This window comes from Scomber japonicus, chromosome 4 (assembly GCF_027409825.1).
Source record: "Scomber japonicus isolate fScoJap1 chromosome 4, fScoJap1.pri, whole genome shotgun sequence".
Classification (NCBI taxonomy): Eukaryota; Metazoa; Chordata; class Actinopteri; order Scombriformes; family Scombridae; genus Scomber; species Scomber japonicus.
This window is the reverse complement of record NC_070581.1, coordinates 17519651-17641546: the sequence shown is the minus strand read 5'-3', so window position 1 is coordinate 17641546 and position 121896 is coordinate 17519651. Positions and strand designations below refer to the sequence as shown.

Genomic DNA, 121896 nt, shown 5'->3' with positions numbered 1-121896 from the left:
CAAATCCTCAAATTAGCAGTAACCATTCAAATGCTCTATCTTGTGTGCATTGCATTGTTTCACAGCAGGCTGCTTTTATCCTATCAAAATGGTAAAGAAGACAGTTGAAATGTGAACAGTTTCTAAAGGCAGAGACAGCCAGTGAGAAAAACAGACAGTGCACCGGGTGGGGATGTCAGTGTGGTATTTCCACAAGCTGTTCATATGAAATGCTGCATGTGAAAGAAAATCATAAGTAGTGATATTTACACTGAGAAGTGGTGTTGAACTACAAATATAGAGTCAATGACTAGAGAACACCTTTATTTATACAATGAACTGTACTGACAGTTTTTGCTGTTTGCACAAATGATGTCTTTATTCACTGGTTAACTAGTTACAAAAAATAATAATAAAACTATGGGCTTGAGGCTGAGAGCCACAGACTAAGTAGAGAAAATGGAAAGTATTTAGAGAGAGATCATGGAATGTTTTTTTGTTTTTTTTACAAATTGAAAAATATAGAATAACTCTGTCTATCCTTTAAAAAACGCAGCTGTGACAAATGTCAGAATTGCAGGTAAAGGATTTGATAAAACACCAAAACAGCTGTCTACAGTCTTTATAAGAAGCATAAACAATAAACAATATCACCTCTGATACTTGACGCAGAGAAACTTTAATATATTCAAAACTTAAATTAATTCAAGTAAATTACGTCTTCAATACTGATTATTTAGTTTATAAACTGCACATACAGTAATTGTGGCACATGTTGTGATTGTTTGTAATCTTGTATGATGTTGTCCCTTGTAGGATTGACATTATTCATGTGCTTTTTGAATTGTATCAGGATTCTGTATGTAAGAGCAGCCCAAAGCTGATTTCCACTGCAGAAGACAAAAAAAACTAACCCAGATCTGAAATAAACACATCAAGGTTTTTCAAATACTACAAAAGGTCACATGAACAAGAAGCAAAGTTTCAGGTAAGCCCCTTTTGTACTCAAGAATTTACTTGTGTTCCTCTGAGGAAATACACTGCTTTTCTTTTGAAGCCTTAACATTTATAATGGAGGGCATACAAAGTTATGGTACTGTTTATTAAACATAATAAATAGTCATAGAGTTTACTGTGTTTTCTGTCACGCTAAATTAAAAAGTTCAAACAATTTTTCTAAAAATCACGAGAACTAAGGTATTGAAATGTCCCCCACCGGCTTTATCAGACCTTTGTTAGCCTACTGACAAATATCTGATCAACATTTTTAAACTTGAGATTAAACTCTGAAAATTATTTGAACATAGGGCTGAATGAGAGGGTTATTTATGGTTGGCTCTGGTTTTCTTGTTCCTCACGAGTCAAAAAATAAGAACACTTGCTTGTTTTCTTAGATACTAGAAAATACAGAAAGTAGGTCTTATAATCTACAATACATATTGATGGATTTCTCTGAGATTCATCAGTTGTTTGCCACTTAATTATATATGTATATGTGTGTGTATATGTATATTTGTGTGTGTGTGTGTGTGTGTGTGTGTGTGTGTGTGTACATATACATATTTACTGTATATACTAGACTACTACTATGCTATGTTACTATAATTTTGAATAAGTAATTTAATGATTAAGTAATTATCAAAACTTAAGGCTGCATGCTGAAGATCTGCTTGCCATATAAATTTGTAAATACAGCAGATATTTAAATTATACTTTTATGAATCTGGGGTACCTGTGGCACACACATAGATTATTATTGGTAAGCTAGAATGTTACAATTGTTGTTTCCTATGTCCAGCAAGTAGTTGAAGCTCAAAATTCCTGCACCTTTTGTTAAATCACATTAAATGACACTGACACTGCTCCAGTTATCATTATGATGGGTTTTACTTTCTAGTGGTTTACATATTTATATTTAATATCAACCTTCCTAAAATGTTGTAATTGTTAACTAAATATTCTATATACATTACAGGCAACTACTCAGATTATGATTGTCAATTCTGTATATGCTTAAGTCTAATATGGACTGATGGACATAGCAGTATAAATTATAAATCTAAGGAGCCAGTGTTTATTGAAACATTCTGCACTTTCTTCACAGTGAAAGTTAAAGGGAATAGTGTCTAAACAGTATATCTTCCCTGTGAAGCCTAAATGACATAGAATTTTAAAAGTTATTTTTGTGAAATAAATATAAGAATTTTTTTACTCTAATGCGCTTGTTTTCTGTACACAGTGAGAAACCCATCATGTAATTTCAGTGGCTAAAAAGCACAACATGCGGACGCCATCAGAGTGAAAACAAGGGAGAATCACTTTTACAATAAACTTAACTTTATTGACAGTAAAAAGTCTTGAGAATATCGAGGGGCACGCATTTGTAACTGCAATTACATCTCGGAAAAGCAACATGACTTTCTGAAATAATGAGGCAGTTGTACATCTTTAACTTTGAGGTAAAGTGTTTTGTCATGTTACGTCATTCACAAAATATCATATAACATTGAAAGTTCACACAAGGAGACAAAAACCTATGCCTCATTTTCACCTCTGGAAATTACTTCACATTTCAAAAAATAATTCACAATTCAGGTAAAAGCAGAAAATGACAAGCACACATGCTATAATCCATTCACACACACTTCTTTACTTATCAAACCAAGTGCATTTTTAGATTACTTTTTTTTTCTTAAACAGTTTCAAGTACATTTTTGCCTGCGATTAAAGGAAATCAAGTTAACTATGAAGCAGCAAACCCACAATAACAAGTAAGAATACTGAGTTTGGTCTCATTCATGTTCCCAAAATTAACATTATCAGATAACTCACCGTACTGTAGCAATAAGGTATTTGGGTGCTATAAAGAAGCAGGAGGTAACATTTCATGGACTTGAGGAATATGCTGGATAAGATTTGGAATATAGCTGATTAAATACACCAAGGCTGAAACAAACAACACTAAATAGATAATCACAAGTGATAACTTAACAGATCCCAACTGATTTATCAATTAATTTTTAAATAATGAATTCGATATTAATTCAATTCTATCATGTAAATTGTCCAAAAAAATCTCATCCTCAATCGCTGAGTTTAAAACCACAAAAGAATGATTTTAGTTGAAATGATATTTAATTCTCAGTCACACATTGCAGCAAACTTGAGTGTAGTAACCAGTGCAACACTGTGGGGTTCTGTGGAAGGCCGGCTCCATTAAAAATACACTGGCGTTGTAAATTAGATCATCAATTATTGTGAGTATTATGCAATTTATCAGTGCAGTAGAACAATCACAGAAAAAAGTAATAGTAAAGCCATCAAGTGCTTCAGCAAAGATGTTCATATATAAGCAGGGACCCTAAAAGTGCAATCATGTATAGGTGTAGCACCCTGGGCCATTTCAGTCAGGATCTTACTGTACACCACGTGGCTCATGGTCTGATCTGCACCAGTATACTAAGGCTCACTTTAAAATCCAAAAAAGTTATTTTAACATCTGAGCCCTGAATGCCCATTTCACCCTCAGGTGAATGTTTTCAAGTTCATTTCCTTCATCATTTCACTTTGTCTGACAGTCTTCTCGCTGTGCAGCTGCAAATATTCTCACTTCACCTCACGCACTGTCGGACCATGCTGTAAACAATATGTATTCCTACAGCAGTAACGCTGCTGTAGGAGTTAAGGCAATCCATTTCTGTGCTTCGTCTGTGACAAAAGCTCCTCCTAAACCCAGAGGCACAAAGCTCTCAGTGCATATTAAGCTTACCTGACACACTACACAAAATACCCTCCTCAACTACAAAAACAAAGCTCTTAGTGCATACTGAGCATACCAAATATAATTCTTAAAATGTACATGCCATGATTTTCTTAACTGCCTGTGCACATGACCTCTCAAAAATGCTAACTAAATCACTTAGGAAAAGATGGCTAGTCAAGATTTTTGAGCACCAGTTCCCCTCCAGTTTTTTTTAGTTAAGAGGAAATCCCCCAAGAAGGCACTTTTGAAGCAAAACCCCTAGTTTTGCCAGATGATTTGAAATGGGAGTGCAATCAATAATAGAATATAATTTGCCTCCGCTAAACTTTAAATGCTGCGTTGAAAAGATTCTTCAATTGCGCCTGCTTTAATTTAAGAAATATTCTCACAATAAAAACAACAAATCTTTTAACTTACACTAAGGATTTAAAGCAACTGATCTGGTGCAGAACAAACGTGAGCCCACAATTTTACAGTCACCTGTCCTCATCTGACCTCTATTCCCCTCTCCTCAGCCCACCAGGTGCTCTCCTCGGCTGATGTGAGAGGAGAACTCATAGCGGTCCTGGCTGCGGTGGCCACAGATGTTGCACTCGAAGGGTTGGCGGAAGCCGTGACAACCCATGTGGATGGTGAACATGACATGGTCCAGGAAGAGGATGCGGCAGTGCCGGCAGTGGAAGGAGCGCACAGACCGGCCGGCCCTGTCCAACACCTGTACTGTCTCCTTGGAAGAAAGCGGGGAGCCAGGGCGCTTCTTTAATATGGTGGGGGGCACAGGACATGCTCTCTCCCATTCTGGGTCTAAGTCTTTGGCCTGGCTGGGGCTGGAAGTGGGATGACTGCGGGGCAGTGCTAGGGTTTGGTAGTGGAGGTGGTGGTTGTTGGAGGTACTTGTCGGGGCTGTAGCCCTTGTGCTCTGCTCTTCTGCTGTGCTCTCTGTGTCTGTAGAGTCGGGACAGCCGTTGGGTGAGGTGGTGTGGCTATTGGCTGAGGGTTGGTCATCACGGCCTTCACCTTCCTCCCGGCCAGCCAGGCCAAGAGACATGGCTGCCAGCCCACCTCCACCATGGGCTCGGGAGCCCTGAGGAGTCATGTTGCTGTTGATGGAGCCCATAACCGTGCGAAGCTCCGACAGGAAGGCAGGATGGAGCTGAGACAGTGCAGGCTGCTCATGGTTCTCCCCTTTACCCCTGGCACCTTGGAGATGTGTAGCCCCCAACCTAGCAGAGTCTCCAGCAGGCTGAGAGCTCATGAGGTCCCCCTCCTTCTCAGAGCCAGAGGACAATTCATAAGGTGCTTCAGGAAGGTCAAGATGCATTTGTTTTTCGGCTATAAAAAAAACAAATTGAAAATAATGAAAGAATGAAAAAATAAATGTGTGAGTGTTGTAAATTCAATTTTGCCCTCTCACTAAATATAAATAACTCACCCAAAAACTTCTGTGGTGTTGACCTCTTGCGTTTGGTGATGCTAATAGCCAGTCTATCCACAAACTGGATTTTTTCATTGGATGGCTGGAGCCCAGGTTTAGTCATTGTCTCAATACTTACTGACTCTTCACCTGCAAACAAAAAGCCTATGTTAAACATCAATATACTGACAAACTAACTATGTGTGTAATTATGTTAAGATAGCTTAATTCAATATATTTACATTTACATTCATGCAAGAACTTACAGGGTCATTGTATGTAAAAGTTAGTGTGTTAAACTATTGTGTGATGTGTTACCCTGTGCTGTCTGTGAGTTGATTGCTGTCTGGTGGTCCAGACTCTTCAGATAACTATGGCAGCGCTCCAGATGTTCCTCCAGCGTGCTCTGTTGTTTGTAGCTGCGGCTACAGTAGCTGCACTTGAAAGGTTTTCCCACCGTTGGCGAAGAAACTGCAATAAAAAAAAAAAAAAATTGAGTACTTCTTCTGCAACAGAAAAGACAAGGCCAAAATTTCACTCTAGATGATGTGTGCTCAAATCGTATGTAAAACAAATAGTATGTAAATTAGTATAATGGTGCTGTTTATTTATATATTTATGTAGGGGGTTTTTTCTATAAAAAATAACCTATTTTTGGCTAGTCTTGACAGAGTGGATTTCCATTCCTGAAATCGTTCTCTGTTGCTTGCCAATGACGACAAAAAAACGCCTATCTCTACACCGCAACGTTCCGTCTCAGTTAACCATCGGAAGCACTGACGTCAATTCGCTGAAATCCAGTTTACAAGAATGTTTTCTTTGAAATGAGCTCTTGAGACCCGTGGAGATCCACAAGACCAAATAGAACTGTATGTAACCACCTTGAATGTGTGTTAACAAATTCAAAACAGTGACAGGATTTCCTGTTTTCATGAAATTTCATGAAATGTAAATGTCATTGGTCACGTGTTTTACAGCACATTCTCAAAAGAATACCTATTTCCTCTGAGGTTTACAGAAGAGGGAAATGGACCATTCTAATGAATCCTTACTGCTACCACTTACCATTGTTTCCTACACCATAACTCATCACAGTAAGGAATGATAATTTGATTGAATAACTGCATCAGTCAAATTAAAAAAGTAAATATGCGCATTTATGAAAAAACTTTTTAGGGAATTTGTTTCATGTGTTAAGTTCTCTCTCAAAGCTCACTCATTTACCTGCATGTGTGCGTAGATGTCCAGCCAGGGCATCTCTCCGGCGGCAAGCGTAGTTACAGATGGGACATTTGAAAGGCTTCTCTCCCGAATGCAACTTGATGTGGCGTAACAAGTTCCCCTTCTGGGTGAAGGAAGCTCCACACTGGTTACACTGGAATGGCCTCTCACCTAAGAACACAAGAAGGCTTTCAGAGGTGATCAGTTTAAATGATTACCTTCATTTGTTGTAGGTTTTATTTACATTCATGATTATAATACATTTTATCCATAAAATGTATTTGTAATCTTTGTCATGAGTAATTATTTGTTTTCACCTGTGTGGCTACGCTTATGCACCATCAGCACGTTTGGTCCGATGCAGATCATTCCGCACACCTCACACTGCAGTTTCCCACTGGGCAGCCTGATAGGTCCTGGTGAAGCGGCATTCGGACTGGCCATCTCATTGTAAATATTTGCTCTGTCTCTACCAGTCCCAGTGTACTCTGTGCTCCCTTCTTCCATGGAGTCCCGTCTGTCATCCCTCTTGCTATTGTCTCTTATAGCTTCTGTGTTCTCTGGCTGTGGTGCCAATGGTGACTCATCATCACTGCACAGCTCAACCTTGATGGAGTTTGCTGTCGAGAGAGGATGAGGGAAAAACACTTTTATTCCCTTAAATACTTTTAATTATGAAGCCTATACAGATAATGAGGTCACAGTGCAACAAACAACAAAAGAATCACAACTGACCACTAAGGGAGCGGTGTGGTGAGGACTGCTGACTGTTTGGAGATCTCGCTGAAGGACCCTGCAACCCGCCATAAAAATCTTGTTCCATTGATGACTCTCCTCCATTACCTGAAACACAAATATGCCCGTGTTATTAAAGTAAATATTAATATCTGGTGACTGTACACACAAAAGAATGGTAGTTTTCCCTTTGTTTATAAACTTGCCTGGTGCATATGAGCGTCCATTGCAGTCATCAGCATTCATTCTCTCACCAGATGCCTGAAGAAAAGTGATTAAAAAATATTATTTTTTTTCCATTCCTTACTACTATTTTTGAGAGACACAATTTTACAAATAGTAGTCAAATGAAAATTGCATATAAAATGTGGATACTAACTATATAAAAACAACTATAGCTGTCTTTTGGTACAAGAATAAGGCTAGGAAACAGTTAGCTTTACGCCTTCAGTTCCACGTGTCTAATAATAAGTTCACTGTTACAAACTAATCGAGTAAACTTGGGTTCTGCTGTGCTATTTCTGTATCACCCAGATTCTTCTGCACTGTGGCCAGCAAATGAATATGAGAGCCTCCACATTTATACTATAAAGCTTATGGCCAAGAGTGTTGAAGGAGGAGTTAAAATTACAGAGGGTGGACGAATTAGCAGGAACACCTACAATGTAAAGCGATCCTGTACAGCACCAGCACCACAAACTACACTCTCGATTAGAAGCTTTGACTTAACACTTCAACAAAAATCTATATGAAGGTAAGATAAGATCTTTACATACATATACATATACACACAAGTAATATATATATACACTATATACTATGTAGCAATATAAATGCTGTGTATATATTAGTATGTGCAGATTTTTAAAAGTCAAATTATGTTTTTGTATACACACACACACACACACACACATATATGTATATTTGTGCTGTATAATATTTTATGGACTTACAATGTGTTAATTATGTATAACCAGAGGTTAAGGTGGTGCTCTGTTTATTTGTATTGAAAACCAACAAGAGACATAAGAGCCAAATGTAAAAAGGCTGCACCTTTTGCTCAAATGGATGACAACAGTGGACAGGGGAGACTGTGGAGCGGGCTGGGAGGAAGGGGGTGGGGGGCGGAGACAACACATCGCAGGGAAAATTAATATCCTGGCATTGGCAGCGCATGGAGAGCAACAGGCGCTGATGCAGACGCGCCAGTCACACTGGGGCACGGCGATTAAAAAAGGGACGCGCACCAGCGCCGACCCTTGTCTGACAATCCTGTCTGTGCAGTAAAACGTATTGTCAAATAACTATCACACCTGTCCTCCACATATGTATGAGCTCTACTTGTTGTAGCTGCTCGGTGGATTTGGTCCGTTATGACACCAATCAACTCATGGACGGTCGAGACAGCGGCGAGACGCAATTTGTTGCAGGAGTTGCGACCAAATTGTCCGCATGAACACAGCTGTCATCCAACATCGAGCACGTCAAACTGGCCTGGGCTATACAGTGTTTCTCATGAACCGTTGCTATGGCACCCGACCACACGACAAATGGCATTTACCCCTCCAACTACTCAAAAACATGCCGTACTTTCGAATGAAAACCGATGGATGATCTTACCGAGCGCCGCCGTGAAGTCCACAAGCCTCCTCCTTACCTGGCGACCGATCGGTGTTTTCCGATTTAATTGTCTGGATCGCTGTTTGTTTTCCCAGGCGACGACAGCATCTCCGGGATTTTTTTTTTTTTTTTTTTTTTTTTTTTTTTTTACCTGGGAATCCCAAAGAACTTCCGGGCCCATGCTGGGCTACAGACCTAATAATTGTACAACAGAGCTCTTGATTCAGTGATTGTCGAATGCATCGATGCATGTCAGCTGGATGTAATGGAAATGATGCCATGGGAAAAAGCCATAGGCAGAAGACAGGGCTGCAGTGCATGATTATCTAAAGTAAGACATTATTTACAGCACATGAACAGAAAAGCTGCTAGATTTTGTGAAATGATTCTTTGAATGCTCATATGCTGTTTATGATCAAGGCCTCTCCCGGAAATGCCCATTGAGAGTGGCGCAGGCGGGTTATTTTATTATTTCTTGTCTTTTCGTGTCTGTGTATTCCAGTTTATATAGCCTACCTTCATGACATTATTTGAGAACACATTTTAGCATCCCCTCCTCTTGAAATTAATAAATACGTTATATGACAGTTGTGATTGAGTATTTAATATCAAACAAGCACACGAGAAAACAACAAAAATGTTTGTGGTGAAATAGTTTATGGTGACAGTACACATTTAATACCACAAGGGGGCAGCAAAGTGCTGTTTTTATCCTGTGAGACTCCAACTCTGCCAAGTAACCAATCAGACAGCTGTGAAATGCTGTTTGTCAAGTGGAAGTAACAGGTGATGATGCCATCACAATGCAAGGCCCTGCATCCTCTCTATTCACCTCTCATGAACAACAGAAGATAATGACTGAAAAACACTGCAATCAAGAGAGTCTCATTCCTGTGCCCTGTGCAACTTTTCATGCCAGTCATGAAGACAATGAAGGGCAACTATTTGTATCGAAGGGGCCTGTGCCGCTGGAGAAGGACTTCATAAGCCTCATGGATCTTGACAAACATTGCTTCAGCGTCCTTGCTGGGGTTGTGGTCTGGATGCCATGTTTTTGCCAGCTCCCTGTAGCTTCGAGTTATCTCTTCAAGCGAAGCCTCTGCTTTCAACGACAGTACCTGCAATATAAAAAAGTCCAATTTGGAAACTGTGATTATTATGCGATTGTAATTTTCTAAACTAAAAATGTACATAATTGAACATAACATTGAACTATAACTATCTTATCAATTGTAGCATGCCCAGAGCTCACCTGCAGTGCCTCTTTTTCCCTCACAGTGTACTCCTTGAGCAGTATTTCCAGCATTTTCCTCCAAGCTTCCTCATAGTACCCCCCTCCAGTCAGGGCACACAAGATACGATATGGCATCAAAAGAATGTACTCAAACACATTTCTGAGCCAAGGCAGAAACCAGAAAATATCCAGTAGTGCTGCCACACAATCAGACAGGTAGTACAGTGTGGCTGTAGTGTTATGGAAAATACAGTAACCCAGCGGAGCAGAGAAGGCCAGCCAAGCAAGGCCCAGCCTGTAAAGCCGTGGGACTGGACAAAAGGCAGAGATTTTTTAAATGTTATTTTAGTACATAGAATGATTTAAAGTTGAGCAATATGTCATAAATGTGTTTCAGGTGATTGAGTCATATTTGTGAGACTGTCTTACCTAATTGCTGTGTGTTCTCAGGTGACCGTGAGGGTTTGAACCTGCGGTTCTGTGCGGCCGTGACACTGGCAGCCAGGCTGATGGGGAGAGGTGATAAAGTGCTGCCATAGAATATTGGGGAAGTTATGAGACAAGCAGTCAAAGTTTTTTGGAGATCAGAGGTCTGCTGGCCCACACTGGACACCAGATGCACCCCTGCGCCCACACATAGCGGCAGAACAATCAAATAGAAGAAACTGAGGGTGTTCAGTCCTATCAGAGCCACAGTGCCAAAGTAGATCCCAACACACACCTGTCCAGCAAACCTGACAGGACCCACAGGTGGAGGGATTGTGACATGGGATCTTTTTCTTTCTTTGTCTGCATCTCGATTGGCCTCACTAACATATGCAGGAATACGTATAACCTCTCTGACCCAGCCAAGCCCAAATCCTCCCAGGGTTAGCATCCATAACAGGGCATGACTGTCTCTCCCTAAATATAAATGGTGAAGGCCCAGAGGTCCGCCAGCTGCCCACAGGGCATAGGCTACCGTGATGCTTTTTCCCATCCTGTGGCCTCTGTTGCTCAGTCCCTGCACAGGTGAGTATTAAACATCCTTGATGTGCACCTGGAATGACATGACACAACATTTTAGTCTTATCTTCATGTCTGAAATGTGCACATTTGTTAGTCCTTTAGAAAACTACTGGGTCGATCTAGCGGTCAGAGTTTTATTCTGTCAGAATTTTAACATATATGGTTTATTATGTGTTTTATTGTTTAATTTATGCATTTTGTGCTTTGATTTTCAATGAGGGAAATCTGTTTTTTGCATGTCTATTTTCAAATGATTTATTATGGTATACTGACTGCTGTAAGCCACTAAATCTATTTCACTTGAGGCTTTTAATCACATCAAAAAGCAAATATTTTGATCACATCTGCTCAAATCACTCTCTAAATATTTGACCTCAGTTTTAAGTCTGCATTTTACCCCGTGTTTCCGGGACGTCCTGTAAAAATTTTTTTTTTTAATCTCTGCTATCTACTTCCCCGATTAAATAAAATCATTATGTAATAGGGATTTAGCATAGTTCATGATGGGAATAGTCATGTCAACATTTCTAGTCATTACAAAACATAAAATGCTATAGTTGTCCATGTCCACTGAAATACAAAAAGTCAGAATTTTACATGTTAGGCACCAACTTATCTCTGTAGCCAATCCTCAGTTGATCTAAAGGTTGTATCAGGCTCAGTGTTCAACTAATTTACGGTAAAAAACCATCTATGATCTCTTTAGTTTTGTCTAATTAAGACTAAGTTACTTACTGGCCGATATGTTCAAGTCCTTGTCCCGATAAATCCTTTCCAGTACTTTGCCGCTGTTAAAGTTGTTTCATGTTGTTGCAACAGTTGGACTTTAGATCTTGACATAAAACTAGCACCGTGGCCTTAACACATGATGCATTAACATTTAGGCCCCTTGATCATCTGAACTGATAAGTGAGGTAAAGGTCTAAAGAGGACATTGGTGAGAGATATACTGTAAGATGACCCATTCTGAGCCATGATTCAAGCATTGCCAACCTGCTCTGTTAATGTTCAATTGAGTGTATGTATTGCAAACACAGAACTATACAACCCTTGCATAAAAACTTTTTATTATACTCTCATCTGCAACAATGGCAAAGAAAAATATCTGTAAGTTATGAGAAATATTGCTGGAGAAGGTATTCAGGTTCTTTACTTAAGGTTAGTGAAAGTTTCAACAGCCCAGTTTAAGAATTTATTTTACAGGTATAAGACTTGCATTTCAGATTTTACCTAACAATAGGCTACATAAGTATTATCAGTGAAATGTACCTATCATTATTATTATCATTATTATCATTATTATTATTATTATTATTATTATTATTATTATTATTATTATTATTATTATTGTCAGTGCTAGTTTTTGTACATTAGTGTATTGTGTAAGGACTTAACAGCATTGTATCTGGTCATGGAGCTCATCTTAAATATGGTGTGTGATGTTGTGTGCTCTGTCTTACTGTGTAACACTATATCATGTTTTATTTACTCAGTATATGTTTAAAAGTTATGATAATACCTGTCAAATAAATGTTGTGGAGTAAAAAAGTACAACCATTTTCTCAATCATTGTCTCCTAATTGTAGAGAAGTACTATAAAGTGGCAAAATGGAGATAAAGTTAAGTAGATATAGCACACACAACCTACAATGCAAAATTTGAAAACATCTGTGCTTAAGCTGAAAACATTAATAAAATATAGTTGAAATTACTTTGAGAGCTAATCTTTTAAGCATGTACAATTTCACCAACAGATGTCACTAGATACATTATGTTCATTATGCATTAGTCAGCATTCAACATGGATCCATGTGCACATCCTCAAGTAGCGTTTCTAAGGATACATTTACATATGTTTAAGACGGTCCTAAAACAATAGTCAGGTGTGCAAATGAACACTGACACATGTTTTTTTTTGTTTTTTTTCATTTGGCTGTAATCACTCCTGTTCATACTGACCATTAGCAGATCCCTTTATGATGCACTTTCAATGTAGGCTTGAATGATGGGGGACACAACCCACAGTCCTCCATCTGTAAGTTTATTTGAATCTGATATGAAGCTTTAGCCATTCAAATTAGTCAAATCAATATCTTTCTAAATTAATGTATTTTTAATGCTAGATTCTCTGTTTTAGTCCACTGCAGTTTAACAGGAAAACACTAGGGATGTTTGAAAACTACATAAGTTTGTAAATGTGGAAAATATCAATTTTATTTGCTAATTCACTGAAACGTCATGTTATCGTCAGAAAAAATAAATTAAATACATTTTTGCTCAAAAGGAAGGCTGTGAATTTTTGGAGGGATCCTAAGGGGTCCCCAGCAAAAAGGGGAATAATTTATATTCACTATAATTTCATCCAGAAGTAACACAATGACAGAATGACTATTTTGGTCATGAGTTTCATACACTTTGAAACATCTAAAAGATTATCAAATTGGGTCGGTGTAATTTGTTTAAGTTAAGGGGTCCTTGACGTGGAAAAGTTCTCAAATAGTCAGTATGCACAGAAGGAATGATTACAGGATGAAACAACAGAGTTAAGTTGACCCCATGGCCATATTGTGTTAAGACTGACTCGAAATTGCTGACCAATCGATTAATGTTGGGTTTGACCTGTGTGTAGGTTACACATACACACCTTTGAACATTAAAGTGATGATACTGAAATTATTATTAATAATGATGATTGACAGCTACCTGTGAAGCTCCACTGGCCTCCACCCCTTTCCCAGGCCCCGCCTCCTGGGGACCCCCCCGCCCCCCCCGTTTGGTTTTTACCAGAGCTCAGTGCAGCAGCAGCAGGCTAGCTCACTTACAGTTCGGCTAACCAGCCACACATCCGCGGCATTACCCCGAAGATGTCCCGTCTTTTAATTTTTTAGCGACTTCCCCCCGTGCTTCTGAGCCTGAGGACACTGTTATGGTGTCGGAGGATGGAAACGGACGACGTGTCGGTTAGGGAGCAACTTTTCCACAACCGTGTCCGGGAGACTATAGTAAGTGCTGAGCTAATGCATCCGTCGGTTAATATGCATATGAAGGGTCGCCACTAATAATACAAGCTGCCACCTAATCACTGCCTCTAAAGCTAAATCGCCATACTTGGTTTGATTTGTACGACCCAAAGCGATATATTGGCGTGGCTTTGTTCCTCATTTTAACATTGGACAGCTGTGCATGTGTGAGTGAGTTCAACTTGAGTTTTAAGTCATGCTAATGTTTAAAACCCGCTCAGAGTACTTCTTTAACTCCACCGACCTTCATTAGTGAATGGATGCAGCTGGTGATTGGGCAGTGGTGTGGCACAGGAACACCAGGGAGCCTATTCAGCATCTGTGGCCCCTCTTTTGTTTTTCTAACGACTCTTCTCAGACCTTCCTGTCTGTCATGTATCATCAGCCTGCTTCATATTTTTAGCTGTACCCTGCTGTTAATAAGGCATTTTCCTATGCTGGTCTCTCCCTGTGGTTTGTGTAACAGTCCCTGTTGAACTTCAGACTTAACAGACAGATCAGTACAGTTACAGCAGGGCACACAGACACTGACCTTTAACCCTAAATAAAGGACAATCATATCTCTTAAACAGTTCATTTCCTTACATTAGGAATATCACTTGTACAGTGTACCACAAAGGACACAATCAGACACTACTGCATATTATAAAACCAGTGTTTGACCCCAAAACCCAAATTATACTAATAGATTATTTCTGTTTGCATTTATTATATAATTTTCCATTTGCAGTGACTCAATCTCCCTTGAGTCATTGCAAATAGATATAATAAATGAGCCAGTGATGCCAGTTGAAAAAAACACGGATGTAACTAATGATACGAGTCATGACTTCTAGTTTAATGGTCCTGATAGTATCCATGCTCCCTCAGTGGAAGGGTTTACTGGGAACCTTCATGTTAGTATTATTAGTTACAGCTGTGCTCTTCCTTCTGTGATGAGTCAGATGTCTGCTGTGAAGAAGGTATTTTGCTTAGCATTGTAAAATGTAGCAAGAAAAATAATCTGAATCCAACACGAAATGTTTTTGAATTTGTCCAGGCTATGAAACAAACAAGTGTTGTCTTTTTCCTTTCCTGTTCTCAAGTGGTTAGCGACCAGATAAGTCCACCCGCATTAGCTGTCAAAGGCAGATAGCAGGCATATATTTTTAATCATCAAAGTAGCTTTACACAAGTAATATATGAAGTACCCCCATTGATTATAATGGCCTGATTTTGCCCTTGTCCCTTTCACCTAAAGACCTAATGCTATTAGTAGACACCCACTTCTTAAGCCACTGGCCAGCCTCAAGACTCCAGTTTACCATCTCGTCACAGTGCTCCCTCTCAGGCAGGTCAGCTACCCTTGCATCTATGGCTATTAATGGCTTTAGGCTAAGCTTATCATTTAGCAGCAGATTTTGAAAAGATGGACATGTGGCAGAAGTGTAAGTACCATCTGTTGTGTGCTAGACATAAATTAATAAAGCAACCGAGACATCCATTTGATTAAAGCTCAACATCACACAGTAGCAGAGATTATGTCCAATATAAAACAAATCAAATCAGTACAGAACCTGAAAATGAAATTGCAAAGAGGTGAATTCATTTGTGCAGTACACATAATAAAGTAGAGAATAATTAGATTAGTTAAGTTAGTGCCAAAAATTAAGCATCTTATCAGTCAAGGAAAGATTCTTTAGATGCCCAAATACATGCCTGTGAATCTCGTATAAAAAAACTATGCATATTTTATTTTGATTCTATCCATATAATATTAGTATTCATGCAATAAGGACAGAAAGATGGTAAAATTCCATGCTTGACTTGAAGAAGAAAAAAGAAGGTACAGCATAGATGTGAACCCTAACCCTAACCCAACCGGTTTCAGATTCTTGTAAGTCAACTTCTTTCTTTCCTAGTTATGTGTAAACTGAACATGTTGCTCTAATTGTATGCAGTACAGTGTGGCCCACCAAGTCTTCTTCAGTTGGTGATTTAAGCTAAGATATAACCTGGGAAGATATGATTGCAGCCAATTGTCTGTCAGCTTGACTGTAAATCATCTCACGCAAGATTTTCTGGCAAATATAATAATTGTAGATTAAAGAAATTGTTTATGTGGGATGATAAACCACTCAATAGTTGAGCCAGGAGTACACACCCACAGCCCACATCTGAGCCTGGAGGGATCAAGAAGGATCCATGATCGGCAGAACTGAAGGCCACGATGAAATCATGCAATAGAGAAATGTGACACCCAGCGTCTGCACCCAGTAGGATATCTAGTCACCCTGAGGAAAGGTTTTGTACCATGTTATTAATAATAAAATACATGGTTGATTGCATCTTTAATAGTCCACTTCATATGTGTGCTTTTTAGGAATTACTCTGTAGTTTTGAGAGAAGGCAGAGGGACGTTAATGATGTTATTTTTCCTGAGTATATGGTTACTAAGCTATTAAATATTATAATATAATACAAATAAAAACTCAAGGCTGGGGACCTTCTAGAGGATTGAGATGGCTACATCATGCATTACTTTAAGTTATTTCTGGCTGTTTAATAAATCTTGAATGGGTCTTGCCTTATCTATCCTCTTACTTGTAAACAAAGGCCATCTTACTTTGCTTGAATGCGTTTAGCTGGGTAAGAGGCAAGGTGAGGAAAAAACACACTCTGAAGGAGTCTACTTGATGTTTTGCTAAGACATGCTGTGCCACTGCCAACCTTCTGTTCCTATGAATTTCTACAGGGACTTCAAGGTTAGGCAAGATGTGAAAACCTTTGGGCTTGGTTGTTTCTGCTTGTATCAGCACAAAGATGTTTAGGTCACTATGTGCATTTTAAAACACTCTGCGTGAACACCCTGGAACTTTGTGTTCAACACAAAGATGTTCCTGTGGCTGCTGAATTCCATTTAACTATTTTCTCAGTGGCCTGCCATTTGCTGCCAGATCTCAACAACACCAATCAGCACGTGTCTCCACAAACGTGGACTAAAATGTGTTATTCTGCCCCTCCACTTATTTCTCACCCAACACCCATTCTTTGTTCCCTGCTTTTTTGTTGGATTAACCACAGCAAGTTCCTGCCAAATTAGAAGGCATTATTGAACAATTTTGCAGACTGAGCTGATTAGTTGTTCTGCATGGTCCATTGTTGTTTGTATGATGCCGCTCGTGTGTTACCAATGATCATTCCTACTTTCACAGGTTTAATGTCGTGTATTTCTCAATGTTTAGTTTGGACAGTTTAATAGCTATTTGTAACATTTAAGGCATGAGGCAGTCTTGTCAGCTAGGTCGAAGTACAGTGTGACAACAAGATATGTCTGACTTACATAATTGTTTGTCCCTCCCTGTTAAAAATTTGGACTCATCCAGGGAGGTGGAGGTTGGGAATATTACAGACACCATAAAGCAGCATATCAGCAGCTGAATTAGTCTTATGGTTCTTGTTAACACTGATCTGTACAAATGAGGTAACTTGTGTGGCGTGTGTGTTTTATGTTTTCTATTCAAGATTGTGTTTCCATCTAAAGTGGGTCAACCTCTTGTAACTCCTGCGGACAGAGGAGGGGTCCATGCCCATACACCAGCCCCATTTGTTATTGTACCATATGTCCATATGTCCCAGTGATCCATCATAAAAGGCTCTTTGACATACATACATTGATGTAAATGGTCTCATCATGAGTAGTTTTGACGTGTCCCTTCTTGGGACTCTTTTTAATGTTGGTGCATTTGTTGGATTATACTGTACCACTGTTAACTAATATTCAAGGATGTTTAAAAAGGCTGATTAATAGCCTATTTTTCTTGTTCCTGGGAACTCATTAAGTTCATGTTTGTATTATTTTAAGAAACTGATTTTACACCCATGAGCATGTTGTCATATTTCTGCTATTATTCAGAGAGCCTCTCTGAATAATACTTCTATATCTTGCTAACCTTACTCCTTCTGGTGTGGCAACATCAGTCATGTAGTTCAACATTTTGTTGCAGAGTGAAATATCTCCATTAACAAATGTCTTATTTTGTCTAATCAAAATACAAAAATCCCAAGATATAACATTTCCAGTAATGTAAGACCAAGAAAAGCAATAAAGTCTCACATTTGAGAACCAGCAAATGTTTGGCATTAAATTGACTGAGCTTTAATTTACTCACTGAATTAATGTTTGCATATCTGTTTCTGTATCTGTTTCTGTTTCTGGTTATGTTAGCTTGCTAAAGGCTGATTTTGGTTTCATGTCAGATGGGATGAATGGAAAAGATGCTAAAGACTCACATTTTTACAACTTAATAATGTTTATGTCACAGGACAACTAAAGACAGTTTTAGCGAGGGTTAAAAAACCACTGCATTGACAATATATATACAATATATGCTTCATATGGATTTTATCACTCTAAACAATGTGACTTGATGCTATGTACTTGATTTTTCAGGCACCTCTGTCTTATGAAGTGCCAAGTCAGGAATGTCCCCATCATAAGTACGAGCCAGGTGTGGAAGTGAATGCTAGTTAGTTACTTGTCAGAATGTCATAATTAGGATAACTCCTGTACGACTTGAACATGGCATGGCAATGAAGAGTTGAGCCAGACTAGTGTGAGGCATCCTAAAATGACCAGTGTGCAGAGAATAACCCCTTTAGATTTAGATAATAACATGGCCTTTTTCTCCAATGGTACCTTCAGGCCAAACTTAACTTTGTTGCCCAGTAGTCATTATGATCTAAGAAAAGCAAAGTTATCACATTTATGTCCATAGAACAGCTTTATTTGGTAGTGTGAAAGGAGCATTACAACCTCCAAGGGTATTTAGATTTTTAATTGTGGATAATAGTTATGTAGGTGTCTGTTTGGCTAAGAGAAGCGTTGAGTTGTCATTTTTTTTCTTTGCAGAGGAGCCTTACTGTTTGATATGCTGTGCCACACAAAGGTTTTACTGTGTCCTTGAAACACAAGTTTAGTGTACAGAGATATGTTCGGTATGTGTCTCTGAACTCAGTGTCCAAAAAAAATTCAATTTGTTCATTGGGGTATGTTTTCGAGCAATGGTTAGGTGTGTACAGATTGTCGGCTCTGTTGCAAGGACTGGATTGAATTAAGAGTTAATCTAAAATGCTTAGATGTGGTGCTTTTCATTGAATTAAGTGTTCTTACATATTTTGTGTTATGTTCCTACGGTCACAGAGTTGGGGGGTGAAATGCAGAGGGCTTCACCAGACAGCAGACTGCAGAGTAAATATAGGTTAAGCCTAAATGTGTTGGTAGATGTAGTGTTACATCAGATTATGAACTTTCCACACAGCAGGGGGGCTATCTGACACTGGTATTAACCCTCTTTTCTTTCACTTATTTAATCCCTTCTTGTATATCACTGTCCCCCCATTTAGTTGTCTTTGTTTGTATAAAGTGGTCGTCTTCAGTCTCCATCTGTTGTTGGTCTTCACAAAAGATATGTGCAGCTATACTGTTTTCTGTAGTTCTTTATGTTAATCTGTAAAACTAAATATTCTATGGAAAACATCTATAATAGCCGTGACTGTATTTTGGTCTCCTTCCTTCTCACTTTACGTTGTATCTGTACCGGATCATGTTCTTGGTATCTGGGCCACATATCCACCCCCACTTTAAAGACCTTTCCGAATGCATAGATCGGACACTCGAGCCAACCTATGTAAATACGTTACTCATCAGTTAGGCTGAAGAGAACAGGACAACTTGTTTATAGCCCTTCACTTTCTTATTGATTATCTGATTTAACAAGTAAAAGAAATAACACTATCTCAGTTTTCAGTTGCGTTCTCAAACATGGACTGTACAAAGTGGAAAATAAATGACAAAGTGAATAAAATTCCTGTTCTGTCTCTTGTACAGATCTGTGTACTCCTGTTTTCATGCCTTTACATGGTGTGCTACCTCATACTTACCCACTTCAAGAAGACTGCAGAGTTTATCACAGGTAAGTTTAATGTCACTCTCTTCCTGCATTTTAATAGATGTAAAACATTAAATAAGCCACTGTGAGAAATATTTCTGTCAAAGGCTTTTAGAGAATTGCCAGGAGGAGAATTCATGGTGTTGACAAGCTGACTGCTTATATGTTATGGCTTTTTTTTTTTTTTTTTTTTTTTTTTTTTTAGTTTGAAGGCCACACTTTTCATGCAAGCACATGTGCTGTACTTTATATTTAGAGTAAATAGTCTCTTATTTATAGTTGATGGGGGGTAGATGGGTGCAGGAAGCCTCATTTAAAGATTCATTGGAAAGCTCAGACAAATAAAAAAAGAAAAAGACTGTTGCCTATTTTGTGAACGTTACTCATTTTATAAACATAATGTTCTTAATGGCATCCTACTTTCACAAAATTCTTTATTGTGTAAAACTTGTTTTCATCTATATGTTTATGTGTAGACAGTTTTACCTTTTGGATACTTTTCCAAGTTTGTTTACCTATAAATACTGCCTCAGTTTACATACTTCTATGGTTGCAAAATATTACCCAAGGCTGTGGACATTGGCTCAAGCAGTCCAGAGGTGTAGAAGGAGCGTTACGTAACATGCAACCACCTGTTCAATGAGTATTCCTGTGGATCAGGATGGTGGAGGGGCAGCGAAGAATGTAGCTACAAGATAAACACAGAGTTGTACTCCTGGAGTTTTAGCTTGAGGCCCCTCCGCATAGACGAAAACACCTCAAACTGGATCTTTTCAGCAAACATGTTCAACCACCATCATGAAACTTAGTGTGTCGTTACGCTGAGTTACTGGCTTGTATTTTTGATGATGTAGACAGAAACAGATTAATTGTTTTAGTAATTTTTGCTGGTTTCAACTTTAAAGAAAGGGAATTTGACACGATTCTTTGTCATGCATAATCAAGAACTGAATATGTTTGGCTTTTAGACTGTTGGTTGAATAAAATAAGACATTTGAACATGTGACCTTGGGCTTTGGGAATAACTATAACTTACAATTTGTCAGCATTCTCATAGACAAAGCAGTTATCAAGAAAATAATCAGAGGATTAATCGTTAATGAAAATAATTGGTAATTGCAGCCCTAAAATCAATTAATATTAGTATAAATTTAATAAACCTTATGTACTGGGATCAACAGTTCGTTCTCCATCATTATTAAAACAAACAGAAACAAATCCTCTTTTAAAGTTCTTTGGGGGTTACGGGTGTGACAGTTACATAATAAATCCAATAACTTGCACTATTGGAAGCAGATGTAGGATGTTCAACTAGCCAGGTCTCTCTGCTCCGCTGCAGCTGGGCGGGTTGGAATCTGGGAGATGGCCAGCTCTCTCTTTTCTTTTTCTTTTTTTCTTTTCTGTGCTCTTGTTTTTTTAAAGAAACCTGCTATGCATTAGCTCACTGTTGTAGCTGTGTATCAACAACCACAGAGCAGTTGTGACCTGCAGCTTAACGACGATTGTGCAATAACATTTGACTGACTTGTTTTTGACACTAAGGAGACAAGGACTGCATTTCACTGCTGAAGCTTCACCTCAGTATTGAATATCTATATATATCTATATCAACATTTACATAGCAAGTAGTTACAATACAGTGTGTAGCGGTGTGTATTTGGCAAAGTGCAGCAATTCTTACAGTATAGTTTTAGACATTAATAGCATGTTGCATAATAGTAAATAGGTATTAGTGTATATATATAGGTGTATAGTATAGAGTATTCTGGGCATACAAAATGAGGTTATTACTCCACTCTTTGCAGTTGTTGTGCATTCGTAAGGTCGTTTTTACAGGAGACTCTTGGTCCTGCTTGAACAGAATGTTCCTAACATGCTGTACCCCCACTCACTCCCCTCTCTGAGGCCAGTGAGACTGCTGTTTTCTTTCTTCTCATATGGACTGCTTGTACTACAGCTTTCACCTACACATCTATGTATATACCACAGTACGCACACTCCTCCCCTGACAGGTTTTACCTCTCAACTGACAACTTAGACTTTCTGTTTATAAATATTTCAACACTTTATCTTATCGCACCAAGAATGTGTTAAAACTTTCTACGATTGCCAAAGTTCCAAAATACCGTAATTTGGTTATGTCTGTCAACTTATCATTGTAAAAGCAAGTGAAGAATCTAATTAGCAAGTTAGTCGTTCTTTGCAGTACATATAATCCTTGTTTATCTGTTATCTTTCAGATGATATTGAAGATGCCACCGTCAACAAAATTGCGTAAGTACAAACCTTTTAATGATTAACTGACCCACAGCAATTTGTTCTCACTCACTCTGATTCAGTCAGTGTGAATGTTGGAGCCGATACCTCAGTCAACGTGACATGTGTACTAGCCTGAGGGCCTGTCAGATTTATTGCCCTGTGTGTCATGTGTGCTTGTGTGTTGATGAGGTTGTTGGTTGGGATGCGACATTCCAACGTCTCTCCGCCCTTTGTCCCTACACGCTGGCACTGTATTACCTTATCCCTGGCCACCCTAGCCACCCTAGACTTTCACCTAGGCTGCACTGCGACGCTGAGGCTAAACACAAACACACACTGATCCTGTCTTTTTTTTCCCCCTCTCATAGGCTGTGGCTGTGTACGTTCACCCTGTCTGTTGCAGCGTGTGCCGTGCTCCTTCTCCCCATCTCTATTCTGTCCAATGAGGTGCTGCTCACCTTCCCGCAGAGTTACTACATGCAGTGGCTCAATGGATCGCTCATCCACGGTACACCTCACTCTATTTCTTTGTCAACAACACAAAAGCAACAGTTAATAATTGTAGAATGTTGTCACACAAAAGAGGACGTTGCTGTTTTCAAACTGGATCAGATTTAATTGGGATCACTGGTAAATCAATACAACACGGGCCGGCGTCCAAACGGCTAATTATTATGGATAGAGTGGCTGTGACCTGACTGGGCGCATTGTTTGGGGGGAAAATGGTCCAACTGTTGACAAATAGCTGGTGTTTATCTCAGTCAAGCTCTCCAACTCCACTGCCAATGTTTTGTAACCGACCCACTGAGATGTAAAATAAAGCCCAAAAATCAACAGGCCTGTAGCTTTTCCTCTGTTTGTATTAATTTTAAACAATTACAATTTAGTTTTTTAGCACTTTGACAAGGTAGCCAGTTGTGTCTTACTACTTGGCAGGTCTATGCCACACAGTGGTTGACTGTAGTATTGGCAGTGTTTTGCTGCAATGTTTGCAGTGAAAAATGAAGATCTCTAAAATGTACCTTCTTCTTTGTCAGGCTTGTGGAACCTAGTTTTCCTTTTCTCCAATTTGTCCCTGGTCTTCCTCATGCCCTTTGCTTACTTCTTCACGGAGTCGGAGGGATTTGCAGGGTCCAAAAAGGTACCAGCTTTGGTGTTCGGAAACAAATGAATTTGGCAGCATCTGTGTTTGAACCTGTTGATAACAGGAAATGTGTTTTGTGTGTCTAGGGGGTGATGGCACGAGTGTATGAAGCCGTTGTACTGCTGTTGCTGCTTGCTCTGCTTGTCCTTGGCATTGTGTGGGTGGCATCAGCCCTCCTCCACGACAACATGGCCAGGAAGAGCCTCTACGGTGAGTCACCATCAATGTACCTGCAGATCTTTCAGTGACAGCTGGTTTCACAATTTTTTGATTTAAATGCTCATTCTCTCTTCCTCTGATTTTCAGATCTGTGGGAGTATTACCTTCCCTACTTGTACTCAGGCATCTCTCTGTTTGGAGTGTTGCTGCTTTTGTGTAAGTTTATCTTAATCACACATTTACATCAGAGGCAAAAAAAAAAACGTATCACTTAAACCAAGACCAATCTTTTGTTCTTGTCTCCTCAGTGTGCACTCCCTTTGGGTTGTCCCGGATGTTCAGCGTGACTGGCAGCCTATTGGTCAAACCCCGGGTGAGTGACGAACCCAAAATGTAAACTTAAAAAAATGAGAGTAGAGTCTAAAGCTATGCCACATATTACTGCAGCTGACTGTACCTGGGTGTTGGCCAGTCCTCTTTGTCTCGCCTGCAGCTGGTGCAGAATACTGAAAAGCCCTGCACCTGTCCTAGCTACAACACCTGTACTGGCTACCTGTCAAATACAGGACCGAATTCAAGGCTGTTTTATTTGTTTTTAAAGCCATACATGGGCCGGCACCCTTCTACAGTTCAGAACTCCTCTGCACCTAATCCAGCTCTAGGCCCCTTAGATCCTCAAAACAATTGCTTTTAACTGTTCCAGCATGGAGGCTGCTTGGAGAGGGAAATTGTGCCTTTACGGTTGCAGTTCAAAAGCTTTTGAATAGTCTTCTGCTTTCGATCAAACGTTCCCCCTCCATTAACACTTAAAACAAAACCCAAGACATTCATGAAAAAACAGCTTTTGGTTACTCTTTTTTTTTTCTCTTTTAATCAATTGATCTTATAACTTCTACTCCTGTTTTCTGTTTTACATTTCTTCACACATTTTGATATTGCCTTGTATTTTATTATCGCCATTCATTGTTGCTTGTACCCTTTTATTGCTGATGTCCTTTCACTTGTTACTGTTGTGCCCTCTGCTATAATTTGTGCAGCACTCCAACTCAGGTTGTTTTTAAATGTGCTATATAAATAGAATTGATTTTATGCTGGTGGCTCTGTGATGCTGTATTTAGGGACAGTGGAGCTTTGAGCTAAATATTAACCCATCTTAGTTTAGAGTGTTAGAATGCAATATTTTCCAATCAGCAATAAAGTCAGGATGTCTTCAGTTTTGCAAGTATTAAGTAATTAATCACAATTTTGGACAAATTACATAATCATTAAGAGCCATTTCATTGATGTACCCCCCTCAGCTGTTGGAAGATGTAGAAGATACTCTGAGCTGCACTTCATTTGAGGAAGACTCACTCTCAAGGAAACTACACTGTGAGTTGGTTGTCATGAAGACACTCGTTCGCACCATCTGATGATTCACTTTAAAGCTGACTGATTGACTTTTCGTCTCTTTCACGGTTGAAGATGGCAGTACGTCATGCTGGGTCAAGCTGAACATGGAGGTGATGAAAAAAGAGCATCAGACAGCTCGGAGCAAGCGCATCGCCCTCGGTAAGATTGAGTGAACAGGCTGCTCTCTGCTGGGATTTTCACATGATGATGACAGTGTACAGTCATTTGTTGCTGTACACTCATTTGTTATTGCTCTTCTCTCATTTTCTTCTTGTTTTCCCCACAGAGATGCGTAGGAAAGCGTCCCCATGGCAAAGAAACCTGGGTTATCCACTGGCCATGCTTGTGCTCCTAGCGCTGACGGTATTCTTTTTTTAAATTCATATCTTCCTGACAGGAGGTTTTTACTCATTAATTCAAGCAGCTATTTCTATTTATGTTGCTGTTTATGTCTCTTCAGGTGATGTGTGTACTGATGGTCTGTTTCAATGTGCTGGAGTTGCTCCTTGATGAGACAGCTTTGCCCAGAGGAATGGAGGTGAGGAAAGAAACTGAACATGTCCCACTTGGTGTGCAACAGTTGGTCATCTGTGCACACTGATGACTGTTTGTATGTGTATGTGTGTGTTTTAGGACCCTCACCTGGGGATGGCCTCCTTCTCCATGTTTGGCTCACTGGGCGCTGCAGTTCAAGTAGTCCTTATCCTGTATCCTTTTATCTTGTTTACACAGTTTTAACTTGTTGTGTCCATTTGACCCTAACAATCTATGCTTCATATTTGACCAGTGCTGATGCTGACTCATGCTGTCATGTTCATATATTTAAAAAATGGTCATTTGTATTTTAGATGTTGTTTACTCTATATCTACATGTTTTACTCTTCTTTACTGTGTTGTCCTTAAAATAACTGTCAGCTACCTGATGGTGTCCTCAGTGGTGGGTTTCTACAGCTCTCCTCTCTTCACTGGCTTGCTGCCTCGTGCACAGGACACCAACCTCACACAGGTATCTGATGATTAGTCTTTACATGTACCTGATGCCCCTGTCAGACACGCCATCCTTTATATAAATGTAATGGCAACTTAACATGTTAGTCTTATGTCTGACTAGGTACCCTGGTCACTTTTACATAAAAGTTATGACTGCAATCCTATTAGGTCAGACCAAGTAACATTTCCCACATTTTCAGGTCAAGTCTGACTTGAATGTTGTTAATTAATATAAATGCTGCAGAATGCAGAGAGACAGAAATGCATGTCTTGTTCTCTCTTCTAACATTACTGTAATTCATTTTTAAAATCTCAATCAACATATGTTATGCACTTAATCACTTTGATAAACTAGGGAATATGTGAAAGAGCCAACTAGGCTTGAGGAGATTGGTCTTTTAATGTCAGCAACACATCCCCTCTCTATATTTTCAATTTTCATTCAATGCAGCTTTTGAATGAATTAAACCCCAGCAAGATGGTTTATATACAAATAGGAATTAAACCTTAACAGTAAGAACAAGGATTTTGAATGGTGGATTTTAAATATTTATGTAAGGCTCAAATAACGAATAAAGCAGAACTGAACATGGGCAAAAAAGGATTCAACAGGAAAATAAGTTTTAAAATCCATCATTGATGCAATCTATAAAAAAACAGGAAACATCTTCTTTCTTGCTATCATAACATTTTTAATTCACGAGTCTCTTTGCTCTCTGCTCCCTCTTGGGCATCAGATGTCAACTATTGCGTGAGCATTTCCTCTTTCTGCAAATGTTCCATCCGTCTGAAGAAAGCCGTTAGGAGCATTGATGTAAAACTCATCTGTGTCTGAATAAAATAAAGAGCTTAATGAAGCCAGCATTGTATTTTATGTCTGAAAGGGGCTTTATGTTACAGTGAGACATTACCATGAACTTATTGCTACTAACTTGGTGTAGCTTTTGGTGGCATGTGTCTTTGCTTTTGTAGTGTACTGCCTTTGCTCTGTGTGTCAAAGCACTTTGTAAACTCTGTTTTTAAAGGTGCTTTATTATTATTATTATAGATTTAGTCCTTATAGTAATTTCTACTTTTGTGTTCCTTTCAGATAATTGCAAACTGTGTTTCACTTCTCATCCTGAGTTCAGCACTTCCGGTCTTTTCACGCACACTTGGTAAGGACATACCTTAAAAACATTAATCAAAGTTAAATGTAATATCTATCTAATAATTGTTACAGTACGAGAATTTCACTTGTAGTTTGAATACTGCCCACCAGAGGGCATTTGTATGCTGTTAATCAAGTAGCTGCCATTGAGGCCCTGTTTGAGCAGCTGATTCACCAGTTCAACATTTTGATTTGCCTTCATTGTGCCAGGGATCACCCGCTTCGATCTTCTGGGAGACTTTGGTCGGTATAACTGGCTCGGGAACTTCTACATTGTCTTCATGTACAACATGCTGTTTGCTGGTCTCACCTCTGCCTCCTTGATAAAGACTGTCACCTGGGCAGTACAGAGAGAGCTCATCCGTGCCTTTGGTCAGTCAGTCTCTCTTTTTATTATATGAAGCAAAACGAAAGTACTGTGTATGCATATATTTTTGTGTGTCAGGGGTTGTGTTCAGCTGAAATTCATTACACATAGTTGTGTCATATGTTTTCCCCCGTTTGGCCTCATTTCCCTATGGGCTGGTCTCTTTTCCTCAGATAGAAAGAATACAATTCTTTCAGGAAAGTGTAAAGGGACAAGAGGAGAGTCAGGCCCCCTTGGGGACCTTCAGGCACACCGCCCTAGACCCCTCGCAGCACACACACACCCTCTAACCCTCCACCCAACACAAACAAGCGCTCAGAGCATGGACACGCCAAACGCACACACACATACACGCAGTCCCCTTCCTCACAGTACAGATAGCATCTCTGCACTGTGGCAGCTCTCCTGCACTTTCCCATTGCCTCCCAACTCACTTTTGTTCTATGATTAATAGACTTTCATTTAACCTAAATCACTATTTTTTCCTAGCTTTGCAAGTTTTTTGTGCTCCACCTTGTGATTGTGCGTGATCTTATGGTCCTGTTTTTCTTCTTTTTTTTTTTGCAGGTCTCCACAGACTGCCTTTAACTGTCTCACGCTCCACTGTCCCCTTCAGACTCCTCCTGGCCAGTGGACTGTCTAAAATCCAGTGACTTTTTTTTTCTTCTCACCACTGCCTCTCAACATTTTAGAAAGTGAGCCACTTCAAATGTGAACCTATTGGATTGAAGACGTTTGCAATTCAGTCCCTTTGCCAGATGGTACAAGGGTCAGGTCAGCATATGTGAAGAGACTTGAAGGTGACAAGTCTGTCTGCATTGTGTCCAGTGGGAGCTTTGCTTGAAGATGTGTTTCATGTCCAATATATCAGGGTCCAATTTGGTGAAGGTGTTAGACTGAAAGTACAGCTACTGGTACAAGCGGTTAGCTGAGTCATGGTTATGACTGGAATTGGGAGAACAGGGATTAAAGCCATACTGGCAGTGCTGCCAAAGTGGACAGTGACAAAACAATCCCCTTGCCGAGGATCTGTTGGATAGCTGTTGGTCTGATGACACATGTGAAAGTCAGCAGAGTTATTTTGAAATATTATGCTGTAGCTGTGACATAATTTCCTCTTCCTGCTCTAGGTCGATTGAGCCTCTCTCTGTCTCGGTGGCTTCCCCACGCTTTCCTCTCTTAGGTTGTACCACTATTTTAAGATTGGGAATCTTACTTCCATGTGTTCGGTGGTCCAGTCTGCACCAGTGTTATGTTAGTTAAAGAGAGGAAGTTGTTTTTCGGAGCAACTAGGACACAAAGTACCTTGTATATCAATGCATCCACAGGTTACACAGGGAATATGAGGTTGAGGTGATAGTCCAAGTGTCTTAGTGAGATAGTTAGTTTATTTGTGGAGTAAAGAGCATTTTCTGTGGTGGTTTGTCACTAAGCAGGGTTTATCTTTTGTACTTTTGAGGACAGTAAGCTTACTGAGTCACAGTATTACTCTTTAATTGACAGAAAATACACTAAAAAGAAAACTTTACACTTTGTCTTATGCAAGACCTTTGGATGTCATGTGACACTCACTAGGAGATACTTGTGCCTTAGACCAATCAAACTGTGAATTATTAAGAATTTGTGTGGGGAAGTGCAATATGTTGTAAGTAAAACTTTACCAAAAGGAAATTCTGCTTTTGGTAAAGTCTAATTTTCTGTAAAGTATTTTCATCTCCACCCTATTGTCTTGGTGAATGTTTTGATTCATTTTGGAATATTTTCAAAAAGCAAATGTGACTATCATTCATGCAATACTTTACAGTGTCTCTTTATTATTCTTATTTTTAACTTACATTTTATTGTTTTTATCAGCTGTATCTGATCGTCCTTAACATGTTGGTGATCCCGTGTCACCTTTTGCCTTTGCTGCTGTATCAGCAGGTTAATAGATGTTAGTTTGACCAGCAGGGGACAGTGTCTCTCAAACCCAACATCAGACTCTGTGTTGTGAGAGGGTCCCTCTCTCTGGTTAGTTATTATATATACATTATATTATGTATGGAGCACTCTGAGGTGTATTCATTTGATTTTTTTCTGGGAATGTTTTTTTTTTTTTGGTTTTTGGGAACATAAAGTTTATAATGTACTGTTTTTTTATCATTATTTATGGGCATTTTGGGATCTATACTTCAAACGCCAAGTCATTACTGAAAGGATTTTTAACAGTTGTTAAAAATGTTGAATGTGATACAGTTGAGACAAATCTTTAGAGTTGTTCTCAAAGATAAAAAATAGTGTTGATTGTTTACTTTTGAGATGCTCTGGTGTTAAAGATTTTTCTAAAAACAGAATTTTTAAACATCATTGTTTGAGCAGAAAGCAATAAAATTGTCTTGTGTTTTTCCACTTTGTGTCTTTTTGGATACATATCAGAGTAACTTTTACGGTAAACTGTTCCTTTGATGTTGTTACATTTTATGAAATGTGACAAAATCATGACCAATCTAATGTTGCCTGTGGTGGGTGTGTGTGTGTGACTAGTGTGTGGGTGTCTGTCCTCTACATCCCTCCACCCTTTTTGTTGCACTTCTTTAATCAGTAGCAGAAAAAAGACATATTATGGGTTGTCTGTCAGCAGTGTCCAGCCACGACGCCACTACAGCTGTAGCCCACGCTTTCCCCAATCCGATGCAACTGCCAGATAAAAACCCTGCAAATCAACAAGAGGACCGACGTTCACTCACATTCACTCCTTCACGTCCTCACCACCCACCCACCTCCTTTCTTCCATCCCTTTTCCTTGCCTATTGTTCATTTCCTCATCTCATTTTTTCTGAAGTCAGTTCAAGCTCTGATTAATTTCTCCCTCTTGATTTTTGTTTGTATTTCTTGTTTTGTTTTGTTGGATGTTATAATTAAGCTTATTTGGTTTAGGTTTTGTTTTGCATTGCATTTCCTTTGCTAAGAGGAAATGAACCCAAATGTCGCTGTAACATTACTTGCACATCTGGAGACTGCTTAAGCTCTGAGGAAGTGACACACGAGCCAGACATAAGGTGTGTTTGAGAGAAAGGTCAGAGCATTATCATTGTGTCTATAAAGAGTTTGTGATGAATGTTTCAGCATACTCCGACCAAAGCTTTCACTAGTGGAGGTTAAGTGGTGATTCAGAGGGCCAAAAACAACTTGAGTAATGCAATTTACTGACAAGTTATTCACTACATGTCTGAGACGTGATTTAGAAGCATGTTAAACAAAATTTAGGCTGCATTATGCTACATTATGCTAATACAGACCATTTTTGTAGTGAAATAAAAAGGTTTCTTCATGTATGTTTTTGCATTCAGATGGATTAAAGATGCGACAACTTTGCCACTGAAGCCTTTTTGGCCTATTAGAAAACAATTGTTCACTAAATTTGATTACTTTTGTCTATCACAGCACATTACACACAAACAACCATACATAACAATCTTAACCTTGTATTTAGTTGGGGAAAAATTAGGATAACATCTAAAATATGAACTGTTGATAGGCCATGCAATCAAAGTGTCCTAGTAGTCCCATTGGGTAACACACTCCACTGGACTGGTTGTTGGGCATATCGGGGACAAGGCGGGAGACGGCTGCTTGTAATGGGATGAGATAGGCTATCTTTATTGTCAAAACATAAGAATGAAGGGGGGAAAAAGACAAAGATTAGTTTTCCTGACAATCGGCCATTTGAAGTCCATGCCAAAGTGCATTAAGGGCTGTTATTCCCTCGTTTGTACGCTTGCAAATACAGAACCACTCACAGGAAAGGCGAGACTTGCTCCCTAATCAACTGATAATGGCCAGCACTGTCTGTTTGCCGTAGCTGCCCGCCATCCTGCATGCACACTCATGGCACACTTTCCTCACACAATCGACTGGCACAGGCCTTTGCTATGTTGGGTAACTGCGTGAATGGTGTGACATGGATTTTAGGGAGAAACCTGTCAAATTTGTGAGTAGTCAGAAAAAGGTGTATTCTGTGAGCATACAGTATCTATACCACGTCAAATATATTTAAGGGGTCAGGTTCACAAAACAAGGTATAGCAACATATCTGACCTTTGACCTGCATGTCTGGGGCCAGGAAGTTCCACCCTTCTCAGTCTATTGTCCACTTCAGTGCAGCATCGGCTCAACCTCAGCTTACTGGTGCTCTCTTTCAAAGGCCATATCAAGACTGAGCAAAGCAACTTAAATTTAGACTTTACATGTTTATGCTACATGTTTTACATCACAGTATGCTGTACACCTGAACTCATCACGTGTATATTCTTTTCCACAGTGGGTAACCATCAGCACAAAGTTATAATACATAAGCCAAGAATCATCCCGTGTGTGCAACCACATTAGAATGCACCACCCTGCCTCTTCCTGCACTGATAAGATGGTCAGAGACAGTAGAATGGGTCGTGTTTGGGAGAGGGGAGGAAGGTGGTTAGGTGTCCGTTCCTTGACTTTCCTTTTCCCTCAACCCTTCTAACGGCCTCCATCTGAGGAAGTGGAGTGTCTATTCAGCTTCATGAGACAAGACAAACACTTGAGATGTCAAAGCCAGCAAAGTTTCAAAATCTACATTGAATTTTATAATGAATGTGTATAAAGAAAGAGCTTGCCATCCTATTTTCATCCTGCATTTGCACTGGTCAAGTAAGTGCCCATTTTTATGCTTCCTCTGGAGAACTCCACAGATGAAGGAAAACCTGGCTTGCAGGTATGTAACTACTTGCCTGTGTGCAAGCACAAGCGCTCATTTGGAAAGAACAAAGCAGGGTAGGCTAACCCTGGCAGGAAAGATGTCATTTTCAGTTCTGTGGCTTTGCAGGAAACTCAACTATTCACCCAGCCATGTACTCCCATCCTGAAATGGGGGAGTAAATGTTAAGAGCCAGAAGAAGGAGGAGGAGGAGGGGGGAAGGGGGGCAGAGGGACAGGCGCACCAAAATAAAAAACTAATAATAATGACTTTATTTCCATCTCCAACCCGCAGATGTTTCTTCCTTCCTTTCCCTTTCATGTCAGATGGAAATCTCCCTTTCTTGTATTGCTTTGAAGAGAAACACCGGTGTGGGTAATTGTAGATATGAAAGTGTTTGTTCCTTTTTTTTTGATTGAGTCATTCCCTGCATTTGTCAAAAAGGCTGATGTCTCTCATCTGAGTTTCTCGGGCCAGACTTGAGCATTCTTCTATGTTTATCATAAGGACAGGAAGATGCAGCTTCGCCTTGCCACCCCTCCCTTTAACATCCTGGGATCTTTTGGACCCTTCCCTAACAAGGATGCCTTTCCATGGTCACAGAGAAGCTTGGTGACCTTTGCCTCAACGCTATGCCAAACAAATTTTGAGCGCTGTGTAGATCAGGCTGCAGGCACAGTATGAGGAATTGAAAGGGTATTCAGGTGACGAGTGCTCTTCAGATATTATGAATGTCTTTATAGTGACTTAATCTTGAAACATCTTAACATTCAATTGCAATGAACCATTAAGATATGTCCTGACACAAAACTGTAAATATCTAGAAACTACTGAGCAGTCCACTCTATTGTGAGCGGACTAAAGATTCTTTAATACAAACTCACAGTGAAGAAACTGGCCATGATGCATTGAGTCCTCAAGTGTTCCAGGAAGCAGGAGATAGGACAGTGACACACTTTGACCTTTAATCCGCCATTAATTCCAGCTTCCGTATGTGATTACAGATGTCAGACCCCTGAGATACAATGATTCCTTTCTTTTCTGCTCCCTCTCGAGGCATTATCTGACACATTTTATGACTCTCCCAGCCATTGTTCTAAGATGGATAAAAATAATACGTTGATGTGGCCTGCGGGTGTTTCCAATGGAGAGGTCTTGGGTGCACCGGGTTCAGGGGGTCACATCAGTTCCCCAAACACAGGAAGGCAACACTGTAAGTCACAGTCAAGGGGTGTCAAGGCTGGACACTTGTTTTCTCTCTAAGACCCTCTCCTTCAACTCTAACTATTAATAACATTAAGTCATCACAGTGAGAGTTAACAGCTGACCTTTGTGGTAGGTGGGATGATAAACAGATGCAAGTGCATGTTGGTTTAAATATATTCAATAGACGTGAGAGTCTGGGGGTATATTTGTACTGTAAATGTATTATAATGCCTCATGAATGCAGTTGATACCTAAATTACCATGTCTGAAAAGTTTTAATATTTTTAGTTTTAAATATTAATGTTGATATATTATTAGTCCAAAAAGTTTCCAAAACAGTATTAGTATTTTATTTACCTTTAAATCAAATACCTTGAAATATTTAATGAGGTGAAGGGGGAGTCATTGTGTTAACAAATGCAGGCCAATCATATGTCCCTTGTAAGGTTGAATTGGAGGCGTGTGCTGTCGCAGTGGGAGCGCGCAAAGGAAGGGAGGGCAATCTTGTCCGGACGCTAATAAGACCCAATGGCTGGTGCAAGGTGGCCAGGAGCGCTGATACGCGACAGAAGACGGTGGACGAAGGAGAGAAGGAGAAAAAAAAACTGCTTCAAGACAAGCTTTTCTGGATGGACAGAGAGGATGAGAGCGCCACGGGAGCGTCCGTAGGAATTGCAGGGAGTTTGTGTGTCTCGTCAGAAGAAGCTGCCTGGAGAGGAGAGAAGCGGTAAGTGAGCAGAACCCAACGAAAAACACCTGCGTCAAGACAAGGTACCAGCGAAGGACGTATGAAGATGACTTTCAATTCGCAGGAGGCTTAAAATCAGCTGATATCTGGTGAAACTTTTGGACAGAAACATTTGAAAGCGTGTATGTCTTCTTATTTATTTTTAATAGCTGATGCCAAACTTCATAAACTTTAGATTTGAACCAATCAGATCATTCATTGTGCTCTCAAAGCAATCATCAAAACAGTACAAACCTAAGTCAGAACAGCTGACTTTGTACTTTTAAGCTCCTTTTAGAATCAATAGTGCATAAAATAAAAAAGAGTTCTCTCTGTCCCATCAGTTAGTAAGTTCTATGATTAAAAATATCAGCACTAATACTCCATGAGCTGCAATGGACCAAGATTTGACCCTCATTCACATGTTATCACACACCTGGAACTGGGCTATCACTGCAGGCACTGTGAGCCACTGACTCCTGGGAGCCACAACCCCCCCCAATGAAGCAGTCCTGGTGGGCCCGCCTGGCACAGCTTGCTCTGCTTGCTGTGTGGACTTGTATATGGCTGGTCCAGGGATGCGGACCGGGCCCTGGGTATGGCCCCCCTCGCCACCGGCCCAGGAAACTCACAGCTATGCACTACAAGCAGTTTTTCCCCAACTTCTCAGAAAACAACCTTGGGGCCAGCGGGAGAGCAGAGGGCAAGATCACACGCAACTCTGAGCGCTTCAATGAACTTGTGTGCAACTACAACCCAGACATTGTCTTCAAAGATGAGGAGAACACCAATGCAGACCGCTTCATGACTAAGGTGAGACTTGGGCATAATGATTAGTCAAATTCAAGTTCTCCTAGTCGAACTGAATGATTCACTGAGTCACTTGTTTCCATCCACCCCAGTGATATGTGATGACTGCATGGTAAGCATTATGAAATAAATTGACAGGGCAGAAAATTAGCTGCGGATTGACAGAAAGATGCTCCCACTGGTGTCTCTTGAACTTTTTCAAGACTAATCCCTATGCTGGGCGACTGATTAGTTACATTAAATGAATTACTTGTACTCTGCCAACTCAGCATGGCACTTTTTTTTAAATGAAATCATATAACCTCATTCATTGTTTGCTGTACTTTAAGCTATACCTGCCCTTGCCAGGCTGCTAACACAAACAAATGCTCAACAGAGAGTGTGTGAGTTTTAACCAAACTTTCCCCTCCCTTTTCTCGAGATAAGAAGATCAGGATGTAATTCAACACTACCCTTTAAGAGACTGAGTTCCCTTTCAGGAACACTTCCTTTTAATCTTTAACCAAAGTCTTTGTTATTGGAAATAAAACTATTCCTATCACAGGTTTCTCTGACGCCCTACGGGGAGAAATATCCAGGCATAGCACTTAAACTTAAATTACTGATTGTTTAACAGGGATAGGTTTCCAAATTCAAATCTCAATTTAAGCTGAGAAAAGACACTTGGTGGCTCAGAGGATAGAAAACCTGGGCCAGGAGATGGGCACTCAACCCACTTTGGATGCTGCGGCTTTCCGTGATTGTTTAGGATATGAATCTTGTGTTCCTTCCCCTCCCTGAGTTATTGTATGTGATGGAAATCTGCGGTCGTATATGTGTGCCCTTCTGATGCCTAGTTTGACTGTGTGTCTATCTGTGTATGTGCCCCTCTTTTGCCCAGATGTGAAAGACGCTCTTTGTGCGTCATTTGGAGACACAGAGGGGTCGCCTATACAAAATTCCCGCCTGCTGAAGTAATGGCACCGTTGGAAAAGCGACTATTGTAGTTCCGACAATGAAACGCCTCTCTTCAGTGGCATTGCGAGAAAAATGTACCCAGTTTGTTTTCTGTCCCTCTCTCTTTATCACTCTTGCTGTCACATTCCCGTGTGTGCCCATAAATTCTTCCCCTCTGCCCTCTCGCTTTGGTCTTCCCTCCGCTGCACTGCTTTCTTCTCACCCAACTTTTTTCTCACTCCATCTCTCCCGCTCCCACCCTCATCTCTTACTCTCCCAACCCTTCTCTCTCTCTCTTTTTTTTTATTCAGTTTAAAAAGAAACTTTATTCAATCAATTACATGCCACAAGACTTACCACATCACAAGTCACAAGTGAATAGGCTTTGTAGAAATGATAATGACTGTATCACCTCATATGCTGACGTCATCATTTTTCAGCCTGCTATTTTGTGACAATGCTGACACAGTCCGTAACATTATGGCCCACGGGGGTGTTAAAAGTCACTGTGCTCATTTCTGATCAAATGTCTCAGGGGTGAAACTGAGAAACTCATGCCTGGCACAATTGGGGAAAGGCAGAGAATGGCCTTGATTATTCTGTCACCCTGTCGAAAAGGCCAAGGAATGTGCCAAACTTGCTACAGTAGCTTTGTTCTTATTCTCCGATTGTTTGAGCAAGGTTGAGATGGCCTTTAACAGAGTAGAGGAGGAATTGTGAGATAATGCCAAAAGACAAAATAATTATAACCTGGAAGCCAGAGACGGTGTTGAAATACTGAACTTGTTCTTGTCGGAGTTGCACTGAAATCAGGCTGTGCACTGAGGTATACAGTAGAGTCACATACTGTTCATATCTCCTTTTCTTAGGCTGTGCTGTTTCCCCTGTTAATAAATGATTACAAGTGTCTGTCATTTCTAGTGGAGGTGAGTGGAGTTCATACTGTACATGTTTTCACTGTACACAGCACAGTGTAATTATTGTCTTAAACTAAGAATCCGCTTTTATTTTCTCTCAATTTATCTGAAAATACAGAGAAAACACTCACAAGACACACTCTATGCCCAGCCCTTCCCTCCTAAATAAATGGGCTGCACCAATACATTTAAAAGCCAAAATAATATACTCACATTGGGATTTCGACAAGAAAAGTAACCTGAAAATATTCAAACATACAGATAGAAATAAAATTCACAGAGCTTCACATGTTCTTTCACAAGAACTTTATTTATACACTCAAATTAGTCACTCCAATTAGTCATTGAAACGGTTGCGACTCAATCCTTTCAAATCCTTTTATTGAATCTATTTAGGTTTAGCTTTTGATATTTAAGAACTAAAACTCAAAGATTGACTAGCTGCTCACAGTATTTAATTTTGTTAGGCTGGTATAATGAGTGGGGGTACTTAACTAAAATGTAACTTGCTATCAGATCTCAACCCTGCCAGTAATTGCACTTTTCTTTAGAATAATGTTATACTACAGTGCGATCCATACTGCATTTTTGAATCTGATGAAAGAAGTGCATCCAAGATATGTATGAATCAAGACATTTTACAGATGAAAAAATAAACGTATCAATGCTCTCTGGTGGATATGACAAGCTATGTAATGGTGAAACAGTCTCCTGCATAAGTGACCTCAAACATATCTTTGCAATTTTGTGTTTGTTGTCTGTTGACATATGTCTGTGACATGGCTGTAATATCAGCCAAGATATTAGCCGATTTATTGATCAAGCTCCTAAATACTCCAAACTGATTCTATCGCCTTTGTCTCATTCTGTTTCTAGCGGTGTAAGGACTGTCTGAACAAGCTGGCGATAGCAGTGATGAACCAGTGGCCAGGGGTACACTTGCGTGTGACAGAAGCCTGGGATGAGGACGGTCACCATCCTCCCGGCTCTCTGCACTATGAAGGCCGGGCTGTGGACATAACCACTGATGACAGAGAAACAGAGAAGTATGGACTCCTCGCCCAGCTAGCTGTGGAGGCCGGTTTTGACTGGGTCCACTACGAGTCCAAATATCATATCCACTGCTCAGTAAAAGCTGGTGAGTTTAAGGAGTGGGCTCTCATGGAAGATCATGTTGTTAAGTGTGTGTTGTCAAATTTCATTCACTGCATGTATTAACTGTATTAAGACAAAAAAAGATCTGTGTTTAGTCATCTGTTTTTTTCTGCTGATCCTCCTGCAGATCACTCTGTCGCAGTGGAAAAAGGTGGCTGTTTCCCTGGCTGGGCCCAGGTGACTGTTGCTGGAGGGGGGCAGAAGACCCTGTCATCACTAGCTCCTGGGGACCGGGTCTTGGCTCTGTCTGAGAAAGGCCAAGTAGTGTTCAGCCAAGTCCTCCTGTTTCTGCACCAGGATCAAGACAGCTGGTCTACTTTTCTTTCTCTGGAAACGGAAGACGGCCATAGATTGGCCCTTACTCCACATCATTTGGTGTTTTTATCCCCCCATTGTAGACTTGACAGCACTGAGTACCAGGCTCAATTTGCCAGCAGAGCCAGAACAGGCGACTGTGTTCTTATCCACATAGCAGAGGGTCAAGTCTGTCCGTCTCGAATCAGCTCAGTCTTAGTAGAGGAGAGTGTGGGAGTGTATGCGCCCTTGACAGAAGATGGGACTTTGTTTGTTGATGGGGTGCTGGCATCCAGTTATGCACTGGTGGAGGACCACAGACTCGCACACTGGGCGTTTGGACCTCTGCGACTCCTCTCCTCATTCAACCAGCTGCTTTGGGGAGAGACAACAAAAGAACAGCAGACTACCGACAGTGAAACAACTTGCACTAAGACTCTGCTGCATAGTAGCACTTGGGACACAAAGGACGGAGCAGGTGTAGATATGAATAGTAGCGCTCTCAACAAACAAGACAATCTGAATGGACCTCTAAGAAAGGAAATTAAAGGGAAACACTCCTTGCAAAGACAGACATCAAATGTGCACTGGTATGCTAAATTACTGTACAGTTTGGGGTCTGTCTTCTTAGACTCCAACTCATTTCATCCTTAAAAGCCTGAAAGTATAGACTTGATACATATCGTACTGTTCAATGTTACAACTTACATTTACTCCAACGCTTCCTGTTCTTCAATAAATGTAAAGCACTGGAATGGCTTGCTTGCTTTTGTCACTGTTGTTTGTGCTATCATAATGATATACAGTAAATGCTCATTCTTAAGTGATATTTGATCAAATACTGAATTTGATGACAAATTATGCAGGTTCATGAAAAATGGTCATGTCATAATGACTATGTCATACTCTATTTGTACATCATGTTATTTGTTTTTAATTATTTCAAATATATATGTAAAAGATGTATTATTCTAATGGAATAGGAATTAATTTTACCATCATAGAATCTTTATTTTTGTACTTTATGAATCATAATATATAAATGTTTCATTTTATTATAATTAATTCTACATGTATTGTGGGTTCTCACTTATGTCGTAAAAGAAATTAAAATGTAATTTTATTAAGCAACAGTTTTTTCTTCAGCTCTGTAGTAAATGTTGTCAATTAAGCTGATTCATTGCTTGCTATGTGTGTGAGTCACTATGTGTGGTGAACCTGAGGCATATGCAAAATATCATTTCTAGGACTCGTAGTTGAGCATTATGTGCATTACACTGTTAAGGCCCTCTGTGGAAATCTAGTCCAACAGGCTGACAGGTTAATGAAAAGCCCAGGCATACTTAATATTCTCCACACTGTGCCACCACCTTGACTTTATTATAGCCTTTATCACTAAGCTCCTTCAAGGGAGTTATCAGGTTTCTCAGAATCTTAGAGGAGACAGCTTAATTAGTGTTCATTGATCAGTTTGGGTCACAAGTATTGGATATGTTGATGGTGTAGTACAATGCATTTGTTACACAACTGTGTTTTGTTGAACCCCATCTACACTACTGACGTGTACCCACCTGTACTGTAAATTGTGACGAGCTCCAATTTTTGCCTATTGAACTGAACATGTACTTTACTAACAACTCATCAAATGTTCATAATGATGTGTGAGGCTGTATTCAGGACAAGTAGTCCAGGGTTATACACCCCCTTGTGGATGAACTGGTATCACACCTGTGAATTTGATCTCATATAATTTCTTCAATGTCTTGATAAATATAATATCTACACTGAATAATAAACTTGAATTCAACAAACCTTTTGTATTATGATACAATAGTATACTGATAACCATGTATGTACAATAAAACATTATTGCAATTTTGTCACGTAATGCATTTTTACAGCACATGTAATATAACAATTATTTGAATGGAGTAACCAACAATATGGTATCAAAACTTTGTATTCAAAACATATACAATATCCACAGAAAGATACCTAACTGCCTCCTGTAAAAGTATCCCACAGTGTTTTTCCCAGTGCTCTTTCAACTTAACTGTGACAAATTACACAATGAAGACCAAAATTGTATTCTCTTCCTCCGGTTTATGTTCTGTTGTAAACATCTGTGGAGGTACAGTATTCTAGGGGATTATCCTTGAGATGCAGGAGGCAGATGGGAAAGCACTCGCTCAGTTGACTGGCCAATAGGAGAAGCTTTATGTCCTAATGCCACCCTCTGTTTACATCCATTGGCCAATCAGTCACTACCTTCCAACTAGTCAGCCACCCAAAATCTAATCCAATCTTGCTAAAGCTGAATGGGGAGTTAACTAATCCTGTCAGGGGGACCAGTAATAACCTATTTTCAAAATGAAAGCCTGCACACCCTTCATTCATGCACTAACAATCTCATAGATGCCCTAAACAAATATTTAAAAAAGTCATAAATGTATGTAAAATACTAGGCACACCTGTACCAGCTGGGTATGGCTGACAGTGGAACATTTAAATCCATGTGAATTTGACAGTAGAGCATTTAAATCCATGTAAAATTGAAACATAGGCCTTCAGAGCCAATTCTTTTTTTCTGATTTTAGCAATAACATACCTATATGAAACCCCTAATCATTCTGTTAAATACCCATTAAGAGGTTGCTGCTACTTTAAACACTTATAGTTCTAAAAAGCATGGTTTTCTCAGATAGATATAATAATTATGAAAGAAATGCTGATCTCACCCACACCACTGTGTGAAAAATTAAAACTTTGGTGATACATATTTATTTCATTCATTTAGTTGTAAGAGGCTTGAGGACACATGCGTACTCACTGTGTTAAAAAATAAATCTTGTAGAGTATGTAGGCTACAGTAAATACATAGAGGCCTCTACACATATGCATTACCACATAAATTTCAGTGCAGATCAGCTGCAGATTAACCACTGCAGCAGATACTTGTTCGCTGCCTACAGAGCACAAGCTATCAGTCATTCATCTGTAATTACCATTATCTTTACATTTAAGACATTTAGCAGGTGCTCCGCTCCATAGTTACATGTAAATGTTGAGTTATAGCCTAAGTTAGCTACTTACCTGTAACAATTCCAATTTTTTGTTCTGAAGCATGTTCACGGATGTCCTATGATCTTATCTGTATTCAACAAACTGTAACCCAACCTAACTTTCTGTTAGTTCACAGGATCATTACAGTGACATCCAAGTTGTACTGCATGTCATTCTTCTTGTTTGCAGTGTGGCCCATGAATGGCATGTGAAGGAATGGGCCTTGATTTAAGAAGATGTACACATTTGAGAACTTGGGCTGGGACGCACTATTTTTTGAAAAAAACAAAAACATGTATTTCTAAGAGGACTGTCTGCACTTATCTGCATAACAATTGGGACGCTTTTATGGAAGGTTAGGATTTTAATATCAAAACTGAGTGGTATACTCAGTGGTAGCTCAACACAGAATGACAATACAGGGATTGATGAGTTCTCAAAACAACCTCCTTGATCCCATCCTTCCTAGGTCATCCATGCCACTGTGATAAAGCTCCTCTCAAAACCCATCCCCCACACAATCTGTATTAAATTTACCCCCTATATACATATGATTGCTCATTAGTCAAAAAAACAGATGTCAATAAACAGATTTTATCTTTGAATTGCATGAGAAAATAATAATAATTTATTATTATCATTATTTTATTTTTTTTTTAATGGAAACGCCATCCAGTGAATTGTCAGCTGATTCAGTGTCAGAGCATAAAAGGGTTGAAAAGTGTAGTCTACTTGTCTGGTGGAGGGTTGAAAGGGTATATTGTCACCCTGTTTAACACAACGTAGCATTATTTAAATTCAATGCAGTTATGTTATTTGGAATATTTATTCCTACGTCGCTTGTTAAAACACAAAATCAAAACAAAAACAAATATCACTTATGGTAATTATCTAGGAGAGGCAAAACAATGAGATCCTAAAGCATATCTAAATAGAATGGCTCATTCAAGTCATCATCGGTGAACCTGCTGTAAGCATGGTCGAAAATGATGTCAGTACACGGCAAAATTCAAGTAATCGATTACACTTATCAGTCATTCTCAGTCACTCCAGCTTAATGCCCAATGCAAACGGTAAAGAGGCAGATAAAGATTAAGAAATTAGCCACCATGCACACTTGTTACGATCAGCGCCATGAACAATGCACGTAAACGAGTTCAGTCATATCATTTGAAACAACATTTGCATGAATCCGCAGGAATGTCAAAGTCGCTTTGGTCTTGCAATCATAACAATCTAATAAAAAAATGGCTTCCCTGGATCCGAAAATCTAATGACCTAATATCCAACGCTAATATCCACCATGTTCAAGTGGTCCGCGCTCTCCTAATTACAACCCTGTGCGGTGCGCCAGAAGACCAACCGTACACAGCTTTTAATGGCTGTTCTCATGCTGTAACAAAATGTACTGATGTTGAGTAATAACATCATTTTTATGCATGTATTTTTTTTTTTTGACGTAGTTGTTGTTAGCTAGCATTGCTAGCCGCTTGGCGGAACAACCGTGTGCAGACGCAACGCAGTTCAGCGAAGTGAACAGATGCTAGTGACCCACACAAGGGTACCCATGCAAAGTTGAGCTGCAAATTTAGATAGATGAATGTCTGCAGTCGACTAAAACTTTAAGACAAATAACACACACGTATTGGCGTGTGAGCAAAGTTTGGGGCTGTGATTTTCGGATGCACTATTTTGTGCAAACTTGCGAGATTCCAGCACAGAGTAGAAGAGCTAGTTGGTGTGAAGAAGCCAGCCCGGATAGGTAGTTTTTGAGATCACTGCATGAAGCTGGGAAACACTTTTCGGGACCGGTTGAAGACCTATCTCGGTGTTTAGTAGTCCCCCAGGTAGTGCACGGCCACTCGACACAAAGCTCAAGTTGCTGGTTAGCTTGCTAGCCGTAGCATTATCCATCTAGTTGAAGAGCTAGCTAGCAGCACTGAGCAGCCTGCCTTCCGCCGACGTGCACTTCCCCCACTCTCCCTCCAGCCGGCTCGCCGCAGCGTTAGTCCGGTACATAAAATGAAGCGACCATCAGCGTTTTGGGAAGCTGTGTGGCTGTTTGGATTTTGCTGATGTATGAGGAGACGATATTGTTTTTGTGAGGTGAGCTGCTTTTAGTTTTGTCTTCTTATAACTTCTTGCAACAGACATACCCAGAGACACACCAACCCTGACCTTAGACCGGGTAACGTTAGCTCCGCTGTCGGTAACATGTAGCTGTTAGCTTCCACTGGATGGATCCGTCTATTTGCTGGAGGACTAGCCAAGCTACCTGAGTGCTAACTTCATGTTGAATAATGTTGAACGGTCCCTCAGTCGTAGGTCTTTCCCACACAATAACTGGTTGACATTTTCACAAGCGTGTGTGCCTGTGCATGATATTTAATGTATTTCTCGTAGTTATGCCTCTTCGGGACACTTTGCTGCTACGTCACCATCGGTAGTTGTTGCCTTTTCCGTATCAGACTGTCGCCAGTGTGACTGGACGCGGCTATTTGCTGGAATACAACTAACCCTTTTGAAGTCGATGTTTACATTTAGAAATAGTGCTTAGCTTAGCAGTTATTCAACTATAAAATCTCAATAGCTTTTCACCCTGGCAAAGCAACAAATAGCAGCAGGTGGTAGACAACGTTACAAAACGAGAACAAATACGGCCAAAGTTATTTAGTAACGTTAACCCCTATAACGTTAACTTAGCTAGCCAGGACCTTAAGACGTTAACTTGGCCGTCATGTCATCACTTTGACTCTGAACAACTTAATTTTAGAGACAACGTGTATTTTGTTTATTTGGTTATCAAACTGTGATACAACACCCGTTGTGTTTTTGTAGGACCGGTTAGTCACTTATCGAGAGGAGGCTGCGTGTTCACTGTTGTCACATTATAGCTGCCTTTATTACGAACATGTAACGCTACAAAAGGAGATTCATGCTCCCATAAGATACTTTACATTCACAGCCTGTTTGCTATTTGATAAACAGCATTCATTACATATAGTGCAGATAAGGTTATGTGTCTTGAATTGAATTTGGACAGTTTTGATTGTAACGTTACAGTACAATCTGCTCAAGCATGCACACCCAATAATAGTTTTGACATTGTCATTGGTTTTGCGCTGTAATCCATTACAGTCTTATTTTAGATTAAGATGATTCCTGCTCCTTAAGTAAACACCAGAAAAGAGACAGATATGGCCCAGTAGGGATACAAAAAGGAACTGTGTGTGTGTGTGTGTGTGTGTGTGTGTGTGTGTCTCTGTATGATAACAGTAGCTCAAAGGATTATTTTCTCAGTCAAAATCATTTTGTGTCTGTGTGTGTGTGTAATGTTACTGATGAAACGAGACTCTCGGCTGTATCTAAACATTTCGAAGCCGCCCACCCCACACACACACACACACACACACACACACACTTCTTCTGCGAGCCCTTTACCTTTGATCGGGGCGTACAGCATCGTATCACAGATTATTCTCTTGTTTGTCTATTTTTTTTTTGGGGGGGGGGGGAGATTAAGGATCATATGAACAAATATTGCCGAAGCTGCCATACACCATAAGTAAAATATACCTAAGCCGATCGGCCCCTTTCAATGTCTCGTCTTGTTAATGGCATTTAAACGTTAGAGACACGGTGTAGCACCCTATTGCTAGTTGTTTGGATGAAACAATGGTGAACCTGTTTAGTCCTGTATAGTTTTTTACAGTATTTTTGTCAATTGCGTGAAGCTTGCAGCGGAACTATGATGTGAGCGACAAAGGTTCAACACGAAAGGAGCACCGCTGCAACAGGAAGTTCTGCACACGGAAGTTGTGTTTTCTTTGTGTATCCCGATTTATGGTTGTTTTATTTAGGAAAACACAATTTTGTTTTTCATATTTTGTGCCTTTTTCCCACTGTCGTTTCACCGGTTTGGATTATGCATTGTTGGGTAAATGAGTATTTGAAGTGTTAAAGCAGTTTCCGATCGATCTGGTTGCTGTAACCCTGGCGCTATTTTCATTATTTGCGAGAAAAGCTCGGCTGCATTAGTGCTAACGTTAGTCAGATTAACACAATGAAATCGGCTAAAGACAGGGCACGTCATTTCTGTGTAATTGTTTGCATTGTTGGTTGTAGGTCCTTATCTGTTAAAAGTGCGTTTGGATGGGTATGGAGGTCAGTGTGAGCTGTGGTGTGGCAAAGGAAGATGCATTTTTTTCATATTGATGAACATATGTTGGTCTGTTTTGGAATTTGAGACCTGCATACTTGTTAGCTGTTATTTATGTGACCAAACCTACATCTAATGTGTTAAGTAGGTGTATTAAGTGTTTTATTTTAATATTATTATAAGATATGTTTTATTCCATCCATTATTCATGCAATAATAACAGACAGAGACAATAACAACAGAGTGACCCAACAAAATGTCCACAGATTGTTTGCATGCTGTGAAAGATTTACTTACAATGTACGTCTTCTGATTATCATTAATAAGTTGATTCTACTTATATATTTAAATTGCAGATCTCTGTCAAGGAGGTCAATATCAGCACGGGGGATGGACGAGCAGAAATCAAACTGTGAAGAGAGTGAGTCGGAACCAACAGGTAATGATGATCATACTGTATTGGGGTTTGATGTAAACTGAAAGGTTCTCAAATGTTTAAGAGAAATACACAGATTATGTATTTTCCCACAACAGAGATTTGTAAATGTAAATTATTAGATGCGAACACAGTGGGAATTAATTCATTTGAATTTTGTTGCTCAATGACAGATAGGTTATTATGTGTTTTGTGAAAGCTTCATTCTTATACACACGTTTTTTCCTTTGTTTGTTGTTCTTGAAGTGGAGTGTTTTGATTTTTCTTCTATAAATCTTTCCTCTCTCTGTTTGTAGCTGATGACAATGCCCCTGCAAAGCAGCTTGTCTCCTCTGAGGGGGAGTCTAAAGCCCTTCCTGCTGCTGAAGACGTGTCTGGTGTTACTGCAGCCTCTTCCAGCACACCTGTGTAAGTTCTTCATTCATATTGGTGGAGTCTTTCTCCCAATAAGCAGCATCAAAACTGAATATTTGCTTGTGTTTTGACTGTGCAGAGAGAGTGTTCGAGCATGTGCTCTTTGCAACTGTGTGGAGCGCAGCCTGCATGGACAGCGGGAACTGAGACACTTTGGGCCAACTTCTGAGCAGGTGACCCTCAAGCCATCAGCTTCCCCACTGCCACAGCCTGGGAATGATGACCTGTCTTCCATTGGATTTTCTGACTCTCCCTGTGTGGCGGCGCTCTTTGACGACTCAGGTTAACCTCAAACTATTATAATTTGTAATTTATTATTGTACATTAAATAATAACCCTACAAATTAATTATATTCTGGATTCCATCTGCTATGAATATAGTGCAGGGATGAAGAACTGAAATTTGGTTAGAGATTTTACTGATTTGGGTTTTGTGATGAACAGGGGGATTTTGGGTTCATCATTGGTGTGCGGTGTGGTCAGAGGGAGTGAAGCGGATGGAGAATGAGGAGCTGGAGAATGTGGATAAGGCTGTTATCTCAGGGACACAGCGGGTAAGTGCCCTGTCTATAGATGTGGATTAGATGGTATCAAATGAGAATATAATGATTAACAGGGGCCTCCTTCATACGATCTTACTTGTTACAATTGGTTTGTTTCAGCTTTGCGAACACTGCAAAAGGCTGGGTGCAACCATTCGATGCCATGCTGAGGGCTGCTCACGGTTCTACCACTTCCCCTGCGCGGCAGCGAGTGGATCTTTCCAGTCCATGAAACAGTTGGTCCTCCTCTGTCCGGAGCACATAGACAAGGCAGAGGAGTTGGGTAAGAAAAACAAGCATCTCCATCAAAGTGTTGATGGTATTACTTGGTTCAAATCAAAGCAGTCAGTTAGATAGATTCCTCTTTATTTAGTTTTTCACTGTCAAACTTGAGCACAGAGGGAAAATACACAGACATTTCAGCTGTGCCTTCTTCAGACTTGACTTTGACTACACGCACCCCAGTCCCCCCTTTTTGTTTTTACTTGAGCACAGTGTTCCTTAATACTATGATGTTGTTAATTAGGACATGCTCACAGTATAATGCTTAACCTTTTACTCTTAATCAAACACAATGATCAGCTGCCATTGTCAACAAACGGCAATATTGTCCAATGCCATAACTCTTTCGAGTTCGAAATTCCTGTAAGACAACCAGGACTGCTCCATACTGTTCTGCCAAGTCCTTGAACATTTGTATGCTCTTTGTTGTCATAAAATGTCAGCTACCTGCATTGCTTGAAGGTGAGAAAAAAGCAATCAAAGCGATGTTTTCTGTTTAAATGTTTTTAAATGTTCGCAATGCTTCACTTTGCTTAACAGTACAATATGCACTTTTTTAAAAGAGTGGCCACTAGCTATCTAACTATTCTCTTATAACTTCCAGGTTGAACTAAAAAGAACAAAAAACCCCCCAAAAAATATGCTGATGTGATTTCATTTTTCTTTTTTACAGCGGGTGAAGAGGCTTGGTGTGCAGTGTGTGACTCAGCGGGGGAGCTCACAGACTTGCTGTTCTGTACGGGTTGTGGCCAACATTATCATGCTGCCTGTCTGGAGATTGGTGCCACGCCCATTCAGCGGGCAGGATGGCAGTGCCCAGAGTGTAAAGTGTGCCAGACTTGCAGGTGAGTTAAACTGCACTCTAAGCAAGAGATTTAGTGCTTAATATTTCTTATTGGCTGGACCGCAACAGTGGAGACAGCCCTATAATTGCAATTGTCCATGACTGACCGAGTGAATAGCTGAGTGATGAAGTTACACCATTGGTCTTCAAAAGTTGACCAAAGCTCAGTACAGTGAAGTATCCCTGAATGGGTTTCGCACCAAATGGCTGCGATGGTGGAGCCAGGCTAAAAGCTGTTCTAAATTTTGCTGTCGGACTGTTAATGTGTTACATAAGTCAATTTTAGTTTTTTCCCAGGTGAGAAAGTAACCATTTAGATTCTCTAGGATAGGTTTGTTTATTCAAATAACGCAGACATTTTCGGATATGTGAGTAGATGCTGGCCAGGTGCTAACTGGTCATCTCAGCTACCATCAGCCCGCCTCCCAAGATGACCGGCCGGTCAACATCCGTCATCATTCTGGGAGCTGGGGCTGGTTGCTGTGTGGGCTTCTTGGGCAGCCCATAATACAAAGACAATAGCCCCTTATGTTTTTTCCTCCCTTCATTCCACCAAACATTTAATCTCTTGTTTAGACAGGTTTTTTTTAACTTTATTTGTAAAAATAAGCCACACAAGGTAAAAAATGAGATTATCTTTACATCTCTAACAGAGGGGGAGGTCTTAACATTTTTGACTTTTCCTCATTCAACCGTATAATCAAAACTAACTGGATTAAAAGATGTCTAAAAGATCCAGATAGCATGTGGAATATTATCCCAAACTTTCTGTTTAAAAAAAAAAAAAAAAAAGGAGATGGTCAAATTTGGTTCCTTCTATAAAAGCACAGCTATTCTCCTCACATATGTTTCATCCTGTAAAACAGATATTTAATTGTGAAGGGCTTATGTATTCGTATGATGATTTTATATATAGTGTTCCTGTCTCCCTAAGTGATCATAGTTATGTAATGAATGCATTGTCAATTGGCATTATATGCTTATCCCATTGCTTATCAGGTATATCCTAATACTTTAGTACTTTTTGTTATTATTTGAAAATGCTTGAACGTGTTTATTCAGTGTTCACATGTGACAGTGTTGGATTAATCCTCAATTGGATCTTAAAATATATTTTATTGAGAACACTTTCTTAAGAGAACATGACTTGTTGTGTATGTTCAACAATCCTAATTTCTCTAGCATAGGAAAATATGTAATTACATTGTTCTTTATTTTAGCCAACTTTCACATTTATAAAATTGAAATTTTGAAAAAGTTTCCAATTTATATTATGTTTAATCAAAGAGAACTAGGCATATCTTCAAACATTTCATACACTGTCCAGCCATATATTAGGTTTTGACCTAGTCTTGTTTTTAAAGGCATTTGTCCTATTTCACTTCAGCGTTATTTTCCATTTCTGAGAATAATGTTTTGATTCTTCAATTTCATAGACAACCAGGAGAAGACTCCAAAATGTTGGTATGTGATGCCTGTGATAAGGGCTACCACACCTTCTGTCTCCAGCCAGCCATGGATTCTCTACCCTCGGACCCATGGAAATGCAGAGTAAGTCACATTTGTCATTGAAACACTTACCTCAGAAACTATATAACAAGTTCACGTACTTTTTGGAGACTGTCAGACAGTTATAACACATCACACATTTTTATTTAAAAGAGAGTGCTGCCTTGATCATTTGGTTTACACTTTCTCCCTGTTATGCCAGAGGTGTCGCGTATGTACGGAGTGTGGTGTCCGTGGACTTGTGCTGCCAGGTTTGGCCCAGTGGTTTGACAACTACGCCGTGTGTGAAGGCTGCCAGCAACAACGCAGCTCTGTGTGTGGCGTGTGCAGCAGAGCTGCCAATCCATCTGTCGCTCTGCAGTGCTGCAGCACGTGCCACAGGTTAATATAGTGTGCAATTGAAATAGCATTCATTGGAATTTGTTATCATGTGTGGGACTGATGCTCATATTGTCATAACATTTTTCCATCTTGATGATTTCTTTTATTGTCTTAGGTGGGTGCACAGTGAGTGTGCTTCACCGGGGGAGCTTCCAGAAGCCAAGTGCATCTGCCTGCTTTGCAAGCAGGACCAGCAGCAGCTGCCTGCCACTCAAGCATGCAAAGCAGAGATACAAACCAGAGAGGCATCTGAGGAGACTGAAGGACATGTACATTTGGTGGAGATGACAATCCAAACTGATGCAGATATGACGACGGAAGAGCAGACGGACATATCTGAGGTGACACCAAGCGAGAGAGGCACATCAGTGACGGGTCAGGCTGAAGCCACGGTTGACAAAGAAACACCCATGGAGTTGGGTAAGTCCGATTCAGACACTACATAAAACAAAGCTTGCAAGAGATGCCAGTCACGAGTTTTATTGGACTAGTAAAATGATGTGTTTTTGTTTAGCAGTACCTATGTAAGTTAATTAATTCTGGTTTTTAGGGGTGGAGTCTGCAGTTGTTGAGACAACAGACACTGGGGACACAACCATGGAGGAAGGGCCACAGGTTGCAAAAGAAGAATTAACTTCTGCGGTGCCTGTGGCTCCACCCGAGTCTACAGGTAAACTCAGAACCCACCGTGGACGTGCATATTTGAAAATGAACACAAAGAAGTACTTTATCATTTGTATGACGGTGTGCTTCAACTAATGATAGATTTGTAAATGATAACACTAATAACCATGCATTCCTTATTCTCATATGTAGAATGTGCAACAACAGAACAGGGAGCCTCTTGTCTACCTGCTGATGAAGAGAGAGTAGAAGAGGCAGTTAGCCAGGTGACCCGAGCTGCACCTTCCCAGGACTCCATAGCAGAGACACAGTCTAACAAGCCTAAAGTAGAACCAACACCAGCGTCAGAGCAGGGCCCTGAAGATATGGAGGTGGAGAAGCAGGAGGCCAGTCCTTTAGTGGAACAAGAAGTATCACCAGAGTTATTAAAGGGTGGATCTGACAGCGTGCCTATGACAGAACTTTTCAGTAAGGCTCCACCAAAGTTATCAGCTTCTTCTGCCTCTGCGGACAAAACAGAGCATCTGCCCATGTCTGCTCAGGAGGAGAGAAGTCCATGCCAGGACCCCCAGTCTCCTCTGTCTTTATCAGGAGACACACAAGAGGCCCTCTCTGCTGTGGACATGGAGGGCAGGCTACTACCTCACTCAGAGGAGGAGGACGAAGACGAAGAGGATGATGAGAACTTGAGAGAAGGGCATATTATAGACATTAAGCAGGAACCGCTCGAGCATGAGACAAAGCCAGAATTGCTGCTGGATGAGATGTCCATTATGAGCCATGGAGATGAGAGCAGCAGTGGCTTTCTGGGCTCTCCTGGAGAACCTGATCCTCAGAACTCCATGGAGTTCGGCCTTATGCCTGCTGGACGCTCACACCCAGATAACCTGCTCACAGAGACTGATGACTCACTTCCCTTTGAACCCCTCAGAAGTGACAGAGAGAAGGTGAAACGCAGAGGATCCCCAGGCCGCTCACGGGTCAAACAGGTGAAGTCCAAGTGTACAAATGTACACATTTGAGTGATTATATTTAAAAATGTGACATGTTTGTTTAATTCTTGTTTTTGTTTTTAAGATGTTGGTGTTACATTGTTTCAATGTGACTTTACATTAAGATTGTTTTCCTTGGTTTGTAGGGGCGAAGCAATAGTTTCCCGGGGAAGCGTAGACCTCGAGGGGGTAGTGTAGGGAGAGGGCGTGGTGGGAGGTCACGCCTCAAAGCCATGGCCTCTTGCATCGATGCCTTCTTGGTGAGCTGTACTTTATATATCATTGAAATAGCATGAAATTCTTTCACCTTGATAATGTGGTCATTATTATGATTATTATGATTTGATTAAATATTTTTGATATGTTGCTTGATCCCTTGTGTACAGCTAAGCATGACTACAGACACTGGAATAAATAAGGAGGAAGACGATGAGGAAGATGACACCATGCAGAACACAGTGGTTCTTTTCTCAAACACTGATAAATTTGTCCTGCTCCAGGTATAGACCTTGTTATAGTGTGACATTTTTAGTTATCGTTTTTTTGGTTAGTGTGGCATTTGTTGTACCAAGAACCACATTTGTCACTGTTAAATGCAATGCAAACACACTGTACGTTTCCTCTAAATAATTTTTCTTTCTCATGTTCTCTCTGTTTTCAGGATATGTGTGTTGTGTGTGGCAGTTTTGGAAAGGGTACGGAGGGGCAGTTACTGGCATGTGCTCAGTGTGCCCAGTGTTACCATCCTTACTGTGTGAACAGTAAAGTAAGCACAGTGTTATCCTTTGATCCTTTTTTCATCTTTGTACTTTATAAATCCTGATATATTAAACCTGACTATTTCTGCAGATCACCAAGACGATGCTCCGTAAAGGCTGGCGCTGTTTGGAATGTATTGTGTGTGAGGTCTGTGGAAAGGCTTCTGACCCTTCCCGTCTGCTGCTGTGTGATGACTGTGATGTCAGCTATCACACCTACTGCTTGGACCCGCCCCTGCACACAGTACCCAAGGGTGGTTGGAAGTGCAAATGGTAAAAAAAAAAAAAAAAAAAGATAAACTCAAGAAGTACAATGCTTCGTTCAGCCTTGTAACTTTGAATGGGGTCAAATGGAAATTAATACATGTACATTTGCATATTATGTAAAACACACATGCCTCATCCCTGCATTACCAATTCAGAGGCCTCTCTCTCTGTCTCTTGCTTCTGTAGCAACAAAAAAGGCAACTCACATTGGCGTTTGTATTTTTTTTAAAATCTTGCATATTTGCTGTAGAATTGTTACAGTGTGCTTCACTTCCATGTAGGTGTGTGTGCTGTGTACAGTGTGGTTCCAGCTCACCGGGTTTCCACTGTGAGTGGCAGAACAACTACACCCACTGTGGCCCCTGTGCCAGCCTCGTCACCTGTCCAGTATGCAGAGAGAACTTTATGGAGGAGGAGCTGCTGCTGCAGTGTCAGCACTGCGATCGGTGGGTGATGCTCATTAGAACTACATGTGCACACAGAAACTGAGGTATTCATTAGACTGCAGCTAATGAAGACTAGCAGGGAATGGATTATTTATATATTTTTCACATCATGAATTATTCCGTAAGATCTTTGATTTGCTGTGTGATTTGTTATGAAAAGTATGCTTATCAATGCATTTCTGTGTGCCTGTGCAGATGGGTCCATGCTGTCTGTGAGAGTCTGTACACAGAGGATGAGGTGGAACAAGCTTCTGATGAGGGCTTTGCATGCACATCATGCACCCCATATGTTCCAAAACCTGTGGGTAAGTGATTCTGTTTTAAAACTCAAGACATGAAGACTACGGTTACAGAAATATTCATGGAATATTCTTGCATGTGCTGATAACTGATGACTTTTCTTTGTTTTTTTCCCACTTGCTTTTTACCGTTGTCCACAGTAGTAGAGTCAGCCATTATGGCTTCCATAAAAATCAAAGAGCCAGGTTAGTGGTTTATTCTTATTTATTATCACAAGCACATTCTACATGATTTTTGTGTGTTTGATGTTTGTCTGGTTGTAGGTCACTTAGTTTTGCAATTCTCACTTTACAGAGCCCCAGTTCTACCGGTTGGAGGGTGTATGGTTGACAGAATCAGGAATGTCCCTGCTTCGCAGCATCTCCATGTCTCCCCTGCACAAGAGACGGCAGCGTCGCTCTCGTCTTGGTACCCTGTGTTGTGAAGGAGGTTCTGATGGAATGGACCTGAGGGAAGTTGAAGGAGAGGGGGATGATGGAAAAGGTTGGCACACTGTCCCCTCATCTATTTGGTGTATGAACACGTTCCTTTAATACAAAACACTTTGTGCAAACTCAATGTTAACTTGTATATCTAGGCTGTGGGGAGCCCATGGACTGTGACTCTAAGATGGAGAACCCTGGGAGCCCTGACAGAGAAGGTGGTGCAGAGGGAGGCACTGAAGGCATGGCTGACTGCGAGGGTCTTAAAGGGGGGGCAGAGGAGACAGAAGACGGCAAAAAAAGAAAGCGGAAACCCTACAGGCCTGGTAAACTTCCACAATTTTACAAAACAACTTGCAAAAGCACGGAGTATTTGTAAATGATTCATGGATATTTTATTAATTTTTTTTACTAGGAATTGGAGGCTTCATGGTGCGACAAAGAAAGTGTCACACACGAATGAAGAAAGAATTTTTTGCCCAGCTGGCTGGAGAGACTACGCTAGATGGACATCCAATAGAGAGAACCATTGAGGAAGGTTAGTGACGATAATAAATTACTAATTTCATCCAATATTTCAATGTTACAATGAAGTTTTTCCACAATCTTCATGTTTTTCATCACAGAAAATAGTGATGATAGACAAATGATAAACCCATAACACTGGGTGCAACACTATTATTAAAATATGCTCAGTTATCTCCATAGTGAAGTGATACTGTATTTAATCGTCCCCCTCCCCTCTCTGTGACAGTCAGCTTTTCACACCACCTTTTGAGTGAAGTGATCTAGAATAAAGATAAAAATATTTTATTTCTTATGGTCAGATAGCATATCATAAGAACCACTTCTGAGAGAAAAATTTAGTTAAAAGTATGAAAGTAAGCAGTTTGGTCCCTCTGACTGATACTATATATGACTTCATTCCATCTTTAAAACCTCAGTGTGTAAGCGGCATGTTACTTTTGTAGCTACTGGAGGTGGCGCTAGTTTGAACTACTTTATATACAGTTGGACCGTAAATCAGCATAAAACAGCTGTCGGTACGTGTCCTGAATCCTTGCAAGAAACAAAGGTTGTTTTCCACTGCAGCACAACTCAACTGTTTTAAGTAATTTGTTGCATTGTTGGATCTTTACATTTTCATAGTTGAAGACAGTAGAAGACTGAAACAAAGGTACATACTGAACCATGAATGTATACTATTAATCCATTCGTTTCTACTGTTACATCACTAGCTTGTAGAGTATGGGACTTTTGGCTTATTGTGTCCCATCGCTAAGGCTCCAGGGTTTTCAGACATTAATCTTGTTTGATTAACACACCTCTCTTCTTCAAAAAACTGGTGGGTCATTATTATGCAAATGAGTTGAACTTGTCATAGCTTGTGCTGGTAAAAACATAGCAGCTCTTTGCATTTATCTGTTGGTCTGAATGACCACTCATCATCCTTCAGCAGTGGTAGTTTGGCCCAATTTCTTTATGAATACTGTGAATTAGGGCAACAGAATTTCTTCTGTTTTAATGTATGTAGGACCTCACCCTGACATTGATAACATAATGGATCCCAAACCAGTGGAAGGTGAGGAACAGGCCAAGAAACGTCGGGGCCGTAAGAAGAGCAAACTTGAGGACATGTTTCCAACTTATCTCCAGGTTTGTGGTCTCTCTATGCTGTCTATGCTTTAAAAAGTTTTGAAATTTCTGGTATCAAGTGATCTAATGCCTATATCTTAAATGTTTGTAATTCAAATGCAGGAAGCTTTCTTTGGAAAGACACTCATAGACTTGAGTAAGAAAGCTGTGATACCTCCTGGGCAGAGGCCAGGGGCATGTTTGGTCCGACCTTCATTATCAGCACCATCAGGGGTCAAAACTACTTCCCCAGAAAGTAAGAATACTAACTTGAAATGTGACTCTTGAAAACTTTGCGAATTATTTGTTATACTGGGTGTAGAAATGGGCAGTACATTTTGAGTAACCTCTGTGCTTCTCTCACTAGCTGAGGCCAAGGATTGTGTGGTGGAAGAAAATTTTCCTGTCAAGCAAGAAGGGGGTGACGCCCACCAGGCTCAGGGAGAAGGTGCAGGTAAGCATCTGTTTGGTCACTGCATCTGGTTTATTGTAATGGCATTTAGGTAATCCCAGGTTGGTTTAACAGTACATGTTTTTTTAGGAGTTTCTGCACCATCCTCATCTCTCAAGGACCAGGTATCAACTGATCCTCATGACTCTGATGCAGAAAAAAGTGAAGGTAATCTCCCCGAGTGGATAGTTTGGTATACAGTTTGCACCATTAAGTTAGGAAAAGATTTAATATCTGATGTTCCACCTTACATGCTGTTGTCCTTGCCTGGCAGGTCTTCCGCAAGGGGTGGAGAGTCAGGACTCTGAGCAGTTCTTCAGAAAGGTTCTGGGAGTGTCAGATGGCTCCTCTTTGGGGGGCATGAAACCCATCTTGGAGGGCAGTAAGGGAGAACTCAATCGTAGCACTCTGCCGCAGAGATCTCTCCTCTCAGGTGTGTAGAAGGGGATACCTGCAGATTATATCATGAAAACCTCCATTTAAAACTATATAGTATATGAAAAGCTCTTTGTTGATTGAGGATTTTGGCGAATGGTTGTTTGATGACGTCCATTGAGGCTCAGTGTCATTTACAAACATGGAAAATCTCTTGCAGGGTCTCTGCCCTCAGCTGGAATGATGGATGCCTTTCCTGGCCTCTCTCAGTCACCGTTCTTTGACATGCGGTAGGACTAATGTGCATTTTACTTTTACTGTAGTATGTATTTTTGCAACAAATTGTATTGGAGACACAGTAAAAAAAGATCAATTTTTTCTTTAATTTTTCCAAATTAGAATGGATTGTTGTTCCTGATGTTGCCAGTTGTAAACCTTTCATTAAGACCGTATCTTCTCACATAATTTACAGGGACCGAGGAGGGCTGTTCAGTCCAGATGGGGGTGAGGAGAGCCCATGGGCTACTCCTTCAACCCCCGCAACTCCTTCCTCCCCACCAACCCCCACTGAGACCGAGGGTGATGGGCTGTCATATAACCAGCGTAGTCTCCAGCGCTGGGAGAAAGATGAGGAGCTGGGTGAACTCTCAACCATTTCCCCTGTGCTTTATGCCAATACCAACTTTCCCACTCTCAAACAGGACTACCCAGGTGTGTGTGGAAGAATTACTATACCAACATGTTTATCCTATTATAAGAAAAAACAGTCACGCTTTTTTCAAAGGGTAGGTTTATATCACTGTTGGATATTCAGAGGCTGTTTCATGTTTCCCCTGTCAGACTGGGCTAGTCGCTGTAAGCAAATCATGAAGATCTGGAGGAAGGTGTCAGCTGCTGACAAGGTTCCATATCTGGTAGGTTCTGTTTTTTTTCTTTTCTATTGTAAGTAAAAGATGGATTTATATTAACTTTACAATTGTTTCCTGCATTTCTGTTGTAACACAATTCCCTAACATGTAGTCAGTAATAGTAGGGTGAATACTTTTGGCTTTTCTGTGTTTAGTTATATGCTCCCTGGTGGCTTACAGCACTATTACTCTCGCCTCTATTCAGAAAGCCTCAAGGGATAAATGGCCAAACACAGAAATGCTGAAAACTGGTAACACAAATTTGAAATGAATGTCACAGTGACATCATCACTGGTGGGCACTGCTTGTTTACAACCCCAATGGGAAATTGGACATTAGCATTAGGTTCAGCCCACACAATGCATGATTTCTTTGCCCTGTTAACTAAAAATACACTTTTCAGTTTAACATTCTTATTTTAATATTACATTTTTTTTTCTGTAGCAAAAGGCCAAAGATAACCGGGCAGCTCAGAGGATCAACAAGGCACAGAAGGTGAGTTTTGTATTGTCAAGCTGCATGAACGTTACCGAATTAGAATCCTGCACAGCTGTTCATGTTTCCTCCTTACTCTCCTCTTATCACAGCAGGCAGAGAGTCAGGTGTGCAGGCCAGTCAAGATGGAGCCAGGGCGTGTAAAGGGAGAACGGCCCAATTTACACCTCCAGATCCCTCCACCTTCAGGCTCTACGTCCATCTCTTCCCAGCCCAGCTCTGCAGGAAGCCCATTTCCTTTCCCTCCAGATTCAGGATCATCTTCTGTCTTTTTCTCAGATGGACCTGTTAAGACCCCAGGGTCAGCTGAAATCCGGACAGATCCCTTAGCTAAGCTTCCTCCTCAGTCACCCCATTCTCACTCCCACCCAACCACACCCTTCTCCTATGCTGGGGCCAGCCCCTTACAGGCCTCTTCCTCAGGTTATTCCGCTTCCGGCCCACAGGGTCCTCCTCAGGGACGGCCAGCCAGTCTTGGCCCCTTTGACATGCAACCAGGAACTCCTGGAACCCCCAGACGGGCTCAGCAGGTTGACCCCTACTTCAGATCCCAGCTGCAGCAGCAACAGGGTCATTTACCACAATCACAGCAAGGCTCTCAAGAGTCCCTTGGACCTCCAGAAAGTCCTCATTCAAGAGGTACTGGGCTTGGGGAGTCACCTATCTTCTCACCAACCCACAATGCCCACTATGGAGACCCTTTCAGAACCCAGCAAGGAATGGGACGGCCAGAATATGGTTCATCCCCATCACCCTCTGCAGTGGCATCCTCACCTGCAAGCACAGGGCAGTACAGGGCTGATATGAGTGCACCTTCTCCTCGCTCCTCTGCAATTGGAAGATCTGACTTAGCCACTGGCTCCCCTGCAGGGATGCTGGAGTCTGGGGATGGTTTATTCAAGGCACCTATGACACCACGAATGCACCAAGGGGAAGGTGGGGCACTTCATCCTGGAGCTTCCCCTAGCCATCCCTCTGAAGGCTACAGGCAGTCTCCTTCTCACCCTTTTTCTGACCCTCACACTCAGCCACCATTAACTCCAAGACCGCAGTCAGGTGATAATTGTTCTCTTGGGCCCCAGAGACACCCTGTAGCGCAACAGGAACTATGCCCTAGAGTGCCCTCCAGCCCACAATCCCAGGGCAGCTCTCAGTCTCCCCACACTCCTGGTGGCCTCTCCAATGATGCTTACTCTGTCCAGTCTCCTGCTACCCCTCGTTTCCAGTCTCCAGACAATTGTTCTCAGCCACCTTCAAGACCACAATCTAGAGACGCTTTTGCTACTATCCACAAACCACCTCGTCCCATCTCTGTAGCCCCAGAGGGAACTACAAGTTTCAAAGGCTCACCTCATCCTAACCAACCACCCCCACCCCATCCCACCAACAGTTCCATAGGGGATCCTCTCTCTGGTAAATTGTCAGCACCTCCTCCCTTCAGCCGCAGCCCTAGCACGGGAGGCTTTCCAATAACACAACAGCAGAATCAGATGGTTCAGGGTCAGCTACAGCAACCACAGCCACAAACTCAACAGATTACAGGAACAGACAGCTTCAGCTCTAAGGGGCCACCTTCCTCTGGATCTCAAGAATTAACAGCTGGACGTCCTCCAGACACACCTCATCAGCCAGCTTTGCCAGTCACTCAAGAAATACCTGACATTTCAGCAGTGCAGGACCCTGCATTAGTGGGTCTTAGCCCCTCTGAGCTGGAGAAGCACAGACAGGTATTAAAATTGTTAGACGGGTCATCAGTCATTCTATGCAACTCCGAGATGTCATACTAATCAATTTTTTGTGTTCTTTAGCGCCAGAGACTAAGGGAATTCTTAATCAGACAACAAATGCAGAGAAACTCCATTAGACAAGAAAAGGAGGCGGCTGCTGCTGCTGCTGGCAGTGCATCTCCTGGCTGGTCTGGAGGAGAGATGGGTACCTTTCAACAAGACAAAGCCCACAGAGCACCACCACCTTATCCACAGGTACACACATTTAATAATATGACATAAAACTCACAAATGTAACATCTTGACAGCAGCTTAACGTAGCAATTAAGAAGATGTCTTTGTGTGGCCAGGGTTAAAGCCCAGCAGGTATGTGCTGAAAGGTTCATGAAAAAGAAACTGAACTACTTAATCAGAATCAGAATACTTTGTCATTGGACATTACTGTTCCAATGAAATTCTTGTGCAAAAACATAATTATGTACATGTGTCATCATATAAACAGTCAGTGTAGCTGCTACAGTCTGTATTGCACATTGTAGTATTGCACTTAAGTTAATAATTTAAAAGAGTCTATTCCTGTTTGTTTACAGTTTTGCCATTCTGCCTTCCCATCACTCAGAGAACCCTGTGTTTTTTCACTCGTGCTCCACAGTAGAGAAATGAGCTCATCCCCATTATCCACCATAGGCTAAAAACTCACCTTTTCAGATAACATCTGAACAGATATTTGCAGACAGTTTCTTTTAAAAATATATACTTTAGCGCTGAACAAGCCTTTAGTTGGTTGTTCAAAAGGGATAGGGACTATTCCTTTTTAGATTAACTCCTATGTGGTTTGAATGCACTTACTGTGAGTTGTTTTAGTCAAAATCCAAATTAATGTAATGTACTGCTCATGCTGTAATTGGACCTCTCTGTTCATCAGTGCAAGTTATGTGACAAAGTATTACAAGGAAATGGAATGATGCATTATCTATGTTTATCTGTTATTACTTCTTTTAGGAACGTGTTGCTGTCACTACTGCTGGGGCTCAGGCTACTGTGGTAGGAAAGATGCACATGGCTACTGGAGGCATGGAGGACAAGCTAATTCGCCCACCACCTACAGGAACCCCTGCCATCATGGATCCTAGTGCACTAAGGTAAGCAATTTATTTTAGTAGAATTGAAATTGGTGTGAAATAATAAAAGTTGATTCCTTTTCCACAACTAAAACCCCCTCCTCCACAATTGTTAAGGTGTGTTAAGACAGAAGGTGAAACAAAGTTTCATCCTGTGCCTTTCGTGCAAATTTGATAGCTGGACAGTTTGTTTATTCACACTTAACGGCCAATGTACCGACCTTACAGATGTTAGCTCTAAGTTAGCTAGCTATGGATGCACTGACAGTGTATGTGGTAGTGTGCCTGTGTGTGTTTGTAATATATAAGTACATTTTATATGTGCAGAGTTTGAACATTTCTGGAGGGGATCTTTAAATTCTTTTGTGCTTTTTTTTAATCTTTCAGGCCATCAGGGCCCACCAAACCTCAGGGCATGTTTGCCCGTCCACCATTCCCTCCTCAGTGGCAGGGCCAAGCTCCAGGTCCAAGGAGGTTCCCTCAGCCTGGCATGGAGGCTATGGGCGTAAGACACAATCTAAACCCTGCTGTCAACATCCAGGGTATGGAAGGCATGGGCAACCCTCACGCCATGATACCGGGACATGGTGGAGAGACTATGCAGCCTATGGGTCAGGGACCTCCACCACAGTTCATTGAATTGAGACACAACTCACAGAGGTTGCCCCTGCGACCCCAGTTTATGCCCCGTGGACCCCAGCCCAGACCACGTCTCTTTGTCTCACAACAAGAGATGGCAGCACCTTATGTACAGCAGCATCCTATCGCTCAAGCTGTTGGCATTCAAGCAGAGGGAGGCACTGACTCACAGTTGGGGTTACAGCAGGGTGGACTGTCAGTTTTATTGCCTCAGCAGTCTGCAGGCCCAGTAACACAACAGGCCCACCTGCAGCCTCAGGCAGCTACTTTGACTTCCAGCACTCCTAGCTCTGAGCAGCACCAGCTTCCACAACCAAACCTAGTCACAGAACCCCAGTCTACCACAGTGGAAAACAGTGAAGAACTGCCAGAGCCTGACCTTGAGGGGCTTGGGGATGCCACTGGGGATGGAGGTGTGGAGGATGAGGATGATTTGGCTCTTGACTTGGACCCAGACAAAGGAGATGATGACCTAGGAAACCTAGACAATCTTGAAACCAACGATCCACATCTAGATGATTTACTTAACAGTGATGAGTTTGACTTGCTGGCTTACACTGACCCTGAACTTGACCAAGGAGACCCTAAAGATGTCTTCTCAGACCAGCTGCGGTTGGTGGAAGCAGAAAGTGAAACACCTTCATCTTCCTCTGGATCTGTACTTGTTAAAGTGGAAGGGAAGCCCAAGGCAGAGCCAGGACAAAAGTCTCTCTCAACAACCCCTACTACTGCAAGTGGGTCTACCTCCCAACTGGCACCTTCGGTAGAAATTGCAGATATCTCTAAAGTCAAAGTTGAAGACAGAGGTCTGACCACTCAGCTACAGCCTGGACAGACTGTTGTGAAAGATGAAATGGGAGAAGCTGTGTCAATGCTTCTTGGTGGGACCACACCATCAGCCAAGCCTGCACAACCAGAAAACCAGTCAGCTTCACTCAGTTCTGTTCGATTAGGGGGACTTCCATACCCCTTGCCAGGTCAGGCTGATCCATCGCCTTTTCCTGCAGCTGCTCCACATGCAGATATTGGTGATGATCCTCTGGGGCTGCCTGACGTAGGTGGACAGCACTCCCCTGCTGTAGATTTGGCAAAGGTAGAAAGTTCTTTGGATGGTGAATTGCCTCTTCTAATACAAGATCTGCTGGAGCATGAGAAGAAGGAACAGCAAAAGCAACAACAGCAGCAACAGCTTAGCTCCCTCCACCAGGGAGCCATGGCACCTCATTTTCCTGGCCTCCCAAGTCAACAGCCAAACCCACAGGCACCTGGACAGATAATGCTACCACAACACCACCGCCCACCTACCCAAGGAATGATGGCTCAACCAGGGATGGTACCCCGTGCTCCACATATGTTGCAGCAGCAGCAAAGACTTATGGGTCCAGGAATGGTTCCTCCAGCTCACATGGCCATGGCCCAGCAGCAAGCCATGATGAGAATGGGGCAGCCAGTAATGCATGCAGGTCTCAGTCAACAACAGCAGCCACAACCAGTGGTTAAACAGCCACCTCTGGCCAACAATTTCTTCCCAGATAAGGGTAAGCCCTTTTGAGTTTTGTCTCTGTCATTAATCTTGGAAATGATGTTCTTCCCATGCTATATCAACAGATATCTTATTCTTTTATCGCAGATTTAGACAAGTTTTCTACTGATGTCATCATGGATCCCATTGCCAAGGCAAAGATGGTGGCACTGAAGGGTATCAAGAGAGTGTTGGCTCAGGATCCGATGGGTGGTCCCCCTGGCATTAACAGGTACTTTTAGTTGTTTAAACATTATATACCTAAGTTGGACATTTTTGCTCTCTATTTCAGTCCACTTTCATTTTCTAAAATCAATTTTTAGTTCATTTTTATATCCATATAAAACCCTGAATGGAAATTACAGAAATGTATTTAAAAAATATCTGTAAAACCAACATTGACATTGCTGCCACCCAGCAGAGAATGTGTCCACTCTAAAAACAGAAAATAGAAAGGAGGCTGACTAAAATGCTACAAGGGAAGTCATGAATGAAAATTAATATATACCAAGTCATAAGTGAAATCAAGACAAGTTCTATAGGGGTAGGGACCCGATGTCACAGGAAAGACCTTGCATTGTGTGGTTGCTTGGTGTGATGGCAGATGTTGAAAACAGGAAGTTTAGCTTGGTGTTGATGTTAACACCCACAATGATAACAGTTTTTCCCACAGAATCAGATTATGTTTGTGGTGGTAACTGATGGGGGGTGTGGTGAACAAATGGGTTACTGTTATGATTTTAGCATCTACTTAATAAAAATGCTGCTGTAGAAGACAAAAAAATTGAAACGTTCTTGTTTTAAAAACCATTGTCATCATTTGAGTATGGATATCTCAGTTTACTAGGTGCACTTGAATGCACCATGAAATATCACATGTTTTGCTGTATAAAGCAATGTAGATTTCAGAATTTACAAGGTGCACATGAATGCACCATGAAGTCACCTTTTTACAGTCTATGGTCAGCACTTTACAAACAATGTAGATGAACAATTGATCTTTAAGTCTTTGCCTTTTTGAGTGGATATATCGCAATCGCTGATGTGAGTGGAGGGTAAAAGCTCAGTGGAGGGTGTTTGTGTGCAGCGGGGCGGGGGGGGTGAATGAGTTGGTTCAAGTGTGTCTACGTCTGTTTGGGAGAATATCAGAGGAGAGCATGAAATCCAAGTGAGCATCTCCAAAAGTAGAAAATCAGTTTGTGGCAAAGATTTATTGCGTTGGACTGCTACAAATAAATGGATGTATGGGACCCTGAAACCCTGGATAATATATTTTGCCTCCTAATAATAGCTTGTTAAATGTTCTGTATATGTAGGTAGTTCAGCCACCTATGTTGTATAAATACAGACAGGTCAACGTGTAACTATTGCAAACTATATATACCATTTTTCAGTACACTGTGGGTATTGTTATACATTATATGTTTTGCTTTCTTTTAAGGCAACAAGTTTCTCTGCTTGCGCAGAGGCTGGCTTCTACTCCAGGCACAGATCCAAGTCAACTTTCGGCTGGACCTCCAAAGGTATTCTGTCTTGCTTTTAAGAAGTGATACATTTAATTCAATTTTATGTATTATATGGCTGATTTATTTAAGTGATTTCTTTTTGTGTTTAGGAGGGAGAAACAAGTGATCCCACCCAGTCAAGACCTAACCCTCCCCAATTTGTGCAAGGAATCATCAGTATGTTATATCGATGTTGACTTTACTAGAAATGTGTTTGGTTATTTGGACAATATATATTGCTTCCCCTTTAAACATGCCATGTGGATGTCTTAAATTACCCACTTTTGTTACAGATGATGCAGAACAGCACCAATATGAAGAATGGCTTCTTCATACCCAGCAGTTACTCCAGATGCAATTAAAATTTTTGGAGGAACAGATTGGAGTTCATCGCAAATCACGCAAGGCACTGTGTGCCAAGCAGCGCACTGCTAAGAAAGCTGGCAGGGAGTTTGCTGAGGCAGATGCAGAGAAACTCAAGTTGGTGACAGAAGAGCAGAGTAAAATTCAGAAACAGCTTGATCAGGTGTGTAGATTTTGGAGAATATGATTTGCTGCAGAAAACCTTATGCCATGTTTACTAATTTGTACACAGCAAAATTAATTGGTGTCTTGACATGCTAATTCATAATTGTTCATAATTATTCTGCTTTAGGTACGCAAGCAGCAGAAGGAGCACACCAATCTTATTGCAGAGTACAGAAGCAAGCAGCAGCAGCACCAGCAAGGCTCAGGTCTTCTTACCCCAGGTCATTCTGCCCAGGGCGGCCCACCTCACATGTTTCCCAAGATGCCCGCCCAGATGATGATGGGCCAACAGGGGACACCAGTAATGAGCCAGCACCCTGGCATGGTGCCCCAAGGTGGGATGCCTGTCAGGATGCCCCAAGGGCAGCCCTTTATTGGTGGAAACCAACCCCAGCTCCCTGCAGCTCTTGGAGCCAGTGGTGCCAGGGCCCCGGTTCCTCCTGGGGCTCCAACAGGATTCTTCCCGCAGGGACCTGGAATGCAGGGTGCAGATCCCAGGCTTCTCCAAGAAAGGCAGCTTCAACATAGGATGCAGATGGCAAAGCTCCAGCAACAACAGCAGCAGCAGCAGCAGCAGCAGGTGATGATGGGCCAGCAATCAATGCCACACCCAGGTCAACAGTCTGCCTTAATAGCTCAGCCACAGCCTGGTATAATGGGGAACCAACTTATTGCCCAACAGCAAGCAAACACTCAACAGGGGATGTTAGCCAATCAGGCCAATCAACAGAACATGGTGCAGGTTCCACAAGGAATGGTTGGAGGCCAGTCTGTTGGTCCACAGCCACAGAACCTTGTAGGAGGCCATCCCATTAACCATGCTCAAGCCATGATGGTAGCTCAACCAGGAATTATGGGGAACCAGCCAGTTGCACCACAACAACAACAGAGGCCTCAGCTGATTATGGGTCAGCATGGAATGGTTGGATCTCCAGGTCATCCGGGCCTCAGGGGTCCCCAGGTCCAGTTGACTCCACAACAACAGAACATTCTGGCCCAACGCATGCTCGCTTCACAACAGCAGCAACAGCAACAGCAACAGCAGAATGTTGTAAAGAATTTGGCCCACCTTCAGCAGCAGCAAATGGCACAGCAAAGACAACCAACACAATTGATCAGTCAGTCCAACCAAGAGCAAGGACGGCTCTCACAGCCTTCGACACCACAGATGGGTTCTTCACCTTCAGCAGGAAGTATGACGCCCCAGCCACAGGGATCTATAGACAGCCAAAACTCAGGTCCAAAAGAGGGTGGGATTCTTAGCCCTGATACACGAACGTCACCACAGCAAAGTGGACCATCCACCCCCAATCAGTTGCCCCAACATGTCTCTGCAAATGATCATCAAACTGACTTGGGTCGACAGCAGTTACAACAGCAGCAACATCAAAACCAGGTTTATATGACCCAACAACAACAGTCAAATCCTCAGTCTGAGCAACAATCAGGTTTGGTTGTAAACCAGCAGACTGGTGTGCTTCAGCAACAGCAGCAACAGATTCCACTCACTCTCCAGAGGCAAGGTTCAGTCAATGCTGAGAAGCCCAATGTGATGACCATTAAAGAGGAAGGAAAACCAACTGATTTCTTAGTTCAGCAGCAACAACAAACAGTTCAAAATGCCATGCAGCAGTCACAAGATCCCAGCGTCCAGCAGCAGATCATAGGACAGAACCATCCTGGACAGCCACAGCCTGTTGTGATGGGCCATAATCCACAACAGCAAGCCCTCATGGCCCAGCAGCAAAAACAACAGGCCATGATGGGCATGATTCGAGCCCAGCAGCAAGGGATGATGGCACAGAGGCCTGGGGTTCCACCTGGACAGATCCGCACCTCTATAAACATCCAGGCTATTATTGCTCAGAATCCTCAGCTCCGCAATCTTCCCCAAAACCAGCAGATACAGCATATCCAGGCCATAATTGCTCAGAGACAAGCCCAACTTCAACAGGGACAGATGCTGCGGATGTCAATGGGTCAAGGCCAGCACGGTCAGTTGAGGCCTCACATGCCACCTGGACAGGTGCCGCAAGTTGGGCAGCAGATGTCAAGGATGGACGGCCAGCAGATGCTGTATGGAGCCATGGGGAAGCCAGGAACAGTGGGCACTCAGCCACAGTCAGTCATGTTAGGCCAACAACCTAGTGTTGCTCCTCAGATACAGCAGGGGATGATGGTCCCTGGGCAACAACAGCCGCAAGTAGGGGAGATGATGCAGCAACATATTATAAGAGGCCAGGTACCAGTGCCACGGTCCCCCATGGACCAGGGTCGTATGGTAAGGCCAACATCTCCACGCCAGCCATTAGCCAACTCGCCGGGGGATCCACAACGGCACACATTCAACCAAGCTATGGGGATGCGCCCACCCACTCCCAACCAGAACCAACAACAAGCTCTAATGGCAGCTGCAGCAAGCCGCATGCAGGGCTCTCCATCCAATGCATATTCTCCAAGAGGTCCCTTCGGCATGAGCCCAGTCCATCCAGCCTCACCCCATTCATCTAATGTCTCTTCACCTTCCATAGCTGACAGCAGGGCTGGAAGGGGGAGTCCATACAGCCAAGTCAAGGTATCTCCGCTCAGGTCACCTGGAACCAAGAGTCCAATTGATTGTCCAGGACTAAAAGTAGAAACTCAGACCTCAGGCAATGAAACAGCATCAGTTATTCCCAATGGGCCACAGAAAGGACTTAATGTTCAGCAACAGTCACCCCAGGTAACAGAGAGCCATTTTCTTCACACACAACAAGGCTCTAGAGAGGGGGATCTATGCAAGATGAACCTGCAGAGCATTAAACAGGAACCAAGGGAGTTTCGGTGTGATGGTGCAGGAGAGGGTGCTGAGAGTGCAGGTCCTATAAAGCGAGAAGTAACAGGCGACATGGTTACTTCTGGGAACAACACTTGCTTTATTAATGCTGGAGACCCTGGGGCTCAAGGCACTAGATCTGAGACTGGACAGCAACTACTACAGAAACTCCTGAGAACTAAGAATCTTCAGGTTGGTGCTCAGAGGCCTCCTGAAGGCATCCATAATGAGATCAATGGCCACATCAACAGTAAACTAGCAATGCTGGAGCAAAAACTTCAAGGGACTCCACGCAACATGGAGGTATGCTGTATTTTACTGCATTCTTTGTTTTTGTTCACATGTTTTATTTGTAGGGAAACAACGTTTCATTTATTCTCTTGAATCTTATAGGACTTGCAGTCTATAACAAAAAGGGCCCCCGTACAAAAGCCAAAACGCTCTAATAAGGCAGCTGGAGACCGTGGACCTAACTCACGGAAAAAAAATAAGAAGGAAGAAGTTGGAAAAAGTGCTGAAGCCTTGATTAAACAACTCAAACAGGTAAATGGATAAGCCAAATTATTTTCTTAAATGATGTATGTCATTGATTATTTTTAAATAATGAGTCATCATTCTGCATCATGTAGACTAATGGATATTTACCTTTCAGGGTCTCTCTCTGCTGCCCCTAATGGAACCTTCCATCACTGCTAGTCTGGATCTTTTTGCCCCTTTTGGAAGCAGCCCAGCAAATAGAAAAGCTCAGCTCAAAGGATCTTTTGGAAATGCAATGCTGGATAATATTCCAGATTACTATACTCAGTTACTCACTAAGGTATAACCAAGCTACAACATGTACCCATGGTTAACAATATTTTGTTGTTTATTAATGCTACTTCATAAACAGTTGTTTTAAGAGCATATTGTTTTGTGCCTTCAGAGCAATCTCAGCAACCCACCGACACCCCCATCCTCCCTCCCACCTACGCCTCCACCTTCTGTACAGCACAAGCTGCTCAATGGAGTGACTCCTGGGGAGGAGCTGTCTGAGGGTCAGAAAGAAACCGAGCCAGCAGACGTGCCAATGGGTAAACACTGAGAGATTTGGCATGAATATTTGTCTGAAATCTATCTGCAGTTGTCCAGTAATTGGATTCTTAATATTCTACAAACTTTCCCTGCAGATTCTGTCACAGAAGAGGTGAAAAGTGTAGACATTCTAGCAGCTCTCCCCACCCCACCACATAACCAGAACGAGGACATCAGGTACAGCAGGAGAAGTGTCAGAGTTCTTTGTCAACCAGAATACATGGGTTTGTTATTGTTGACTGGCTATGAACGTAGGAAATATCTTTTTGACAGGATGGAGAGTGATGACGAGGATGCCCCAGAAAGCATCATCCCTGCGTCATCCCCTGAGAGTAATGTGGGAGATGAAACGCCACGTTTCCCTCACCTGCGGGAACCTAAAGAGGAGGAGACGGAGAGAGCAATATCCCCCATCATCCCACTCATTCCTCGAACTGCCATCCCAGGTAAAAATGTGCTCCCCAGAAACGACAGCAATATTTTCAAACATTTGAGCATGTTATGGCAAAATGTATTCTGAAGGTGATTCTGATGCATTATGTTTAAACTGGAAGGTGAATTTTCACATTTTTCTCTCTTGTAGCATTCCCAGAAAACAAACCATTCGAAGGAGCTGACAGCAAGGCAGTTTCCACATCCAACCACTGGGATAAGGCCAAGAGTAACGAGGTGTCTGTTACCTTCACATTGTCCTCTGCTGCAGCCAAGGTACTAAGCCATGACATAATCACACCCTGTTTAATACTTCTTTATCTTAATCCAAAGGTGACAAAAACTTGAAATGACTATTTTCCAGAAACTGAACCATGTGATGATGGCCATGGCCCAGCTACTCAAGATAAGGATGCCAGTTTCTTATGAGGTGACTTTCCCTACCCCAAACTCTGACATGCCTGGAGTGGATGGGTCTGGAAAAGGACCTGGGCAGTCAGGTATGCATTTAGAAACTATTGTTAATTTGGATACTGGTCTGTTCTGTTGATGGTATTACAATGTTTATCATATACACTACCAGTCAAAAGTTTGGACACACTTTCCCATTGTATGAGAAAGTTAGTCCAAACTTTTGACTGGTACTGTAGGTCACAACAACATGTGAGTTTGAGTCAGAACCTTTTTCATGTCACTCTGCAGCACTAAATCATACAGTTCTACATGAAAATATATTGAAGGGAACAAAATGTCTTAGGCTGCTATCAGACTAAAGCCTGATTTGCACCTCCAAAAAATCCTAACTATGCGTCACGGCAACGTGGACCGCAAGGGCTGTGATTGGTCCTGTCAAAACGTCAGTTCCTCCGGCAGTTGCTTTTATTTTTTGCTCTCATTATTAATAATGAACAAAAGTTTTGTGTTTTCTGTTATTAGCGCACATAGCACAATGCTACATGCTACTGTGACCGGAAGATAAACAAGGATATAGATAGAGACTCCCCTGAACCACACACACACACACAGTCACACCCCCTAGCAACGCGTGCCCTCTACGCAGAACTTCGAAAGGTCAATGACAGTGCTAGGGTCTGTGGTGGTAGGGGTGTGTTGTTTGAAGTACCAGTGATACCATGAAATACAATTCAGGAAGTCTAGTGGAGTTGGAGTTACAGATTAATGCATTTAAGGACTTACCAGAAGCCAAAACGCTGCAAAGTGACTTGTAAAACTCACAGACAGGATTTTACATATCTGGAAAGTGGCAGCATATGTTTTATCTTTCATCACAATTATTATGAGGTAAACAGCCATTTACAGAGTGCACGTTATAAAATAATCCATCAGTAGTGTGCGCTTGTGCTTTTATGTGATTGGCCAACACAGCATGACCTCTCGTTGCATTCTGACAAAAGTTGATTCCGGTTCAACTTTTTACTGAATGGCCGCTGTGGTCTTTTGCTCAGCCCTATGCAGTCCCCACTTCTGCAGTGTAAATGCACTGCTCCCATTCACATGAATGAGAGGGCTGATGTTTTTCACTCACTGCCAGATTTGATCCGAACACAGCCATAGTCTGGACTTTTTGTAGGCTGTTGTGATGCTCACATCCTGTTCTCTGAGCATGTGAGTTGTGTGGAGTTCAAAAACAAAATATATCCCTGTGGTAAAGTGAATACACTGCAAGGGGTGCAAGGGGGACATATGTGAATGTATTGCTCTCGAACATGACTGCAAGACTTAAGTTTATTAATCCATAAATTAAGACTAATGCTAAGATGTTAATGCTTTTCAGGGGCTCTGTGTGTAAAGGATGGTGCTTCACCCAGTCAGGATGACTGGTTAAGGCAATTCGATGTGTCTCTACCAGGCTGTACATTGAAGAAACAGGTGGACATTCTGGCACTCATAAAACAGGTCAGTCATTACAAATCTCTGGAGAACTATGACTACTGAAGAATGTATTATATGCATTATATACATTAATGTATATATGTGTATGTATGTATATATGTATGTATGTGTATACACACACACACACACACACACACACACACACACACACACACACACACACACACACACACACACACACACCTCATATGTTCTGTTCCTGTTTCTCAGGAATTCCCAGAGAATGAAGACAAACCAGTCCAGCACTGTTACACAACCAAGGTAAATGACTTGGATGTGCGCCACCTTCCAATCATACCAGTGGAAGAATCTCCACCTCCATCACCGTCCCCTCCACATCCTTCCCCATCTGCCGCAGCTCCAATTAGTGAAGTCGAACCTTCCAAAAAATCTGCTTCTCCATCGCCCTCACCCTCCAGTCCTGTCAATATCCAGATCAAGATTGAGGCTGAGGATGTTGAACTTCCTTCTGATCCTGCTCAGCCAACTGATGTCACAGAGTCTGAAGTTGCTGCTCCAGAGACAGTCACTGACCCAGTAACTTCCTCTGAAGTTCCTGATCCTACTTCTGAGACTGAAAATAATCTGAGTCCTGTTGCCAAGGAGGAGGACTTGGTCACTGATCCAGCACAGCCTCCTAAAGATTCTCCCAACACCATGGAGTCTTCCCCTAAAGCTATCAAGCAGCGCAGGCCTCTCTCCCCTGATGAGGAGGTGGTACACCCCAAAGTGAAAAAATGGAAGGGGATTCGCTGGAAGCGTCTTCAGATTGTCATCACAATACGTAAGGGTGGGTCTAAGAAAGAGAACAGCCGTGAGGTGGCTGAGCTGATGGAACGCTTGCGCATTACTCTACGACCAGACAGGTTGCCTCGGGATAAACGTAAGTGCTGCTTCTGCCACGAGGAAGGTGATGGAGCCACAGATGGGCCTGCACGCCTGCTTAACATTGATGTGGACCTGTGGGTGCACCTCAACTGTGCCCTGTGGTCCACAGAGGTATATGAGACACAAGGGGGTGCCCTCATCAATGTAGAGGTAGCCCTGCGTCGTGGATTGCGGACTCTGTGTGCATACTGCCAGAAAACAGGTGCCACCAACAGCTGCAACAGACTGCGTTGCCCAAATGTCTACCACTTCGCCTGTGCAATCCGGGCACGCTGCATGTTCTTCAAGGACAAGACAATGTTGTGCACCCAGCATAAGCTGAAGGGCCCCAGTGAAGACGAACTTAGCACATTTGCTGTTTTACGGCGTGTCTACATTGAGCGTGATGAGGTGAAGCAAATTGCCAGTATCTTACAGCGAGGCGACCGCATCCACCTTTTCCGTGTCGGTGGTCTCATCTTTCACGCGGTTGGCCAGTTGCTACCATCCCAAATGAGCAACTTCCACTCACCCACTGCCATCTTCCCTGTTGGGTATGAGGCCACACGCATCTACTGGAGCACGCGTGTACCCAACAAGCGATGTCGCTACCGCTGCCGCATCAGCGAGAATGAAAGTCATCCCCTGTTTGAGGTGCGCGTTCTGGAGCACGGCATGGAGGATTTACAGTACCGTGACGCTACTCCAGATGGTAAGCACTAATATACTGTTCCCACTCTACGTTGTATGGAATCTCTCAGTTGTGGTGTATTTCTCCACTTACGATAACTCTCTTAACCACTGACTGAATTAATTCACCATCTTTGTCTGTAGGGATCTGGAACCGGGTTGTCCAGCAGGTGGCTAAACTCCGAGATGACTCATCCATGTTGAAGCTGTTCACTGAACATGTCAAAGGAGAGGAGATGTATGGCCTCACAGTTCATGCTGTCATGCGTATCACTGAGTCGGTAAGAGTTTGCTAAGAATTAGCAGCAGGAAAAAGTCACACATTCTTTTTTTTTTTTTTTTCTTTTTTTTTTTTAAACATGATTTTTGTTACTTTGTTGTGTTTTAGTTGCCTGGAGTGGAGAACTGCCAGAACTATGTATTTCGATACGGCCGTCACCCACTGATGGAGCTCCCTCTCATGATCAATCCTACCGGCTGTGCTCGCTCTGAGGCCAAGGTTGCCACACACTGCAAGAGGTAAGGGACAGTATGAAAGTAATAGAGATGTGGAGGGAAGCTGAAACTTTTTTTTCATTATGTTGAAAAAGCAAGATGCTCATTTATTAAAGTCACCCTCCACTCAAAAATGTGTTTTGCTTCTTGTCGCTACAGTTGAATGTTTGAGCTTCACTGTATAGCATGATGTGTGTGTGCAGAGTTTGATACTCAAAGGCTGTTTTCACATTCATCTGCTGAAAGTGGAAAGTTTCTCTGTGCTCATTGAAAAATACTTTGGAAGTCAATCGTAGTCTAATATTCAACACTATTCAAGGTGTGGAAATTTTGAAGCCTTCAGTGCACAAACATTGAAAATGGACTTCTCAGTGAAGTAGGAGACATCTTTTGTCAGCAGTTAAACTTTTGAGATGATTATTTGCATATTCATACTTTCTGGGATTTGTAATGAGGGAGCAGATGTAGATGTCAAGGATTATAACTTAACCTTTAACTATCATACACAAATAATTACTCAGAGAACATGTTGGGAGGGGATCTTTCATATTTGTATTTGACTTTCTGGACTTCCCCCTACCCTAAATATGTTAAAAAAAAAAAAAAAAATCTGTTTATGATAATATTTACACCCAACACAGTTGTTTTCAAAAAAGAATGAGACGTTGAGACCATCCCCTGCTCTCCCATTACAGTCACACTACCCTCTCTTGAGCAAAACAAACAAAAACCAAATAGACAATGAATACCCACTCTCTTTTTCTTTTCTTAGGCCACACACCTTAAATAGCACCAGTGTGTCAAAGGCCTACCAAAGCACCTTCACTGGGGAGCTCAACACACCATACAGCAAGCAGTTTGTCCACTCCAAGTCCTCCCAGTATCGGCGCCTGAAGACTGAGTGGAAGAACAACGTGTATCTGGCTCGATCCCGCATCCAAGGCTTGGGTCTGTACGCTGCCAAGGATCTGGAGAAGCACACCATGGTCATTGAGTACATCGGTACCGTCATACGCAACGAGGTGGCCAATCGCAGAGAGAAGATCTATGAGTCGCAGGTATGTCACTCGAAAGCATAAAGTACACAAGCAGCATTTTTCTGGAGTTATGCACCAAAAAACAAAGTTGAAAATCTTTCAGGGTGGGGACCAACAAGGTATTTATGTCTGTGAAAAGTTTACATTTAAATTTGGAAAGTATACATCAACCTTTTTCTGTTGTCTTTCTCTAACTTAGAACCGTGGGATCTACATGTTCCGCATCAACAACGAGCAGGTGATTGATGCCACTCTGACCGGTGGCCCAGCTCGGTAAGTATTGATTATGAATTGGTTGCCCTAATAGTAAACCATTATGTGTGAGTTGTTGTTTGTTTTTGGTTTTTTATTCACCTTTTTTCCTCTCTTTTCCAGCTACGTCAACCATTCCTGTGCCCCCAACTGTGTTGCAGAGGTTGTAACATTTGACAAAGAAGACAAGATTATCATCATTTCCAGTCGCAGGATCCCCAAGGGAGAAGAGGTGCGGTGCTTTAGAAGACCACTATTCAGTCTTATACATCCTTTTAATTTAGCTACTTTTTGAATGTTTTTGAAGCGCCAGCTAAGTTGATTTTTTTTTTTTTTTTAATCTAAGCCTTTAATGCTTCATTTCTTTATTCTAGCTGACCTACGACTACCAGTTTGATTTCGAAGATGATCAGCACAAGATCCCTTGCCATTGTGGAGCCTGGAATTGCAGGAAGTGGATGAACTAACAAGGAGAAAGACAAAAAAAAAAAAAAAGGATAATTCCCCTCTCACTGGTGCCAGAACACTCCTGCGCCAAAGCCTTTGAATCTTACATAGCCAGTGCATAAGCTGTTCTGAAAGATGTGGAGGAAGGCTGGCCTCCATCATTGAAAGACTAAAGCATTGACATCTGTAGCCAAAGGTTTGAAGAGCATTAATCAATAAAAGCACCCGACCACCTTCACCAACAGCAGCTTTGATGGTGGGCCTAACTTTCATGTTTGGACTATCCTTTTCCTCAGCCAAAACCCTTTCCCCCTTCGACTGTTCTCAATAAGCTTACAGTGGCTGGAAAACAATCCTCAACATCTACCAAATGATTCTGACCCTCTGATCTCAATACTCATAGCGCTGAGCTCACCTGGAGCTTCGACAAAAAGCCATTTTAAAATACTAAGAATGAACTAATAATGCATTTTTATGTTTTAAGTCGGACCTATTTCCTGTCCCACCCGACCACACCTCCCCCCTCACCTCCCAGAAAAAGGCACTTTCCCCATCAAGTCATCAATGAAGACAACACGGATATTGGCTAGCTAGACAATCTTGATGTGGCTCTGTGTAAGAACTGCATATGATCGATGGAAAAAGTTAATATAACATTTAAGATGCTATTGATCTGTGGCTCCAGAGGCACCAGATGTTCTGACTGCGTGGAGTCCTAAGGTGGGTTAGTTGGACCCAGTCTACCTCATTGATTTAGCGGGAAGTGACTGCTTTGTATAAATAATAAAAAAAAAAAAACTGTTAACTGCTACTGTGGAACAGGGGGGGGAAAGGGGGAATGTTTTTATGGGCTTAGCCTTCTCGGACAAGCAGGGAATCTTAAGCAGCAGGTTTGCTCTATCTACTCTATGCTGATGATGATTTACAATAATGAGCCAACATAATTATTATTCATGAATTATTTATACAGAGGAAATATATGTCAGTTTTGATAAGATATTGCATTAAAATCACAATCAGAAGCTTAGCGGGTGTCCTGTATGCCACCAAATCATCCTGGACATTGATGTAGCTTTTCTTTTTCCTTTTTTTTTTTTTTTTTTTTTTGCTTTTTATTTATGCGTCTAAAAAAACCATGCTATTAGCTGTGTGAAAGCACAAGAACATCCACCTTTTTTAAGTTGCTTAAGACAGTAATGGTGTGAGTGAATGGCTCTAGGATTTACAGGACACTTGGCCTTTTTAAGAAGACTATGAAGTCCCGAAATTTAACCAACTACACATTTGCTTGTTGCTTCATACATTGAAGTTCCACTTGTTGAAAAACCAGCCGGTGGATGCATGACTACTGTCCCATTTTTGATGCTTTTTATTCCCCAACAACTCAAATCTTTTCACAACTCAACCTTAAACTTTGAATCATGCCTCTTCCTATCTGTATTATTTAGTGGACTGTTGTTAAACTTTACTGTAGTAAGTCTTCCTCTGCCTGAGTACAGCCTGCAGTGTTTCTACTCCCCCCCCCCCCCTGTAGTGTGCTTTTTCTAGTGCTGGTACTGTCCTCTCGAGGCTGAACTGACGGCAGGGAAAGACTTATTGGATAAAAGGGCATTTGTTTTCATTTCTATGTAAGATGAATGAAAAAAAAAAAGTCTTTAAAGGGAGCTTTACTAAAACTCCACCTTCCCATACTACTTTATTTCCTCCTTCCCCTAACCTAAGACCTCACATGATTTAAAAATGCAAAATTGTACAAACTGTATATATAGTATATGCATTAGGGGGACAGCAACTCTTTATCCAGCCCCTTTGTAATCAATAAAGTCAAAAAGTGTAGAGAAATAAAATTGAAGAAAAAAAATCTACCACTGGATATCATTTTAACAAAGATAAAGCTGTATATAAATATAAATATATGTAAAATGGCAAACTAATATCTTTATGTATATGAACCAGAGTGTTTTGCATTTACCTGTTTTTCTATTAGTGTTTTTTGCTATAAGCTCTCAGAGACAAGTTTGTTAAAATAGGTATGAGAAAATGTCTGGTCTTCTCCAATCACTTTGCGATGAGAAGCCGCGGTAACTACAAAACTGTTTGCGAAAGGATTCATGTGGAGAGTCGTTAATTAGACATGAAAATCACTTCTTGCATAAAACAGTACAATGGTGCATAGCATTTGTATTTATGTAATATTGTTCGTGTTTTTTTTTTTTCTTTTTATTTATGCTACTGCTTGTCGATTACCAAAACCTGTCCCTTAATTGGTTACAATTGGATTAATATACTCTTGAATGGAAAATCTTGAATTCCCTAGAATATTGTTAGTGTTTTGCTTTTTTATATCTTCCTTATAGAAGTGAATGTGTTGGTAAACCTTGTGAAATGGTTACTTGGCCTAATGTATGTTATGATGTAATACTCAAAGTTAATCCCATACTTAACCTGGTAATGAATTGCACTCTGATAGTATAATGGAGAACTTCTCTAAAGTGGTAGATATTGATCAAGTATCCGAAGCAGTGATATATATATTTTTTCGTATGTTTCTATTTCAAGGGAAGACCATAACGAGACATTATGCCGCTCACTGGATTTTAGCCTGAATAATTTTTAACTTCTCAATCTTAATTTAAGTTCTCTGCATATCTTATAATTTAATAAAAGTTTGCTCAAAATTGAAGGTTTTTTTTAACCTCACCTACTTTTTAAAAAGATGTTGCATCTGTACAGCAGAGATACTTTTAGGGAATATGAATAAATATAATGATCATTTTTAATTGTATGTGGCATGTTTTGTATGGATATTATTTTGAATTGTACATATTTTTTTCAGGACGCCAGAGGTTGCATCTCTTTATATACAGCTTTCCACTCCCTCTCCCTATCATCTTCTTTCTTTGTCTGCTTTTGTTTCTTGTAAAAGGAAAATAAAATGCATTTTAAATATGTGCTTATTTTACCTTTTTTTTAATAGATACAAGAAGTTTATTTTTTGGTTTTGGAAATAGTTTAAAAAGGGTTTGCAAGTGTGAGATTGCAGACATCCTTTCAGACAAAGTTTACAGAAAGCCGCCTCCCTCCTGCCTAACTGCTTAGTTTCACTCTGACTTTTGATTGCAGATACATAAGTCATAAGTAAAGCATTAGTTTCTGGTAAAAACTAAAATTCCCCCAAACTACTTTATCTTTAACTGAATCACAGGAGTTCAGGTTTCTACATGGTCTCCTTATACTAACTTATGTAGTATTTTTTCACTTCCTTTCACACCTCTGGGAAGGCACACCACCCATTTTGAAAACCTCTCGTTTAAAAAATGGTCTAAAAAAAACAAACTTAGTTACCACATAATTCATTTCTCGTGGTTCTTCAAATGGCCTTTATAAAGTGTTTTCTGGGTTGTCATGGAGATGGCTCCCTTGTCCAAGTGACCCAATTATTAAACTCTGGTAAGGTGTCAACAAGGCCACAAGATGTAGCTAAAAGCTCCCGAATAAAATCCAGCAAACAGACCATGAGATTTTTTTTTTTTTTTTTAAATCAAGGATTCGAGGTTTAAACAACGGTCTGATTTCACAGTTGAGGCTCAAAGCACGCACACGAAAGAATATGAAAAAAAATGGATTCTGGATCAAAAGCTATTTGATAGCTCTAAAATACTGCGTGTGTTACATACGTACAATCCAATGTATGTTGGATGTTTTTTGGTTATATTAAGTACAGGCTACATTCTGGCATGCTGAACTTGTGACCTTTCTAAATCTGGAGGCAGCCGTTGACAATGAAAATTTCCTGACACCCTGAGAAAGCAGCACGGTTGGAGTCAGAGATAAGAAAAAAAGGAATTTATTGTATATCATCTATATACACTTTTTGAAGGTATTCTGAAAAGATTTGCACATGTTTTTTTTTTTTTCAAATCTTGAAGTATTACTCATGAACAGGATGTCTGATGGTCATATACCCATGGCAACAAATCAAACATGGACAGGAGTGTTTGGACAAATTAGGTTCAACTAACAGCAGTCCCACGCTTCTACCCCTCCCAGCCCCAACACCCCACCCCCACCCCTACCCCTTTTTCCGCTACTCTCTGCCTGCTGAACTTCTACACATGTAAACAGTAGCAGCAACATTTCTGGGGTACACAGCCAACGACCTGAAGAAACAAAAAGGAAAAAAATAGGAGAAATAACCAGTAGGAAGAGGGGAAAGACAAGTCTTAATTTTATCTACCTCAGTGCAGAGGACCCAGTGTTTGAGACAGCATGCAAAATGGACACCAACATGACACATGGATTCTGGATCAAGTGTTGATCATCATGACACAACTAACATTAACTAAAGTCCATGTGGACATAACAGTGCAGAGCCCAATGATGACAAAATGTCAGTGTAATACTTTCATAATCTTGTCTGCAAGCAGACGACAAAGTAGAAGGATAACATGCAGTTTCACTTTTACAGCATGTCTGTCTTTGAAGGTAAAACCTCTGAACTACTTATCACATCTAACTCAATGTTCCCTGGAATCCACGTGTGTGAATTGTCAGCAGGTGTGTTTATTTCTGAATAAATAGCTGTCGGCAGTATCAGAATTCAAGGTTAACACTCCTAAAATATTCCAGTGTCAATGAGAAGGAGATGTCACCCCAGAGGACATTATGTAGAAACAGACCTGCATTACTGAGCACTGAAAAAGAGCTCAACAAGCAACTCCAACAAATTAAAAAAACAGAAGATGCAGCTAAATGATCTGGGATCAGTAGTACCACCAGACTGCCATGAGAGGAGCAAGTGAAAAACAAATCCAGCGGGTGCCATGACAGTCTTATTTCCTGGCACAGTCAGAAACCATGCAGACACATTTTAAAGTACCGTTCAAGCAAAAAAAAAAAAAAAATCCACTGTTCAGATGTCACTCAGGAGCTTGTGGCATTAAAAGGAAAAAAAAGAAGCATGTTTTAGATACAAATCATATGTACCCATCATCAGTAGTGTCTAATGTCAAAGTCAAAAGAAAACACAGATCGTTATGTCTTTACACAAAACACAAAAATACATTTAAAAAAACAAACAAAAAAGAAAAACAGTATTTTTCATTGCCATTTCATACGCCTCTTATTTGCTCAGTGTGCATGATGTCATCGCCTGTCACCAACAGGGGTTATGGCTACATCCATATTTTAACTGAGTATTTTATTCAATGAACGCAGTGACCCCTGAATCTGAACCATGGTGAAGACTTGGACTGAACTACATTAATTTTTCATATCAAGACTCTGGCTTGTCACATCTCATCTCACAGTGTTCATCAACATGAAATTAAAACTATCAACAAATAAATTAAAATTAAAAACCATCCCAAACATTATCCCTGCCACGTTTCAAACTAACACCAGGAGTGGATCGCATCTATTGTGCCAAACCTAAGAGGTCTCGCACGTGATGAGGAAGCTACAGTTGTTTGTAGGATATTTAAATGGAGGGATTAAAAAGCACAATCTGGCTGTTTGATGCTAAATTACCAAAATGTCCAATAAAGGATTTCGTCTAATGAACTACAGACTATACCAGAGGACATCTTTGTGTCTTTGAGACATGCTAGTAGTCCGGACACATTTTACACATGACTAAAAACAGTGCTTCAGCCTCTCACCCCCTCCCTCACACACTCACAGCGACAGCATGTGTAGTTGCATGGCCAACAGAAGTTAAGTGTTATTATTCTTGAACTTGAAACCCACAACATGCCTGACTCTTCTGGACAAGGTTAGTCGGTCATGGGACGATTTCAGAGAGGTAAAAAAAGATCAAAAACAAACAAAATAAATCCTGTCACTGTACAATAGTTTTTCCTGCCACGGGAAATGAAAACAAAAAAAAAAGGTTGAGTGTGATGATATTAACAGTGGTAGTGCTGTAGTGTTGTGGCCCATGGAGAAGGTGGGGGGGGGGGTCGAAGGGAACGGGAAGGAGACACGAGGAACAAAAGGGGAGGTAGGAGGAGGGGAGGACGGTTGATAGGGGAGGGTGATTCTCAGTAGTTTTGGCTAAAAAGGTGAGGTAGGCCTTGTCACAACTTGGAGTGTGGCTTTAAAACTGGCAGGGTTTTCATTTGCAGTCTGTCTTTAGTGTTTGTTTCCTATGGGAGTGTGGTCTAGTTGTGCGTCTCCAGGGCGCCTCATCACCTGGCCGCTCACATCTTGACGTCCTCCTCCACGCTGAGCTGAGAGAGAGTTTTCTTTATGCGCAGGGCCGTCAGCCTGGCTGCTCCGTTGGCGTACCAGCACTCCCTCATGATCTTCCCCATCACACGTAGTGACTGCACAGGTAAGGAAACACGGGTTAGAGTTTAAATCTAAAACAAGACCTATAAATAATAAATGACAGCTATGGTTAAAGATGTCTAATAATGACTTTAAAAATTACAAACATTTCCTCTGAAATGCAGACTGATGCATTTGCTCACTCTGGAAATTATTTAAACTTTTAGTGTTGATAAAAACCAGTCAAGTTGCAGTTTACATTCATGTCTGTCCAGACTCATAATATTTGTGAAGACTTTGACAGAATTGAATAGAAGGTATTAATTGTATTTTCCTTGTATGTGTTCACATGATTAGTCAATAAAAATGTTGTAGCCATGATGGTCGATGATGCTTTAGATATGAATGTTGCTGCAAAAAAGGTTCAAAATTTCTGAGTTATGATGTTGAGTAACAGCTAGAAGTGTTTTTGGAGAACATTATGTTGTCACAGTGAAGTTGACCTCTGACCTTTTAGATATAAAAACATCACTTAATCTGATCTTTTTAGACGTGTCAAAATGTGTCTTCATTAGCATATAAATTATTGAGTCATATAACTAAATATGACTAAAAGTGTATTTTGTGAGGTCACAGTGACCTTGACCTTCTACCACCAAATTCTAATCAGTTCATCCTTCAGTCCAAGTGGCCGTTTTTGCCAGATGTAATGAAATTCTCTCCAGACATTCCTGAGACGTCACGTTGATGAGAACGTAGGACGGACGTGAGGTTACAGTGACCTTGACCTTGGAGTCCAAGTGGACATTTGTGCCAAATTTGAAAAAATTCCCTCAAGGCGTTCCAGAGATAGTGCTCACGAGTATGGGACTGATGGACTACCCGGAAAACATCATGAAAAATATAAATGAGCTCACAATCCTAACTTTAGGGATATAGTTCACACTAGCAGACAGACAGCAGCAACACATCAGTAGAATGAGGCTTGTGAAAACTGAGCTCTGCACTATTATAGTACAAGAAAATAACAGGACCTGTTGGATCTTTCATAGGCTATGTAATTAATTTAATGTTCCCCAGAACAGTGATTCACAAATTATTGCTCCATACTTAAGTACTCTAGTCAGGACGTCCTGTGCTGCCAAACTGATAATGCATAACTGCCTCTCTACAGCTACTGAATATTTTTAGAACCCTGTCGGAGCAGCTGTTGGTGTATATAGAGTGTGAAATACCTCGTAGCTCTGCCACCAGTTGGGCACGTTGGGCCTCAGTTTCTGGTCGCACACCACCTTCCTCATCTCCTCTATAGAAGGGTCAGAGGGCACGAGGTCGTAGTAGGGCAGCTGGTACTCCTCATGGATACCTGAAGTAAACAGACTCTGGTTTAATGCTCTTGTTCATTAGAATGATTCATTTCACATGAAGAACAAGGACTTTACCTCCTGCATTGCAGCGACGCGCAATCTCCCAGTACACCAGGCCCAGCGCGTAGATGTCAGCACACTTGAAGGAATCAAAGTGTTTCATGTTGATGGTTTCGTCCAGGACTTCTGGAGCCATATACCTGGGATTGGCACAAAGGGCGGCAATGACTAATAGCACCAAGTAAGAGTTTGGAAATGACTGTCTCACTTGGCAGTTTGGCTTCACAGAAAATTCTAAAGACTAACGGCTGTTTTTGGTCTTTTCATGGGATTTGTTGACAGACAGACAAATCTAGAGAGTCACCAGACCTGCGAGATTGCTAATGTCTAAATCCGGATGTGTGCTTATGAGTAAATGAATATGGAAACATTTACCTCTTAGTGCCCACGCGCTGGTTAGGTGCTATATCGATTGTGTCTGTGATGGACTCATGGCGGACTGCCAGGCCGAGGTCAGCTATGGCACACATGCCGTTCTTCTTAACCAGGATATTTTTAGACTTGAGGTCACGATGAGCAATACCAGGCTTACCTGCGGGAAAACAGATAACACATCATTACATTTGCATTAAGAGCTTAGCAGAAATGGCACATGCTTTCTGAATGAAAAGAAGAAAAAAAAGGGGAGGGGGGCGGGGGGGACTGTGCAATATACAGTTCCTGCTGGATTTGTTCATTCATTTCTCAAGCTGTGTTGACAGTTCATCTCACCCTGAGTGCCGAGGATCTCCATGTGAAGGTGTGCCAGTCCACTAGCAGCTGACAGGGCCAGTTTGATCATGCCCTCAATGGTGACGGAGTAACGGTTCAGGTAGTCAAAAAGGGAGCCATGCTCATGATAGTCTGACACCAGCCACAGCTGAGTCCATGTGCCATTGTCTGAAAAAGAGCAAGAGACAATGAGTCATACTATAGTCGTGCAAAATACAATTTCTTCAATGGATCCCTTCCTGCCTGTCTCAACCTCCCTCTTCTGTTTGTTTCAAGGACAGACTAAGTTTTACTTTAACTTTCTTGTAATGTAGGTGGTCTAAGACCTAATTGCGCTTGTTGTACATTTCAGATAAACACCAGAAATCTTCATGGGACTGGTTCAACTCTACACATAGAAACACTTGCCCACCTTTATTGTCTGCTGCAATGAATCCGAGGATGTTTTCATGGCGCAGCATGATTGTCTGGTAGATCTCAGCCTCTCGGAACCAGGAGCGCTCCTCCCTGGATGAGAAGATCTTCACCGCCACATCTCCTCCCCTCCACTTTCCTCGCCAGACTTCACCGAAACGACCCTTTCCTATTATCTCCTGCAGAACAATGGTCCTGGCTACTGTTCGCTGCACAAACAGCGGCAAACCTGAGGGGGGCAGTAGACCACAAATGAAACATTTACTTGTACTCTCTGTAGACTACTTTTCTAGGTGAGGAGCGGCAGATACACTCTCAGTAGATTGTAGTTCAATTTCATTATTTTTACAGAACAAATGATTAATTAAGAAAATACTTGGCCGATGACTAAATAATTAAAATAATCTTCAGCTGCAGCTGTACTCTGTTTGCTTGCCTCACTATATGTCATGTCTGTTTGTTTGTTTTAATGTATTTGTAGAACACAAAAAAACCTGTCCTACAACTCCATTTCCAATTTTTAAAAACTTTAAATCAGTGTGTCATATCAGGCAGGCAGCATGTATTTACCAGAGCCCGATCCAGAGGTGGACATGTCGTAGATGAGGTCCTGCAGGGTCTTGTCCTTGGCCAGGTACAGATGGTCACAGGATGGGTCCTCAACCTCCAACCTCTGCCTGTGGCTGTAAGCCCTCTGATGATACTGGAACAGGAAAACACCAACCATCAGCAGAACGCAGAGCAGGAACACTGGTCCTGCGATGACCGCCACCAGCTCCACTGGCCCCCAGGAACTTCCTGGGACTGACCAGTTCCCCTCCGTTGTTGGAACTAGGAAGGCAAAACAGAAGAGAAGGAGAAATCGAGGGAATTACTTTAAAAGTCAAAAGACTGAAACTGTTTGATGTGATTTTTGTCAGCTGTTTGATGATGGGGCCTCACCAGGGACCTTCAGGTCAATACTGTTGCAGTAATCTACATAGCAGCAATGTGTGTTGAGCAGGCCTTCAGCGCTCAGACAGTAGAAGGGTTGTCCAGGGGGAACCAGGTTGTCCCGGTTGATACAGATGCGTACGTGTTGCTCCTTCCCCTGGATGTAGTACGTGGAGGCCATGCAGGCGCCATCTGTCTCGCACTCATAGCCTGTCTTCTCACAGTTTGTACAGTTACAACGCAGAGCTGTGGGGGAAAAAAAGCAAATTAAGCAAATTAAGATCTTATCAGGTGGAGCCACGAGGTTGAACACATTTCAATTTGCAATTTTTTCCAGCAGGGGGCGAGTTAGCCCCAGTTTCAACACAGGATGCAAATAGTGTCCTGCTCAGTTGTAGGCATTTTGTGACATGCAGACACAGAGCTTGGAGTTAGTAGCAGCAGCCAGACGGCCCCGGCGGCCCTGAAATCAGATCCTTCACTGCAGATGAACCCAAACATGCTGGTGGAGACGGACCTGCCCAGTGGGACAGACAAAGTGAAACCCAACAAGGGGACAGCGCTCCTGCCAAATCCCCAATGCAGCATTCTAATCCATTCCTCTCTTCTGTCTTTCTCACACTGACACAGAGAGCTGCCACTGTTTAAGCTAATGAGATGGGAGTTTTATTAAACACAGCACACTCCTGCGCAGGGACCTATTAAAGCTGACACAATGGAACTCCTGCCGCTGCCGTAATAAAGCTACGGTGGTCCATCTACACGCTCAAAATGAGGTCAGAGCCAGAAAGTCCGCACAAATCTGCCACATCTAAAACAGAACCAATGTCGGTTGAGCAACCCAGAGAGCAAACTCATTAGATTTGGACTGAAATGTGATTTTGAGTCATAGCACACATGCTTCTCATTTAGATTAAGGTCAGCACAAAAGGCTTCTTACAAGGTTTCCTGCTCTACCAAACAGAGTGCAAAGCAGGACCAGGCAAGGCTAGATGGTTGTGTGACTAGTTTTCACATGGGAAGAAACGCAAGGAATCGGCTCAGCTCAACTGAACCTCAGCCAGCGATAAATGACGAACTGTCTGACTGACAACAGGGCCGTGAGTGAGGCGTGACAGGCCGAGAGCTGCTCCTCGCTTGCAACAAAGACCGGACCACTCAAGACTAATCGCTGTGGACTTAGCAAAAGACAAGACCACCGTACCAACAACACAGGGGGAGACATAAAGCAGAGAGGAATTTCAATCCTTATTCTCTTACATAAAGAGAGGCTCAGCATCGGTTGGACCACTGACAATGTCTGGCCCAGAGGAAAGAAAAGATTTGAAGAGTGGCAAGCTTCCACTAATCCTTTGTGTCTTATCCTGAGGGTTTCTTTGACCAGATGAGCTCACTGATCTTCCCCGTTTGTACCAACTTGAGTCTCTGTCAAAAAGGTGTCAACAGATTTTAACACTTTCATGAACCAACTACGCTGTAACACGATGAGGCTTTTGTTCAGTTTAATAATAATAATAAAAAAAAATTTAAAAACCCTGAGCTGGAAATGACTGATACATCGATTGCACCATCAGCATGTAACATTCAAATGACCGTAACCACAACCCTGGTGTCATAGGAGTGGTTTCCATCCAGCTGAACTGAGGTTGCAAACTGTGTGGGAGCATTTTTTGCATGTAGCGTGTATGCTGATGTGTCTATGCTTGTCCACTGATCAGTAACTGGAAATGTGAAACACTCCAAGTAGGATTTCCGTAATATTTCCCATCTGTTTAATGTTTCGGTTTCTGTGTAAGTGTGTGTCTTTCTGTCCAGGAGGCGAGCGGGAAAGTGGCAGGAACTCTCCGTGGAGTGCGTCCAAATTCACTGCTGTTCGCATGCTGATGGAATTTCCTACAGATTACACAGAGGTGAAGCAAGATGGACCTGGTAAAAAGAGAGAAAAACAAGCCCTGTGCCACATCACACTAATCTGCAGTATTAATGGAGCAAATAGTTAAGCGAAAGAGAACAGATGACAGGAGTAAAAACAGCAGTAGGTTAGGAAGCCAGACGGACGACGCTCGATATCCATCATCAAATTGAGACCGCTTGGGCTGGGCGATTATGGCAAAAATCTAAATCACGATTAATTGAACTTTTAACCTTGAGTACGATTAATGAACGATTATCTCCACTCTTGATGAACAATTATGTATTTTCACAGTTTCTTTTGTTTTGTATTTCACACTGCCCTCACACAATATTTTGTGACATTTTCACACATGAGTATCTTTAGGGAGTGAAAATAATGATGTTTTAAGGTGTGACGCTGTGGTTAATGTCTACTTTACTTGATTAGAACTATGTAAAGATCATGGTTTGGGTTAAAATGATCACTGGAGACAAGTTTTCAAATTCCTTAAAGCAACCTTTACTGACATGGCAACAGTGAACACCACGATTAAATGACATGAGCAAGATTAAGGCTTAGAGTTTCTAAATGTCGGTTTTGATTATTTTTCGATTAATTGCCCAGCCCTACTTGAACACTCCTCTCCTCCTATCAGCCTTTTTCTTTTTAATTTTGTAGGACTGAGTAAAACAAATCCATCTTTTAGCAAGCAAGTCCAGAAAGGAGCCATTATGATCAATCCATCCTCAAAGTAAGAGTGACACTTTAAAAAAAAAAAAAGAGTTTCCACACACAGATACACACACCTAAACTAGATTTATTGCCATTCATTTTCCTCACGGGAATTAAACTGAAGGCTATTAAAGTTCTTTACATACATATTGCTCCAATATACATCAATAAATGAACAAGAGCATTGAGCTGATGAGAACATCATGATTTGAAATGAACAGGCGCATCTATCACAGAGAGCATGTGTGCGGTAAGACAGATGGTACACAGACATACAGAAGCTCAGGAAGGAAACCCAACATGGCTGAAAACACACACATTCCCGCCTTGAGTCTATAACGGACGGTTAGTGGTCTACCAAGAGTTTGGTTTGTGGCAAGTCTTCCCTCTCATTAAGGGCCTTGTGACTGTCCAGACGTATTCACACCAACAAGCAGAAACACCAGAACTGGCTGGTATAGGAGGAAAAAATCTGAGAGAATCTGCACTTTAATATCAATAGAAAACATAAACTATTTATAAATAAAATAACTCTGAAAGGATTTGTTTTTGGCTAATCCGGTTGACTAAATACCTAAAAATGTATGTTATTCATCACAATGAAGCAAAACTTCTGTTAGCCATATTAGTCCTGCATTGCTCATTACAACCTCGTATGAGCGGAGATATTTACGGGAATAACTCAATAGAAACGTTGCGAAATATCAACCCATCTGGCAAATCAGTGTTCCAACAGCACATCATCAGATCCTAAGGAGTTATTTTACAAAACAATGAGGTAAAATGTCAAACCAAGACCTCAAAGATATTCACAACAAACGGCATCCAAGACACTGTTTGGGCGGACAGCTACATCACAGCTACACAGTGTCCGAGGAAGAATTGCAAGCCCACCAGCATTCAAACAAATGCCATGCTGTTTGCTCCACGTATCTCACTGCATTCAAAGCAGAAGTGTTACAGAGATACGCTTGAAGGAGTAAAATCGAGTCTAAATACACACAGATCTGAGTTGAGGCCTGGTGTGTGTGGTGGTTTTTTTTTGTGAGTGAACTCTGCTCTTGTATCCACATAATTGGTGGTCTTTACACTGGTCCTTTGTGTGGCGATTAAGACGACATGAGGAGGGATTGGACTGGCCCCGCACAAACAAAGAGCAGAGCGGAGTGGGGGAGCACACTTCTGAGTGGAGCAGCGAAGGAGGGGGATGGGTGGTGCGCAGGGGACAGACCGGGGGGTTAACAGTAACAACCCCCGATGTTTTGGGGGGACGGGGGGCTGCTCTGGGCCAGACAGAATGGGGCAGGGGCTGCTCCCAAATTGGGCTGGACAATACAGAGGGGAGAGGGGGGCAGCAGGGGTAACGATCTGGACTTACAGGGCCCCCCCAGCTGCAACTGGGGTCTGCACAAAGTGACCAGCTGCGACCGTCATTAAAACCCAGTCTAGACTTTGACTTACGGGGGAGGGGATAAATAACAGGAAAAGGGAACACTGAAGGAAAAAAAAAGGGGGTGAATGTGCTGCTGGTGTGTGAAGTTCCTATCATACCGTTCATGTTGAGACAGGAAATGGCAGACATAGTGAGGAAGGGATTAATAAAACATTGTTGCCATAACCAGCATCACCTTAGCTTGGACCCAACTAAAAACCACAGAATAGTTCCACTCCAAACAGCTTTACACATTACCCTTGTTGACCGTGTGTGTGTGTGTGTGTGTGTGTGTGTGTGTGTGTGTGTTGTCAGACCTACTCGTGCGGAGGCAACCCTGTCAAAACAAGGTGAACTCTCATATGGAAAGCAAACCTGGGATGTATCATGATACGTGGGGGCCGATTGGATTCAGAATCGACTCAAAACCCATTTCTGGTTGAAAGAATAGAGAAGAGGGGCACTATTTTCAGTCTCTTACCCCAGAATACTTAAACCATAATTAATTAATCTGAAAACATTGTACAGTCTCCTGCCTGTACGAGAACAACAAAATGAGGGAGGAGGCAGAGTTTCTCCAGTAGCCTCTCTCATCGCTGTCCAACACACTGAGCGGCTGCAGTGTTGTTGGAGGAGACACTGACGGAGCACTGAATTATTGTCTTCACCTCAGAGTTGGTTAAAGTTGTTTAATATTACAGTGTGTGTTGGTCAGCAGGTCTCATTTGTTGCTGCTCCACAATATACTTCATTTTAGTCTTTTAAAAAGTAAATTTCTTTAGTCATTAAAATGTCCTTTTTGAAGATGGACAACAAGATAACTGTATCGTAGACTGTCCAGGTGCTGCACTGCCGTCGCCAGCTGAGTTCTGATAGATACAATTTTGACATTTGTGAATCAATTCAGAATCAAATTTTTTTATGCACATCAAAATTTTCCCATGAATCCCTAAATACAAAAGATGATAAAGTCTGTAGAAAAGATTTTTAAAGCATGCTCAGTTGGTATGTGTGTGTGTGTGTGTGTGTGTGTGTGTGTGTGTCTCTCTCTGTGTGTATATGGGGAGCAGAGCACCATTACCAAAATCCACTGCCTGAAATTAGATCCATACAGATACCAGACTGAGAGCTGATCAAGACAAGCAGACGCCACCAGACAGTGTGAGTGCAACAGACACACACACAGGCGCATGCATACGCACACACCACAACTGTGTCCTAATCAATGCTAGGGGAAGGAGGAAAGTCATTACCTTTGTCTGCATCTCAGGGTCAGATTACTGATCTGATTCTAAAGTGAAGTCTCTGGGGCCGAGGCTGCCTCTACTATCTCTACCAACCACCACCCTCCAGGCAACATCTCCTCCTGTCTGACTGTCTGCGGCCCCGCACCAGTTCAAAGGCACACAAGTGTGAGCACAGGCTCAATCTGGGCTTGATGCTGGTGCTCAAATTCCCAAACTGGTCATTGTTCTCCTATAATGCCCCAGTATGTTGCAGTGCTGTGAGCTCATGCATCTGCCATGTGACTTGAGCTTAAAACCCCTTTTGAGTATTAGCAGATCAGAAATTTACCAGCTCCTCCATTTTTTTTTTTAACAGCGGCTGGCACATTTTCACTCTGCAGCTCTCCGCAGCTGCGACCGGGTATCAAACTTCAACACAAGTTTGGTATGTACCAATAAAAACTGTTAAGTACCTAAAGCTGCCATTAAAATGTCCTGTCCTACATATTAAACAACAGTTTCTCTCTCTCTTTTTTTTTTTAAAATGCCAGTTTCATTCAAAGTTCTAGTGTACTCCTTGTGACATTTAATATTTAATAACTTTAAGTGAAAACAAAGATTTCACACAAAAAATGTAAGTATTGAAATAAATTTGTTTTTTTTAATCTGTGTTAGCACAGAAAATCTTAGCATGATTCCCAGCCATCAATTCGCTACAAAGCTTCTCCTGACTTTACACTTTTATAAGACTGACATTTTGTAAAATGTAATAATTTTTTAAGATGCAATTTTCTTAACTAACAATATAAAGCAAATCCAATTAAAACTCAATAAAAACTGGAGAAAACTTGATGGTAGTCAATGAATCCATGTAGACAACAAAAAAAAGATGACCAGTTTTATTTTACATAAAATGCATAAGCAGACATTATGACACCAAACCAGCTCATCATCATCATCATCATCATCATCAGATAAGCTAGACACTGTGTTGACAGGTAAGTCACACCGGTTTCTGCTCACTCTTTCTGATGTAGGCCTAAAAGGCAGGAGAAACTAGTACTTTAAAAACTAACCAGATGCAAGATGGATAACATGCTAATCAAATCTATATTTACCAACCCACCCTACCCTCAATCCTCACATCAATTAAAGCATATCATTTGTTAGTGAAGTACTAAAGAAAACTTGACTGTAAGTGGACTGCACACCTTCCGGCAGTAAATGACGAGGCAGAGCAGGTCTTATCTACATTCCAACAGCAGCAAAGAAAACAAAAACACCTCTACAAAGAGAGCCGTAATGGAAGATGGGTGTCAAGTTTAGCCCTATAGACATGAACTCACATAGCTACTGGATCTGTCTGGGTGTACTGTGACAACAGCAGCTCTATATCTTCAAGTACAGTTAAGTTGAAGCTCTAACGCGTCCACTACAGAGACCCTCTTACAACAACAACAACAAAAAAAAAGAAGAAAGAGACAAAAGTGTTCTGAGTGAATTAACGGCCCAGAGAAGAGGCTGATCCAAGGTGAAATGGCTGGTTCTGTGATGGTAGTAATCCCTTGTGGTCCAACATCAGTAATGGCGGTGCTGGGTCAGTCAGAGGCTACACTGTCTGCTATAGCAATTAGGGCTCAGTGCCTCCGGGCCAACGGAGGTCATTAACGACATAGGTCATTATGGAGGGAAAAGTAGACCACCCCAGACCTGACCTGAACCTGACTGGCTCAGTGCCCAATTATAGAAACTGTTGGTTAACACTGATTTCTAAAAAAAGGAGAAAGCGTCCGGGCCAGGAAGTAACAAGAAATTTTATACAGAGGACGTGCAGCTTCATTTGATTATAATTTAGCTGCAGGGAGCAAGCAACCAAAACATCCACCCATCTAGAACAGGCCTCGACAATGGCTACGCATTTAGGAGCAAAAATCAACAACACCTTTCTCCTTTTCAAGCTTAAACCAACTGCATATAGTACCACCACCCCACCCCTGTCCAAACTCTGTTCTCCTTACAAACACACACCTTTGAACCCAATAAGTTTCACGCTTTCGCTGTACATTCCCTTGGCTCTGATCTAATGGGCAGGTGTACACATGTTCTGATCTGACTAGCTCGTGTTTCCTCCTACTGAACTCTTTCACACCAAATTTGACATTAAAAGAGCACCTGTAGCAGAGTTAAGCCCTGCACAGGCGGTTTTCCTGAACGAGTGAGAAGTAGGGACTTCTGGGTTTCCAATCGCTCCGTCTCTGATTTACACTGAGGCCTGTCAGGAAATGACAAGACTCTGGCAGAGATGTGGTAGGGCTACTAAAAGTGAGTACAGAGTTCAAGAGATAGTAAGATCTAACCAAAGGCCATTTTTAAACTTAGGGAAAGGGGGAAAAAACAAAAACACAATCCATATGAAAGCCTTCTCAGCACCCAATGGTGGCAGTGAGTAAGTGAAAGCTGAAGTGGGACCACAGATAACAAAGTACAGATTAAATCCTGATAAAACACCCAGGCCTTTTATATGAGAGATAGAGAAAGGGGAGGGCGGGAGGAAAAGAGAAACAGAGGGACGCGCCCTACCTCACGGCAGTGTGGGTGCCCATATCACATTGCCACTGTGTTCAATGCACCAGGACAGACTGCGTCACACAGGCATGTAATGCCCATAACACCAGTGACTCCTAATCCTTATGAAGTCAACAACAGATTCATCAAACCTGTGAGTAAAGAGTATTCTCACAAGAACGTATAACATTCGCCACGGTTGTGGAATCCGCTCTAGCTTAGCCACATTCAGGTTTGTCTGCTTTCTGCCTTTGCATGGTGTAATCCATTATATGGTGTGAAACCATGGCTCCAGACAGACTTGTGGGGCCCTTTCACTAAAGACCCTGCCAGCTGGACAAACCCATCATCACCCCCTGTCTGCTCAGGCCACACACACCTACCCCCACTCTCCCCTCACACACCACTGTTAATGTTGGAGTAACCCAGTCACACAAACTGGCCACACAGGTGTGATAATTTTCCCAGCGTTTCTCATGTGAACCGATCTACCTCAGTGTACACCCTTATCTAAACTAAGCGGGGGAGGCATATTTTCCTGATTCTTGGAAGGATGACTCAACTGTTAAAAGCACAACATACACTTCAGAAGATGACAATGCAGTGAACATATTTATTCTGGCACACAGTGTCAAATATTTTTATTACTTTGTTTATCTGTATGGTGGCAAGTTGTAACAAGGTAGGACAGCTTCTAAATATGGAGACACAGGAAGAACAAACAAATGGAGGCTTGCGTAACCTAAGACATGCATGAGTATTAAATTGTCATATAAATGGAGGATGGTAGTGCATGGAAGTGCAAGTGGTTGGTAGATTTGCTTCACTCACCAGCCAAAAGAAACCAATGGTCATCTGCTGAGTGGCTGAGTGGCATTTACATTTACTCGGCATTTGACCAGTGGATAATAAAATTAATTTTGCACATTTTTCATGCAACCCAACAATTTTGAGGCTGTAAACCCTCTGTTTTATCCCTCTGCTTTTCTATCTTTTTCCTTTTTTGTGGGGGGGGGGGGGGGGGGGACTTTGTAAATAGAGTGCTTTAATTGCAATAACTTATATCAGTGTTTCTTTACTGCATGCATATTTGTGTGTAAATCAATAAATAAAAGTAAATTGAGGATGTCCAGGACAAAGTTGAGGATGAGTAGCCGTGCTACAGAGGCAAACATCCACACGTTTATAGCAACATACGCCCCTTTGAGGCAGTGGTGAAGGGCTGGTATCAGCTGCTCCAGCAGACGGACAAGATTCAGACTGAAGCAGCCCCATAACCGGCGCCTCAAAAGACCCCACTTGCCACATTTCCATTACAATGAACCCAGACTTCAACTCTGACTTCTGTCTGGGATGGCTGAATGCACGGCTGTTGTCACCCTATGCCAGCATTCACTTTCTGCTGGAGGCCGCTAAGCAGCCTTTTCACTCCTTACAAATGGACACCAATGCAAAGAGCTGCCAGTGTTTACTCTCAAAAACACATTTCATGCACTAAAGTAAGCTAGGCCTTCACAGACTCCCTTTCTCCTCCTTCGAGCGTGGAAACCAACGCTCACAGCATGTGTTCAAACTGTAACTGATCACATTGCACTTATTTAACCTGCCAGATATAAATTTCATTGTGTTTTTACCCAAACAAACACAAGGATAAGCAGTCACAAGCCAACACAATATTTGTTTTGTGAATATGTTAGCATAACAGCCACCGCGAGATAGCTTTAACTTCAATATCAACACCACACCGGGTATTATTACTCGGCCTGTCCATGCTTCACAATATCATTCTTTGATGTAGTTCACAAACAAAGCACATTTATCGACAGTATTCAACTTTAGATAGTTAATTACCTAGTTAGCTAGCAAACGTTAGCTGGCGCCTCAGAATAAACAGCCCCACCATGTTGTTGTTGTGGTTTAGCTACTTGCTCCACTCAATAAAGACCAACAAGTCGGGTTTTGTCAGTCGGTAAAAAAAAATACACTCGACAACAAACTAACAAACCAGACTTTTGGTGCGGGCGAGTCGAGGTTTTGAGGTCAACGCTAGCTACATACGGTTAGCTAAATCCCCGATACACAGCGCCATGACGATGAGAGACAACAGGCGATGCCCAGTCCAGGAAAACACATCGAGACAAAAGCCGGAGAGGTGCTCCGATGAAACTTACCATCAGCGACAGCCACCAAGCCGAACAGGGCCAGCAGCGTGGGCACAATTTGTTTTAGAGCCATTTCTTCTGAATTCCCATCTCTCCGCGATGAAATGCGCCCGAAGTGTGTCGTTATCAACACGAGCAGACCTGAAACACAACCACAGTCCGACCGCACACAACCACCACACCGCCAGATACGAGCCAGCCAGCCAGGCCAGTGACGTGTTTAAAGGGGTGTGCGTGCGTGTTTAAAGGGGAGGGCCGCCTGTACGTCTGCAGGTCAGGAGCTGTGTGTTGTAAATAAAGAGTGGATGAATTACAGTCTTACAGTCTCACATAACCATGAGGCAGAGTGAGCCTTGCAGACACAGAATATATTTATTTCATTTTGGGGAAAGCAGTAAATTACTTAATGTACTAAAGCTTAAGGATATCACATTAAAGAGCTGCATTTAGTTGAATGCATTCCTGAAAAAATATTTTATATTTTTTTCATGTTGTTTATTTAGGCTTTTTTAAGAACCTTTAAATATTGTGCTCTGTAAAGGGCGTTGTTTATTTGGAAGGGGAACACTGCACTGTGCATGATTTTATGGATGTAATTGAAACTTGAACCTTGATTGAGGTCATTACTTTACAGCTGCAAGATTACTCAATTCATTGATTAGTTGCCAACTCTTCAATGAATCGCCAAGATTTTTGTTTTAAATGTCAACATTCTGTGATATCTGTTTCTTAAGTGTGAATATTTCCTGTCTTCTGTGACAGTAAACGGGATATCTTTGGGTTGTGGACAAAAGAAGAAATTTGAAGGTGTGACCTTGAAAATAACAGAATAACAGTGTAAACAACTGCCTACATTACTTAAGACTGTGCTTTTGGTGGCATCTAATTGACCACATTTCAGCCTTATTGTAACCAAAACCGAAAAAATCGTCAGATGTCTTTCTCATGACATAAAAACGATGGAGATGCTAATAAGGACAGTGTTTAACAAGGTAAAAATAGTGAAAATAATCTGAAGCTACCTTTGTGGTTTCCCAAAAATGTGTACCTATGGATTTAATACTAGTATTTTATGAGAAAAGCAGCAAGTTAAGACTTCTTACCTACATTATTGCAGTTTACTGTCTATGACTATGCAATGATTTTTACATCAGATTGTCAGACTACATTACATTCAGTTGCCATAAGTTCCAAATTGACGTCACGTCATGTAAAGTCATGACATTGCAAAATATAATTTAAAAACAATGAAGATAATCTGATGACTGATAATAAAATGTGTTATCAGGGATTTAGTGAGCTGAGGTCAGTCACCAAACTCATGACTCTTGTTAAAACTAGGCCACGCCTGCATTCAAAGTAGACATTTGAAATTAGGCATGGCACAGTCCTCTACTGCAAATGGAGGATGAATACAGTGTGACTGTGACTGATTATTAAACCTTTTCTCTTATTATGGATGTAGGTTATAAGGCAGCATGGGTCTTATATGCAGGCCTCCCTGCACTTGTCCTTCCAGTATTAAGGTAGTCAGACTCTGAAATACAGTAACAGTCAATACTGGTTGGAAAAACTTTCACATTCACATGAATGGAAAAGTGTGTCCAAACATTTGACTGGTACTATACATGTGTCAATCCATCCATATTCAATGATTGATCAATTAATCAATTAAAGAAATCCATTAAAAGTGTTATAGCTTTGGAGCACTGCAGCTGTCTAATTTCCTTCAGCAGTCCCCTGATCAGATTCTTGGAGACCAATTTGGTCTCAGCCTTCATAAGAAAAGAGCGTGACACATTGTATTCCTAATTGTCACAGAAAATTAAATTTCAGCAGCTTTATGAGATTTTTGAAAAGGTTACATCTGCTTGAAGTTTTTCGTGAGAAAGATCTAAAAAAATGTAAATGGTGTTTTAGTCCAGTTCTATTCAGGGTCTCTCCGCTTGGGGACCAGTCTATACCCCACTAACATTTCCAGCTGCCACTGATTGAGAATGAAGCTCAAAAAAGGGTGAGTCAGGCTGTAACCAGGTGCATTTGGGACTTTATCTGTCCCTGCTTTTATCACCTGTCCTCTTGCTTGTGCTCTTGCTGATCTATCCTCAAACCTAATTGTGTCTGCATAGTCTCCTCTGTGGCTTTATATCTGTCCATTATCAGCCCTGTCCAATTTATCTTCACATTTCCTTAGCATACGTTGTCTGCTGAACAAATCCCTCCCTCTCTACCAAGCCATTTGGAGTGATCCCACCGTGAAAAAGAATACACAGAGGAGGGAAGCGGAGGGAGAAGTGAGATGGGCTCTGCACTCACAGACAGAGAGTTTGGCCTCTCTGATACTTGAACAACCCCCCTGCAGTGTTAAAAATAACCAGCTCTTCATCTGACTGACCAGACAGACTGGGGCTTTGAGGGAGTATTATCTCTCTGGAGTTTGTTCAACAACCAGGCAGACAGAAAACACACACACACACACACACACACACACACACAAACAGATAAAAGAAGAACAAGCATAACAGATACAGAAAGAAAGCACTGGCATGTAAATATTACATGAAGGAAAACTGATTATTTTCACCAACTGCTGGGCAACTTTCTTGGAAAAATGTTTGCAGAATTTGGATTCTTGTTGGTCATTTTATATTCTTTGTAACAGTCTGATGTTTTGCATATCAAATTAGTTACTTTTATGCTCCACTTTGACAACAATTTCTCATCAGGTCATTGGAGAAGCAAAAAAAGCAAACATTTTATCATATAAAATGAGATATCTAACATTTTAAATTACACCTAATCATACACTGTGGTTGCTCAGGTCAAAGCTAAAACCATAATAATATGATTACATTTGGGACTCATCTGAAGGGTGAACATACATGTTTTCAAGTAGCTTTGTTTATGAGAAAAATAATATAAATTAAATAAAAATAAAATGTTACATTTATGCAGCAATAAGTTCAGTTTCTTTTGTAAAATAATAATAAATAATATCAAGTTGGTTATAAATGAAAGTCCACAGATTGCATACTCCTGAATGTTTGCATTCTTTCTGTATAAATGACACACACAAAAGACATGACAAATATGAGATTTTATTAGCACTTTCAATGTATGTAGAACATTACACCAGTAACTACTGAGCAGAAGAATAAATAGATGAGCTTTTTTAAAAACAGGTTTATTCATTTGAAGTCCCCATTTAGTCAGGTTTGTCCTACATTCTTGCATTTATATTTTAACTTTACTATAAGCTGAGTGTGAGAGTGTGACTGGGAGAAAATGCTGATCTTAATGAACATGGTGAATTTCATACAAATGAACATAGGACTTCATGACTGTTAGATATTAGGAAATATAAACAGCAGGTCATGTAAAATAATCAGCCCCATTGGTTACATCTTACTTAAGTGGTTTGGTGAAATTTTGCTTTTTATTTTTTGTTAAATAATTTCAAGATGATTTAAGAACAAAAAAAACACTCAAGGTTATCCATCCAAACTGATAAAACTGTAAACCTTTCAAGGTAAGTGCACTATACTGTAAGCAACATGAATATCTGTTTGTCTATAATCTGATGACCTCTACTGGCCAATGAGAGGAATGCATCCATATGTCATACAAATCAGAATTTACAGCCCCAAACATTTGAAAAATACAATCCTTTATTCAACATATGCAATATTACATGTCAATTATTTTAATTGTGATTGTGGATGGTGATGGTACAATTTAGGCCATTAGGAAATGTAGAAAAATATTTTAAAAGTTGTGTCGTAAAAAAGTATATAAAGTGTGTCTCTTTGTTGAATAATAGAAAATAATACCCAATTTTTAAATGGGTTAAATATTTACAACAAACCCAATGGTGATTTAAGACAATGGCCTCAGTTAGAATATGTACAACTAAATAGATGATTGTGTCTATGTGCAAATGATAAATGCTCATTTTTATAACAGTTAAGTATGCTTAGAGAACAAGTGATATTACTGTATGAGCATGTTGTTACTTACATGTTTCCTGTAGTTATAGTGAAACCAGGGTCTTCCTGCTTGCTTTACTGTGGCTTTGGTCATTATGGGGAAACCCACAAGTGCAATTTAATTTAAGAGAAAGTCCAGTAAGACATGTTATACTTCCTCTTGTCCAAGAGGATCAGTAATCACACTATGTTTACACAATAATGAATACAACACTGTGTGTGTAGAGAGACCAAAGAAAGCTTTTTGCAGTTGAAAAGGCATTTTTGGTCTCATTAGTTTTTAGTTCTTTTAGGGGCCTCTTGGTTTATGGCACCTGAAATATGGGAGAGGAAAATTGGGCTAAACAAAGAAAATGGCCTTGGGTGCAGGAGAGTCTAGACGCTACTGCTCAATGTCATATGGTTTTAATATAATGCAGTGACTGTGTGAGTCATTAGTTCAAAATATGCTAATGATATGCACCTAATACTGTAGGAATGTGGTGCAAAATCCCTTCAAGCTGTTTCAATCTTTTGGTCCTGTTTCATTGGTGCTCCAGTCTAGATGTCCTGTTTGAGTTTCTCGATGCTGAAGTCGCTGTCATGGTCCAGTTTGGAGAGCGTCTTCTTCACCCGCAGGGCTGTGAGGCGGGCTGGAGCGTTCTGAAACCAACACTCCTTCATGATTTTCACAATGGCCGTCAGGATCTGTATACACAGAGACAAATGTAAAATACCACCTGTCCATCACAGTTAGTATTTTGTAATGTTTCTATATTCTAGTGTTATTATGTTAACTGTATGTGCATGAGGTTTACATATGTCAGCACATATTAGACATAAGTGTGGGAATTTGAGAATATGTGGAACTAATTGCCCTTGTGTGTGTGTGCATCTATTTGTGTGTGTCATCAGATGTCCTACCGAATGGGATTGAAGCCTGTTGTGCAAACTGGGCCTCTGCTGGTCCACACATACCACCTTCTTCATCTCCTCAAAGCTGGGATCTGAGGGCACCAGGTCAAAGAACGGTGGACGGTACTCTTCAACAATCCCTAAAACAACCCAACAGAGAATTTACAGCTTTGCTGTTTCTACAGCTGACCAGAAAAATAATTACTGAACTATTAAAACTAAGGTTTAGTTTAGGTTAGGTTTAGGTTGTAAGACTTGGGTTGTGTTGTAAAAAAACCCCAAAAAAACAAACCAAAAAAACCCTAACTCTTCATCAACTTATTAGTAGACAACTCCTGAGAAATTTTCAGAACATGGATTTCTCTTGAAATAGCCTGAAATAGCACATTTCTTGAGATAGACTATTGTGGGAGTTTTGTGAAGTATGTTTGACTAAACAAGAGAATGTGAAAGATACCAATTCCCTGGTGACTACACTGGGATGGACATCTGCAAGTGTGTGTTTGTGTGCACACCTAAATAGCACACACAAAAAATTATGGATGTGCATGTGCATCCATTAACATTAAGTGTGTTTATGTGTGTGCGTGCTTATTTGCGCCTGTGAGTGTGCTCCCATCTACAAATTGTGTGTATGGGCATCTGGACTATGTACAAGCGAGTGCTGACACCAGATAAGACTGTTTATAATTACTGCAGTGCTAATCATGAGAGAGGATAGTACAGACAGACACAGACTAGGAAAACACTGGAGTGCTGAGAGACACGGGGCTAACTGCCTCTTATGTATACTCTACCAGAGCCAGACAGACATGACAGAGAAAGCACATTTTCAACATGATGCATCTGAGTGAATGGCATCATATCAACTTATAAAGTTTGAGTTGGTAAACACTACTACAACTAAACTAACAACTAAAATCAACTTAAATCAACAAAGGGATAAAAATCTAATCTGCTGTTGCCTCTAGTTACCATTGACAATGGTCCTGCGTGAAATTTCCCAGAAAACGAGACCCAGGGCCCAGATGTCAGTTTGCTTGTAGGACTCAAAGACATCTGTACGTATACTCTCATCCAGCACCTCAGGGGCCATGTAGCGCTTAGTCCCCACACGAGGGTTGTTGCCCACATCGAGGTAGTCATTGGACTGAGAGTGTATCACAGCCAAACCTGATAGTGTAGGCACAGAGCACAAATGCAACCTTTTAATTTCAATATAGCTGACTACTGTTTTATCTCAAGATATTACACTTTTTTATTATATAAATGTCAGTGGAAACTGGAAACAAACACAGTAAGAAGTCTCATTGTGATGTGTTGTCCTCGCTTTGTCTCAACCCTCACCTAGGTCAGCGATGCAGCACTGTCCGTTCCGCTTTACCAGGATGTTTCGGCTTTTCAGGTCTCGGTGGGCAATAGCTGGTTTGCCCTGGGAGCTGACAATCTCAGTATGGAGGTGGACCAGCCCGCAGGCCACAGACAAGCACATCCTCAGGCAGCTCTCAGGCTCCAAGCTGCTGTACTGCAAGAAGTCGTAGAGTGAACCCAGCTCATGAAAGTGGGTGACGAGCCACAGCTGGGTGCTGGAATTCTTGGATGTCATGTCAGAGGCTATGAAACCTAGAGCCAGAAAAGAATATGGCTATTTCAATGTCTGTCTTGGCTGAGGCTTTTTGAAGTGCCACTGTATCTTTCTCTCTTTACAGGAAGCACATCACAGGAATAAAATCTTGAAATGAAATCTGCCACCATACCCAGTATGTTGTCGTGTCGCAGCTGCACAGTATTGTAGATCTCTGTCTCTCTGAACCAGGACTGCTCGTCCCTAGAGGAGAAGATCTTGACTGCCACACTCTCCCCCATCCAAGTTCCTCTCCACACCTCTCCATACCTGCCTTTACCTGAGAATGGAGTGACAGAATTACTCAGCTAGAAAGCAGAGAAAAAAGACAGAGTGCAGCAGCAGTGGTGAGGAAGGAGACTGACCAACACACTCGACGAGTGAGATCTGTCTGGCCATAGTCCTTTGAACCAGATAGGGCAGCCCTGTCCCGCTCCCTGATGTACAAAACTCATCAAAGATATCCTGGAGGAAGAGACGTTAAAAAAAAATCCATATATGACAACTAGAAAATTAGAATATCTTTTGATAATATTCTTTCAACATCAAATATCTCTTACGCCGTATGTGGGGTCATCTCCACTAGGGACTTTGAGCATGGTGACGTCATGGTCCTCAGCATTTCTCAGTCTGCAGTGGGCACGCCGGAAGCACAGGAACAGCACAAGGCCACACACACTAACAGTCATGATTAACAGCAACAAAGACACAGTGATCCAAAGGCCTGGAGGGGGGAGCTCTGAGGGCGTCGCTGTTGTTACTCCGTCTGGTTGCACACATAAGCCATCAGACACACACAAATATTTTACTTGTGAAACCATTTGAGAACAATTTTGAACATTAGTTAAGTTTTCAATTTTGTTTTCTGTTTTGATGGAAGGTAAACATGCAGGTAATATATCATTCAGTGTGTCATCAGTCCAGTCTGGCAAACCCACTCAGTATTAATTTACTCAAACTGACCACAAGGGGGAAGTAGTTACTATCTAGAGGGAAGCTTTGACTCCCATCAGCACAAAGCATAGCTCTAGGTACTGACCAAAACCTGGAGGTGGTGTAGCGTCGGTGTTACAGTAGTTCTCTAAGCAGCAGTAAATATGGAAGCCCGTGAAGGAGGTCATGCAATTCTCCCGTCTATTCTTTTCAGAGAAACAACCCCACTCCTCGTACTCGGGCAGCTTGGTGTAGAAGCAGATGTCTCCTCTGCAGGTTCCATTCACACATGTGCTTTTCTCATTCTCGCATGTACACACCAGCTTTCCATCATCTTCGGAATCTGAAGCAACGGGAAATACACACAGACAGTGCTGACAAACAGGCAAACACACTTTTGCTCATAGGAACAAAACTAGATGCACAAATGCATGTGCACATGATAACATGGTCGTATAAGTGAATAATAAATTGAGAGACCTATCAAAGATGAATTTTCTGTAAGAAGAAAAGGAAAAGCAAGGCCAAACATGAAGAATAAGATTAGAAGTACAATGATAAGCTGTACTTGTAAAGAGACCATGGCTTCCTCAAGTGGAAATCCTAGTGGTAATAGAAAAAGATACGTATGTTAACTACATTTCCTGGCAGCCACAAGATGTCAATTAGATGGGCATGTCTGCGTGGTTTACCAGGAGAGGTACTTATGGTTTGAAAGGATACTGTCCATGGTCTGCCTGAATATGTATAATAGAAAAACACAACAACAGAAAATAAAAAGAAAGAAAACGATGATGATTAAGGGATTTTTCTTATTCTAATTTCTCCCTAATGTGCAGGCCTCTGCATTATGGTAATTATGTTTATCTGTGTTTTATTGACATTTGATTGAGGTGATCTGATGCCCAGTATGACTGTCGGAAATGATGATTGAGTCAGCTGCAAAAAAAAGAACTGGCATGCTTATGTAAATGTATCCAATCAACTGTGACTTTGGGCAACAAGCTAATCGCACCATCACACACTTGACACACACCCTTGGAAGTGTGTGTTATGTCAGTGAGAAAAAACTTTGCTTTCATTTCTAAATCAATGTGGATGAAATCTATTTAATTAATTTCCCCCTCATTGTATTCCTGCTCTAACAAGAGGTGAAGGAGGTGTGTGGAAGCTAACACACTGTATTGGCTAAGCCCTGTCTACTTTATAGTGGTCAAATCACATCTGAGGATTTGATTTAAATCCCTCTTGTAAATGGCATTTCACTGGGAAATACATCACAATACAGCAGTTAAAGAAACTCTAGCTTCCATTCGCTCTGACTATAAAGTTAAAAGCTTTAAAACTACATAGCAGTTCAACTGCATCATTATCAAAGGTATCCTTTAATGGAGCTGGAATTGAACAGGGTGAATGCTTGTTACAACAAGTGGACATTTTCCACATCTGACCACTAACTCACCTGCGTGGATAGCAGAGATCCATAGAAATGCCCCAGCTAACAACACTGTAAGCAGAGCAGAGCTTGCCATCTCTGTGAAACAGGAAAAAAAAAAACAGTTAACAAAATGAAATGATGATGATACAGTTTGTGTTGTCTATTTACATGTCATAACGAAAAACCAGAGATTTAGTTTACCTGACATTTCAACTGCCATGTCATTGAAATCTTTAAACTGTAACTTAGTTGAGCAGTGGCTACAGCCTAGACTCTTTGGCAGAGGAAGCTATGAGGTCAAAAACAACAGTGCGAGGGCCCAGCCTGTCTGCCTGTGTTGTAATTGCTCTGGATGGGAAAAGGGGGCTTAAGAGGAAGGATTCTGTGACGGCACTCCAGAATGTTTGTGTGTGTGCTCAGACTGTGTGTGGTGCTCTGCTACCCAGGCTCCAGGCCTGTCGACTCCTCAACTACCCTGCTTGCAGAATAAATATTGATGGCTTTGCTTCCTGCCATTGAGTGGCCCCACCCGACTGGCCGGCCAGACTCAAGCTGCTCATTGTTTAGGGCTGCACTGCAGAGGGTCACGCAAACAGGAGGGCCATCATACACGTCTCAGCCTTTCTCACTGCTGAAGCACATTAGTCTGTAACTTGACACTCAAGTTGATATGATTCATTACACTAAAAACATCAATAATAAGTGACAACACTTTATTAAAGACCAAGATGCATACAATAACTTACACATGATCATAAAACAGAATAAACATATCTATGGTAACAGACTCTTTTTTGTTTATCTTATCTTATGAGCATTTCCATGGCAGAACTTTCTCCAAGGACTAAGAGGAACTTTTGAGGAACCCTGGTCCCCTACCTGTGTTTCCACCAGAGTAACCAGGACCTAAGTGAAGCTTGAGACAGTTTTATTTCCAAAAAGTCCCTTCTCAGGGACCCTTCTCAGGGACTTTTTAGTACAGGAAGTTTGAGGGCAGGGTTTTCAGAGATGACAGGGGTTGATCAATTCAATTCAAACAGACATCAGAGCTGCTTCAACTTGAGTACTGCTTCATTCATAAAACAAGCAGGTACTGATATTACCAGGCATTAGTATTGATATAAGGACGAGTGAAGGATATTTCGCTTTGTTTTTTACCTTTTAAAGTAAAGTTAGACTTTGTTGTCGGTTTTAAATAAGAGCAAAAGAATAAGAGAGCAAACAAGCTGAGAGCATGAGTGAGAGACAGTGTGGTCCAGCAAACTAAAGAGTGAATAAGCAAATGAGGGAGCAGCGAGATCAAGGCGGGTCAATGAGAGATAGTAATTTTCTGATTGTTTCATGCCATTACGTTCTAAAGCAGAAATAAATAAACAGCAAACACTAAACAGATTATTTACTGTGGTACAGATGCTCTCTGCCTTTCTTCTTAACACTCATTCATTCATTACATCCAACTCATGCAACAGCAACAACAGAACCAATCTGTTGTTTTTTTCCTCACGTATGAATACTGTGTTTCAATTGCTGCCGTTATTTTTTTAATTTCTCATGGGTCTAATTTGCATGATCTACCAGGTTCATCAGATGCAGTGGAAATGCAAACAGGACTGCACAAGAGGGACTCCATGTTTAGCTCCTGAGATTAGCTCCTCTCATTCCAAAGTATCTGGAACTATTGGTGGAAACAAGCCTATACACTCTACTAAATATGAAGTGGTCCAAAATGGGTGCCTATGTGTTTGCTTTAAAGCAAGCCATGCCTAAAAGCTGCCTCTGTTTGTCACTAGGGGATTACACAAATGAGAAACATCTCTATGCTTTTGACTGTATGACTGAAAAAGAAAGCAGCATAAAATAACATAAACACCCCCATCAGCCCTGACAGCCTTCAAGTTATTTCTTCACCTTTATATTTCTAATGTTTTAAATGTCTTTTGTCAAATATGAAGTTAGCATTTTTTATTAATTCCTGTGGGTCAATTCTTGTACTGCATTTGACTTAACTATTTAAAAGTGGGCAGCTACACCACAGTGCTCAGGGACCAATTCAGTTACAAGGCCAGAGTCTTGATCAAGTGCAATATTAGCAGTATTTCTATCATCTAACAAGCATGTCTTTAGGTAAAGCTGTTGAGTGAGAGGTGTTGAGGGTTAGGGTTAGGGTTAGGGTTAGATGTGGTTTTGAGATGTTGAGAGATGTGACCAGGGCATGTTTGTAGGTTATCACTCAATCTGTGTTCTGTGTGCAGCACCTGAGGTCTGTTCGGTCAAATCTGAGATGGGAGACATTTATAGTAAATCTCAAAAATGTGCAGGTGTATGGAAAATGCTATGATGGGTGCCAATTGGGCTGTGGAAAAGTATGAATTAAGTTGGTGAAATAGCTGTTTAGAGGCTCAACCCTGACTGCATGGTTTCTACTGCAAGGTACCACAAGTACTTGTATGGTTGTTTTTCAGCTTAATGAATAAGGAAGGTCTGGGTCATATTGCTGCATATTTTAATTTCATGGATATACACATTTTGCAATCAGTTACTGAAGCAAAACTTAATTTACAAATCTAATCAAATAAGAAGATGTATTTAAATAGCTAATTACTGATTCGTGAACCAAACATAGCCACAGTTCAGCTAGTGATTTGCATCTCTTGTATACTTTAGGGGAAAGAAATTACACCTGACAGACAGAGAGTCTGTCCCCACAATTTATGAACTTAAGAATAATTAAGAATACTGAATTTGATCAAACTCAAGTCCAGTCCTCTCCTTGTATTAGTACATTTTTCTTCTTCAATAGTTGACATTCTTTTGTCTTAAGAAGGTTGTACTTCTGATTCCTTTGTTCTATTAATTGTTAATGAAACATGTTTAACCTGTATGGTTTTAATTAATACATTCAGACTCGACCTTCAATCATAGGTATCCTTATTAAACGGACCCGTATGAAAAAAAAACATCTTATGGCATGACCTTAGAGCATGGCATCTAAAATTAGCATATTTCTAACCTAGACAGGTTAGTCAATGCTTGCTGTATGTGAGCATCACTGTCTGTTTTACTATCAAATGCACTGATAGAAATAATGCTATACATTATAATAATAAGTAATATCTGTGCCACAGCAAATACTGTAACCCTTGAACTGCACACATCTGGTAGTGGAACTTGTACACATCAGCACAAAACTCTGTTATCTTCCGTTAAGTTTGATGCCTCTAGTGGGATATATTTTAGTTCAAACTACAGGAAGCTACACATTAAGTCATTAAATTACAACATGTCAAAAATCGTTTTGGTTTCCTTTAAAATGCATTTATTGTAAGAGCTGACTGTCTTGAAAGTGAGAACATGATCTCAGTGGAGTTTTTCATGTTTATCAAAATGTCAAATCAAATGTGAAACTTCTGCTAGACCAGATTGTTTCCATCCTACGTTCAAAGTATGATAAAAGATCTGACACGTAAGGAAAGGTTTGATGGGGTTAGCTAGTAAAGCTTAAAATCAAAAAATGTTTCAGTGTAAAACAATAGGTTTGTTACATGTACATGTTGATTAGGCTATTTTACGAAAGCGCTCAAAATGAAAATAAAGCTGTATAAAACAATTATTTTTAATAAAAATGTTTTCCTGCACTTAACAATGGAAATGTATTAAGTGTCAAGGGCAACTTGTATATAGTAAGCATCATTTAAAAGCAGAAAACAAGGCTGAAATTGCCTGAACCTGTTTTGCTGCCAGACTGGCCTGCCATAAGAGAGAAGAGGGGGAGAGATGTCTGTATGGAATATCATTTCAGCTCCAAACTGTATCAGCACACAGTGCAAGAAATTGTTTTTACACAACACTAAAATTGAAATTAGCTTATCCTTAGCTAATTCAGTGATTTAAAGTTGGTAGACCATTAGCTAGCTAATGTCTTCAAAGTATTGTGTATTTGTTTTGTTTTACAGTGGCTGCTGAATGATGTTGGCACTGAACTTGTGTAGCATTGGTTGTAAAAGTGCAAAGGTACGAGGATATGTGTTTTCCTACATCCTAATTTAAAGTTGTGACCAGGTTGATGGAGGCTTGGTCAGCAATGGCTTCGTGCTTCATTCATGACTAAATCTGTAACGAATGTAAAATGTTTTGGTTTTAAGTCGATGCATGTTAACATTTAAGCACTCAAGTTATTTTAGTGTGAAGTTAAGTTGGTTAATTGAGCCACAGCTGAATAATATTCTGTATCAATGTGCAATCTACAAGTCAACACCATGTTGTGGACACGCCAGGAAAAGGCTTAGTTAGGCTAGTTATTTTGATACAGTTGTGATACAGTTTTACAACAAGCACAAAGCACAATCAATACAGCATCAAAATGACTATACAGTGTAATTAACACATCTCTAAAGCGGTCTCAACAAAAACTGAATGTGACTAATCCTCATGAAGAATTTACAGCAATGCTGTTAAAAACTACATTAGTTTATCAAATTTCTAACGTTTTCTGTGTTCATTTTTGGAGTGATTGGATTCTTGTTTTCTCTCTAAAGTTAGATTAGCTTAAATAAGGTTGGTTTACCACTTAGTATCACAGAAACTTTTAACTAAATGAAGCTTTTAGAGGGCAAAACAAATCATGTTGGTTATACTAAACTAAGTGAATTACTTTAACTCAATAATGGTTGAGTTTGAATAACTTGAAAAGATGCATGCAAAGTGTTATCTTTGTTTTCATTTGAGAGAGTGTATTCTTTTTTTAGATGATATATTTAGACTTCCCTCCTATCTAGGTAAAGTGTCTCTCCATCTCTAACGATGAGAACACAATTCAGCACTCAGCTCAAACTTGCTAAAACCACAAGCCATATTTTACTAAACAGCAAAGAGCACTTCCTGTAATATGCACCCTACATGTCAGTGTTGGCTAATCTGTGGGTCTTGGGTAGGAAAAGCATAAACACAGCTCCACCCCGCAGAATGAATTTATTCTCAGTGGAGGCCGCACAACTGTGCTTCGTTTCCCTAGCTATCATTTTTACCATCCACAGGCTTCTTCTTAAATAGGAAAGAGTCGTAATCTTGTCTTTCATCATAGGCAGCCTGACTTTAGATTCCAGCACACTTCCTCTCTCCTGTTTGTTGCCCTTCTGTACAATTCTACACCAGTTTGACCCAAGGGAAAAGATCCATTGTCATCTCTTCCTCTCATCTACACAGCTTTGACTCAGGGACGCAGATCTCTCATTCCATCTGGATGACTGTGCGGTTATGGTGGTGGATGGTAGGGGCATGGCATAGCACAGCAGCCTCCAACAGCCCCTTCACTGGGCCTCATCGCACCAAAAAGCCCTATAACTCTGTCTCTGAAAATGAACGTTAAGCTGTGTTGCTGTAAAGGCTTCTATCATGTGGCTTAATGGTAGACAACATCACATTTAGTCTCTTTTTTAACAACTTAGCTTAGCATTTACAACGCTCGGGTGCTGTGTGTGTGTTTTATGTGGAAAAAAACCTCTTAAATCTTTAATCCAGTGATTGGGACCGTCTGCTAGTTACAAAGGCAGACTGGAATGACTGATTGTATCTTCATTTCATAGATAAAGCTAGGCTTGGTAAGCTTTATACCTCAGTTGCTGCCTGCATGCTGTCACTTGCAGGCATAACTACAATGAATGCATGTCTGGGAGGGAACAGGACACTTTATAAGGTCTATGTGCCACACAGACCTTAGACCTATACATAAAATCACATAAATTGGACTTTGTTTCTAAAAAAAAGAACAAGTCTGACAAATCTGATGTCATGGATCAACAATGCACATCATGATCTATACACACAAAAGGTAAACGTCACCTTGCATGGTCTATCATATGCTACTTTGGGGGACAAATTTCAGACTTAGGAACAGTTGACATGTGTGTGAGTATGTGCAGTAGCCTATATGTAAAATTGTGCATGGAGGATAGGGCCACTTAAAATGCAAATATGTCAGTTCTGCAAACTTCAGTTAGCAAGAGGTCTGAACTTTTCACCCTAACGTGTTTGCTGAGATATGAATCTTTCTTGAAAAAGAAAGTAGGCTAGCCACATAATACTTATAGCCTATAAAAATACATAGAAGTCAAAGTCCTGCATTAAACATGAATGAATAAAGTGACACAGGTAGAATCAGTGTAGGATTACAAGTTATACTAGCTATAATGTGATTATTACTGATGCATTCACCTTTAAGCAGCGATTTACTGTTGAAGATGGACCAGTGGGGCAAATCAGGCAAAAACTACATAAAACTCCGCCTTCAAGATAGTAATGAAAAGGAAAGAGTGTCATCTAACTTCAAATCCTGTTAAATATGAATTTGTCTTTAGTCAAGGTGAACCACTTCTTGACACCTGTTGTTTTACATCTGGAAACACGTGGAGTGATGTGTGGCGCTGTCAGAGGTGACTTGAAGTTCGATGTGCTACAGTTCACACCTTCAGCTTTAAAACAATCACAGTAGAGCTTACAACACCTACAGGAAGAGAAAACAATGTTTTACGCCATTACCTGTTTTCTGCTCTCCGTTTAACGTGACAGATGGGAGCGCCGCTCGTCTTCCATATCAATGTCAGCTTCAAATGTACCTCCGTGGCCAAAGTTTTGGTCACAAGATATGTTTAAAATACAACTGGCTCCATTTCTAGACTGAGTAAATCGCTTTAGTCTTGGTTTGAACGGCTCGGTTGCAGATGTTTTATCCAGAGAAAACTCACATCGTTTCCTGCTTTGAAAAAGACGTCTCTGAGAAAAAAGTTCGCCCGCTGTTTTCTAGTCCAGAATAAATAGGTGAAAACCGTCCAAGTGATAACAAGCGAGTTATTAAGAAGAAGTGGCACAAGCAGAGATGAAATATAAAAAAGGAGAGACAGCTGTGTCCTGACAGGGCGACGAACAACGAGCTGGACTCTATCTCATCTCGGTCCAAATCTGCGGTGATAAACTCGACAACCGTCAGACTCCTTCCGCTGTCACAACTCCACAAGTGACACCGCAACCGATGTCCCACTAACTAAAACCTTTCTTTGTTGTTGTCTGTGTTCTTGATCCGGAGGCAAGATTGCAGATTTTATATAGTTTACAGTTTTGTCCCACCCCTCATTGTCCCGTAGGCTACAGGGTCTGCTCTACTTGGAATGTGCTCTCATTGCGGTTTTCCTGTTGCTTTGCGAAACCTCTCATTTTCCTTTTTCCCCTGTGAGCTGCTGTCTGCGCTCCACACTGACAGGAATGTGCTTCAAAGACCCCAGCAGGATACAATGACACACTGTAGGCTAATTTATGTAACCACAAACCATATTTTTATAAGTTCTCACTGCAGACCACTGAAGGCTTTATCATTTCAGAAAAAGTGATAAACTTAACTCTCATCCTACAAACATATTTAACATACAAAGACTAGTGCCTGCTGGGGCCCCTGGGGACCCCAAGAATAAACTACTGTCATAGCAATGGTGTGTGCTATGAAACAACGATAATAACAGTGGTGTGTGCTATACTTTGAATTAAGACCTATGGCAAACATCAATAAATATTGCAAACCACACAGGCAGAATTGGGTGTTTTCGACTGGGTCTCCGAAGGCCCAAGACATCGGTATTCTTAAAAAGCACTAATTTAAACAGACAAAGAAAACAATGATATGAGGTCATTAGGAACAGATTAATTGACTAAGTCATGAAAAATTGGAATGATAGAATAAAGCACCTTTGCGATATGACAAAAAGTAGCCTATACCTCTGGGGTCTAAGTGTACCCCAGTTGGTAGGATCATGGTTAAACCTCCTCAACCCCAACATATGCAGGTTTCAAGATATTTGAAAATACTGCTTTGAATAATCATTTGCATCTTATATACCCTTTCCACACAAAAGTTCAATAACCCCATTAAAATTCTTCAAAAACTGACATTCACCCTCACTACAGGATCTATGAAATATTGTTTATTTAAGGCCTACAAACATATTTAACATACAAGGACTACTAACTCGGGCTGACCCAAAGAATAAAGCACTGCCATAGCAATGGTTGTGCTATGAAACAACCATCATAGCACATAAGATGCCTTTTACTTTATTGCACTAGATGATTCAAGTTTCAACATCACATTTATGTAAGCTGCATACTGGACTGTGGCTCCAAACTGATTGTGATCATAGCAGTAGTTTTCTATTATCAAACTGGACATGCCTCATTTTGCAAAGTGAAGGTCATTCAAGTGAAGTAACAATAAACAAGGAAGAGAGTGGAGGCAGACTTTAAGATTGGGCTGCATCTATTGCTTCTCCCCACTACAAAATCCAGAACCTATAAATATGCAAATATAGTTTATTTCAAAAGTTTTGGAGGTTCCAAGTTTACACATCACACACATCGAACTCCACCTCCGTTAGTAAAAAAAACATCTTTCTCTTTTCAAACACATACGACATTCAGCACAGCTAGGGTAAAACATCCAGGTAGAATAAGCACAATTTTAAGTATAGGCAGGCTTTCAGATTGATCACTCTATTATTGTAAGAAACAGCACTATCCTGGAAATCTGTACTGTTAATGTATTTGATGGGTATTGTAATGCTTGTGTTCTCTCTCAAATTGAGAATGATGGACAATGGTGTTGAAATGCCTATCTTTTATTTCAATTGTGGCATTGTTGCAGTTGAAATGTTTCTTTTTTGTTTTTACATAGCTGTCTCTTAGATGCCAGAGACACCACACTATGTGAAAACACTTCATTCAGCAGAGCCTGAGAGAGATGTCTTCATGTCTGTAATATAAATTCCCCTCCTTGTTCTCAGGCTCTGTAATCTCTCAGTTTTTGGCTTACGGCTGCAGACACAGCTGGAAGCTCTCACATCAGCTGTCATGTAGAAAAGAGAGCAAATTGTTGTTCTTTTTTTCAGTCGGCATTTATGTTTCCAACTAATCTCTTTGAGTCAAAGAGCCACACTGCCCTATCCCCTGAAGGTTTAAAAAAAAAAAAAAAAAAAAAAAAGCCTTTACTTATTGTATAATCTGCTAGAGGAGAGGAACTGTGATATTGCTCCAACAGACATTGTACTGTAAGCTATTCATAAGCTAATTCTTGATAAAGAGGAGGCTTGTTTTACTTCTCTTTAATACTGCTGAAAATGAAAAAACAATGTGTCAAAGGTGTGATTCTCAGAGACTTTACTACTACTCTATCTTGTCCAGATCTGGTGACACATATGCCAGTCTCACAGTTGTAGTCTAATGTGTTCTTTCATTGAACTCTAGTTTATTTTAGAGCTGATCTTGAGTCAGCAAATTCTGCCTGTGAAGAGGAAGTGAGCCAAAATACTGAAAATGTATTGTTTTTTTAAAATAATAAAATTTAACCTCACTTGACCACTGCTAGTTTTTTGTTGGAATGTCAAACTTAAAATGAAACCCATGAAATTAAAAACAGACATTAAAACAAAATCAAAGCAGCCACCTGTAAAAGCTAATTGTTATATAATGATGCTGCACATTAGATTAAAAGATTACAGAGCAAGGTTCAAAAGTAATCCTATGCCACGTAATAGATCACATTATAGGATTTCTTAAGAGGATCAAACTAACTTAATTGTTATAGAGTAACCAAGGTTACAAGCCAGATATGAGAATCATCAGTCACATACATGCCAATTAAGGAAATGTTGCATTTCTAATGTGTAAACAATATAAAACAGATAAATGTTTTAGGTAGTTCTATGTGAGCAATGTTGAGGAGGCAACTTAAAAATCTCTTTCTATTTCAGCAATTGCACATCACCAAAATCTATTACCACATCAAGTGTCCCAAAAGAGATTTCCAGCCTCAATAGATAGATAGGTAGATAATGTGTAATGCCCATCATATTATTAACAAACAATTCCTGAGTAAAATGATGTACACATAGTCTCTTTTCTATGCATAGTTAACTCAGAACACAGATGTGAGGTCTGCTATTGATTTCTATTTAAAAAAAATGGGAGCAGCAGTGGTTGTGTTTGTGTAAGCACTGACTGACTGGAGACTTGTATGTTACAGAACAGACTTTCTCATGATCAGACAAAATGTTGCGGGCAGCTGTCAATTCATTTTTATGTATGTGGAGTTTTTAAATTCTGTCAAAAATAAATAATAAAAGCATCTGGTAGACACTACATGTTGCAAAGAAGATTGGATAACCTATATGAAAGCAAAAGCAGAACAAAGTGTCTGAAAAAACTCAAATTTGTGTGTCATTCAAAAGTGCTGTAAATGGACAGAATATACCAAATATACCAAAATAACATTGGCTTTATGGTGGTGTTTGAGCACAAATACCTTGAAGACCAGGTGAGCAGTTTTGATCATAATTGGATAATGTGCACAGTTCATGTATTTCTGAATCTTTTGAACAAATATCCCACAGATGCAGTATGAAACATAGGAGAGAGGTGAGCTTTATAGAAGTAAGAAATAAGCTTTTGACAAAACACAGATACTGTAGTGTTCGGACATTGACCAGCCTTTATTCTTTGGGTCAAAACAGTTTGTGTGTAGTTGAAAATAGTAAAGATGATGGTGTTAAAGCCACATCAGTGATCAGTAAATCAAATCAAATATATAATTTTAACTTTGACTGATGGTGGTTGGTTTGATTGGTTGGCATTATTACTCCTATTGCTTTAACATCATTGCTTGGCCTTAAAAAAAAGCAGCCACAACAGACTGTACTATTGCTTTGGTTATTTTGCATTAAATACCATGATGGCACGCTACTTGGAAAAAGTTCACAATATACAGCATGGTAAAATCTTCACACATGTACAGTGTTTTAAAAAACAACAACAATAATAATATAATGACTTTGCAGGTGCCCACGTTCAGTGTAACTTTGTATTCTCATCAGACAAGATGAACTCATGTCAGAAATATGTAATATATATCATCATATATTTCCCCAAACCAACTGGCAATTGGTTAAAATATTATATAGAATATATAAAATGTTCAGCTTTCCAGAGATGCTGAAAAATACATCATGTAAATAAATAAATACATCTAGTAAATTCAAGTCACTCCAGTTTTGTATGTTCATTGCAACCAAAGTTCAAATCCATCTCGCACGTAGAAACTTTTTCAGTTCCCTTTTCTCTTGTTAAAGCTAGCTTCAGCACTGTAATCACATGCACAGTGAAATCCTGTATAGAAAAGAGAACAATGCCTCATTTTGAGCTTGATGAACGTTTTGATGCCTTATTATTTTTTTTCTCTTTCTCTTTCTCTTTCTCTTCTTTTTCTTTTTCTTTTTCCTTTTCCTTTTGCTTCTTCTCTCTCTTTTTCTCCTCCTTGGCCTCCTTGTACTTCCAGATAGGAGGTTCCAAGTAGCCCTTTTGCGTCTTCTTCTTTTTCTCTTTCTTTGGAGTACGCTCCCCAGATTTTGTCACTTCAATCTTAGGAATACAGCCTGAGGGGAAGATGCTGTTCCTGTGTGTACCGCGGGGAATGAATCCTCTTGAGCTTTCCCTGGGCTGTGACTGCTGGCAGCAGGAGGTCAAAGATACAGAGTTGGTTGAAAGAGCAGTGGGAGAAGCTGAAGTGACGGAACCATTACTGTGGGACACTGTGCTCTCCTCCAGCTCCTTGCTGCTGTGCTTTTCAAGTAGTTCAGGAACTGCAAACCGTCGCTTGCCAATCTCTGGAGGGCTGGTGGGACAGAGTGGACGACAACCAGTGGCTATGAGGGGGCTGTGGATGCTTGTGGTCATCCGCACCAAATGGTCCATGACCCCATTGTCCTCGGGGTCCCGAGGGAAGTTGAAAGTAACACTGTCCTTTAAGCGCTGTTTCAACTTCTGACTAGCTGTTTTGGTGGCAGTGGCCTTTGCTACCAGTTGATTCAACTCAGGCCACTCAGGAATGTAGCTTTCACAGAACTGCTCAGCGACAGGATGAGCCTGCAGGCGTCGTAGTCTGTTCATAGTCTCAAACCTTCCTGTCCTAAGGACCCAGTCCTTTAGGCCTCTCCCTTGGACCAGATCCATCGCATTTATATCTGCACCTGAACATATAAGGTAGAGGAAATAGAATTAGAAAGCAGAGAAAACAAACAAAGAAAGAGGCTATGATTCATTGGATGTGGAGGGTTGTGAGGCAATAGTTGTTTCAATTCAGTAAAATGACCCCCCCATGTGGTTGCTTTTGGAGCACAGCTTATTGAGTGGATGTGTAATATGACACTTTACATATGAGGCCATCTCACAATATAGTAAAACATGATATATCTTGCAGTTAGGTGAAAACAATATACCAGTCAGACATTAGTCTTGCAGATTTGCTGTAAAGTAACCCTTAACTGCAGGAAGACAAGAATACTAAACAAACCTTAACACATGTATTTAGGTATCACACATTGGTCATGTTTGCCCAAACAAAACTAGATTGAAGATTAATGATGTCTGTTTTGGACATACTTGAACTTTGAGTAGAAAGGTTGTGGAATTTATACATCACTATTCTAAATGTGTCACTGTTCAGTTTATAAGGACTAATCCCTGCAGCCCAAGGGAGGACCAGATTAGCTCATGGATCAGGTGTCCTGGTTTACCCTATATATCACAAGGGTATAACAAATGTAATTTATAGTATATCCTTCCTTATATCTGTTCATGAATTATACACAGTAATTGTGATCCAAGCATCCTAATACTTAAGAGTTTATGAAGTTTAATGTCCCACAAACATACCATGCATTAGCAGTGCTGACACACACTCTTCTCGGCCCTGCAGACCTGCCTTGATTAGGGCCGTGAAGCCCCGAGGATCCCTGACCTCAGTGTCCACACCAGAGTAGTAGTTAAGGATATAGTTTAGAATGCTGATAAAGCCTGGAACAAAACAAATGTGTTAATAAGATTGGACTGAATTAAGGCTATATGTGGTTTTGTGCTGTATGTCTTCAGACCTACCTGCTTGTGCAGCAATCATGATAGCAGTGTTGCCATCCTTGTCTTGGTGGTTCACGTCTATTAGTGGACATATGTGTAGCATGGAGACCATGTCTACGAATCCCTTGCTCACAGCCACCATCAGTGCAGTCTGACAGAGAGCAAGGTAGAAATAAATTGAACTTTGTTCAAGTTTACATTTATTTTGTCACAGAATTGAAATATAAATGTTTTGACTTGTGTCATTCACCTTCCTTGTGTGATAAAAAGGAAATTGAAATGCATCTTACCCTGCCATTGATGTCCAGCTCCATGGCTTCTTCTTTAGTCACTCCTCTCTCCATGATCCTGCGCAGGGAGGTGGGATCATTCTTAGCACAGGCCTCGTACAGTGTTTTAGCTGGTTCTTTGTACGAGCACAAAGAATCCTGGTCATAGTCAGGAAGTACCGAGTCATCAGAAAGCACACTTCCTGAGTCAGAATCATCCAGGAGGATATCTGTATCCTCGGATGGGCCTGCGCCCAGGTGCGGGTCATCCTTTGCAGTGGCCATGGGTGGGACCCCGTCGTGCCTGGGATCACACCTGGGTATCGGGTTGGCTTCACACCACCCACATCTTCAAAAATACACATCAAAATACTAAATGTCATTATCATTAACAAAAATATGAATTTTCATGTTCTAGATCCCCCTTCTTTCCCAACCCATATGACAACCTTGCACAACCTCTGAGTTCAGAGTGGGAGAGCTTATTTTCAGTTTAGATAACTGCATTTCCATTTTTTTTCGGTGCAAAACCTTTCAGGGTTGGTCACTTAACAAACACTGTTTAACCTACATATCGTATCCATTTTAGTTGCCACCAACAAAATGTGTTCTTATCCAACTCCATTTTGTTTAGCATCATCTTGTTTAGAAATGTGTATAATTTCGTCTCTCTGACATAAGCATCTTATGCTAATTCACGTGTGACTGCAACAGTGACAACACAACATTGGCACCCTTTGGAGTAATTATGTTAAATGGATCTGGTGACCTGAAAGGGCTGGCCTGTGAGGCACAATGCCTAAAGAGGATGAGGAGCTTCACCTCACCCCTTCACCCCTTCTGTCAGAGCTGCTGATCCATAAGTCTTTGATTTACAAGAAGCTGCCTGTATAATATGCTTTTAAGAAAAAAAAGTTTTGAAATCTATGTTTGTTCACTGGCCCAACCCATTAGAACAGGAGCAAATTCATTACCGTGACTCTGTGACTAAACAAATACTTTCAGCATATTTGAAATAATTAAAGCCCATAATTGTGTAAGATTTGTGAATATGTAAAAACAAATAACAGGTACAGTAAATGGTCATGAAACACTGTACTTTTACAGATGCTCAGTCTGTGAAAGTAGCATGAATGAAGGCATAGTAGGAGGAGTGTACTGGGTTTCAAAAGGCCATATGGTGCCATAAGCAATGGGAGACCAGGCTAGTGACAGCATCTGTCATGGTGTCTTAATCGTGTCACACTGCTTTGCAGAACAAGTACATTTGGGTGTCCAGTGTTTTTTTTAGTGTAAATCAAGAAGCTATACACAAAAACATTCATTATAATTTTTATTTTTTTATGCATATTTCAAAACCAGTGATGCAACTGTTTCTTAAGGCTAAGACAAAAGATGGGCTAGGCTTTTTGTTTTGAGAGTGAGAAATATAGAAAGAGCTGATTGCTTAAACGTGTGTTTGTGCATCAGTGATAAGGCAACTTTGGAAAACAATGTCAGGTATTTGTGTAGTCCAGTTGCCTCTGCCCTGTTTATATTACTACATCATATACACAATAGATGTGAATTCACAAAGATAATTGTTTGCACAGAATTAGCTTAGCTTTTGCAAGTTAATTTAGAGTAATAGCATCTTTAGGATCAGCTCCTGTTAAATGCCAGATAGAAGCACTCAAGTCCTTTAATCCCTACAACCATATGTTCTATTTTAACATTGTGTTGTGCAGAAGAATGAATGTTACTATCACACAAACCTTTCTCTCTTTTCCTTCCTCTGCATAAACATAGAAAGGTCCCTTTTTAGCTTTGTGGCCTACATTTCCTGCTTAACAAAACCTTTTCAAACTGTTCAAGCTTCCGCTTCTAAATCCTAACTGAGAACTATCTCTGTTGTCTCTCTGAACTTTGGTGTGAAGATGTAAATGATATGCAATCATTTGTACAAAAGCAAAGAAACATCTTATAAGAAATAATAATAACAATAGTCAGTCTCACCCTAAAACAATCCAGCCATGGATGGTCTTCTCTTTTTTCTCTCTTTACAAACTTGCTCTCGGTTGGTTACAGCATCTTGCTGTATTAGACTTCAACTCTTCCTGTTGGCGCTTGATAGAAACTGGTTAAGTTTAAGTTTCCCGAACTGACTCCAGCCCTGCCCTGAACCCTCCCTCCATCTCTCCTACTGGCCAGTTAGGTTGCCTCATCAGCCAGCAATCCGTGCAGGTCCCAACATAGACTCTGTTGTCCTAAGTCAGGCAACATGCTCTCTCCCTCTCATCCTGATTACAGAAGATTTAAGGATTAAGAGAAAGAAACGGACAGCAGCCAACCTTGCTCCCCTTACTGTCTGTTGAGTTAGTCTGCTCTCTCTTTCTCCTCTCTCTCACTTGTCTCCACAGCCCTCTCAAAATCTGTCCATCTACAGCTCTCACTGCCCGTCTGTAGTGTCAGAGCAAACCTCTCTAACTGTCCAAATAAGTGCCGTGACTGAATCATAGAGGCTATGGGTCCTGAATCTGTTGTGTTGTTGAGGACCCCCTGCCTGCCTGAATGATTTCAGTGTGTCTGTGTGATGGGAGACTGCGTCTTAGTTCTGTTTTCCCATGGAAATCCAATTGCTGGGACAACAAACTAACCCTGCTGTTACTCTAAGCCAGGGGGCCTTGGTGGTAATTATTCCCATGACAGGGATGACACACACAGATAGGCATGGAAACACATGGACACACAAACGCCTAACACAATACATACACACACAAACACACATGAACACACATGAACACACACACATGAACACACACACACACAAAAAAATGACAAAAAATGATATGAAATTTCAGTCAGGTTTTAGAACATTACATAGCACAGAAACAGCCTCCTCAAGGTAACCAACGACATTCTTTTAACAACTGACTGAGACCACAGTTTTAATTCTTTTAGACTTAAGTACAGCATTTGACACAATTCTACACAATTTTAATTGATTGTCTAAAAACCTGGGTGGGCATCAAGGACACTGCACTTGATTGGTTTTATTCTTACCTTTTGGAAAGAACCTTTGCGGTACACCACAGATAACTACACCTCCTCCACAGCCCACATTGCCTGTGGTGTACCGCAAGGTTCTATTTTTGATCCAATTTTATTCTCTATCTATATGCTCCCACTTGGCCAAATCGTCCAGCAACACAACGTTTCTTTCCATTGCTATGCAGACGACACACAGATATACCTTCCCCTGAGATCCGGTGACCCAAGAAGCCTAGCTGCTGCTGTAGACTGTCTCCATGATGTCAACTGTTGGATGGTACAAAATTTCCTTCAATTTAACAACTCCAAAACAGAAATAATACTGTTCAATCCCCTAAATACAAAAAATCCCATCAGTCTTGGTCCCCTGTCCGTGAACATTAAGCCCACTGCCAGAAATCTTGGAGTCCTGTTTGACTCAGAATTAAGTTTCGTTCCTCATATCACAAAAATCGTCCAGTCCTTTTATCGACTATTAAGAACAATCTCCAAACTCAAGCCAATGCTCACCCACTCTGACCCGGAATTTTCTCCCGTTTAGATGACTGCAACTCTCTCCTTTCGGGGTTACCTCAAAAATGTCTCTCTCGCCTCCAACTAGTTCAGAACGCAGCAGCTAGGCTTCTTACTGGTTTTAACAGACGACATCACATCACCCCAATCCTCGCTTCTCTTCACTGGCTCCCTGTTTATTTCAGAATTGATTTTAAAATTGTACTGATCGCTCTTAAAGCATGCCTGGGTCTAGCTCCAAGCTACATAACCAATATGTTGACTCCGTATGAGCTGGCCCGCAGCTAGAGCGGACCGTGCTTTTGCCATCAGAGCCCCTCAGCTTTGGAACAACCTGCCCGAGGAAATAAGGCTTGCAGATTCAGTACCTTCTTTCAAATCACTTCTCAAAACTAATTTCTACAGACTAGCTTTTATGTGATGTAATTTGTTTATTTGTTTGTTTTGTTTATTGCTACTGTCTTTAATTTAATCTTATTTTTACTTTGTCTTATTTATTTTTATATTCTCATTAGCTCCTTACTGTATTCCATTGTCCTCTACCTAGAGTGCTGTCTCTAGTCCCTTCCCAAGTATGACACAGACAATTTCACACTTTATTTTCTGTGTAATGGCCACTTCTTATTTTTTCCTATTACAAGTATTTAAAAAACTTACTCCACAGCAGATTGAGCTACTTATTTCAAGTGAAAATGTGCTTGAAACAAGTGAAAGTTATTTGAAAACAAGTTACTTTTTTTTCTTATTTTAAGTGTAATGAGATTTATTTTGACTAGAAGGTTTTGAGTTTCTGCAGTGTTTTGTTGTAATGCACATGATTGCCACACAACATTGTTCTATTTATTAATTATTACTCTGTATATTTTTTGCTACCATGCAAACCAATCACAGCCCTTGCGGTCTGCGTTGCCTCGACGCATAGTTACATTTCTGGGGAGGTGCACGTCAGGGGACGGCGTAGGGGTTCACAGTCAGCGATGCAGAGAGCTCTGCGTAGGTATGCCGTCGGCTTGACGTCGACCCAACGTAGAATCATAAATCAGCCTTTATAGGGCAAGAAAGAAAGAAAACAAAGCAGATGTATTACATTTTCTGCTTCACTAACATAATACCATGTGTACTGGACCCATAAATCCAGTACCCTCAGTTTTGTATTAAACTTCACAAGTTTGAATAAACCAAGTAATCCAATATTTCAATTATATGAAACCAGATTAAGTCTCTTGAATGATCTTTTTATTAGTTTCACTTTGGTTTCAAGCCCTCTGCTTGATCTGTGTCTGCAGCCTCTTTGTTTTTAGGGCTGAGTCTCACTACCGATCAAAAGTTTTAGAACACCCCAATTTTTCCAGTTTTTTATTGAAATTCAAACAGTTCAAGTCCAATGAGTTTTGTACGCCGTCTAGTAGGCGAAAGGATGGTTCCTCAGTGTGTGACATTAACTGTCAAATATAGAGGAGGAAGCATGATGGTCTGGGGCTGTTTTTCTGGATCCAGGGTTGGCTACCACAGCATTCTACAGCGCCATGCAGTACCCTCTGGTATGCATGTAGTTGGTCAGGGGTTCATCCTACAGCAAGATAATGACCCAGAAGATAAGTCCAAGTTATGCTAGAACTACTTTAGGAAAAAAGACCAAGATGGTGAAAACATTTTTTCAATGAAAACCTGGAAAAATTGGGGTGTTCTAAAAGTTTTGACTTGTAGTGTATGTGGACAGGTATATCATGTTAATACATAGCATCAGGGACTCAGTCATGTGATATCAAAGGTGCATGTAAACAGATTAACCCTGATGTTTATTGGAGTTGGGCCAATCAGTGACTTTGTTCTTGTGAATGTAGCCTGTGTTATGCAACAGCTCCTCTCTGTTAGAGAGATGAAGACTGCCTCCCTCTGATCAAACTATGAAATGCAATGCATGTACATGAGTTGGTGCAGAACAAAATATTCATGTTTATTAACCCTCACTGTTGGTTATGGTCGCTTTTT

At 41.0% G+C, this 121896-nt stretch overlaps 8 protein-coding genes across 9 annotated transcripts; 3 read left to right on the top strand and 5 right to left on the bottom strand.

Annotated features, from left to right (window-relative positions):
* Positions 1 to 4253: 4253 nt before the first annotated feature.
* ikzf4 (IKAROS family zinc finger 4) lies at positions 4254 to 8913 on the bottom strand. Its single transcript, XM_053317784.1, has 8 exons — positions 8770 to 8913; positions 7319 to 7373; positions 7113 to 7220; positions 6695 to 6997; positions 6381 to 6548; positions 5475 to 5627; positions 5175 to 5306; positions 4254 to 5074 (listed from the first exon to the last, which is right to left on the bottom strand). Exons 1-8 carry the CDS (start codon positions 8911 to 8913, stop codon positions 4254 to 4256), a joined length of 1884 nt encoding a protein of 627 aa, XP_053173759.1.
* A 407-nt stretch (positions 8914 to 9320) lies between these two features.
* On the bottom strand, positions 9321 to 11831 carry dnajc22 (DnaJ (Hsp40) homolog, subfamily C, member 22). The gene is made up of 4 exons (XM_053316928.1): positions 11710 to 11831; positions 10396 to 11005; positions 9985 to 10277; positions 9321 to 9850 (listed from the first exon to the last, which is right to left on the bottom strand). The coding sequence occupies exons 2-4, from the start codon at positions 10943 to 10945 to the stop codon at positions 9674 to 9676; spliced, it is 1020 nt and encodes a 339-aa protein (XP_053172903.1). The 5' UTR covers positions 10946 to 11005; positions 11710 to 11831; the 3' UTR covers positions 9321 to 9673.
* A 1954-nt stretch (positions 11832 to 13785) lies between these two features.
* Positions 13786 to 30639, top strand: lmbr1l (limb development membrane protein 1-like). Its single transcript, XM_053316925.1, has 17 exons — positions 13786 to 13976; positions 19864 to 19948; positions 22165 to 22198; positions 22552 to 22691; positions 23221 to 23324; positions 23414 to 23537; positions 23634 to 23702; positions 23795 to 23859; positions 24785 to 24857; positions 24951 to 25037; positions 25165 to 25241; positions 25339 to 25416; positions 25512 to 25585; positions 25794 to 25884; positions 26959 to 27025; positions 27229 to 27390; positions 27953 to 30639. Exons 1-17 carry the CDS (start codon positions 13914 to 13916, stop codon positions 28036 to 28038), a joined length of 1479 nt encoding a protein of 492 aa, XP_053172900.1. The 5' UTR covers positions 13786 to 13913; the 3' UTR covers positions 28039 to 30639.
* Positions 30640 to 33871: 3232 nt separating this feature from the next.
* On the top strand, positions 33872 to 39943 carry dhh (desert hedgehog signaling molecule). Its single transcript, XM_053316927.1, has 3 exons — positions 33872 to 34842; positions 37569 to 37830; positions 37975 to 39943. Exons 1-3 carry the CDS (start codon positions 34531 to 34533, stop codon positions 38793 to 38795), a joined length of 1395 nt encoding a protein of 464 aa, XP_053172902.1. The 5' UTR covers positions 33872 to 34530; the 3' UTR covers positions 38796 to 39943.
* Positions 39944 to 42852: 2909 nt separating this feature from the next.
* Positions 42853 to 77444, top strand: kmt2d (lysine (K)-specific methyltransferase 2D). 2 transcript variants are annotated; one of them, XM_053316954.1, is made up of 56 exons: positions 42853 to 43310; positions 45720 to 45802; positions 46096 to 46207; positions 46293 to 46495; positions 46658 to 46767; positions 46876 to 47038; positions 47711 to 47882; positions 49318 to 49432; positions 49593 to 49771; positions 49887 to 50191; positions 50379 to 50386; positions 50773 to 50827; positions 50990 to 51384; positions 51534 to 51647; positions 51774 to 51887; positions 52049 to 52153; positions 52237 to 52418; positions 52694 to 52858; positions 53054 to 53163; positions 53299 to 53343; positions 53453 to 53641; positions 53736 to 53906; positions 53996 to 54118; positions 55115 to 55236; positions 55339 to 55471; positions 55583 to 55669; positions 55757 to 55834; positions 55941 to 56099; positions 56262 to 56331; positions 56514 to 56752; positions 56882 to 56955; positions 57394 to 57444; positions 57537 to 59171; positions 59253 to 59426; positions 60174 to 60313; positions 60680 to 62469; positions 62562 to 62685; positions 63895 to 63976; positions 64069 to 64135; positions 64252 to 64484; positions 64614 to 67604; positions 67695 to 67844; positions 67954 to 68118; positions 68224 to 68371; positions 68468 to 68549; positions 68646 to 68818; positions 68956 to 69080; positions 69169 to 69304; positions 70600 to 70721; positions 70929 to 72297; positions 72420 to 72556; positions 72664 to 72794; positions 73543 to 73828; positions 74007 to 74080; positions 74183 to 74291; positions 74434 to 77444. In XM_053316954.1, exons 2-56 carry the CDS (start codon positions 45754 to 45756, stop codon positions 74524 to 74526), a joined length of 14733 nt encoding a protein of 4910 aa, XP_053172929.1. In that variant the 5' UTR covers positions 42853 to 43310; positions 45720 to 45753; the 3' UTR covers positions 74527 to 77444. The 2 variants fall into 2 exon arrangements, with proteins under 2 accessions (XP_053172929.1, XP_053172928.1); XM_053316953.1 differs by lacking the exons at positions 42853 to 43310; positions 45720 to 45802; positions 46096 to 46207; ... (6 more) ...; positions 49887 to 50191; positions 50379 to 50386 and having other exon boundaries at positions 50585 to 51384; positions 53302 to 53343.
* Positions 77445 to 79438: 1994 nt separating this feature from the next.
* On the bottom strand, positions 79439 to 94430 carry acvr1ba (activin A receptor type 1Ba). The gene is made up of 9 exons (XM_053317578.1): positions 94282 to 94430; positions 84271 to 84507; positions 83899 to 84159; positions 83327 to 83557; positions 82915 to 83082; positions 82579 to 82735; positions 82219 to 82343; positions 82012 to 82142; positions 79439 to 80832 (listed from the first exon to the last, which is right to left on the bottom strand). The coding sequence occupies exons 1-9, from the start codon at positions 94343 to 94345 to the stop codon at positions 80707 to 80709; spliced, it is 1500 nt and encodes a 499-aa protein (XP_053173553.1). The 5' UTR covers positions 94346 to 94430; the 3' UTR covers positions 79439 to 80706.
* Positions 94431 to 97357: 2927 nt separating this feature from the next.
* Positions 97358 to 110236, bottom strand: acvrl1 (activin A receptor like type 1). Its single transcript, XM_053318377.1, has 10 exons — positions 109682 to 110236; positions 103172 to 103243; positions 101816 to 102052; positions 101337 to 101542; positions 101142 to 101241; positions 100910 to 101056; positions 100500 to 100775; positions 100128 to 100325; positions 99162 to 99292; positions 97358 to 98945 (listed from the first exon to the last, which is right to left on the bottom strand). Exons 2-10 carry the CDS (start codon positions 103239 to 103241, stop codon positions 98799 to 98801), a joined length of 1512 nt encoding a protein of 503 aa, XP_053174352.1. The 5' UTR covers positions 103242 to 103243; positions 109682 to 110236; the 3' UTR covers positions 97358 to 98798.
* Positions 110237 to 114370: 4134 nt separating this feature from the next.
* ankrd33aa (ankyrin repeat domain 33Aa) lies at positions 114371 to 116646 on the bottom strand. Its single transcript, XM_053317955.1, has 4 exons — positions 116383 to 116646; positions 116114 to 116243; positions 115892 to 116032; positions 114371 to 115206 (listed from the first exon to the last, which is right to left on the bottom strand). Exons 1-4 carry the CDS (start codon positions 116644 to 116646, stop codon positions 114371 to 114373), a joined length of 1371 nt encoding a protein of 456 aa, XP_053173930.1.
* Positions 116647 to 121896: the final 5250 nt, after the last annotated feature.

Coding starts and splice junctions, on each gene's coding strand:
- ikzf4 (XM_053317784.1), bottom strand. CDS start 8,913: ATGGGCCCGGAAGTTCTTTGGGATTCCCAGGTAAAAAAAAAAAAAAAA. Junction 5,628..6,380: donor ACATCTACGCACACATGCAG/GTAAATGAGTGA, acceptor TTTTTATTGCAG/TTTCTTCGCCAACGGTGGGA. Junction 5,075..5,174: donor AACACCACAGAAGTTTTTGG/GTGAGTTATTTA, acceptor TTTTTTTTATAG/CCGAAAAACAAATGCATCTT.
- dnajc22 (XM_053316928.1), bottom strand. CDS start 10,945: ATGGGAAAAAGCATCACGGTAGCCTATGCCCTGTGGGCAGCTGGCGGA. Junction 10,278..10,395: donor TGAGAACACACAGCAATTAG/GTAAGACAGTCT, acceptor CCTTTTGTCCAG/TCCCACGGCTTTACAGGCTG. Junction 9,851..9,984: donor GGGAAAAAGAGGCACTGCAG/GTGAGCTCTGGG, acceptor TTTATATTGCAG/GTACTGTCGTTGAAAGCAGA.
- lmbr1l (XM_053316925.1), top strand. CDS start 13,914: ATGGAAACGGACGACGTGTCGGTTAGGGAGCAACTTTTCCACAACCGT. Junction 25,885..26,958: donor AGGACACCAACCTCACACAG/GTATCTGATGAT, acceptor TGTTCCTTTCAG/ATAATTGCAAACTGTGTTTC. Junction 27,391..27,952: donor AGAGCTCATCCGTGCCTTTG/GTCAGTCAGTCT, acceptor TTTTTTTTGCAG/GTCTCCACAGACTGCCTTTA.
- dhh (XM_053316927.1), top strand. CDS start 34,531: ATGAAGCAGTCCTGGTGGGCCCGCCTGGCACAGCTTGCTCTGCTTGCT. Junction 34,843..37,568: donor CAGACCGCTTCATGACTAAG/GTGAGACTTGGG, acceptor TTCTGTTTCTAG/CGGTGTAAGGACTGTCTGAA. Junction 37,831..37,974: donor CCACTGCTCAGTAAAAGCTG/GTGAGTTTAAGG, acceptor ATCCTCCTGCAG/ATCACTCTGTCGCAGTGGAA.
- kmt2d (XM_053316954.1), top strand. CDS start 45,754: ATGGACGAGCAGAAATCAAACTGTGAAGAGAGTGAGTCGGAACCAACA. Junction 50,828..50,989: donor ATCACCAGAGTTATTAAAGG/GTGGATCTGACA, acceptor CTTTATCAGGAG/ACACACAAGAGGCCCTCTCT. Junction 51,648..51,773: donor CTTGCATCGATGCCTTCTTG/GTGAGCTGTACT, acceptor CCTTGTGTACAG/CTAAGCATGACTACAGACAC.
- acvr1ba (XM_053317578.1), bottom strand. CDS start 94,345: ATGGCTCTAAAACAAATTGTGCCCACGCTGCTGGCCCTGTTCGGCTTG. Junction 84,508..94,281: donor CTTGGTGGCTGTCGCTGATG/GTAAGTTTCATC, acceptor TTTCCCCCACAG/CTCTGCGTTGTAACTGTACA. Junction 83,083..83,326: donor CATTGCAGCAGACAATAAAG/GTGGGCAAGTGT, acceptor GCTCTTTTTCAG/ACAATGGCACATGGACTCAG.
- acvrl1 (XM_053318377.1), bottom strand. CDS start 103,241: ATGGCAAGCTCTGCTCTGCTTACAGTGTTGTTAGCTGGGGCATTTCTA. Junction 101,057..101,141: donor CTCACTCGTCGAGTGTGTTG/GTCAGTCTCCTT, acceptor CTCCATTCTCAG/GTAAAGGCAGGTATGGAGAG. Junction 99,293..100,127: donor ACGCAGGACCATTGTCAATG/GTAACTAGAGGC, acceptor GGGTTGTTTTAG/GGATTGTTGAAGAGTACCGT.
- ankrd33aa (XM_053317955.1), bottom strand. CDS start 116,646: ATGGCCACTGCAAAGGATGACCCGCACCTGGGCGCAGGCCCATCCGAG. Junction 116,033..116,113: donor CATGATTGCTGCACAAGCAG/GTAGGTCTGAAG, acceptor GTTTTGTTCCAG/GCTTTATCAGCATTCTAAAC. Junction 115,207..115,891: donor GTCAGCACTGCTAATGCATG/GTATGTTTGTGG, acceptor TTATATGTTCAG/GTGCAGATATAAATGCGATG.